Source organism: Medicago sativa, chromosome 8 (genome assembly GCF_051527215.1).
Source record: "Medicago sativa cultivar Bolivia chromosome 8, Bolivia_mono, whole genome shotgun sequence".
Lineage (NCBI taxonomy): Eukaryota > Viridiplantae > Streptophyta > Magnoliopsida > Fabales > Fabaceae > Medicago > Medicago sativa.
The window spans coordinates 87,565,678-87,703,194 of record NC_140756.1 but is presented as its reverse complement, the minus strand read 5'-3'; the positions used below and the strand labels follow the sequence as shown (position 1 = coordinate 87,703,194).

The following is a 137,517-nucleotide window of genomic DNA, read 5'->3' as shown; positions in this document are numbered from 1 at the left end:
TTATTGTTTAACTTAGGACCCGTCCTCCTAAGCAATTAGTCTTTAAATTAAACTCATTAAGCACTTGAGTCTATTCCATTAGTTGAAAGTAATTTTTTTCTTATAATATTGAGAGAAGAGTTTGTGTACATGGAAATAAATTAATTTTCATATTTGAATCATCTCAATTGTGAATTTGTTTTTTGAGATAATTATATGGATGATAAAAAGCATGATACCTCACTTGTATAATTTAAGTATAATTTAATAAGGCTCTTTGGTAAATATATGAGATAACTAATAAACTAACTTATAACCGATGACTTATTCTCTAAAAAAATAAGCGTTGACTTATAACTTAAATTTATGGTTAATAGTTGATGATTGATAGCTGATAATCTAATTGAAGTGTTTCATAAAATTAACAATCTAATAAATATAAAATGATATTATTTTTTCACAATAAAATAACATTAATACGCAAATATTTAGATTTTTTTTTGAGGAAAATATTTAGAATTTTGTAATTTAAATTTACTCAATTATGTCTTTTTGAATAAATGCTAACATGTTTACCAAAAAAAAAAAAAAACCCAGAATTAACAATAATCTTGGGTGTTTAGGTAAAGTTTATGTTTTATACACAAAAAATGAAGACAACTCTTTGGATCGTCGACTGCCTATACTGCTAACATATCACCCGTTGAATTAATCCAGTCTTTCTTGCTTGAACTGCATATCACGCTCATCTCTAAATTCAAAGGAAGGATTCGAATCTTCAATTTCATCTCCAAAATCGCAACTTTTGCAAACATAGGGGGCCAAAAGTGCTATTAAGCCTATTTTTAATTTTTTTAATTCATTTTCTTTTTTTTTCCATTTTTTTTGTTTTGAAAAAATTTAAAAAAAGAGGGAAAATTAATAAAAATCGAAAATAATGAAAAAATTTTAAAAAATTGGAAAAATTAATAAGAATGAAAACAAAAATCTGAAAAAAAAATTTCGCATGACATGTGTGTATATACATACCACATCATTAAATCATTTTAATAATAAAAAAACTAAAAATCTTTTAAAAATAACAAAAAATCAGATTATTTTTAAAAAAAATAAAAGATTGATTTTTTTAAATTTTAAAAATAACAAAAAATCAGATTATTTTTTCGAAAAATAAAAGAAAAAAAGCAGAAAAGACATTTAGATTTTTTTTCAAAATTTAAAAAATTAGAAAAAGTTCAGATTTTTTTCAAAATTTAGAAGATATTTAAAAATACTGGAATTTAATTTTCAAAATAAAAAAAGTTTAGATTTTTTTGCGGAAAGAAAACTGGAAAATATTTAAAATTTAAAAAATTTGGATATATATTTTTTAAAATCCAATTACAATATGAAAATTAAATTTTGAAAATCGTATAACCTGAAGAAAAAAAATAAATTTTAGTTCAAAAGAGATTGGAAGAGCAACTTGAGGTACTCACTTTTTAAATTTTAATGTCTCTTAAATAAGACACTTTTTAAAATTTTACACGCATTAATAATTCTTTTTACAAAAATATTCCTATGTAATTCAAGGTTCTCAGATTTTTTGCTAAATTTTTAATTAAACTAAAATCAATTTTTTTTCTTCAGATTATATGATTTTTAAAATTTAATTTTTCTATTGTAATTGGATTTTAAAAAAATATATATCCAGATTTTTAAAATTTTAAATATTTTCCATTTTTTTATTTCGCAAAAAGATCTAAACTTTTCTTATTTTGAAAATTAAATTCCAGTATTTTTAAATATCTTCTAAATTTTGAAAAAAATCCGAACTTTTTTCTAATATTTTAAATTTCAAAAAAAAATCTAAATGTCTTTTCTGCTTTTTTCTTTCATTTTTCGAAAAAAATAATATGATTTTTTGTTATTTTTAAAATTTTAAAAAAATCAATCTTTTATTTTTTTAAAAAATAATCTGATTTTTTGTTATTTTAAAAAAAAATTTAGTTTTTAATGTTTTTTTATTATTAAAATGATTGAATGATGTGGTATGTATATTAAAAAATAATCTGATTTAGATGGGATCAGGGGGGTTTTCGAAAGAATCTTCATATTTCAGGGTTGGAATTGAAAGAATCTTTTTTACAGGGGGAAAACCGGAACTCGCCTAAATTACAGGGGGTAAAAACATATTAACTATTTTTTTTATTTTTAAAAAAAAAGGAAAAAAACCGAAAAAATGATTTAATTGTTTTTCCAGATTTTTGTTTTCATTCTTATTAATTTTTCCAATTTTTTAAAAAATTTTCAGTATTTTTTTCATTATTTTCGATTTTTTTTAATTTTCCCTCTTTTTTTAAATTTTTTCAAAACAAAAAAAAAATGGAAAAAAAAGAAAATGAATTAAAAAAATAAAAAATAGGCTTAATAGCACTTTTGGCCCCCTATGTTTGCAAAAGTTGCGATTTTGGCCCTTCATATAAGTGATGTGGGTGCTATGTCAGCGTGGACCAGGTCAAAATTGACCATGGGGGCCAAAAGTGCAACGAAAACGAAACATAAGGGACGGTTTTGTAGTTTTCAAAGATAGGGGGCCAAAATCGCAATTTTGTCAAGCATAGGGGGCCAAAAGTGCTATTAAGCCTATAATTTAAGTATAATTTAATAAGGCTCTTTGGTAAATATATGAGATAACTAATAAACTAACTTATGACTGATGACTTATTCTCTAAAAAAATAAGCGTTGACTTATAACTTAAATTTATGGTTAATAGTTGATGATTGATAGCTGATAATCTAATTGAAGTGTTTCATAAAATTAACAATCTAATAAATATAAAATGATATTATTTTTTCACAATAAAATAACATTAATACGCAAATATTTAGATTTTTTTTTTGAGGAAAATATTTAGAATTTTGTAATTTAAATTTACTCAATTATGTCTTTTTGAATAAATGCTAACATGTTTACCAAAAAAAAAATAAAAAAAAAAACCCAGAATTAACAATAATCTTGGGTGTTTAGGTAAAGTTTATGTTTTATACACAAAAAATGAAGACAACTCTTTGGATCGTCGACTGCCTATACTGCTAACATATCACCCGTTGAATTGAATTAATCCACTCATCTCTAAATTCAAAGGAAGGATTCGAATCTTCAATTTCAACGAGAATGGAAGAAGGACGTCGGAAGATCGGAAAGTGGCAATACATATGGCCGATGTGGATAACACTATTACTTCATCTCATCGCCATTCTTCTATTCACCACCGGTTTTCTCCTCACCAGAACCGAACTTCCTCATTACAGCCATTGCTCCGACGTATCTCACTCTCCATGTTTTCCTTCTTCTCCCAATAACGATTCCTGCTGGACCAAACCTGCAATTAACCGTCTCGTTATCATCGTTCTCGATGCTCTCAGGTAACTCAACACTCGTCAGTCCATCGCAACTACCAACATTACCAATTTACCATTAATTAACTTTCTTATGCTATCTTTTCTGTGTTTTAGGTTTGATTTTGTTGCTCCCAGTACCTTCTTTCAAGGTTAGTTATCTCTATGTTACCACTTGTGATGTTTACTTCAATCTTTGCTATAAATGATCAAGTTGATGACATGCTTTTTATGTCATAGAAACTAAACCCTGGATGGATAAATTGAAAGTTTTGAATAACATTTCATCCTCACGACCCTCTTCCGCTAGGATTTTTAAAGCTATTGCTGATCCACCTACCACTAGTTTGCAGCGCTTGAAGGTATATACAATTCCATTCTAGTTATCACGTTTTATCACATTTAAATTTGTCCGTCACAAGGTTATTAGGACTGTGGATACTATGGATTATGATATCCTACATACAAAAACACCCTTCACTGATATGTATCTTAATTTGTATCCCTAAACACCCGTTGGTGGATATGGTAAGGGTCTAAAACCTCCTAGTTATCATGGAGTTTTGTTTGATTTTGATTGAATTATGGATGCTTTATGTTATTTATTTTTGTTTATGACTTGAGTTTTGAAGTATCTTGAAGTTTATATATGATATTTGAAGTATTCTGGAGTTTATATGATATTTTAAGTCATTTTTTTTTAATGTATCTTACGATACACGATACAATATACGATTCAAAAAAGTGGTCAAACGACACATGATACATACCCCGATTTGACTACCATGATTTAGGCTTTGTTTGGTAAGGCTAGTTTTTGAGTTTTTAGCGGATACCATAACTTACAAGTTCATATTAGCAGAATAGACCTGTTTGGTAACAATTCTTTCTCACGGGCTTATAAGATTTTTTTACTAGCTTGTAGCATTTTTTGATAAGCTACTTCAAGTAGCGTTTGAGCTTGTAGCTTATTATTTTTTTCTCTTAATTTTACCCTTGTTATCTTAATTGAAAAAACTTAAATATTAAATGAAAATATTCTTTTATGTCGTTTCACATTTATCAATTTGTTCAATCTTTAATTTTTCTCAGCCCTCCAAATTCAACCAGCCTGCTTATCTGCTAGAAGCTCATCAGCTATTGATGAGCTCTCAGCTATCCGCTACATTTTACCAACCAGAGCCTTAATGTTTCATTGTTTGAGCTGATAGCTTTCATCTGTTCTTTGATAGGGCTTGACAACCGGTGGACTTCCAACTTTTGTTGATGTTGGTAATAGCTTTGGTGCACCTGCTATTGTTGAGGATAACTTCATTAACCAGGTGATCCTTTCTTTTCAATTTTTCCTTGTCTCTAATATTTATGGTTTGAAATATTGTTTAGTTCAAGACTGAAATTGGTCCTTGTTCTACATTTCTGAATTTGAATTGCCGACTAGGCAGTTAGATCCAATTTTTATTCTAAATACATATATGTTTACCTACAGTTGTTTCAAAATGGGAAGAAAGTTGTTATGATGGGGGATGATACATGGACACAGTTATTTCCTCATCATTTTGAAAGATCCTATCCATACCCTTCTTTTAATGTCAAAGATCTCCATACGGTAGGCCTTATATTGTGTTGAGTTTGACTTTCGATTGAATTTTTAATCCTTGCAATACCTGTTAATTGAGCAGTAGTGGTTTGCATCTTCCTGTCTGGTTTATCATTCAGCTACTGTAATATGGCATTGCTTATATTTTAGGTTGATAACGGATGCGTTGAACATTTATTTCCATCCCTATATGAAGAAGATTGGGACGTTCTTATTGCTCATTTTCTTGGAGTGGTATGTTTCATATCATTTTGTACTATGCACCTAGCAGTCATGATATCCATATTCTGTATCTTGTTATTCCCATTCTCACCCTTCATCATTTAGATAGGAAATGTCACCATGTCCTGTTTTTTGATTGTTATTTAGGATCATGCTGGGCATATATTTGGTGTTGACTCAACTCCAATGATAGAAAAGTTGGAGCAGTACAATAACTATTTAGAGGTCAGTTTTGGTAATTACTAATTATGTTTAGTATGTGGTCTACTCTACATCGTTGTCCGTTCCTTTTCAGTTTTCACTATGTTAAGTGGCACTTTTTGTGTTAACTAGTTTTTCTTTTATGGCCTATGCTTTCTGCTTCATTTATCTAATCATTTTTTTTGTTATATGTTGTCTGACAATATATGTGGGTTAATGGTATCTCTCCTGCATTTTTGGTTGTCTGATCCCAATTTCATTGTCTTTTATCCCAATTTCATTTTCAGTTTTTGTTGATTCCCATGCCTAGTTAGTAACCAAACTAATCTAAATTTTCGTTAGAGAGTTATTGAAGTGCTGGAAAATCAGTCTGGACCTGGGGGCTTACATGAAAATACTTTGCTTGTGGTAATGGGTGACCATGGGCAAACCCTAAATGGTGATCATGGTGGTGGGAGTGCAGAAGAGGTGTGTACCACACTTATGGTGTCTGTTGATATGCTTTACTTGATCAATATATTTTCCCCCATGTTTACATACGATAACATCTTGCAGGTGGAAACAGCCATTTTTGCCATGAGTTTTAAGGAGCCTCTTTCCTCTGTGCCTCCAGAATTTGACAGTTATTCTTGTCAAATAGATCTGGTATTTACCATCCCTTTAAAATTTGAAACATGCATAGACATGATGGTTTGCTGGTGGCTCTAAGAACCTTTCTCAACTTTCAACAAATATTTGCCTTTTCTTCTCCATGCTAACTGCCTCTAGTATTATGCTAGAATAGTCAAGATGGAAAGGACAAATAATTTTTGAAGTTGGGAATGACAGAATAACTGATAGTGTTACGGTATGGTATGGATAAATAAGCAGTTTTGGAGCTACTGGAAAAATGTAACATTACATACATAATATTACCTAATATATCGTTAGGTAGTATTATGTATTTACTTTTACATTTTTCCAATGTCTCCATAATTACCTATTTATTCATAGCATAATATTACCTAATATATCTAACTCAATGAATATGCTTGGATACATTATCATTGTACTCATGGGCAGGTGACCCTGTTACTCTTATCTGACTCTCAAGATCATGAAACTGAGTTAGATCTATACTCCCTCCGTTTCAAAATGAGTGTCACTTTAGCGAAAAAAAATTGTTTCAAAATGAATGTCACTTTACATTTCCAATACAACTTTAATTTTTTTCTTCCAACTTTACCCTCAATAAATACCCCAACTTTTCTCTCACACAATTTTCAATGCAACTTTAAGTTTGTCTTTTTCTTATAAAGTAAGGGCAGTTTAGTAAAAGTGTTATGTCTAATGATTATTTCATTCCATTTCTTAATCTGTGTGCCAAAACCTTAAACGACACTCATTTTGAAACGGAGGGAGTATATTATAATTATATGCTTGGATTTTAACTATTTTTTTCCGGGTAAATTATGTATCTTGTCTTACATATCAGGATGGAAAGAATGTCTGTATCAGCTCTATGCAACAGGTCAGGAAAGCTATTCTGTTTTAATAGTATTTTAAATTTTGAAAACTGTGTACAGTTTAATTTGTTCAAAACCTGTATTTATCCCTATCATTCTTTACAGCTTGATTTTGCAGTAACAATGTCAGCATTGCTTGGCATTCCTTTCCCTTATGGAAGGTGCAGTGTAAGAATCTTGTCTACGTTACTGTTGTCTACTTTGTTGTTATATTTGCCTATCTACATAATTAATTGTAATTGTAATGTATTCCTTAAAAAAAGACACATTAGAGGAAAAAGCATTGAAACTAAAATGCAAGTAATGGGTCTGGATACTTATATATGTATGAACAGTAAAGTTGATAATGTTACCACTGCAATTTTTTTTAAGTACCCCTTTGATTTTAAAAAATATACGGGTATATGCACGTGTACGGTGTACTCTTCTAGTACTTTAACCAAACTCTACCTATTACCACTGTCATCAGAATATTGCTTTTGCTAAGCCATATTGCTTGGTCATATCGATATATTGTTGGCTCTATATGGCCTGAATCCTATTCTTGTATCACTTCCTCAATCTGGAATCTTCTATTTTGATGTTTGGTTCTGTATTTTCATATGGCATGGCATCATGTGGTATCCCATTGTTATAGAAATTTCTTCACAGGAACTAAGTTAAGAACTCACAAGGTAATCTTTTTCATTCCTCAGCATTGGCCACATCAATCCTGAATTATATGCTTTAGGAGCTGGTAGTTGGAAATCTGATGCATCTAAAAAGCAGCCAGAACCAGATATCTGGATGAAAAATTATGCTAATGCACTTTGCATCAATACTTGGCAGGTATTTGTTGAATCTTTGGTTCTTAATTCTAAATTACCATTTCTACAATTTTGCTGCTACTTATATATTTGCTGGCTGTAAAATTGTTAAAAGGACCCTGATGGTGCATTTAAAAAAGTTGGGATATCTCTATCCTGGCTGCTGCATTTGCTCTTACTTTGCTCAAAACTCAGTGTTGTCTCTCATTTCGTTTCTCATTTAACAAATTACTAATTTTCAAAGATCTGAATGCTTATATTTGATAAAGGATTTGCTGCTGGAATTTGATAGTTGACTCCACTTGCTGCACAAACACCTAAACACACAGTTCACTATAACATTTAAATATTTTCCAGACTGAACCAGTGCAGCTAAATTATCTTTTCCTATTTGATGCTACTTGGATTCCCAGATTAAAACTTGTCTTTTGTTTTATATATGAAAAAAAACCTTTCGCCATTTTTGTAATAATGCAAGTAAAATTTAGTTTCAAATCAAAATCATTGCAAGCCCATGACTTGGAAGCATTATTCCTGATAAATTGAAAAGCATTATTCGTTATAAGTAAAATCCTTTGCCCTTTTACCCTTTTGCCCTTTTCCCAGATTAATGGGCTCAAATCAAATCATTGCAAGCCCAGGACTTGGAAGCATTATTCGTGATAAATACAAATGCTTGGGGGGGAGGGAGGTTGTTATTAGTGCTGAATTGACAAGTTTGTTAGGCCTTACAACATAAGAAGTGGAGAGTTGAGTAAAGAGTAGGAAATGAGATGTATGTTTGAAATAGTTTCTCTAAGGATCTTTGCTCTATGAATATGGGGGTCTCTTTTCTGTAATAGCTCTTGTTTTGAATCTATAATACAGCTTTCTATTTCTCTTGAATTAGGTTTCTGTCACATTCTAGTTTTTTATACTTTCAAAATGACTTCTTATATTTCAAGGATAGAATCTTGGGCTTTACTACCATACCTTTTTTGGCTGTTTACTTATGGCAATTTCAAAAAGATATTCGCAGAAGGGAGAGCGTGCACATGTGTACGGAAGACGTCATTTAGTCATTTCAACAGTTTGCTTCTTTTTTAGGTGAAAAGATATATAGATGCTTACTCAGCTTCGTCAGCTGTTGGATTTTCCCATGATGACTTATCCCAAATAGCAAGTGTTTATGCTCAAGCAGAGAATCATTGGTTGTACTCCACCAAAAAGCTTCTGCTTGATAAAGACAATACCAGTGATGCATTGGTGCCTGCACTTAAGTGGCAAATTGATGCATACTTCAAATTTCTAACAACAGTTGCCGAGTTAGCTCGTTCTAAATGGACCGAGTTTGATTTAAACATGATGGGAACTGGCATCGGAATCATGTTAATATCACTTATATTTCAAGTTTTTGCTATCTTAAGGGCGACCAAACAACATGGTGTAAATTTGTCGTTGTCTGGAAATTATTCAATTATCACTTCCTCAACTTTTACATTATTTTTACTGGGAATACGCTCATTTAGTCTCCTTTCGAACAGTTATATCTGTAAGTGTGAAATTCTTCACATGCTTTCCAATTTGTATATCTAAAATGTTTAAAATTCATAGTCATAATGTGAATCTCAATTAAACTTTGTTGTCAGTGGAGGAAGGAAAAGTAGCAAATTTTCTTTTGAGCACATCTGGGATTGTGGCATTACGGCAATCAGTTGTCAAGGAGAAGCTGGTAACAGAAGTATGTATTTAGTTTACTCTACTTATTTTGTTTAAAAACTCAGTATTATCTATGAACTTTCTAGCATGCTAAGGTATGTGTTCCTGCAGAGCATTGGCTTCCTTCTTTTGAGCACCCTGTGCCGATTCGCCATCGAAGTTGGGCTGTCCAAGCAGGCTGCAACGTCTGCTTTCATGAAAGACAACAGTTCATGGATGGCCAGCTTAGCATCTGATTTACCTGTTTGGGACTATACAGCAAAACTTATACCAATGCTTGTTTTGATTCTGTTAGCATTTTGGCTTTACAAGGCCACCAATTGCAGCTTCTTTGATTGGCCTTGGAAGTATGTCATACTGGGTACTATCTTGAGTTATATGCTAATACTAGTGCATTTGATCACAGACAGTGATGGATTTGGTGTTGCACTGATGCCTGAAAGCATTGGAAGAACTTATATTCCTAGAATTGTTTATGCTATTGCTTTGGGACAATTGTTATTATTGGCATGTGGTCAACTATTTAAGCATAGCTGTTCAGATTGCAAGACAAGTTTAGTTGCGAAAACAACTGCCATGTTGTCTGCATGGAGTTCACCTGTAATCCTTCTTTCTGGAAAACAGGGTCCCATAATTGCCTTCGCATCCATAGTTGGAGGTGCTCTTTATTTTTGTGCTCATATGCTGTATACTTAATTTCTGTACATGATTCTTCAGACACATTTCTGGCAGGCTTTGTTTATGCTGTTAATATTTGTAGATTAGCATTGGTTTTACTTTCACGAGCTTAAGAAATATGTTGTCTATGAATTTACCTTCCAGGCTATTGCATTATGAGGTTGGATAATATAGAAACTGGCAAGAACAGACCTGGCAGAAGTTTTTCTATCATGCAATGGAGCCTCTTCGCCACATGTGTCTTCTTTTGTAGTGGTCACTGGTACTTTCATAATTTAACTTTTTTGAGTTATAACTATCATTTCTTTTCAAAGATTGTGTATAAATTCACAGCTTTATTGCTCTTGCATTCTGTTTGTTTTTTTCAGGTGTGCATTTGATGGTCTCCGCTACGGAGCTGCATTTATAGGGCAAGTAATATGTCATGTGTGTGCTTATTATTTTTAAGGAGTATATATCAAACACTTGAGATACATTTGGTGTAAGAATGTGAAATTCTTGCACAATTAAACAAAAGTAACCATTGCAATCTGCCTATCTTAAAATTGTTTGTCTGGAGACCTGACTCATTGGTTATTGGCTTTTAAAGGGGGTTTTATATCTTTCTGGTTTTACTTTTATTATTACTGCTCACTCGGTAAATCAGTTATAATATTAATTCATTTTCAGGTTTGAAGAGTTTATGCTTGTTCGCCAAGCAATCCTTCTTACGATTGATACCTATGGTTTTTCTATCATCCTTCCAGTATTTGGACTCCCATTTCTTGTAGCAACTAAGTATCAGGGTAATCTTGGAAAGCATTTTCTTTTCACACAATTATCTCAAGTGAGTGTTCTTCTCCTTTTGTAGATCCTACTTGATCACCGAATGCTTTGCTTGATCAACACAATGACCTTTCTCTGTTTTATATAGATGTATACAACGTACGGGCTCATAACAGCAGTTATAACCACTTTCACTATACTGTGTGTCACAATTCAAAGGCGGCACCTGATGGTAAATGGGCAATTTTTTATTTCAATAATTTTCTTTTTGCCTATTTCCAAATATTTGATGCCAGTATATAATACTAAATGCATATTAATATTAAATTTTGCAGGTTTGGGGCTTATTTGCTCCGAAGTTTGTTTTCGATGTCTTTGAACTTGTTCTTACAGACGTTTTGATTTGTTTGGCCTCAATTTACTATTTTGATCAAGGGAATGATGATGATCTGGAACTGAAATCATCAAACTACTGAATAACACACCAATTTATTTTTTACTTTTTTTACCTTTGCTTCTGAGCTTCCATAGCATTATACTCTGCCGATTTACTTTAGATTGATATTGATTTTGTTTGTTTGACACAGCACAACTGTGAAACCGAAAGTATATGGTAGCAGACAGACTTCAATTTGTACTCTTCCTTTTGCTGCATAAAATTTTGCTGTTCCCTGATTTTGTTATGACAATGCGACAATTTTAAGAATGTACACTCTTCCCCGAAAAAAAGAATATACACTCTTCACAGGATAGTTATTAAATGCTTTGTGATCACTACATAAAAAAAAAAAAGAATATATATTATATTTGCTATATTTTTGGTGTCATTGAAAAAGATAAGTACTCCCTCCTTCCCTCAATACTTGACCTATTTGGAAAAAATATTTGTCCCACAATACTTGACATTCTCAGATTTTTATGCAGAATTTGACAAATTTACCCCTTATAAATACTTTTTGTGGTCTCCATGTAAAAGTTTGTAGTGGAACAAAGAAAGTAATCATTACTTAGAAGTGAAGGTTTAAAAATAATAAGGGCAACTCAGTAAAAATATCATTCTCTTTCTTTTATTTTTACATTTTTCTTAATCTGTGTGAAATGGTCAAGTAGGTCAAGTATTGAGGGACGGAGGGAGTATGATTTATTACAATTTGAAAATGAGATATATCAGTAAGTATAATTTTAATCAAAATCAAAATTTTATAAGAATTACTTTTCGTAATTTATAAGCATCAACGCAATAAAAAAAGCGCACAAATGGATAATCCTTGTAAATAGACATTGTCTTGAGACATTGGAGTGTGCTCTCTCAAGGTCTTAGGTAGGTGTTGGACACTACATTAGAAAATAAGATTGATTGATTCTTTTTTTGAGGGGATATACTACTACAACTATTATTATTATTATTATTATTATTATTATTATTATTATTATTATTATTATTATTATTATTATTATTATTATTATTATTATTATTATTATTATTATTATTATTATTATTATTATTATTATTATTATTATTATTATTATTATTATTATTATTATTATTATTATTATTATTATTATTATTATTATTATTATTATTATTATTATTATTATCATTATTATTATCATTATTATTATCATTATTATTATTATTTAGGGAAATGCTAACCTATGTCCTGTATATCAATTAAAGAAACAAATGTGACAAGAGTTTCGTGGAACTTATGTAATTAATATTTAAAATTATGGGTGGCAAAAAAAACCAAAAAATTGGATCGAACTGTTGAATTGAATCGAACCAAACAAAAAAACTGAACCATTACTAAACAGTTTTGAAATTGAACTAAAATAGTTCGGTTCAGTTCAAAACAGTTCGGTAACTAAAATTCGACTTCGTTTATTTTTTTCTTTTTCTTTTTCAACTGTACCTATAATATTTTTTTCGTTTTCTTTTTCAACTGTACCTATAATAACATTTCAGTTCGGTTCAAAACAAGTCGGTTCGGTTTGGAACAGTTTAATTTAAAATGCAAACAATTTAGTTCAGGTAAGTTATTTTAAATTTACCAAACAATTGAGTTCAATTCGGTTCAGTTTTCATCTCAAACCGAACCATGTCCACTCATACTTAAAATATGGAAAATATTTTTTCAATACACAACATAGACTTGACTCTTGTCATTATGATTCTATCTTTACGAGTAGCACGCGATAGACGAAACCCACGTGACAGGCAAGCTCCACGAGACAGTGGAGACGGGTCTTTTCTTGCATATATATGGGTTCAACTGAAAGAAAAAAAACTCAAAATCAGAGTCTTACCACTACATCCATTCATCCTTAACTCTATCTTTAAACCGTTCCTATCCTATGGGTTCAACTGAGAATGAGAATGGAAATTTCAAGCCTCTTCATGTTGCAATGCTCCCATGGCTAGCTATGGGACACGTACTCCCTTATTTTGAGTTGGCCAAAATTCTTGCTCAAAATGGTCACACTGTCACCTTGATTAACTCTCCCAAAAACATTGATCAAATTCCTAAGGCGCCCAAAACAATTCAACCATTCATCAATTTGGTTAAATCACCTTTACCACATATAGAACAACTACAAGGTGAAGAGAGCATGCAGAATATTCCAAAAAATATGATTGGTTATCTTAAGTTGGCTTATAACGGTCTACAAGACGATGTTACTGAGATACTCAAAACTTCAAAGCCTGATTGGGTTTTCTATGATTGTGCAGCTGATTGGTTGCCGGCAATTGCCAAAAGCCTTAACATTCCTTGTGCTCATTACAGTATACTGGCAGCTTTGAACGTATGTTTCTTTAATCCACCGAGGGATCAAGCCATAAACATGTGTAGCCCACCAAAGTGGCTTCCTTTCGAAACAATCGTTTATCTCAAACCTTATGAGCTGATGAGAATAAAGGAATCTGTTAAGAATGAGTCTGGTGGAAAAACAGTCACTACTTCTGATACCAGCAAAGTATTCACAAGTGCTGACATGTTTATTATCAGAACCTCTAGAGAACTTGAAGGTCCATGGTTAGATTATCTTTCTCACCGATACAAGGTTCCTGTGCTTCCTGTTGGAGTGCTTCCACCATCCTTGCAGATAAGAGACGACCAACAGGAAGAAAACAACCCTGATTGGGTCAAAATCAAGGCATGGTTGGACTCTAAAGAATCATCTTCTGTTGTTTACATTGGATTTGGAAGTGAGTCAAGGTTAGATCAACAAGATTTAACTGAGTTAGCTCATGGAATTGAACTTTCTGGGTTGCCTTTCTTTTGGGCTTTGAAAGATCGTAAAGACGGTGTATCTGAATTACCTAAAGGATTTGAGGAAAGAACAAAACAACGTGGAATTGTTTGGAAAACCTGGGTACCCCAGATCAAAATCTTAGCTCATCCATCAATTGGTGGATGTATGAGTCACTGTGGTGCAAGTTCTGTCGTTGAGATGCTTCATCTTGGGCATGTTCTTGTCACATTGCCTTATATACTTGACCAGTGTTTGTATGCAAGATTACTAGAAGAAAAAAAAGTGGCTGTTGAAGTACCAAGGAGTGAGCAAGATGGGTCCTTTACTAGGGACTCTGTAGCCAAAACATTGAGGTTGGTAATAGTGGACGAGGAAGGAAGTACGTACAGGAAAAATGCTAAAGATATGGGAAATTTTTTCAGTTCAAAAGCTCTTCACAATCAATACATTAAAGATTTAATTGCTGCTCTTCAAAAGCATAGAGTTCATTCCGACAATTAAGCATATTTCATGTGTTTCTCTTTCAATTGGTTTTTTTAATCTTATTGCAATATTAGTCCATGAGATGTTGATGTCAGTATTGTGGAAGATGTGAAGGTTTTGTCTTGGAGATGGAGTCTAACTAGGTTGGATATCCCCTCTTGTATGTTTTATGAGTGGTGTTGGGACCCGATTGAGTGTTTGTCACAGGTTTTCGGGTAGGGGGAGGGTGCTGTCCGGTTCTGTGCTGGTGGTGGCCTGTGTGGCAGTCTGCTGCTGTGATAGCAGAGCTGCGGCCAGGCAGTTTTTTGCTGTTTTGCGGTTTCAGGTTGGTGTCGCTATGCCCTTGGAATTTGGTGCCTTAACCAGATTGCAGGGTCATAGCTTCTGTCATCTCATTGTGTGGCTTTTGGGGCTTTTTTCTTAGGTGTTCCGGGTATATCCAGCACCTCTTTGTAGCTCGTTGCTTTGCGTATCACGTGCGTCTTGTGCGGATATTGCTTAATAATATTTGTTGTTTCAAAAAAAAAAAAGATGTTGATGTCAGTTCATTGTCAAGAGTTTGACTTTGTAATTTCATGGACAAAGTTCAAAAGTTTGATCATTGTTACTTACCACCATTAATAAAAAAATTCTTTTCCTCGTTATTTTTAAAAGTCCAAGAGATAAATACTAAACGATTCACTTGAGTATAGGCCAAAGAAATGATCATGAATTTGCTCTATTTCATTCATGATTCTGATGTGTAGTCTAAGTTCAGAAAGGGCTAGGGAGCTTATATCGATTGTCATTATGGATATTATTCTTTTGGAGATTCCTTATGAATAATATCTAGTCTTGTAAATAATAATTTTGTTTTTTTTTTTGAACAAAGTAAATAATAATTTTGTTAAATTTTAGAGTATTGTCCTTATTAATGTGATGGTCATGGATAGTTATTTTTATTCAATATGCTTCGGTGCTTTCCTATCGTGCCATATCTGGACATATACTAATTCTCATATCTCTTCATTATCCTCGTCATGCACGATGCATACAAATTTGTCATGCACGATGCATACAAATTGGATGGTTTTTTATGCTATTATTCCATAGAAAATTGTTTATGAACAACACTTGCTTCAACTAAGACTATAGGTAGAAATTCTTCAAAAAGACTATAAGTAGAAACTGTAACCGTAGAAAAGCATTTACATAATTTTCCAAGTTGTGTTTGATATCCTGTCAATGTACTGATATATAGAATTTAATTTGTATACAGAATTAGTGTAAAAATATTTACACTATTAATTAACCATAAGAGTAAAATTGTTTAATTTTATGTTTCATTTTACATAATTTATGATTGATTGATTGAAGTTAAGTGTCTATAATTTGTTGAGAGTTTCCATTTTAAGTAGCTTTGTATGAGAATAGCGGTGCTGATACTGTTAATTATTTCTACAAATTTTGACATTTATGTCAATTGAGTTTGACTTTTCTATTACCATTTTGACCTAATTTGCCCAATTGTTCTCTTGTTATATTTTGATTTGCCCTTTATGTGCTTCTGCTCTGCAATTTTGTCATGCACCAATCTCTGGTCTGTTTTTTTTACTCGAAGGATGTGCGTGAACTAGTGCAATGGCAACATCTAGTAAATTAAGATCCATCTTTCAGTAGCCTGGATAGACCACTGCACATCGTACAACACATATCCAACATAGCTGCTTCATTAGGTAGATCAGGTAGCTTTTGAGAATGCATGAAAAATTCATTTCTGTCTTCTCTGCCCACTATGTTGAGAGGCAGTGAAGTAGATCTCCAGCAACACATGGGGATGTAGAGAGCTTCTTCAATTATGTGCATTTTGATCTGAAGTTGCAAGCAACACATTTTGATTAAGCGACATCATCATGATTCTCGTGGATTATAAGCGACATGTTATTGCATAACTATGCATTTCAACAGGGAACGAGTGAAAATGTTCAATGAGGCCTTGTATGTATTCTATGAAGTTTTCCCACTGTACTGGAATTCATCACGAATGTCTCTAGAGTTTTGCCTCCGACCAGCCTGTCTAAACATTCTCCGGCTTTATAATTTCCATCTACCTATTTCCGAATATTTGATGCGAGTGTAGTATACTAAATGTATACTAAAATTTTGTAGGTTTTGGCGGCTTATAATTTGCTATAAAGTTTGTTTTCGATGTCTTTAACTTATTCTTACAGATGTCTTGAATTATTTGGCTTCAATTTACTATTTTGATCAAGGGAATGATGGTAATTCCGAACTGAAATCATTAGACTGCTAAAGAACACACAATGATCATGATATTTATTTGATTTTTTTTTTTTTTTGTTTGTGTTTAACATAGCTAAAGTGTGAAAGTATGTCGTAGCACATGGTCTTCAAAGTTAGTCTTCCTTTGCTGCAGAAAATTTTGTTGTTCACTGATGTGACAATTTTAAGAATATATCCACGATAGGTTAGTTATTAAATGCAATTGAGATTCTAAACTGAGACCGGTTCAATTGGTGAATGTGCACAAAATAAGATAAAATAATAAAGCTAGAAAAAATAATAAAATTGAATTAGGGTCAAAACTAAATAGAAAGTTCGATTTTAGTAGAGTTGGACTAGGAGGAGGAGTTTTAAAGAAAGTTTCTGAAACACTGCCTCACAACCATCCTCTTGAACCAGCTTACTGATGGCATTGCTACGACAGAAAAGAATTTCAAATCTGTATTACCATTTCTAAGTTGTTGGACCTTTGTGCATTGTTTCCAAAATGCCTCTTTTTGAGCTAGCAACTGGCATAACCTTTTTTCGGGGAAAAACAATATATATTAATGCGGTTCTAACTCCCTAAGATGCTGAAACTGGTTTGTTGAAGGCTTTAATGTGGTTACATTAGTTGGTTGTTTATGGAGTTATCATTCAACTGGATTGTGAACTAATAGTGGATGGTATCGATGGAGATTAGACTTGTGCAACCGAGTTTGACTCTATTTTGTATTTTAATTAAAACTATATAAGATTAGTTTTGTTAGGAAGCTAACAAACCTTGTTGTTCACACCCTTGTGAATGTGTCAATGTTTTATATATATACATGCAAGCTCTCAGATTTTGTATTTCAATTCATCACAGTATTAGAGATTGTTTCGGATGCTGTAATCACACGAGAATAGAAAATGAAGAAAACATGTTAATCTATATACTACAGAAAATAAAAAATATTTAGGAATAATATTTTTATCATTAACTAATCAAAAGTTTAGGATCTGTTTATTTTGAGAAAAAACTATCTTCTATTTTTAATTATAATTATTAAATGATAACGTGCTTCTTTTATATTTCAAAGGTTTGAACAAAACAAAACAAATTTTAAAAAACAAACAAAACAGAAAACACCAAAAACCGCTTTTGTTTTATCAACATTGTAAAAACAAAAATAGATAAAAATAAGGTGACAGTTTTTTTTTTTTTTTTTTTAAGGTGACAGTTTTATATAGCTAAAGTAAAATAAAAACATTTCTTAGAGAAAAATATTCTTAACCAACACTATAATGATTTTGGATTCTTTCAGATTCTTCATCCATTATTATTATTAGAGATCTTATTATTATTGGTTGAAATCTCCTTGGCATGGAAGGCTTAAGAGTAGCGAGTTAATTAGAAGAGAAGAGGAAGAATTATATGAATTTGGAATCAGGATTAGAGAACAATTTCCAAGTTAATTTGTTTGACGATTATTACTATCTTATATCCTATAACAGGTGAGTCTATCTTCATTTTTTAATTGGGAACTTCTACGGTGCAGTCAGTAAACTGACTTTTTTGAAAAAGTTAATTTTGATCTGAATGTTTGATTCATTATGATCAATAGTAATTCATCTAGTAGTGCTTGCAACATCTTGGACTTACAGGTACTATTTTATCGTAGGAATCTTTAACATGCAAACAGAGTTGATGATAAAATCTTAAATGTTACACTTTGTGGGGTGTTACGCTTAAAACAAGGTAGGGTAAAATTAGATTAAGTGTAATCTTGTTAATCTAATGAATTGATGATACTATGAGGACTGAACTTTTGATGCCATTGTACAAAGAGTGGGGTGTTACTCACTACATTTTTGATGTTATAATGTTAACTTCACCAGAAAAAGCATTCTCATGACTTTCCTTTTTAATTTCCTTCTAAGTAGATTTGATCTTTTGCAATTTTTGGATCTTGATGGACAGCTGTTATATCTTCCATGTTTTGGGGAGATTTTTGTGATTTAATTAATTTCTTTCTAATTTTTCATTTAATCACAATGAAACTCTTCCATTTATAGGAACTCTCTAGTCTCTAACTGCACAACTTTCTTGGGCTACAAGGTAGCGTAGAATACACCGTTGGCAAGGGTTATAGTTTATACTTTACATCGTTCTTCTAACTCATGAGAGGCACTTTCACTCCATTGCAATCACCTCCCCTTCATATTTCAATTTTCGATTTTTGCTTGCGCTTGTTGTATCCATGGTGTAACACCCCGTTCTCCCAACAACGTAATATTAGTTAATTTAATCAGAGTAACCACACAACGGAGTGTCACACTACTAATCAAAATTTCATAAATAGGAAATATCTATTTATTTAAATACCAACATTTAAATTATCTTACAAACTGCAGCGGAATAATTCTTTAAAATATAAATTTAACCAAATTCAACATCAATAAAAATCTTGGCACAAAGGCCACAACATAATTCAACTTTATTCTAATAGCAAGTCCTTTCCAAAATATGTGATACATAAAAGAAATGAGAAGACACTCGCGACGATCCCCATCCTAATATGTATCAGAGCCCTAGACACTTGAGCCAATCAACCTACAAGCCATCATTACCTGCACATTACCCACGGTCGAGGCAACATATACGCAGAAGGGGTGAGAAACTTATCCAATAATAATAATATATAATTCATCGAATTAATGAAAACAACAACATATCACAACATGCATCATTAATAAAGTATATAAATAAATACATAAGCAACAACGTAATTAATTTCAGCAACAAGGTACAACAACAACAACAACAACAACATTATCCACAACGACACCGACAACTCGACAATGCTACAACGACAACAACGACTCAACAATGCTACGACAACAACAACTACTCAACAATGCTACGACAACAACAACTATGCATCATGCAGGTGGTACCAATCTACGCGCGTTGAATGCTAAGCATTCCAGGGCATAAGCCCCCAACAGGTGAATGATAAACATTCCAGGGCATAAGCCCCCAACGGGTTGAATGATGAACATTCCAGGGCATAAGCCCCCAACAGATGTGAGTATGCAAATGTACTCAACTTGTGTATATCAACATACAACTTCAACAGCGACTACAACAACAACATATGTGCCTAAAACAATTATGACACACTCCCCAACTTTGACATTAGATGATACAACAACGTCAACAACGGAATCAACAACATAACATATATTTATAAATCAATTACATTCAGCTCAAGTCTAAAACATCCCCCAAAAGCAATTAAGTTTTGATCAATAGAACATAAGTCAAATATCCATAAAACACCTCAACTAAAGCCCTAACACTTAAGTTTGAAGTTGGGAAACCAACCATAAGTTTTTGGACTAACTTGGGATTAGTTATGCTAAGTTTTCTTAAATTTTGCTAAAGACCCACTTGGACTATTTTTATCATAACTCAAAATCTACAAATCTTTTCCACTCCAAACCAAGGCCATTAGAAAGCTAACTCAATTATCTACAACTTTTATGTTTACACCGAAAGCTAATTCAAAACAGAAACGGGCGAAAAAGTGAGTGTTTTCCAGTTTTGACTGACAGGAAATCGGGGCCCGATTTCGGCAGTTCGGGGCCCGATTTTTGTCGAACCAAAGCTGAAAAATCAGCTCAGAATTCGGGGCCCGATTTTGACAGTTCGGGGCCCGATTTTGGACATTCACAGCTTACGGGAAAGACCAGTTTTCACTCCAAAAACCCAATTTTTGATCCCCCAATCACCCAAAATGAATTAGAACGATGTTTACAGGTTTAGTATACATCATAGGGGTAAAACAACCTATATTCATACAATTAAACAACATGTTTTATCATAAATTATCATCTAACATAACCTCTCAAACCCTAAACTCAAGAACAACAATTTCATCAATTTTCAAATTATATATCAAGATTATTGAAAGGAATCCCACCCTTACCTTAATTCAGCAACACCAAACGACAAGCTACCGCAATCGATTCCTTCCTAGCTCTCTCTTTGCCTCTTCTAGGTTTTCTCTCCAAAAGCAGGTTTTCTTCTAATGTTTTCACGTGAAAATGTTTCTCTCCCTTTTTCTTTCTTTTTACTTCAAAAATATCTCTCTTTTCTTTTCTCACCCAACTCCCTTAATTTCTATTAATTTCCACTTAATTCCCATTAACCAAAAATAAATACTATTTCTATAATATTTCTATTTCTCATATTATTTCTATCAAATAATAACAACATTCATTTAAATAATACACAACCCCAATATTCATATAATAAAATTGCATCATAACATATTTCATATAAAAATCATATAAAACATATATTTCACATAAAATCATTTATATAGCAATTAAAGTCATATATAAAATATTCACACGTCTACTAAAATATTAGAATAAAAATGGGGCGTTACACATGGCAACACTTTATCAACGCTGGAGTTCGTATTGTTGTCACCGGAGACCAAGGAAATGGAAAATCCAGCCTCATTGTTACTTTCACCGCTGGAAAACCCGTGATTGATGTGCCCCATGTATTGGATCCCACCAGGCTGCCTAAATATCTGCATCCGGACGGTGTGCCAATCACGATCATCGACACTTCTTCCTGGTATCAAAACATTTGTAATTTTGTATTGATAGGGAAATGTTTACACTAATCCGAATCTTTTTGACATTTCACTTCCTTAATTTAATTTTTCTTGCTGTTGCTGCTTTTGTAGTGCTGAGGACAATGATAAAGTTGTTGAAGAACTAAAACGGGCCGACACAATTGTCCTCACTTATGCTTGCGATCGACACGAGACATTTGAAAGTCTAAGTACATTTTGGCTCCCGCATCTTCGCAGTTTAGAGGTTCTGTATATTAATAGTATTTTTTTAACTAGTCAGTAAAAATTAAACTCATTTAATATTAAAAAGTTTAATGGAAAAAAATGTTGAAATTTTAATAGTATAGTCATAGATAAAAATTATAGCATATTTAAATACTAAGACGCAGTGGCGGAGCTACATGGGGACTGGGGATGGCCATGGCCTACCCATTACTTTTGGGAAATTACTATTATACCCTCTGTGTTATTTGAAAATTACAAACATGTCATTCCTAGTTTTGTTGCGGGCTTTGCTGTGTATGCAGGAATTTCTCTTCTAATTTGATTATTTGTGTAGGCTCTTATATAGTACATGATTTCTTTTGCCTATGGCTGTATTGCTCATTTTGTTGAAGGAGGATCTCATGTTTTGGAGACTCTTGATCTTTGATTATACCTTTTTTAGTCTGGACCTTTTTTAAAGCTTTGAAGTTTCTTGCTGACAGAATCTCAGCCATAATTGGCATAAGTGGGCATATTGATTTTTAGCACCAGCTTGTTGGCTGATTTGTGTTAGCTTGTTCCTTCATTTTGTACCTATCTATAGGAGTCTCTTGAGTTTGTATATTTTTTGGTTAGAGGTGTTGTTCTGCCTATCATTATTTGTATCTTTTGTCTCACTCAAAGTATGCCTTATGCTTTGTGGTGAGACTTTGAGTAATAAAATCTTCTTTGCTTTTTTTAAGAAAAATATAAATAAATAAATTTGCCGTTTCAAAAAAATATGACATATATTTTAGTTTATTTGATAGCGGTCATCCCAATTTTTTTTGCCTGGCTCCGCCACTGCTAAGATGAATACAATGTTGCGTACCTTTTATAATTCTAGAGATCGTCATTGAGAGAGTACGAGAGGATGACTATCCTCATTGTCATCTTACGTTTTTCTGGTCAGGTTTTAGGTCAGGTTTCCACTATAAGCTTAAATGTCTGATGAGATAAAGATCTTTCATTGATCTTAATTAAATGGTTCAAATCATCACGGTCCATTCAGAAACAATAACACAGTCAAACTATTCATTAATAATCAATGGTTAATAACAATTCACCATATTTTATATTATTAATAATTTTATAGTAATTGATCATGTCAATCTATAATTGATTAATTATTAAAATAAGAGTAAATTACTCCCTTTCCTTTAGAGATAATGATATTACAACCCCTCTGCACAATGTTTCAAAACACACAATTGTCCCTTCAAAGATACTGAATTATATATGTTGATCTGAATTTATATTTTTCCGTTAACTTTCGTTTAACCATGTTTAAGAATTTTTATTTTACCAAAAGGTCATTTTTTTTGTCCATTTTTTTCACTGCCATATCTTCCATCTTTCTCTTTCCATTGTTGAGAGTTTATCTCGTCATCCATCGTCACATTTGATGTTAATCTGTTCTCTTGATTTTTCACAAGTTGTGTTGAAAAGATAATGCACTTTGCTTTTGTTGTTTTGTTTGTGTTAGAACTTTGTCCATTAGATTTTATTAAATTCTCTGATTAACTACAACATCAAAAAAGTATATGAACAGGGACTCCGTTTTTTCCGGCCAAGTGCTATTTTAATTGGCTGCACCATGTTTCGCGACCCATTCGTTGGAAATTCTCTCGTTGGATATAGCACAGCTCTTGAAATGATGGATGGATTATACAGAGACCAACTTTAAAGCTTGGAAAACAAGAGCAATGGGTTACTGCTCCTTTGATGACAAAAAAAAAAACGATAGATGAATTGGACAAGAAATGTAATTTTGGTAATATAAAAAGTTGTTTGATAGAGTTAAAAGAAAGTTAACGGGATAATATATAGGGTTAATAGTGATTTACCCCCCTGTAATATAGGTCATTTCCGTTTTCCCCACTGTAAAATATTTTTTTTGAATTTCATCCTTGTAATTTGAAGATTTTTTGATTTTGGACCTTCACGGAAAATTTCACCCCCGGTAATTTGAGCAAATTTAGGTTTACCCCCCTTGTAATTTGAGAAAATTTCGGTTTACCCCCTGTTAATTTGAGCAAATTTCAGTTTACCCCCCGCCATATATTCGATTTTGTACAGCCAAAATTCATGAAGGTCCAAAACCAAAAATCTTCAAATTACAAGGACAAAATCCAAAAAAAATATTTTACAGGGGGTAAAACCGAAAATGATCTATATTATAGGGGTGTAAAACACTATTAACCCTAATATATATTAGGATCAAAATGTATAATACAACATCTTTGTAGGGAGAGTTGGGTATGTTTTGAAACATGAGGGGACGAGGTTGTAATATCATTATCTTTGGATGACAATAATCAATTATTAAAACAATATATCGACACTTAGGCTTACGGATGTTATGGTGTACGAATAGGTATGAGGAAAACATGCATGTGTGGACTTAACTGTGGTTTAACCACTTGTGGGATTAGGGGTTGTGCCTTTTACGGTAGGGCATGCAGCCCTAAAAGCTGCATCAAGTAAAGTGGCCAAACATGAGAAAACGTGTTTTGACAATCAACATGCTTTTATACAATTTGCTTTTGACACTTTTGGCTTCATAGCATCAGAAGTCGTTGACCTTCTACATAGAGTCCAAAGAGTTATGCAAGACAATGTTATGTCTCCTAGGTCCATGAATGTTGTGTTTACGAAGATTGGTTTTGCCATCCAAAAAGGTCTAGCGGCGCAACTTATTATCCGCTTGCCTTCTATTCATGTGTAAATAATATATTATAATTATTATAATATTAATACTAAGATTTCAATTATGGTTAAAACACTAATCAACCAAAAAAGAAGTAAATTTCAACGCTAGAGAAATCGAACCGGATAGAGAAAACAAATTATACATATTGAAGACTTACATTTCATAACAAAATAATGAATCTATGGTAACATATTTCAATTAAAAAAATATGTTATTAAAAAATGACCAAAAAATTAAAAATGCTATAACTAACTCCCACAAACCCAAAATATCACAACATGAGTTATCATACCCGTGTATCTAAGTCTATGATGGGAAGTGGAGATATTAGCATTCATAGTGTGCAATTTTGGGTTATCCAAAAAAATATTTTTCAGTGTGGTGAAACTTCACAACCTTGGGGTGAGTCTCTCTCTACCACTTGTTTACTGGTGTTTTTGGTAAACTACGGAGGTTGGTTTTGGTTATTACGAGTATGATCAAACCAGAAATCCTAGGACATGTTGTGCATTTGTTTTTCAAGCGTTCGTCGAGTTCATAGGGTGCTTTACGAACAGGATGAAATCGTGCGGCGTCATTCGACAGAAAAGGGTTTTTTTAAAAGTAAATTAAAGAAGGGTTAAATATGTTTTTGGTCCCTATAAATATACAAACTTTTCGTTTTAGTCCCTCTAAAATTTTCCTTCAACTTTTAGTCCCTATAAAATTTTCAATCACTACTTTTGGTCCCTATTTTAAAGTTAATTTTTGTATTTTTTAATGAAATTGTGCAGAAATGTGTAGAATATTATAAAAATCTTTCCCAAAAAAAATTAGAATTTTTTAAGAAAACATAAATTTAATATGAATTTTTAACCATAAAAAATATAAAAATTCATATTAAATTCATGTTTTGTTGAAAAATTCTAAATTTTTTTGGGAGAGATTCTTATAATATTATGATTTTTTCTGCAAAATTCTATTCAAAAATATGAATTCTACATATGAGTTTACTTTAAAATAGGGACCAAAATTAATGATTGAAAATTTTATAGGGACTAAAAGTTGAAGGAAAATTTTAGAGGGACTAAAATGAAAAGTTAGTATATTTATAGGGACCAAAAACATATTTAACTCATTAAAGAATTTAAGTTTAAAATTGCAGAAACTTAAAGAAAAAATAAAGTACAATGCATTAAAAATAAAGGTGGTTCGACAAATCCTTTACATACATTCTTTATGACTCTTTTCTCTCGCACCGGTACTTCGAGTGTTTTTAGAATTCTATATAGGTGATTTGTGACCCGTTTTCCCTATGGAAAACTACTATTTATACATAGAAAAATAACTGGAAAAAGTATAATCCCACGATCAACACTTCTTCCATGTAGACAACCGATTGTCTCCCACGTTCTTCATTGAGGAAACCGCTTCTCTTTGAAATTCGAATCTTCCTGACTCAACGGAAGTTGCTTGACTTCGACGGTTTTGCACTTCTGACTCATGTCTTGTCGAACCTTAAGGCTTTTAGACCTTTTCATGCTAAGTCCAACATCTCGTCGAAACTCCTTAAGTTGAAGAAAAGACTTCGATTCCTGCAAGAGTAAAAGTCAACTAATGTTGACCACATTAAATGAGGCTGATGAAATTACCAGCTAACACCACCATCACTAAATTATGAGGCAAATCCATATGGATCAGTTAAACCTAAGCTTCAAGGGGGCCCAAATAATGATATAGGCTGAATTAGCTAGCCAAGCCCATGTAATGATCGAAGTCCAATATTTCATAGGGTCCAGACTTGACACGTTACATTGTTGCATGAGATACATTTAACCTCGTTGCATGAGATACACCTAACCTCGTTGCATGATATGCACTTGGTTTATTTTATGTGTTTATCTTGACACTTGTCATGTTGCATGTATTTTCGTTAGATTTTCTTCATCTATAAATAAGGTTCGTGCCATGTATTTCATCATTCAAAGTTTTAGAAATCAAAGTGTGTGTTCATGAAAACATAGTGTCTCTGTTTGTTTATTCCATCTGGTTCTGATTCATGATCTTTCATGCATTGTTGGAAATGGAAACAAATCTCGAAACAGTGATGAATGACTCATTCTCATTAACCATATGCGGCAGAAGATCATTCAGAAGAATAGTGAAATTCAACACAAGGGTCCAATATAATCAATGCCCAGTGGACTACTCATTCTTCTTAATTATAGTCCATTGGGCATTGGTTGTATTGGAATCCTTTTGTTGAATTTCACTATCTTTGTTAATCATCTTTTGCCACTTATGGTTGTTGAGGATGAGTCCTTGATCATCTCCTTGGGATTTGTTTCCAATTCCAGCAATAGATGAGAGATCGCCTTGAATCTTATGTTTTAATTGATACGTATGGATTTTCGGCATAACCTAGTGATGGTGATGGAAAGGAACTCACCACAATTTTGGATCTATCTTTTTCTTTTTTAATTTCAATTTTATACAAAACTTAGCATATATGAGTTATTTCAATGAATTATGTTGGGATTTTGTATTTTTTTTATTGTTGATTTATGTCTTCGAATGTAGGTTTCTTGTTTGTTTTTTACCTTGTCGATGATATTGTTGTTGTTGTTGTTGTTGTTGTTGTTGTTGTTGTTGTTGTTACAACATCGAATACAGATTGGGGGTTTCGTTTTGAGGAGGAGGAAAGAAAGGGTTTGGTTTGTGTTGGTGGCAAAAGATGAATGTGCAGGCGTGAGAGTAGAAAGTGTAAGTTGTTGTTGAAATCATGTTATGCTCCCTCACACTACTTCCCTGATAATGGATTTAAATGAAGGATGTAAATTTTTGGGACCAAGCTTGATGACGATGAGATTGAAAAAGTGCTTAAAGTTTTTGGGTTTGATTAAATTTTAATGGGTTTTGCTAGAAGACACCTTTTATGAAGGTGTCTTTTAGCAAGTTATTCTATGAGCATTTGTTAAAAGACACCAACTAATTTTTATGAAGGTGTCTTTTAGCAAAGTTATAACTAAAAAGTGGAAATCACACCTTGAGGTGTGGATTGCTAAAAGACATCTTCATGGGTGGCTTCTAGCAAAACCCAATTTTAATAACCCTAATTATTTAATTTGAGTTTTAATATTTTTAATAAAATAAATAATTTCCTTCAAAAATAAAAATAAATACATTAATTTGGATGACGATGAAGATGAGATTGACGAAGATGAATGTTCATATGATTTATGGCTTTTATAATTGTCAATATAAAAAAATTAAAACAATAAAATTAGCCCATGTGGCTTGCCACATCATCATTTTCTAGTAAAAAATGGAAAGAAAAAAATTACATGTGGACATTTATAAAGATAAAAGAATAAGAGATACTTTTTTTTTTTTATAGAAAAGGGCAATTTCGATGTTAAAATTTAATTTTGATTAAATTTGGGTGTAATAAAATATTGTTAGTATTATTATACACTGTGTTTGTATTCAAAGTGATATATTGAGGGATGACCCAATCCCCTCAATCATCTACCACAACTAAATATGCCTGAATATTACAGATCCTACTCATATGAATTCTCTCAACCTTTCTTTCATTTTACTTCAATTTCTCTGCTTGTAATACATTATAGATTTATCATCGGTCAAAAAAGTTACAAGTTTTGGATGCTTCTAATCTTTGGGCATGAGAACTTACAATCTCATGAGAGCCCTTTAGATTTTAAAAAACAAATAATAATTGGGAATGATATTTTTATTCATGCACCAAACTATTGTTTGAAAAGAAATCTAACGTACTTACACTATCAATGTAAAACAATTTTACGCTGACATCAAATAAAAAACTATCACTCTTTCATGCATGTCACACTATCCATTTTAAAATACAAGAGTGATGTGATGCAACAAATGTCAGTGTACATTGCACAACCTTTAAATCCTTAAAAAAAGTATCAAGCATTAAAATAATGTAGAATTAGTGTGTGTTTATATAGACCATGGCTAATTTGCAAATGATAATCAGGTTATTTTTTGACCGAATGGATATTCATTGAAAGAAGGGAAGACAAAAATTGAAAGAAATGTTTGGTCCCTCCAATTCACTCATTCATCTCCACCCAAACAATTATATAACTCAACAAAGATGGGACCAATGTTAACGTTTTTGTTGGTCGATATTAGAGATATATAGCTTAGTTACCACTAGTATTAGTCCCATTAGTATATATAGTTGTAACCTTCCCATAAGTGAGATAACTTCATCATTTGTAATATTCCATATTTCATCAAATACAAAGAGCTTTTCTATATTTCTCTCTTTCCTTCCATGGATGCCATGTTTCCTAACATGGTATCAGAGCAAACTTGGTATCCACCTTGAAGGATATTTTCCGCTGCATTTTCTTTGAGAAAATCCAATTTTCTCAATTTTTCTTTCTCTCTCATCATTTTCCCGAGAAAATCTATTCTTCTCACGTTAGTTACACTTTCCTTTTCTCGTTCCTTTTCTTTCTAATTCAATTTCTGGATTTCAAGTCTTCGATTCAGTTTCACTCTCTTGATTCTTTTCCGCTCGATTCCGTTTCTTCTCACACTGCATTTGGTTTTTCGTTTTGCGATTTTGTTCGCAATTCGGTTCAATCTCGTTCACATCTTTTCCCCCAATTCTTAGGGTTTGTGATTCAGTTTTGATCGCGATTCCTGTTTCTTCTTATCGCTGAATTTCTTTTCCAGTTCATTCTGATTCTTCCATTTCAAGTTCGACTTTGATTCGAGTTTCTTGCACGAATTCTTGATCGATTCGGTTTCAGTGTGCCTTGAATTCTGTGTTGCAATTTGGATCTTGCAATCTGAGAGTATTTTGCTTGTGGTTGTTGAAATTCTTAACTGAAAAATAAAATGCTGATTCAAGTAGACTTTGAAAGGCTGCAAAACGGTGTTGGTGTTCGTTACTTGATTCGACATTCAGCAGCTTCTGTTCCTCACAAATCTACAACAGAATTCAACATATGATGTGCAATTCTGAGTATAAGGTTCACTGGATGTTTGGTAATGGTTCTCCATGATGTGTTTGTCCTTATCGCATATTGCTTCCAAGGTGTTTGTTGAAAGTCCTCAATGGGAGACAAATTGGTATTGCATTCAATTTGACGGTGATGGTTGTTTGATATTGTTGATTACCATTACTTTGGTCACTCACACATTGCTGAATTGGTTCTGGGATTCGGTTATGTTTTGTGGTTCATTGGATGTTACTTGATATGTGGTAATTGTTTGAAGACGGTTTGTAAGGACCTTCCTGATTTAGACACTTTGTTAGCAACTTAATTTTGATTTGGATTACATGGCTTCTTCATCACTGCCAGTATCTCTGTTTGAGCAGCCATAAATTGTTGGTTAATATTACTTTTGGATACTCATAAGTTGCTTCATTTTACAAGACAGTGCTCATGTGTTTGTGAAGCATCATATGTTACTGCTATGTCCATTTGGGAAGAACTATGTTGGGAATTTCTGTTGCTTTGCAGCCTATAATTGTTTTTGGTCTCTGGTGATATGAAGTATCAAAGGAATATTGAGCTGCTGTATTGATTCAAGTTCTAGTCCGAATGTGTTGTTTTGATTGAAGCCATTTGTTCTAGTCCGAATATGTTGGGAAAATCCTTGTTTTGCAAACTAATTGATAGTAACATGATATTTGGTTTTGATGCATATCAGAGGAGAAAATAAGCACCAACTCAGCAAGAGTAGTAGTTGGAGTATGGTTATTTCTTGTGTTTGTTATAACCTCAAGATACACCTCAAATTTTTCATCATTGCCTATTGTCCAAAAATTGAGGTCTGCCAAAGACATTGAATGGCTTAAACAAAATAATCTATCAATTGGTTGTGCCAACTCCAGTACCTTTATAACGGACTACTTGGTCAATGTGTCCCATTTTCCTAGGCAACAAGTTGTAGATGTTGGCAATGAACAAGACATTGTGGAAAAGTTCAAGAGCAAACAAATTTCTGCTTTCTTTGTTGAGTTCTAGCATGGTGGAGCTCCCTTTTTTTTTAACACCATATTCTGCTGCAATGCCTGACTTTCCTGGATCGTTGTTAAAGTTTGCTTCTGGTTTGTTGGATTTTTTTTTAAGCTTCATTGTTAGAAGGATTGGTTTTTGGCCTATGGTTTGAAGTTGCATCAACATGGATTTGTTTTCTATGGTTTGAAGACACATCACATGGCTATGCATCTCTATTGGCTTGCATTTGGTTCTTTTCTTGTCTCGGCTCGGCTTTGAAGGACATCACTTTTATCTTTGGAACCTTGGTCTTGTATATGACCTTCTTCCATTGTAGACTATGGCCCTTCCTTGCATTTGGTTATTTTGTCTCGGCTCGGCATAGGAGGGCATCACTTTTATCTTTGGAATCTTGGTCTTGTATATGACCTTCTTCCATTGTAGACTATGGCCCTTCCTTGCATTTGGTTATTTTGTCTCGGCTCGGCATAGGAGGGCATCACTTTTATCTTTGGAATCTTGGTCTTGTTGCTTCATGGTACTTTTGATGTGAAGTTTGTTCAACATATGACCTCCTTCCATTGTTGACTATGGCTCTTCCTTGCACTTCCCTTTTGGATATCATCATTGATTTTGGATATCCTTGTTCTTCTTGTCTTGTGCTTCTATCTTGAGTTCTTGAGAATTCTTGATGGTTAAGCGTTGTGCCTTAATTGGCTTTGTTGATATTGGCTTCTACCGGATGGTGGTTAAGCATTGCTTGGATGCTTATTCCTTCAATTGGTTCAACCTTGAGTTGTGGTTGCTTCTTGTTGGATAAGCACTTGTTTGATGACTTTGGTTTTTTTTTAGCCGATGTGTTTCCGGCATATCCTTGTATTTTCATTTGCTTGATGTATTTCCTTGTATTTTTCTCATTTCAAGTTGGAAGTGTTTTGAACACCTTCCAACTTGAGGGGGACTATTAGAGATATATAGCTTAGTTACCACTAGTATTAGTCCCATTAGTATATATAGTTGTAACCTTCCCATAAGTGAGATAACTTCATCATTTGTAATATTCCATATTTCATCAAATACAAAGAGCTTTTCTATATTTCTCTCTTTCCTTCCATGGATGCCATGTTTCCTAACAGTCGAATCATCTAGCCAACAACATTGAATCATATATGGTTGTGTCACTGTGTTGTCAAGGATGGAAGGACGATATGCTCAACATAGCGTTTTGCCGTCTATGGTTACAACTTTCAATGGTTTTTTTCTCCTTCTTTTCCTATTTGCAAATTGCAACCATAATATTAGTTCTCTGTTTGATAGCAAGAATGAATATAAACCGGAATGAAAGAAAAGGACGAAAAAAAAATTAATTTTTGTTGATGGAAAAAAAACTTTATTATTTGGATAACAAAGAAAGAAAACTATAATAATTTTTTTTTTTTTGACCTCTATTATATGCTACGAATTATGTAATACAAGAGTCTTCATCAATTTTATTTTTCAATTCAATACAAATGTTTTTCTTCTCCGCCGGTCGTAGGATAGGAATAGTAAATTTGGAATCAGCCGGTCAATAGAGTCACTTTTTTTACAATAACATTGCATGCTACGAATTAATAAATAATTCATATGATTTTCCTGTCGTCCTTAATTTTCATGCAAGGAAGTCCTGAGTGAGTGACCATATTATAAAAGTACATGTTTGTTACGCATTACACAATTAACATATATAGCCACCAATACAGTCTTTGTTTCTAATCCTTTCAAAAAAGTTGTCGTCTTCCTCAGCCATGGTAACTATCTCGTGCATTATAATACATGTCTCATTATTATTGCTTGGCTAATCTTTTTTCCCCTACTAAAGCTTAACTAAAAATTTAACTTTTATATCATATACCTTTGTTGCGTGTAAAATATTTTTCAAAAATTATTCTGCATGACCATTATTTAGCTATCTAGTCTAGACTACAAACACCTTGGTTGGTTGTGTTTTTTTATGAATTTTGATTTGTTCTAACTCGATTCGTACAAAATTGCGTGCAAAGTGAAAACTGCTTCCACTTATATAAACACATGTTTAAGTCATATCTCATTTAATGTGAGACTCTTAACACTCTCTTTTAAACATATATATGAAAGGATATTTAGAGCGTGACTCAAGTGCTTCGATAGCGATAATCTGATAGCGGATGGCAAAATGGGTCAAAGATAAGCTTTGATACCATCTTAGAATTTTAGTTAGATCTAACTCAACCCATAAAAAATTGGCTTACTAAGTGAGATTCTTAACATGTTTAATGAAATGACCTAGTCCCCATGATAAGGCAAACCACATTTTGAATCTTAGCCAAATTAATATCATGTCAAATTGATATCTTCTTTTCTCTAGTACACATGAAGAATTGAGAGAACATTTTTATATACTATTATTGATTGATACACTTGAGTGTACAATTCACTTCAAGGATTTCAAAGCATATTCATGAAGGGATTCGCTTGAGTGTCTACACAGAATTATTTCTGCAACCATCATCATATTCTTCTTCAACATCATTTTGTTGAAGTTATTGAATCAGTCTCCAACACTAGATCTCACAAAAATGGCTCTCAACATTTTCTTTTAAACTATATGCTTAAAATGTGTTGATTTTAAAATACAGGATTCAAAAGACGAGGCTAATGTTAAAGATGTTGAGTACCAAGCAGTAAGTAAACCTAAACAAGGAGGATATAGAGCTACTCATTTCATCTTTGGTGAGTAAACCATATATGTTCATCACAATTCCTTTAATTTGTTTTTGAAATAAACCGAAATTCATTTATGTTTCGATTGCAGCAATGATGTTGCTTGATAACATAGGATTTGTGGCAAACATGGCAAGCTTGGTGTTATATTTCTTGTTTGTGATGCATTTTGACTCCCCTGGAGCTTCAACCACCACCACAAACTTCATGGGAACTACTTTCTTACTGACTGTCGTTGGAGGGTTCATCTCCGATACATATATGAATCGTCTCAACACTTGCATCCTCTTTGGCATAATTCAGTTGTTGGTAAAGTATTACATTAAACAACTTCAGTATTTGATTAACTTACTGAAGACATTGACTTGATGTTAGTATTTTTTGAATTGCAGGGATACGCCTTACTTGTGATTCAGTCCCATGATGAGAAACTTCAGCCAGAACTATGTGGAAAAAAGAGTTGTTTACATGGCACAAAAGCTTTACTCTTCTACGCTTCAATATACTTGCTAGCACTTGGTGGTGGTGGAATCAGAGGTTGTGTTCCTGCTCTTGGAGCTGATCAATTTGATGATAAGAATCCAAAAGAATATCTCCAACTAGCAAGCTTCTTCAATTGGTTTTTGTTTAGTATTACAATTGGTGCTAGCTTAGGTGTCACCTTTGTAGTTTATGTTAGCACAATCTTCGATTGGTACAAAGGTTTTCTTATATCTCTCTCATGTTCCGCTTCTGCACTTATTTGCATTATTGCTGGAAAGAGATTCTATCGTAATCGAATTCCAGGAGAGAGTCCATTGTTGAGTATTTTACAGGTACCCTTTACTTCATTTTCTCAAATAATTATGTGTCGGTGTTTCATATTACTAATACAAGTAATTCTTTTGTAATTGTTCTTGCAGGTGTTGGTTGTCACAGTCAAGAATTGGAGGGTGAAAGTACCTGATAATTCTGAAGAGTTGTATGAAATAGAGAGCCATAAGTCTTTAAAGAATAAACTCATTCCTCACACTAGCCAATTCAGGTTGGAGTAATTTTAGTTATTTCTATGTTTGCCTTTAAGTTCAAAAATAATATAGTAGTATGTTAGAATAGCAACTAATAACATAAGATTAAATAAGAGAACAAAAGTAAAAGACAATGAACACACGATATTTGTTAACGCAGTTCGGCCAATGGTGTCTATCTCTGCGACTATAGAGCAGCTATAGTTTTGTTTCTATTACTGTGATAAATTAGGGTTTCAGTGTTACATGCAATATATAGAGTACTACTACTACGATTCAGTTTACAATATTACTCCTGAACCATACCTTAGCATACCAATATAGTTTATCACTATAGTTACCAATTCCCTTAAATACAATTCTTATACATGTAATTTTGTGCAAAAACAGGGTTCTAGACAAAGCTGCTACTCTATCTAAAGGCACAGAAGCAATAAAATGGAAAGTGTGCACAGTAACACAAGTAGAAGAAGTAAAGATTCTAACAAGAATGATGCCTATCCTTCTAAGTACAATACTCATGAACACATGTTTAGCACAACTACAAACATTTTCTGTCCAACAAGGAACCTTTATGAACACATTCATTGGCACTTTCAACATTCCAGCAGCATCAATACCTGTGATCCCACTAGTATTCATGACCCTTTTGATACCTATTTATGAATTTGCATTTGTACCACTTGTTCGCAAAATCACCGGTCATCCAAATGGAATAACAGAACTACAAAGAGTTGGCGTTGGCCTAGTTTTATCAGCAATCTCAATGATCATAGCAGGGTTAGTAGAAGTGAAAAGAAAGCGCTATTTCAATGATCATAATAACCAAAAAATCAGCCTCTTTTGGCTTTCATTCCATTATGCAATCTTTGGTATTGCTGATATGTTCACATTGGTTGGACTATTAGAGTTTTTCTACAAAGAAGCTCCTCAAGGAATGCGTTCACTTTCCACTTCTTTCTCATTTCTTTCATTGTCAATTGGTTACTATTTGAGCACAGTTTTTGTTGAGCTCATAAACACAGTGACAAGTAGGATTACAAAGAGTAATAAAGGATGGCTAGAGGGAACAGACTTGAACCAAAACCATGTTGAGCTATTTTATTGGTTCTTGGCAATACTTAGTATTCTAAACTTTGTTATCTATCTCTTTTGTGCAAAATGGTACAAATATAGAAATGATGTTTCATTTGATAGAGAAATGTTGCTCAAACATCTAGCTACGAATTCAAACCATGGAAATGTGTCTACAAGCTCTTTGTCCAGATTCCAAGATAATCCACCCAAAGAAGGGAGATCAGAAACTTCTCAATGACCATGATTATGGCCATTATTGTTCATCCATCATTTATCTTTGTTTTATCTTTTGATTTGTGTGACTAAATTCCTTTAATTTTATCTAAGAAATTCTTGTCCAGTATTTTGTATTTTGTAATATTAAATTGATTTTTCATGTTCTCAAGATATTTTGCCCACTCGTAAGAAAAGGTTACTTTACTCATCAAAATGACTAGTGATTTTGTTATGAATCATTCAATTCAATGTAAAAGTTGAAATTTAGAGAGAAAAAGATTGAAAATATAAGAACCTAAAAAGTTGATTTTTTTTATTGGATTATATTGGTTTTAGGTATCAAACTTGAAAATAGATCGATTGCAATCCAGAAGAAAATTTTGTTTATATTTTGAACAGTATCAAAAGAAAATATATAGAAAAAAAGTTTGACATTTATCATAATTAGTTCTAAAGTTAGACATATGCTTGATTGTGATATGTTAATAGTTTTTTTTTTAACTAGTCAGTAAAAATTAAACTCATTTAATATTAAAAAGTTTAATCGAAAAAAATGTTGAAATTTTAACAGTATAGTCATAGATCATAGATAAAAATTATAGCATATTTACATACTAGGATGAATATAATGTTGCGTACCTTTTATAATTCTAGAGATCGTCGTTGAGAGAGTATGAGAGGGTGACTATCAGTGGCGGAGGTAGAAAAAAAAGTTAGGGTGGGCCATTAAAATTAACCGTTGAAAAATTGTTTAAAGCCTCGCAAAATAGACTTATAATTGAATTATTTAAATTTTTCGGGTGGGCCACTACATCACTTTGCGGGAATTTGGATCAACCGAAACCTAAAACCGACATAAAATTGTATAAAAGCTCGCAAAATAGACCTATAATTGAATTATTTAAATTTTTCGGGTGGGCCACTACATCACTTTGCGGGAATTTGGATCAACCGAAACCTAAAACCGACACAAAATTGTATAAAATCTCGTAAAATAGACCTATAATCGTTGATTTTTTAAATTTTGGGGGTGGGCCGTGGCCCACCTCAGCCCATGAAGGGCTCCGCCACTGGTGACTATCATCATTGTCATCTAGGTTTTTCAGGTTAGGTTTCCACTATATGCTTAAATGTCTGATGAGATAAAGATCTTTCATTGATTTTAATTAAATGGTTCAACTCATCACACTCCATTCAAAAACAATAACACAGTCAAACTATATATTCATTAATAATCAATGGTTAACAACAATTCGCCATATTTTATCTTATTAATAATTTTATAGTAATTGATCATGTCAATCTATAATTGATTAATTATTAAAATAAGAGTAAATTACTCCCTTGCCTTTAGAGATAATGATATTACAACCCCTCTACACAATGTTTCAAAACATACACAATTGTCCCTTCAAAGATACTGAAATATATATGTTGATCTGAATTTATATTTTTCCGTTAACTTTCGTTTAACCATGTTTAAGAATTTTTATTTTACAAAAAGGCCATTTTTTTGTCCGTTTTTTTAACTGCCATATCTTCCATCTTTCTCTTTCCATTGTTGAGAGTTTATCCTGTCATCCAGGTCATATTTGATGTTAATATGTTCTCTTGATTTTTCATAAGTTGTGTTGAAAAGATAATGCACTTAATTTGCTTTCATAGGGTCCAGACTTGACACGTTACATTGTTGCATGAGATACATTTAACCTTGTTGCATGAGATACACCTAACCTCGTTGCATAATAGACACCTGATTTATTGTATGTGTTTATCTTGACATTTGTCATGTTGCATGTATTTCCGTTAGATTTTCTTAATCTATAAATAAGGTTCGTGCCATGTATTTCATCATTCAAAGTTTTAGAAATCAAAGTGTGTGTTCATGAAAACATTGTGTCTCTGTTTGTTTGTTCCATTTGGTTCTGATTCATGATCTTTCATGCATTGTTGGAAATGGAAACAAATCTCGAAACAGTGATGAATGACTCATTCTCATCAACCGTAAGCGACAGAAGATCATTCAGAAGAATAGTGAAATTCAACACAAGGGTCCAGTATAATCAATGCACAGTGGACTACTCATTCTTCGTAATTATAGTCCATTGGACATTGATTGTATTGGAATCCTTTGTTGGAACAAAATGTGTTTAACAATGAACCTTAAAGGATTTTGATGATAACAAGGTATTAAAAAATTGTAAATTGGACTAGCTAATATTTGTTCAAGTGTACAGAACCATAATTATAAAGTTACATCATCATTGGTTCTGAATGAGCAAATAAAGAGCTATGGAAACAACAAAAATTTGAAGCTTGGACGCTCCTGAAGGCATCTTGCTACTGAAGAGAAAAAGCGCTCCTGAAGAAATAGCGCTCCTGAAGTAAGCTGCTCCTGAAGAATAGTGCTTCTGAAGACAAGAGGTCCAGAAGCCACATCATCAGAAGCTGCGTCATCAGAAGCTGCAGAAGTCATATCATCAGAAGCTGCATCATCAGAAGCTGCCTCATCAGAAGCCATTTCACCAGAAGCTGAATATCAACTGGATTTGCAAAGAATCAAGAATTGAAGAATCATCAATGCAAAAGCTGTCTATTGGATTCGAAAACACAAACAAAGGATTAGTGGAGTTTGCAACGGTCATTTCAAAGGTGTTTGAAGGCGTGTGTTTGCAATTTGGACGAAAGCGTTGACATTGTACTTTGTACGAATTGTACAACCACGTTCTCCACTACTCTGTTTTGTGTCCGCACTACAGGACAAGAAAACAGCTCCAGAATACGGTTTCGCCTGCATAGATGTTCCTTTGGATAAGGAATGGATTTCAAATTTGTTCTTCATAGGACAACAGCCAAATCAGGCAAAAGATTATTGGTGAAAGATCAAGCTTCAACAACGACTCTTTGGTGTGCTGGCAATTTCACAACGTCTCTCTCACACCTCTATATAAAGGAGTGAAGACTTAGAGAATTGGTAATGCAAGAACGCTGAACGAAAGACTCACAAGATTTTCACAAGTACCAAACCTCTGCTGAAATTGTTCTGCATTCACTTAGAATTTCTGTGTCTCAAAGTCATATCTTAGAAATTCTTAAGTCCATTGAGTCTGTATCTGATTTGTATTGTGAGCACCTCTGATTGTATATCAAGTGTTCAACCTTAAACAATTTTCTGTGTAATTTTGTTTAGTTAGGAAGTCTCTTGCAGTTGTGCTTGAGCAGGAAGTCTCTTGATTGTGTTCTTGAGCAAAGGAAGTCTCTTGCTTGTGTGCTTGAGCATTGGAAGTCTCTTGCTTGTGTGCTTGAGCATTTGTAATCAGATATTACTCATAGTGAAATCTCCTTGGAAGTGCAAGGGGGACTGGACTACTTCCGGATTGTGGAAGGAACCAGTATAATTGCTTTGTGTCGTTCTTCTTCTCTCTCTCTCTCTGTTTTATTCCGCTGCATTTAGATTCTGATTATCACTTCAGAAGCTGTCTCACTTAGCTTCTGATCAGTGTGTTCAGTTTTTAGGAGAAACGAAGAATTTTTTCAAAAACACAATTCAACCCCCCTTCTTGTGTTTTTCTCACCTTCAATTGGTATCTAGAGCCTTGGTCTGTTGTGTATCACTTAACCGTGCAACAGTCAAAGATCTGAGAAAAACATGACTACTCCTCCTCCTGATGGTGATACTAGCTATAAAAATGTCTCACATGATTATAGTGATAGTAAGAAAACCAGTGTTGGAAAAGTTCCAAAGTTCAATGGAGATGCTGAAGAGTTCTCTTGGTGGAAGACCAATTTTTACAGTTACATCATGAGCCTAGATGAAGAATTGTGGGATATTCTGGAAGACGGCGTTGGTGGTTTAGTCCTTGATGAAGAAGGAGCTGCTGTGGATAGAAAGAAACATACTCCAGAACTGAGGAAACTTTACAAGAAGCATCATATTATCAGAGGAGCTCTTGTCACTGCCATACCCAAAGCAGAATACATGAAGATGAGTGACAAATCCACTGCTAAAGCTATGTTTGCTTCTCTCTGTTCAAATTATGAAGGGAGCAAGAAGGTCAAAGAAGCAAAGGCTCTCCTGCTTGTACATCAGTATGAGTTATTCAAAATGAAGGATGATGAAACTATTGAGGAGATGTACTCAAGATTTCAAACCTTAGTTTCTGGTCTACAGATTCTAAAGAAGAGCTATGTTGCTTCTGATCATGTAAGCAAGATTCTCAGAAGCTTACCTGCCAGATGGAGACCGAAGGTGACTGCCATTGAGGAAGCTAAAGATTTAAACACTTTAAGTGTCGAAGATCTTGTTAGTTCTCTCAAAGTTCATGAGTTAAGTCTTAATGAACATGAGTCTACTAAGAAGAGTAAATCAATAGCTCTTCCATCCAAAGGCAAGTCATCAAAAGCTCTCAAAGTGGTTGAATCTGAAGAGGAAGAACAGTCAAGTTCAGATTCTGAACCAGATGCTGCAGAAATGGCCATGCTCTCAAACAGACTTCAATATCTGGCCAAGAAGAACAGAAAGTTTCTCTCCAGAAGGGGTAACTCCAGAAGCTCAAGGAAAGAAGATCAGAAGGGATGCTTCAACTGTAAGAAGCCTGGACACTTCATTGCTGAATGCCCTGATCTTCAAAGAGAAAAGTCAAAGGACAAGTCAAAGAGGTCTACATTCAAACCAAGCAAACTCAAGAAGCAGATTAAGCAGAGTTTAATGGCAACCTGGGATGATTTGGGTAGTGAATCTGGATCTGATAAAGAGGAAGCTGATGAAGATGCAAAGGTAGCTGTTGGGTTGGTAGCAACAGCAACTTCAGAAGCTGGGTCAGATTCAGACTCAGAAGATGAAAATGAGGTATATTCCAAAATTCCCAGAGATGAACTTGTTGAGTCACTTAAAGAACTTCTTACACATTTTGAAGTAAGAACCAATGAGTTGAAGGATTTAAAAGAAAAATATGCTGATTTGGTACAACAGCAAAAATCAACTTTATTGGATCTGAAAGCTTCTGAACAAGGACTTAGGGGCTTTGACTTCATGTGTAAAACATATGAAGATCAGCTCAGGTTCTTATGTCAGAAGCTACAAGAAAAGTGTAATGAAAAACCTTTAAGTAACCATGAAATTGCTCTTGAAGATTTTATTATATCTGGCATTGACAGAAGCAGAGTAGCTTCTATGATTTATAGCATTTACAAGAACAATGGCAGAGGAATTGGCTTTCCAGAAGTGAAACTGGAGAAAACCAATCTAAAGTCTTGTTGTGAATGCATCAAGGAAGGTCTGAAAACATTCTTTGTACCAGAAGGGGCTGAGTTGGAAACTGTTGTTCAATCAGAACCTGAAGCTTCTAGTTCTAAGGCTAAGATTACTTCAAAGCCAAAGAACTCTAAGTCAAAGGCTATGATCAAATCTGATTCCAAAACTTCAAAGGTTAGGATCCTGAAAAGATCAGAACCTATTCCTCAGAGTCTGGTGAAACCAAAATCTGGGGTTCTGAAGTCTAAGTTTCAGAAGAAGACAGTTACTGCTTCTGAAGTACCAAAACCTAAGGTGATGGTTAATCAGAAGCAACCCAACTCACAGCACAAGGTACAAGAAGTGAAGAGTAAAGCCTTAAGTACTAACCTTCCAGGACCCATAGAACAATGGGTACCTAAATCTAAAAATGTCAATGATGCAGGTATGTCTAAGAGCAGTGCCAAAGCAAAGATCATGGTACCTAGACAGTGGTTGCTCAAGACACATGACAGGAGACAAGTCCATGTTCCTCAGCCTAACAATGAAAGAGGGAGGAAATGTGAAATTTGGAGGCAACCAGTCAGGCAAGATCATAGGTACAGGAACTATTGGTAACTCCTCTACCTCAATTAATAATGTATGGTTGGTAGATGGTCTTGAACATAACCTTTTGAGCATTAGTCAATTTTGTGATAATGGTTATGATGTGCTTTTTGAAAAACCCAACTGTACAGTAATCAACAAGGAAGACAAATCCATTGTGTTCAAAGGAAAGAGAGTTGACAATGTCTATAAAATCAATTTTTTTGAACTGGCTGATCAGAAGGTGATTTGCCTACTATCAGTGAATGATAAGAAATGGATGTGGCACAGAAGGTTGGGACATGCTAACTGGAGGTTAATCTCTAAGCTTAGTAAGTTACAACTTGTGAAAGGGCTACCAGACATTGACTATCATTCAGATGCACTCTGTGGTGCATGTCAGAGAGGGAAAATTGTGAAATCATCTTTTAAAACAAAAGATATTGTTTCAACCTCAAGACCTTTAGAATTACTCCATATTGATTTATTTGGACCAGTAAGTACTGCATCCTTATATGGAAGCAGATATGGATTAGTCATTGTTGATGATTACAGCAGATGGACTTGGGTGAAATTCATAAAGAGTAAAGATGTTGTGTGTGATGTATTCAGTAGCTTCTGCACTCAAATTCAATCTGAAAAAGAATCAAAAATTTTGAAAGTCAGAAGTGATCATGGTGGAGAATTTGAAAATGAGCCATTTGAAGCTTTTTGTGAAAAACATGGAATTTTCCATGAATTCTCTTCTCCTAGAACACCACAACAAAATGGGGTTGTAGAGAGAAAGAATAGAACTTTACAAGAAATGGCCAGAACCATGATTCATGAAAACAATTTACCAAAACATTTTTGGGCAGAAGCAGTGAATACAGCATGCTATGTTCAAAACAGGATCTATATTAGACCTATTTTGGAGAAAACAGCATATGAACTCTTTAAAGGAAGAAAACCCAATATCTCTTACTTTCATCAATTTGGATGTACATGTTACATTCTGAACAACAAGCTCTACCTAAAGAAATTTGATGCCAAGGCCCAAAGAGGAATCTTTTTAGGTTACTCTGAAAGGTCAAAGGCATACAGGGTGTATAATTCAGAAACACTCTGTGTTGAAGAATCTATGCACGTTAAATTTGATGACAAAGAGCTTGAAGATAAAACTTCAAAGCAAGGTGAAAGTTTTGCAGAGATACAGGTTCCTGAAGCTACTCCAGAACCTGATCAGATGGCTGAGTCTGAAAATAGTCCAGAAGCTGAACCCACATCAGAAGCACAAGATGAAGCTGCTTCTGATGAAGCACAAGATGAATCACATCAAGAAGATCCTCCCAGAAACACATTCAAACACAAGTCTTCACATCCTGAAGAGCTAATCATTGGAAACAAAGATAGTCCAAGAAGAACAAGATCACATTTCAGACAAGAAGAGTCAATGATTGGACTAATCTCAATGATTGAACCTACAACAGTTGATGAAGCACTTTCAGATGATGGATGGATCCTAGCTATGCAAGAAGAGTTGAATCAATTTCAAAGAAATGATGTGTGGGATCTGGTACCCAAACCTCAGCACAAGAACATTATTGGAACAAAATGGGTATTCAGAAACAAGCTGAACGAGCAAGGTGAAGTAACAAGAAACAAAGCCAGGCTTGTTGCACAAGGGTATAGTCAACAAGAAGGCATTGATTACACTGAAACGTTTGCTCCAGTTGCAAGATTGGAAGCAATCAGGTTACTTCTTTCCTATGCAGTTAATCATGGCATAATATTATATCAGATGGATGTCAAGAGTGCATTTCTCAATGGTGTCATAGAAGAAGAAGTGTATGTTATTCAACCTCCTGGATTTGAGGATATTAAATATCCTGACCATGTTTTTAAATTGAAGAAATCACTATATGGCTTGAAACAAGCTCCCAGAGCTTGGTATGATAGACTAAGTAATTTCTTAATCAAAAATGATTTTAAGAGAGGACAGGTTGACACTACACTCTTCAGAAGGACCCTTGGGAAAGATATTCTTGTTGTGCAAATATATGTTGATGATATAATATTTGGTTCTACTAATGCATCTCTTTGCAAGGAATTTTCTGAGTTAATGCAGGATGAATTTGAAATGAGCATGATGGGAGAGCTGAAGTTCTTCCTTGGCATTCAAATCAATCAATGCAAAGATGGAGTCTATGTTCATCAATCAAAGTACACAAAGGAGCTTCTGAAGAAGTTCAAACTTGAAGATTGTAAAGTGATGAACACTCCAATGCATCCTACGTGCAACCTGAGCAAAGAAGATGAACGAACTAAAGTAGATCAGAAGCTGTATAGAGGTATGATTGGTTCTTTGTTATACCTCACTGCATCTAGGCCAGATATTTTATTCAGTGTATGCTTGTGTGCAAGATTCCAATCAGATCCTAGAGAATCTCATATGACTGCTGTCAAGAGAATCTTCAGGTATTTGAAAGGAACGACCAATCTTGGACTCCTTTATAGGAAATCCTTAGATTATAAGCTAATTGGATTCTGTGATGCTGATTATGCTGGTGATAGGATTGAAAGAAAGTCAACCAGTGGCAATTGTCAATTTCTGGGTGATAATCTTATATCCTGGGCTAGCAAAAGACAAACAACTATTGCTATGTCTACAGCAGAAGCAGAATACATTTCAGCTGCAAGTTGTTGTACACAACTACTTTGGATGAAACATCAGTTGGAAGATTATCAGATAACTGCTAACAGTATTCCCATTTATTGTGATAATACTGCTGCTATTTGTTTGTCTAAAAATCCAATTTTGCATTCAAGAGCGAAGCACATTGAAATCAAACACCATTTTATCAGAGATTATGTTCAAAAAGGAATTTTAGATATACAATTCATTGATACTGAAAATCAATGGGCTGATATATTTACTAAGCCTTTAACTGTTGAAAGATTTGATTTTATAAAGAAAAATTTGAACATGCACTTTGTATCTGATTAAATGCTTGCTTGCTCCTGAATAGGATTTTAGGTTCTGAAGTTAGTTCAGAAGCGGTAGTCCATCAGAAGCTCTTTATTGAGGTTCTGAGGAAAACTCGCTTCTGATGATGACGTCAGCATCTGAAGTCCAGAAGCTGGATTTGTTGCTTCTGAATAGTTGAATTAGTGGAAACGTTGGAAGTTACCTTTTAAAAAGTAACTTCTGGCCCACTAACTTGGTAGATACTCTGTGAACTTCTTACGTGGCCTATATGTGTTGGTGTATAACTAAAAGGGCAATGATGATTTAAAAGCTTTGAAAGTACTTTTCACGCGCCCCCAATTTTGTCATTAATGTTATGATTGTTTGTCTCTTTTGAATTGCAATCGTTTTACTTTTAACACTTTGACAATTCACACACTACTCACTCACAACAAACACATTTGCTCTCAAACCTCTTGCGAAGTAAGCGCATTCTCTCAACCTTAGAACCCTAAAATCTTCATCTTCTTCAAATCTTCGTAAATCATCAAATGGCATCATCAAGCTCGCAACGAGAAGATTCAGTATCTACTTCACGAATGGTCCCTGAATATGACTACAGAGGAAGAAGCATGAAATTGGAAGAATGGGATTTGCAGGTTCAGATAGAGAATCCAGTGGACTTTGATTCTCTGAATTTTCATAGGTGTTCAATCAGAAGCTACTATGAAGAGCAAGGACTCATGGATTATTTCAAAATGTTGAATGGACCAACATATGAAGCTCTGGTTAGACACTTCTGGGTAAGAGCAAAATTCTACAACAAAGCGGCATCCTTAGCTGAGGAAAGTCAGATGGTGCTAATGTATCCTGAATTAGAAGGGAAAACAAGAGAAGAAATGGGTCTTGCGCCATTTGTGGAAGATGAAATCAGGTCCAGCATCTGTGGTATTCCAATAAGACTTGCACAATGGCACATAGAGTATGTTCTCAAGGCTGCAGCCTCTGGATACTACTCTGGAATTGATCTTTCAGATGCTGCTGAAAAACGCATTTGGAAAAAGCAAGCCAACTTGGTGATATACAATTCTGAGAAGGAGAAGAAATATGCTGAATTGAGCATGGAAACTAAGATGCTTCTGAAGATTCAGAATGAGAACCTGTTTCCAAGTGGTGACTGTGTGAAACCAAATCTAGCTCAGAAGGTCCTTCTCCAGCACTTCATCAAGAAGGAAAAGGTGAATGTGCCCAAATACATGTTCAAGTACTTGGTAGAGTGTTTGAAACAAAGTCAGCTACTGGATAAACCCTTGGTTCCTTATGGAAGACTCCTCTCAGAAATATTCTATCAAGGAGGTATCTTGGACAGTCTCAGTCAATCTCAAGGCTTCACAGATCAGCTACTTGACACAAAAACTGGAAAATTCATTAATGCTCATACTCTCTTGAATATGAAGCTAATCAGTGAAGTCACCAAACTTCAAACTGATTTAAGTGAATCATTTGTTAAGTCTGATCTTATGAAGGACTTTCCACCCATCTGCAAGAAGGATCCCATTGAAGTGCAGATGTACTATATCAAGGAACATTTTGAGGCAACCAATGAGAGAATCAGATTGGAAGATATTCCAGAGGAAATGTATGGTGGTGCTCTGCCACGAGCCAGAGGCAGAAAGTCAAAAAGGAAGATAACTGCAGAGCAATATCTAGAGGTTGAACAACCTGCTAAAAAGGCAAAAGTTGCTACTGACAAGCTCAAAATTGGTAGTTCATCAGTACCTTCTATTGAAGAAGCCATTGAAGACATGGATTCCAGGTTGATCATGGGTGTTGGCATTTCTCTTGATCAACCTGCTATACCAAAGAGGAAGAGGAAGCCAGCCTTGAGGAGGACCAAGGATTTTCCTCATATCACCTCTACAGCTCAAGATGCTTCTGATTTGGAGTTAAAGGAGTTACAAGAGAAGAAGGCAGCAGCTGAAAAAGTCTTGGAAATTGCTGCTGAGCTACAAGAGTCTGTAGTCTCAGAAGCCAAGAAAATGTTGCAGATGACCAGTGAGTTTGCTCAAGAGGATTCTGATCCTGAACCAGAGAAGGTAATTAATATATCATCAGATTCCGCATCCAAATCATTATCAGACTCTGATGATTCTGATGATGATATACCCTTAGCTCAACTGTTTCGAAAACCAGTAAAAAGCCAATCAACATCATCCAAAACCAACGATAAGCCCTCTCAGTCAACTACTTATGAACCAGTTGGTCACATAATTATTGAGAAGTTGGCTGAACTGGCTGAGCAGAGAGAAAGAGTCTTTGATACTATTTTTCGCCTTCACCCTCAACCTCTTAACATTCAACCTCTCAACATGATTCCTCCAGAAAATGTTGAGTCTACAACAGAAAAGGCCTCTGAAACAACTCCAGAAGCAGCTGCTTCTGAAAATGTTGTTTCAGAAAACCCCCATCAACAAACACCTGAACCACAAAAACCCACAACACCCCCACAATCACCAATAGCCATCATTGACCCCCAACTCAACAATCAAACAACAACTTCACCACAACAACCACCAACTGAAACTGAATTTCAACCTTTACCTGAACACTCTCCAGAACCAACTCCCATGGATGTTGACATCTCTCTAGTCAATGTTCAAGACTCAACCTCCACCACACACATTGATTCTAACCAGCCTTCATCTTCAAACACACAAACACACTTTACCATTCCAGTTCCTAACCCTGTTCAAGATTTGGAAATCAGTGATTCTGATCTTGAAATCCTTGAACAACCACCCTCAAACATCCTGGAATCTGGATATATTAATTCTGAGCTTCTCTCAATCCTGAGTCAGTTGCATAATCTTGTGGATCAACGAAGGACAATTGATCTCACAAGTGCATATGATGACTCCTGGGCATCTCTTCAGAACCGGGCAACTGAGCTAATTGAAAGCATAAGGGTTAAATGCATCAGAGTCAAGCAAGCTTCAGTCAGAAGGATAATGGAAAATCTGAATCAGAGTCTTAGAGTAAGAAGTTCTACACTGCTCCTGGCAAACCAGCCTTTCTTCTTTGAAACGGATTACTTGACCAGAGAAGCCAGGTTGTGTAAGCTTCTGAAGAAACAGATGGCACAGCAGCAGCAAGAAGCTAGAGAAAGGGAACAAGCTCTTCTTCAGAGGCAACAACAACTTGAAGAACTGTTGAAGAAGAAGATTGAAGAAATGGAAGAGATGAAGAAACAACAACAAACCAACCCTTAGTTGCACACCCTTGTGTTTTTCTTTGTTTGTTGTCTGTTTTAAAATTTCTTAGTCCTTGCTTCTGAAACCATCTTGTCTTATTTCTCTTGCTTCTGAATGCTTACTGATTCTGACTGTTTAGCTGCTTCTGACAATTGATATGCATGTTCATATATTTTGCTCTGACTTATTTAGTTCATTTTCTTTTATACTCTCTCCTGTTTGAGTTTTTCTCATATCTTTTTGTCTTTTATGCTTAAATTTATTTTAATTTTTTTTGATAATGACAAAAGGGGGAGTATATGTGACAAGTATTTAAAGGCTCTGAGCCCCATTAATGGCATTTGAAATTTTTGAAAACCTTCTATCATTTTTTTTACCTTATTGGTATAAGCTATGAACGAACGAAGGAGTATCAAAATTCAAGTAAAATTAATTGAACCATTCTTCTTATCTATAAATTAATTCTTTCAATGATTCAATTTTGTTTTTAAGCTCTGATAATATTATTGTGCGAAAAATGAATTTAATTAACCTGGATAGAACTTAGGGGGAGCTTACAAACCTCATCTTAAAGACTATCAGACTCAGGGGGAGTTTGAGCTTACAAACCTCAGATTCTGAGCTTACAAACCTCAGAACCCCAAAGTCAACTTGTTAATTAGATTAACAACAATTGATCAATTTTAAATACTTTTGTTTGTCATCATCAAAAAGGGGGAGATTGTTGGAACAAAATGTGTTTAACAATGAACCTTAAAGGATTTTGATGATAACAAGGTATTAAAAAATTGTAAATTGGACTAGCTAATATTTGTTCAAGTGTACAGAACCATAATTATAAAGTTACATCATCATTGGTTCTGAATGAGCAAATAAAGAGCTATGGAAACAACAAAAATTTGAAGCTTGGACGCTCCTGAAGGCATCTTGCTACTGAAGAGAAAAAGCGCTCCTGAAGAAATAGCGCTCCTGAAGTAAGCTGCTCCTGAAGAATAGTGCTTCTGAAGACAAGAGGTCCAGAAGCCACATCATCAGAAGCTGCGTCATCAGAAGCTGCAGAAGTCATATCATCAGAAGCTGCATCATCAGAAGCTGCCTCATCAGAAGCCATTTCACCAGAAGCTGAATATCAACTGGATTTGCAAAGAATCAAGAATTGAAGAATCATCAATGCAAAAGCTGTCTATTGGATTCGAAAACACAAACAAAGGATTAGTGGAGTTTGCAACGGTCATTTCAAAGGTGTTTGAAGGCGTGTGTTTGCAATTTGGACGAAAGCGTTGACATTGTACTTTGTACGAATTGTACAACCACGTTCTCCACTACTCTGTTTTGTGTCCGCACTACAGGACAAGAAAACAGCTCCAGAATACGGTTTCGCCTGCATAGATGTTCCTTTGGATAAGGAATGGATTTCAAATTTGTTCTTCATAGGACAACAGCCAAATCAGGCAAAAGATTATTGGTGAAAGATCAAGCTTCAACAACGACTCTTTGGTGTGCTGGCAATTTCACAACGTCTCTCTCACACCTCTATATAAAGGAGTGAAGACTTAGAGAATTGGTAATGCAAGAACGCTGAACGAAAGACTCACAAGATTTTCACAAGTACCAAACCTCTGCTGAAATTGTTCCGCATTCACTTAGAATTTCTGTGTCTCAAAGTCATATCTTAGAAATTCTTAAGTCCATTGAGTCTGTATCTGATTTGTATTGTGAGCACCTCTGATTGTATATCAAGTGTTCAACCTTAAACAATTTTCTGTGTAATTTTGTTTAGTTAGGAAGTCTCTTGCAGTTGTGCTTGAGCAGGAAGTCTCTTGATTGTGTTCTTGAGCAAAGGAAGTCTCTTGCTTGTGTGCTTGAGCATTGGAAGTCTCTTGCTTGTGTGTTTGAGCATTTGTAATCAGATATTACTCATAGTGAAATCTCCTTGGAAGTGCAAGGGGGACTGGACTACTTCCGGATTGTGGAAGGAACCAGTATAATTGCTTTGTGTCGTTCTTCTTCTCTCTCTCTCTGTTTTATTCCGCTGCATTTAGATTCTGATTATCACTTCAGAAGCTGTCTCACTTAGCTTCTGATCAGTGTGTTCAGTTTTTAGGAGAAACGAAGAATTTTTTCAAAAACACAATTCAACCCCCCTTCTTGTGTTTTTCTCACCTTCATCCTTTTGTTGAATTTTACTAGCCTTGTTAATCATCTTTTGCCACTTATGGTCGTTGAGAATGAGTCCTTGATCATCTCCTTGGGATTTGTTGCCAATTCCAGTAATAGATGAGAGATCGCCTTGAATCTTATGTTTTAATTGATACATATGGATTTTCGGCATAACCTAGTGATGGTGATAGAAAGGAACTCACCACAATTTTGGATCTATCTTTTTCTTTTTTAATTTCAATTTTATACAAAACTTAGCATATATGAGTTATTTCAATGAATTATGTTGGGATTTTGTATTTTTTATTGTTGATTTATGTCTTCGAATGTAGGTTCCTTGTTTGTTTTTTACCTTGTCGATGATATTGTTGTTGTTACAACATCGAATACATGTTGGGGGTTTCGTCTTCAGGAGGAGGAAAGAAGGGGATTGGTTTGTGTTGGTGGCAAAAGATGAAGGTGCAGGAGTGAGAGTGGAGAGTGTAAGTTGTTGTTGAAATCATGTTCCGTTCCCTCACACTACTTCCCTGATAAAATTTTAATAACCCTGACTTTTTACTTTGAGTTTTAATATTTTTAATAAAATAAATAATTTCCTTCAAAAATGAAAATAAATTAATTAATTTGGGCGACGATGAAGATGAGCTTGACGAAGATGAATGTTCATATGATTATGGTTTTTATTACATGTGGACATTTATGAAGATAAAAGAATAAGAGATACTTTTTTTTTAATATAGAAAGGGCAATTTCGATGTTAAATTTAATTTCAATTAAATTTGGATGTAATAAAATATTGTTGGGCTTCGACTCGGAAAAAATTAAAATTTCAATTCAATTTTAAATAAAAAAATGTGATGTTTTGGTGGGTGGGTGGGGGTGTCAACTTTAAAAGTTGTAAAAAAAAAATTGCAATCTTGGGTTAGGGGTGGAAAAACAGACCCAACCTACAACCCGATCTAGGAAATTTTACTTTGTACCCCTACACTTATACTTTCACCCTTACAAATATTTGAAAATGCCAATTTTACTCCTTTTCACCCCACTTTCAACATTTATAAATTCAACATGAGTTCACCCCACGTTGCAACTTCAGTATTGAAAAACAAAAATTTCAGTTTGATTTTTTTCCCTGAAAACGTTAACGTGACATTTGCAAAGTCCTTCATCTTCATCGAAATCATGATCCAACTTCAAAACCTCTAAAAAGAATCAAATCATGGGTAGATGAACATGTTATTCACATGAAAAATCTATCACTGTTCTGTCATTGTAATACAAAATCAAAATTTTGGTTTGTGATTTTTGTTTATTCAAAAGATATGAGTGAAGGTTGTTGGGTTCTCTTAATTTTCTTCTCACCCATGAAAAGAAGCTACCGCCATGGCTATGGATCCAAAAACGTTTATCCTTCAATTTGGTAAAAATCCTAAATAATAGATCAATTAAAACCGTAAATAAAAAAATCCTTAATTAGTAAAAATCTCCAAATCAACATCACGTGTCTATGCGTCATGTGTCTCGACATCATCCATGAAACGTATTTTTCATGAGCCAACTAGGTAAGTGCAAGTAGGATCATGATTTTTGTGCAAAATTTAAAGTTGGATCATGTTTTTTTGTCAAATAAAAATCTGGATCATGAGTTTAATGTTGTATTCGCAAACTTTTATTTTCAGAAATCTTTGAAAAATTCAGAGAGAAAAATGGAAGAAGAAAAACAGGAATGATTTTAGTTTGTTTATGAGGGTAAAATAGACAGTTCATGCAAAATGTAAGGGTCAGGGTATAATTGTTGGGGTGCAAATCTCCCCCGATCTATTAAACCAGGCATTTAAGTGGGTTGGACTAAGGTTTTGAGTTCACCCCCTCTAATTGGCCCTCTATGTTTAGCCCTTGAAAATCAGCTTGTGGCGAGGTGGAGGAAATAGTCTGCGGATCCATTAAATTTTTTATCATACTAATAAATAATAATTGAAACAATTTTTATGTTTTTTTTTTCCGCTAAACCCAATCAGAGGGCCTTTCTGAAATTGAATTAATAAATATTCTAAACATCGAACTTTTTTTAAGGATTAACATTTTGACTTATAAAATCAATAAATATTTGGACTTATAAATTAAATTTTGAACTCGTTATTTGCTGATGAATTTTTAATAAAATTCTAAATATGTACTCCAAAAATTATTTAAAAATGTTAAAGTGGACAAATCTGAAAAATGATTCATATATGAAATTGCATTTATTCATTCATTCTATATTGATTCTCACTTGCTTTTCGCGCATTGCATTGCATTTTTTTTTTGTGTATTCCTTTTTTAATTCTAAAAAAAAAATTCCTAAAAGTTTTTCATCTTCACTTTTGGTCCATCCTTTAAAGTAAACTCGTATGTGAAATTCATATTTTTGAATAAAATTTTGCATAAAAATTTATAATATTATAAGATTTAATTTAAATTTTGTTAAAAAAATTCCTTTTTATTTTTTGGAAAGATTTTTACAATGTTATACACATTTCTGCACAATTTCATTGAAATATACAAAATTTAACTTAAAAATAGGGACCAAAAGTAGTGATTGAAAAAATTATAGGGACTAAAAGTTGAAGAAATTTTTTAGAGGGACTAAAACGAAAATTTGGTATATTTGTAGGGATCAAAAACATATTTAACCATTGTTTTAATATTTGAATTTACTCTTATCTATATGTTATATATGTTATTTGTATTGAAAGTTGAGAGTAATTTTGGAAGGAGAAAAAGTCAGCCTAAAAGAGCCAAAAGATCTTATTTTCTTTATATATAGTATTGATTAATGAGTTCACATGTCTAAAAATAAAAATTAATGAGTTCATTGGGTCAAAAGGTATTGGACTTAATTATAGTTTTGGTCTCTCTATTTTCATTCACTCATGAAATTGATCCCTCTATTTTAAAATCACTCAGTTTTGGTTCATTTACCTTTTTTTTTTACTTAAAAATGGTGATGTCACATATTTTAAATGACATATCATACAACTTGATTTTGTGGAATAATCAACAGCCATGAAATTACTAAACTCCTTAAAAACTTCAACTTAAATACTATATAGTCGTTTTTAAGTTCAAAAATATTGAAGAGGGACCAAAAGTGAACGATTTTAAAAAGGAGGGACCAATTTTATGAGTAAGTAAACATAGAGGGACCAAAACTATAATTAAGCCAAAATATTAGAAATATGAGGTTAACTAGTAAATCAAATTAACTTAATTAAATAAATTTTTTCTCTATACTATATGAGGCAAATATAAGAGAAAATTAGAAAACTGACTATGATTTATAAATAAAGAGTAGTGAGAAATATTTTGTTTTTTACTATTAATAAACCAAAGAGACAAACTCATCCTTTCACCACCCTACATTTTAAGCTGGACAAGCCAATAATTGATGGCGGGTTCCAAATCCCAACTCACCACGCCAAAAGTAACAGACTAAATGGATCGATCAGATGAGTCAAACCCGTTTTACTATCGCTACATAGTAATCTAATCCTTTTTCCACGCCAAAAATATAATCTTTTTTCCATACAAATATAAATATTCATCATACAAAGATACAGATAGACAAATGATATTTGTACAACCATTTTGTGACAATTTTATCTCTCATACCTGCATTATGTTTTTACTTTATCTCTCTATTACTTTGATTTTCGTGCAAATACTTGCTTTTCTTTGTAAATCTATGGTTTTCCCATAAAGTTGTTATACAAATAATTGTTCAAATAACACACCTCATACGAATATGCTAGTGTCATCATTTTCATTAATTTTAAATTGTGAAATAGTATCACAAGGTTTAGCATAAATGGTTATTGGCTGTGTGAGAGTCTTCAATTCTAGATATCAAATTCAACTCTTTCAACAACAACAACCACCAAGCTTTATCCCATCAAATGAGATCTGCATGGATCAAATTACATCATAATGTTCTATCATAAACGATATTTGGATCTAGCTTATTAATCTTTAAATCTTTCATAATAATTTATATTGTAGTTTTTCCAAGTTTTCCCCTACCTCTTGTAAGCTAACTATCATCCATCTGATCTACTCTCGATCCTTACTATAGAATCTACATGTCTTATATCTACATCCTCAAACCATGCAAGCCTATTTTTCACCATATTTTTTACTATAGGTGCTATCACAGTTCTCTCTCTCCCTCCCTCTCTCTCTAAGATATTTTAGTCAATAAACTCATTTTTATTATAAAATTGGTATAATGATTGATTTCTTAGAATACATAACCTTGAACAATATTTAATATGAGACCGTGACAGGCTTGATTTTTATTCTAATATAAATTATATTTTAATATAAATAAAAAATAAATTTTAATAATATGCATAAATAGGCCGGCCTATCAGACTTCGTAGGCTTTTTTTGATAGCCTAAGTCTGACCTATTTACTTAAATAGACTTTTTCAAAAGCCTAAGCCTAACCTTTTTCATAAACAGGCCAGGCCGTAGGCCCCTGTAGGCCGACCTGGCCTATTCCCAACCATACTCATCAGCAACATCGTACTCCTGGGTAGGGTCCACAATCTAGGACACATCAATCTGAGAGGTCCCCTCCATGCCACTTTTACGCACCCTTCCCCTCTTAGGCATAGTAGGTTTTCTGCCATCTTCTCCCTGCGGGCATTGTTGGTCATGGCCTCCTTGTTGAGTCGGCTTCTATGTGGGTTCACAGACAAATCTACACAAGCAAAAACAATGAAAAAATCATTTAGGCATTTCATCAGACACTTAAAGTGCGAAATAAAAAACATGCAAGCATTGTGTTATTTCAATTTATAAACTACCACATTGCACTTGATCTTACTCTAATCATCATTCACGGTTCAAACAAGCAAGCATTTGATCATTAACTACCAAAAAAACTAACAATTTCATAAAACCTAAAAATTAACATATTTCAACAATGAACAGAAAAAATCTAACATTTAAAACAAATAAAACTCAATGCAAAGGAATCATGATTACTTACTTGTAATTGAAGTAGAAGTTGAAGTTGAAGAAATTGGTTTGTGGTAGGGACAAATTCACATTTGAAGTTTGGCAAACAATGGTTAACTGTCGTTTCCATTTACAATTAACTTCCGCTGAAATCGAACGATAGTTAATTGCTGTTGGAGGCATAAAAGTAATTTGGGGGTGTCAATAAGCAAAAACTGATGTGAAATGAGCAATTTTCGTCGGTAAACCAATAAGAATTGGGCTCAACAGCCCACTTCGAATTGGGTTACTTGCAAGGTATCATAGAGGAGGGTTAGGGTTTGTTTATTTATACATCCTTCTCCATTCACCTCACTCACTCCATATTTGTTTTTCCGCTTGTTGTATCCATGGCAGCATCTGTCCCTGTGGATGATAGTTGTTGGAACAATATTCGGTCACAGAAGCTTATGGGAGGCACGTTATTACAGTGCTGCAGACATCTGCGACCAAATAGTGTTCCAATGACTATCATCTACACCTCTTCCAGTATCAACATTTAACTTTTTTCATAGGAGATTATTTGTAAGTAAAGTAACAGCATTTTTAAATTTTAATAATGGATGAATATTAATTCATTTTGTTGTTGTTGTTACAGGCCTGAGGATATTGATGGAGTTCCTGAACAACTACAACGGGGTCACACAATTTTATTGTGTAGACAATCGAATCTACACTTGAGAGGGGTAGCTCACAATTGAATTTGCATGCATATTACAGATTTGCATAAAATCCGTCTCTGATTCACATATGAATCATCTCAACACTTGTATCCTCTAGCATAATTTAGTTACCGGTCATTGGTTAAATATTAAACAACGTAATTACTGGTCAGTGGTTAAAATATCAAAGTTATTATTTGCTTAATGTTAATTGAAGACTTGAAAGTGTAAAAATTTGATCTAATAAGCTAATTGATATAACACTTATTTGAGAAAAGATAGAGCACAAAAGATTGATATTCTACGGTAGTTGCATTACATAGGATGAAATAGCAAAGAATATTTTTTCAGGCAGAGAAGAAAGCATGATACTTGAACAAACACTCGAAACATCATGCACACAAACAAGTAACAACATTTTTTTCCCAATCATTCTCTTGACGTGAGTGTTTGGCTTCAAGTTAGAATGCACGAAATTGAATTTTGTGTACCCTATCTACTGTGATTTCATAAATAAAAAATAGTTAGATTATTAGTATAAAGCAACGTGATTCTACTTTCAAATCTCAACACGGTTTTTTATTTTATTTTTTTATCAAGTAAAATAATGGTTAGAATTTATAAAATGAGTTATGCCGTACGAATCTCAACATGCCTAAAAGCATTAAAATGTACACTTTTATTTTTTAGGGGAAAACGTACGCTTTTAGCTTTTAAAATAAAAACATTGAAATATACCACTTCACTTCACATCCAATTATGTTTGAGTGAGTATTTGTCAAATATAATTCTGAATTGAATAGATTTTGTAACACTGAATTTAAAGTGAACTGATTATGTATCAACTAAAAAGTGAAATAATTTGTTTCTAATTACTGCAAAATTTAGTGTAAATTTTTTTTTTTTTTGCCAAATATTTAATTAAAGCATAGTTTGAAGATAAAATCAATTTTATCTAACACTAATCGAGCAACGTCTCCGGAGAAATAGTCCAGTAATTTAGACTGAGACACAGAATGGGCTATGTCCAAGTTAGTTCAATCAATTTTCTATTAAAAAAAAAAAGCTAACACTGACCAAACAGCAGAATTGCTAAAATCACATTTAATAGACACAAAATCACTTCCCATGGTTTCCATTAGTAAAAGCAAACATTAAATCACTTGTGATTCAATCCCATGCTGAGAAACTTCAGCTTCAGCCACAACTGTGGAAAACAGAGTTGTTTGCATGGCACAAAAGCTTTGCTCTTCTACGCTTCGATATACTTCCTTGGACTTGGTGGTGGTGGGGTGGGTGGAATCAGAGGCTGTGTACCTGCTCTAGGAGCTGATCAATTTGATTTGATGACAAGAATCCAAAGGACCGTCTCCAACTACCTAGCTTCTTTGATTGGTTTTTGTTAGCTTAGGTGCCACCTTTGTAGTTCATGCATGTTAGATCACAATTCAAATGTGTCATACCCCAAATTTTGACCACTTTGCTATGTTTTTACCCATTTTTGTCTATATTTCAAAACGGCTTAATTTCTTTTTTTTTATTCGCTTTAACCAGTTAAAATCTTTCTCAATCGTTGTTTAATCATTCAAAGTCTTTTATCTTGCAAGTAAATTTTGTCCGCGCTTCATCTAGTTGAAATTGCTTTATTTGTCTTTTCAGGCATTTTAAATCTTTACGCGTACTTTTAAAGCTTTAAAGTATTTGTGCTCATTTTGTTTAAACCTTTTTTAATTAATTAAGGTCCTTTTGTCCGTATGTCTAAAACATTTAAAAAGCTTTTGCTCACACTTTAAAAATACCGCATTTATTTTAGTCGTATCGGTCGAATTTTCGGTAGAGAGGTATTTTAAAATACCCCATTTACCGAAAGGGACAATTTTAGTTTTTTCTTCATTATTACTTAGTTATTTTTATTTCTTTTTATTCCTTTTATATTCATGTTTCATTGTTATTACTTTATTTTGATTTTATTCACTTTTTTTGGTTCTCCTTCATATCACACACGTAACATTTTATTTTTGTTTTTAAATATTTTCTATCTTTATCATTACTAGATTTAACCATTGTAATCCTTGAAGTCCTTGCTGCCCAAGCAAGGGGCACTTTGGTCCAGTGTTTTTTCATTTAACCTAATTGAGCACTATATATACTGTCCCAATCATTGGCTCAGGGGAGGAGCACAGAATTTCACACACACCTACTCATACACAAAAAAAAACGGCGCTGCTGCCTCATTCACAACACAAACACTTTTTTCTACTCTTTCCCAGAATTTCAAATCAAAATAGAGAAATCCTCAAGAACATACATGAATGTCATTGACAATTTCCCGATCCACTAAGAACACTCATATAATTCCAGCAACGTTTTTTTCATCACTACTAAAACTCAAAATTCATCAAGGCAACCCAACAATTTCCCAGTAACAATTAAACACCATTTTTCATCATCAAAACAGTTTTGAAATCAAAACCCCAACACTACACAACCACAATTTTCCAGATCTCATCATCATAACACAAACCGGACTCATCACTGTCCACAACAACATTCACGGTTCAAGCAAGTAAACCCTCACCAACTCAAATCAATTCAGCCTTTCCTCATATCATGTAAAACCAGATCCAATTCGAACTCGAATAACAACAAGAGCAGCAGCGCTTTTAGATCTCAACGGAAAAACAAGTCGAAGGAAGCTTCTTACAAGCACGGAGGGACGAGTCCGAACAACACTGAACCGTTCGAAACTTCAGCAACTGGATTCAATGTGAGCAATCTGGAATGATTTCGAACCGGGCTTGAACAATAACCTTCAGCAGCTATGTGTGAACCGAGTTTGAAGAAGGAAGAGCGGATTTGAAGTTTTCCCGTAGCATTTTCAGCTGTTTCTCCGATTTGGAACAAGAGGTAACAATCATCTCGTTTTCGTTCATTTTTGTTCTAAAAGTTTCGAAAGTTTAAATATAGATCTAGATTGTTGTGTTTGGATTTTGATTGTTTTGACTGGATATTTGAAAAGAGGAAGAAAAATGATTTTAGAAAATGTTGTTTGTTTTTTTGAAACGGCGGAATTTTGAGTTCCGACGCGGTGGTACCACCACTTGCCGCCGCGTCGGCAAATGCTTTGTTCACCGGAATGTAATGAAGAAGAAGGCAGCCTGCTCTTTTTAAGAAGAATCATATATTGAGATTAGAAAGAAGGAATATCTTATAGAAAGATAAAATGTTTTGTTAAATGAAAGTTTGTCTTTACGGCAACAATCAATATGCCTCCTTTCTATTCCCTTTTATCACATGCTTGCCTGTCCTTCTTTGTTACCACGCTCCTTCTTTTTTTCACCTTTCGATTTGAATCCAGTGGCTATGATGAATTTTCTGTTGTTTAATTTTGGATCCTTTGATCCATCAGGCGGTCCAAATTAACTCAGGCTGAGCCAATTTGCTTTGTTTGCATTTTAATCCTTTCTCTATGCCTTATTTTTATTCTAGTCCTTCTTTTAAAATTTAACCCTATGTTTTTTTACTCAAAAAATTTCACTATGTGTCATGCATTTTTTTAAATACTTTAATCCTTATAATATGCATCTTGTGATTAATTTTGCTTTAATGTTTGTTTTCAAAACTTGCATTCCATGTTTTTTAATATACTTGATGTCATGCATTTTAGTTGGTATTTGTTTTCGTATGTAATGTTCTTCTAAATCTTTTGGTTCATGATCTAATATTTTGGTATGCTTTATTTTTGCATCATATTTAGTATAATCTCATGCATTTTTTTTAATTCTTGCAATTTATTTAATTTCCATGATATTAGTGTGTATTTTAGGTAATTGATGTAATTTATTTTTTCGCATTTTTATTTCTTGCTTTAGAATGCCCCTAGGATGGTATGTAATAGCGTAGTAATTGCACACACCGACACTTGCACCGACACTATCACTTTATTTACCGCTTTATCTCGCTTTATTTTTCCGTTATAACGCTAGCTTTCCGTTAGTTAGAAAAATCTTTTTATCTCAAAAAAATCAAATAAGCAAAAGTCAAATCCTTTTCTCAATAAACCTTGGATCCAAATCCAAGAGGTTTTTCCTTTATTTTCTTAATCAAATTTTCAATGGAGCTTTAATTAAACTTAGACTAAAATTTTGCAAATAAAATGAAACAACCTCACTTCTATTTTATTCTTCTATACCTTTGAGGTCTCGCAACCCTTCTTAAAACCTTTTTTTTCAAAAAATAATTAAAATCAACCCAACCCACAAAAAAATATTCTTAAGAGTGAACTACGATGGTTTTGATCCCTTTTAAGGGTACGTAGGCATGGGTTTATTCCTTCCAAATCGATCAAATAAAAATAACCAAAACTCCAACTTCTTCTCCCTCCATTCTTTCACTTAAACTTCAAGTAATAAATTTTCAAATAAAAATAAAGTTAGAAAGAGGTTCTCACGGAGTACCGTGAACGACGCGGGTGCCTGACACCTTCCCGAATCGTAACCGACCCCCGGATCCAAAAAAGGGTTTTTCAATCTCATTTTTCCCTTCCCAAGAATAAAATCGAGCAAGTCCGGTAGATTGAAGGTTCAAGTCCAATCAATGGCTTGACACCCGAAAATCTTGGTCTACAAAATGGTACAAAGGTTTTCTTATATATCTCTTATGTGCTTCTGCTGCACTAATTTGCATTGTTTCTGGTGAGAGATTCTATTGTACCCGAATTCCAGGAGGGACTCCATTGTTGAGTATTTTACAGGGACCCATTTTCTTCATTCACGTCCATATATATATATATATATATATATATATATATATATATATATATATATATATATATATATATATATATATATATATATATATATAGCTAGCTATTCAAGTTGATAGTAGCACTGAGACTTTAGATTGAATGCGTGTCAAGTGTTTTGGACACCGATACATACTTACATTCAATTATCTCAAATAATTATCGTTTTTGACTTGTGAGAGTGTTAGTATTGTGACAATGTTCGTATCTCTATCGGTGCTTCATATACTTATTCTTTTGTAATTGTTCTTGCAGGTGCTGGCTGTCACAATCAAGAATTGGAGGGTGAAAGTACCTGATAATTATGAGCTGTAAGAAATAGAGTCATAAGTCAGTCCAGTTTCAAGAAAAAATCATCGCTCGCACTACGCAATTCAAGTTAGAGTAAATGTAGCTATTACAATTTTAAATTCAATAATACTAATACTATATTATTAACCAGTATAGGTTAGGTTATCACAAGTTGTATATACCAATTTCCTTAAATATGTGGTCATTGATTGCTAGTGTGTACAGAAAAATATATGTCAGAAGAGGTTAATGATAATCAACTAAACCTTAAATTAAACATAGTTATCTAATATGGTTGGTTTTTGCACCTATATGCAGAGATATCCTTGTTAATTTTTTTTTTTTTTACTATAAGCATCAAGATTCTACTGTGCTAAATTGACAATTGTAGTAATATATTCACTATTACTATGAGTGCACATTTGCATTTGCTGTGCAAGTTGCACCAATAGTATAGAACCGGTTTTTTTTTTTATTAGGGGGTGACAATTTGTTAATAAATTCTTTATTACAATGAACAGTTGCAATTGAAGTGCATCGTTATTGCATATGAAAGTCACATTCAATTCAAGAATATACATCTCTTCTACATGCAACTTTGTGCACAAACATGGTTCTAGACAAAGCTGCCATTCTACCTGAAGGCACAGAAGAAGCAAGAAAATGGAAAGTGTGCACAGTAACACAAGTAAAGATTCCAACAAGAATGGTGGCTATACTATACTTCTAACTACTAAGTACAATAATCATGAACAAACTTGTTGAAGTGCCAATGAATGTGTTCATAAAAGTTCCTATTTTATTTACACATATCTCTATTTTATTTTAATTGTTTTTGTTTTACATATATTATTTCCTTCACCGGTTGTAATCGTAATTCAAGTGTGTGAGACACTAAATATGAATGACTCTTCTAACTTGTTTAATGTGTCCGACACACTAAATGTTGAAGTGCCAATTTCTTTTACTAGTAATGATTTTATAATCATAACATATGTGTTTCATACTAAATACTACTAATCAGTGTGATGTTAGGGAATCTCAATGATCTATTCCACAGAATTGTACTTTGCTCCTCAGCACCCTCATTCAAGCATCCCTGAAATGAAGCTGGGAGAAGCCGCAAGCTATACAATACAACAAGCTCATAAATCAAACTCTTCTGTTTATTGGATTTGTATCTTAAAGTTGTCCAATCTTGTATGTTAACTAGAATTAGCCTATATATTGTTTGATTTCTGGTTGATGTGATTTATAATATGAGAAATGATATTTTGACAACCACTTTTTGACAACTTTTGGACAACTTTCTCTCTCATACTCACATGATATTGTTATCCTCTCTCTTCCTTTTTCTCTCTCATTGTTTTTGACCAATAAGAAGTGAGAAAAACAAGGTTGTCAACAAAGTTGTCATCAAATAGATGTCAAAATATCATTACTCTTATAATATATCATAGTCCATGTGTTGTGTGTCTTTTGGTTGCATATTTTGTTATGTGACAGTGGTCGGTCACTCTGATCTGTATTTTGTGGTCCGTATTTGTAATTTCTAAAATACTCCTCATGAAAACACTAAATACAATAGAAACAGTTAATACGGCTTATATTAAAGACCAACAGATAACTTTTTTGTTATTTATACTTTAATAACTGAGATATTTAGTTTGGTAAAAAAAAAACTAAGATATTTTAGTCATTAAACTCATTTTATTAAAAAATTAGTATAATGATTGATTCCTTAAAAAGAATACATAATGTTTAACGTTGAACAATATTTAATATGAGACCTCCGTGACAGTATTTATTTATGTTTAGATTCGATTCTCATGATGTGGGGAGGTGGGAGCCATAGGTAGTGTGGTTTTCTGGGGTCTTGCATAAAAATATACATACATAAATTAAATTAAATTAAATATAGACACGGTACCACCAAAGTATAAGGAACAAGACAAGTTGGTAGCTAGGTGGGTCACATTTTTTGTTTAGAAAATGTATTTTGCCACAACACAACACAGCTGCATAGGGTCCCATGACCCTCAACTCTGAACATTGAGACTGAGATAGATAGAGTGATGGGAGTGAGGTACAGCTCTGCCCTTCCCTCTCTCACATTTATGTCGGTCACATTTTGCCTATCTTCCTCATTCATCAACCATATACTGGTTTGGTACATGCATTTGGAGTCTCCGTGGCCTTTTGATCAAGATCAGTCGAATTCAAGTTCGATATTTTAAATTATAAAATAATCGTTTTTTTTCTTCTAATGGTTCGATTTTGATAGAACAGTAACCTATGTCCTATATATGTTGCAATCTCGGTAACTTTAAAGAATTCTATTTTCTGAACTATGTGTATGTTTGGTTTCACTTTATAACTTATAGAATCATGTTTGGTTTACCTAAATATGATTTGATCATAGATTGCTAATGTCTAGCTTCTAGATTTAGAATTGATTTCAATCTCAAAATCAACTTTTTCCAAAAGGTAACAATTCTAGTTTTTGTGGTGACATGTGATTAATTCTCAAATTTATTCGACGGAAATCAGTTTACATCTAATTCATTTTTAATAAAAAAAAACTTTTTTTTATCTAGTAGCTAGAGCTCATACAATTTAATTGTAGAGGAGCGTAGCGTCCGGGGTTCAAACCCAACCCCTGCATATAATATACAATATCCCTATCAACTGAGATAAACTCACGGCGATAAAAAAAAAAACTTTATTAAATCAATTCAACGATGACCAAACACAAATTTCATTTTATGCATTTTGTTTTCTCCTAAATACTCCTTCTAATCATCGTTATAAATAAAAATTTACTTTTAAAATTTATTAAATAACTGATCTGATCGTAATTCTCCCTTGAGAGTACTTGTATTGCATTGTTGTATTGTTGAACTTTGTCACATAAACACTTTTTCAATTGCATTTATGTGAAAAGTGCCCTCCTTTTCTTTTTCTTCTGTTTCCCTTTTAACTCTGTGATCAGTTATTACTTGCTGTTATTGCTGCATTGAATAACCAATCTATACCCAACTCCAAAACCTTGTTATTTATTATCATTATTGATACCATTTTCTGACTTGTGACTCACCTTTTCTATATATTCCACACCTTTCCTAATAAAACTTTATTTATTGTACTTTTATTTTTCCTCCTACATATACTTGTTCTGCATTCACACACTCCTTCTCTTTTTGAACTCTTTCTTTGCATACTTTTTAAGGTTCTTTTAACTTTTGTTGTGTCCTAACTCTATATGACAATGTGTCAAACAAAAAAGAGTTTTGTAGGCATGAAACTGCTATGTGTATTTGGATTCATAGGCTTTGTGATTGTGAAAGGTGTGGATGTGGAACTTGAAGGTTTAGAGAATGGTAATGTGACAGACATGCTATATGTCAGAGGAAGAGGTTTCAACTATAGACCTTTGATGGTTGGTCTTACTCTTATTAATGGAGCTGCTGCTAAAGGAGCTGGTATCCCCCTATGCATTTGCATTAACTCATAGATTATAGTTACTACTATGTTTTGTTCCATAGTGTGTTTCTTTCTAATTTGGTAAATAACTATAATTGAAGTCATCATTTGTTGTTTTGTTTTCAAATCATCATTGTTTTGTGGATACTGATTTATGGAATTGAGTTGAGAATCCTCCTTTGTCTGTGGAATAACCATCAAGAATGAAGAAGAAATCTGTTCTTCATATCTAAAGCATAGCTATTAGTGTGTTCTTGGTTTGGCAGTAAGAAATAGATTTTGAATCAATTGATTCTGTGAAATTGATTTTGCCTACAATTGAGTTGAATGTAAAACAATTTATGTAAAAAAGGGTTTAACAATAAATTGAAGGTTAAAAATCAATTTTGTATAGACAAAAATTCACATTTCTAGCTTCAAATTAGAATCAATTCCACGTTAGAACATTCAATTCAATCCAAACATATTAAAACCAATTCTACACCACCAAAATCAATTAGTTTCTTTTTTACATTTTTCCTACTTTAGTTGAGATCTGGAGATATGGTGATATGTATCAAACTTTTCTTGATTATACAGCTGACTTTAAGTGTGATATGGGCCCTTTCATTATTTAGAATCATTGATATGCAACTCACAGCTGTAAAGACATAAAAGCTATCAGATAATTGCTCAATGTGATTGATTTGTATTTTTTTTTTTTTTTTTGTAGTCTGCCTTGATGGATCTTTACCGGCTTACCACTTCCACCGTGGTTACGGTTCAGGATCAAATAGTTGGCTAATACATTTGGAGGTATGTAATCTATGGCGAGACACATGAACTTTGAACAAAGTTTCACATAAGGCAGGGCATTAGGCATAGGGTAATTAGAAAATAAATAACAATAACATTCCTTTTGGTGACAGGGAGGAGGCTGGTGTGGAACTGTGAGAAATTGTATTTACAGTAAGAAAACGCGACATGGTTCATCATATTTTATGGAAAAACAAATACCATTTATTGGAATATTGAGCAACAAAGTTGCGGAAAATCCAGGTCATAAATCTTAGACTCAGCAACATCACTATTGTTTCCCCAATTATATACATAGAAATTAACAGCTTTCATTTGGATGATTATACATGCAGATTTTTTCAATTGGAATAGAGTAAAAATTCGTTATTGTGATGGCGCATCGTTTAGTGGGGACAGTCAGAATGAGGTAAGGAGGGGATGTAAACATTGTATATTTATTTCACTAGTTATCCCTAATGGTATTCCATTCTCTCTTTTTCATAATTTAAATTTGTTTTCCAACGTTATCTCATTTAAGTGATCACCTTGAAGTTTTAGGTAGCATTGTTGGATTATGTTGATGGTTGAATGTGATTGAAGTATTGGTCTGAATTTATATTTTCTCCACAGGCAGCAAGGTTGTATTTCAGAGGGCAGCGCATATGGCAAGCTGCAATGGAAGATTTAATGTCGAAAGGAATGCGCTATGCCAAACAGGTTTACATCTGAAAATTTCAAAGAAAAATAATTCCCTGCCCGAAATCTGTTTGACATTTTTGTTTTTGTTCTTTAGGCTCTTCTATCTGGATGTTCTGCAGGAGGTTTATCAGCTATACTACATTGCGATGAATTTCGGGAATTGTTTCCTAGAACAACTAGAGTAAAGTGCTTTAGTGATGCTGGACTATTCCTTGACTCGTAAACATTAACCAATGAACTTTCAATTCTAATCTATTATTCACTCGGTCTGATCTATATCTCCATTCTGATTTAATGACAAAATAATTGTCTGGAATTGCAGTGTTGATGTATCTGGCCGTCGCAGTTTAAGGAATTTGTTTGGCAGTGTAGTGACTTTACAGGTATTTTCTCATTTGAGAATTTCTTCTTGCTGTCTTCTGTTCTATTTCATAATAGAAAATAAAATATGGTTTAGCCGAAAATAAAATCTCTGGAATTAGGCTCCGAAATATGGTTAAACAATTATTTGCCTCTGGTTAACCACCTAGTAGTCACATAGTATATTGGTGGTTAAGACGCAGTTTGTAATTACTTTGTATGTTGGAAAGCGTCTTTGATTCCCAACTAAATAAATTAAAAAAAAAAAAAAAAAAACTGATTTTCTTCATTAATATTAGAGTATGGAGGAGCTAAGTTGGTTAAAGTTAGTTACTATTGTTAACTAGTAACAGTTGCAACTTGCAGTTAACTCAACACATCTATACTCTAATAATTACTGAACTAGAACAACGACAACCAACAGTAATATAGTGTTTCTAAATTTATTCATATTGATTGATCAATTATAACCTTTGTCTTTGGCTCATCCTCCTAAAGGAAGGGTGAAAAACAGTAATATGTAATCATTGTAATCAGAAAACTATATTGGAAGTTTAACTTCAATGATCATATTGTGGAAATTTACTTCAGTTTCATGGTTGAATGATACCTGTAACTTCTGATTGCTTGAATACCGGCAAGACATATATGTATAACTGGTGCGGCGGAAAATTATTTGATGTATCTTTGCACTGCAGGGTGCGCATAAGAGCCTTCCAAGAAGTTGTACCAATCACCTCAATCCAATTTTGGTAACTACTATTCCTTTATTCAACATTGCAAATTTACAGAACTAGTATCAGTATACTAAAATTGTAGTATGTGGAAATCTAATACTGTCGATTTTTTAAAACATAGAGGCATCTCATTTCCCTTTCTTTTTTGATATTCCATTCGCAGTGCTTTTTCCCTCAGCATTTAATTGCAAGTGTAAGGACGCCACTATTTCTTCTCAATGCAGCTTATGATACTTGGCAGGTATGTTCCTTCCACCATATACCTTACAGCTGGTTTGACATGAAGTCAGAGACAGTAATCTTTTTAAAAATAACTATCATTAACCAGTGATGCACATGAAAATAATAATTATGCAAATTTATTCTAATATGTAGTTTATGTTATGTATGTGTTTGATGTAGTAGGCTACTTGAGGGTGGTCCATGTATATGGTACTTGCAGAGTCAATACTATTCCATCTGCATAGTGATTTGATGAAATATAATTAGGACAATGCATGCAGTCAACATGCCATTATATTTAGCCTTAGAAATATGAGCTCACCCTAAATCCTCAAGTACAGTTGTCCATAAGCTTGCTCTTTAAGCCATTTTTCTCAATCTCCTTTAACTGGTGCTTCTGGAAAACCTGGCCAATAATATCTGCCATAGCATGAAAAATAGTCTTCATACACATTGTGGTCCTCATAAAATTATGCTAGAACTTATGCTTAGTTGATTTGAACTTAGGATCATTCTATGTTACCAACAAAGTCTGAATAAGGTATAATGAGTTAAGGACTCTTCTTCGAGAATATCTTCGAAGGTTTGGACGAAGTTTTGTTTCACTGAAGCTTGATTCTTTGAACACAAGATGAATATAACATACAATGTAAGAGTCATACCCTACTAAATATCATAAAATAAAGGAAAAGTAATTGTCTTTTCATCAATAATCTTCGTTTTACGTATTTCACTATTTCACATCGTTAAATGTATTTATCCCTTGAAAAGGTTGATGTTTATTTGGGAGGACGGACTCACCAGCCAAATCCTTAATTATTTGTGATTGGTTCCCTTTTGTTGGCAGATTCAAGCCAGTCTAGCTCCACCATCTGCTGACTACCGTTGGAATTGGTATGACTGCAGAAAAAATTATGCTCGTTGTAGTTCACCACAGATACAATATCTACAAGGTAATTAATTAAACAGAAGTTTCAAAGAGTAGTTGTTTCTAGTGGTTTGAGTAGCATATTCATGATATCAGTTCTTGAATGAAAATGAAATAGGTTTTCGAAATCAGATGCTTAGAGTTACAAGACGCTTCTCAAGGTCCCGCCAAAACGGGTTATTCATTAATTCGTGTTTCGCTCACTGCCAATCTGAAAGACAGGATACATGGCATGCACGCGGTTCTCCTCATATTGGAAATAAAGTAAGTCTATTGTAATCTATTCTAACTATTGCTTATAGTAATTTTGATCAAATTAGATTATATTATACAAGACCCTTCTAATAGTAATGGGTGTGTGTCTTAAAATACAAGCAGGGGATCGCAGATTCTGTCGGGAACTGGTTTTTTGACCGAGTTGGTGTCCAAGCTATTGGGTGTGCTTACCCTTGTGACAAAACATGCCATAATTTGGTTTTCAACTGATAGAGATAATACCAAACCACCAAAGTTTCATTCTTTCATTACTTTTCTTCTGCACTTGCTTTGCAAATACGTCTTTCTGATCTCCAGAAAGAAAGAAAAAAAGTCATTGTATTGTCATAAATTGATTATATTATTCAATTTTGGTTGCATAATTATTTTTTTTTGCTAGTTAGTAGATTCTGGTTCCCATCTAAGGAACTTTCAAACATTATTGCACTCCAAATGTCTATCTCTTTACACATTATATACATACTCTTGTAATTTAGCCTATCTTTTTCCTCATCTCACCATGTATTTATAACGAAAATTTGATTTTGAGCGTAAAGCAATTCAATGACCATGAGAAAATCTAAAGCTTCCCAACTATGGACATATTAACAGGTCATTGCTGAGCTGACTGTTATCTCAAGTGGCACCAAACTTAAAGAGGATGTGAATTGAGTTTGAAAACTTTTCACAAATGTGTGAAGGGAAGACTTGGTGAGAAATTAAATGTGTTAATTTTACAAAGCGATTATTATACTAAGGATGATAAGAAATTCTCTTAACTCAAGTTTCACAAAAATGAAGCCATGTATAAATGATGATAAAAAATTAATACAAATAGATGTTTGTATAATAATCACAAGAATTTCATATCTTGATATACAAGCTAATTGGGATGTCATACCCTTCAAAAGCAATAGGAATATTTTTTTTATTTTTTTAACTCTTATTCCCATGAGGAGGGAGGTTTGGTAATTCAGAGTTCGGTTAAGATATAAGAAAAATCTGACTAAGAATGGTTCCACACAAAAATCAAACTTAGTTTCTCTTGAACGGTTCACCTTAGAGAGAGTTCGTTAACCACTTGAGCTAAATCACTTAGTTAGCAATATGGATATTCTATCTTATTCATATATGAATGTGAAGGAGCAACAATTTAGCTGAGGGATATTCTACCTTATTTATATATGAATGTGTTTAAGGAGCAAGAAAATAGCTGTGTGTTAAAAAAATAGATAATGTAGAACGATAAAGAGATAAAAATAGCGAAAATAGCTTTTTGTTTGGATGTCTCATTAACAATGCATAGAACAAATATTTATAGGCAAAAATTATCCCTACGAACCAAATGATGTGACATGCAATGTTCAACTTCTTCTCAGTTAATTTCATAGGTAGATACTATATTACCTGGGAAAAAAACGTATAGGCAAGTGCGCTTGAAACAAGAGTGCTTAAGCAATGTTGAGAAGGTGTAGGTGCTTTCTCTCCGCCAATGAATTTTGTTGAGGTCGATAAGGAATAAAAATTGGTCTTGTAAAAAAAGGGGTAAGTATAAATTTCTTTGCATTGTCTGGCCTCAAGACTTGAGAAATGTTAGGGACACTCTCTCTTCAACACTCCCTTCAACGGTCATTCTTTTATTTGATGAAATCAATGTACCATCCATTTTTAAAGTTTGAGACCCACCATGATTTAAGCCAATAAGAAAGTGAGTGTGAAGAGAGTGTTAAAAAAAGTGTTGCTAGAACTACTCAAGATTTTAATGGTCTTGCCACATCGAGTTTTGACAAATGCAAAGATTGTTTTTAATAAATCTTGTGCTTCAAACTTACACTTCATCATGTGAATCCATGTAAAACGTGTGCAATCATCTACAATGGTGAGAAAAAATATCTAACCATCATGTGTAGGATGGGAGAATGGTCCCCGTGTGTCATAGGGTACTAGATCAAATAATACAACGGGAAAATTTTTTGGAAATCAAAAGGAAAATTTCTGAAGTAGGCTAATGGACAAACATGTCAATGCTGAGAAGGAAAATCACGAGGAACTGAGAAAGAGATTCTATTTCAAAATAGTGTAAGATAGATGACCTAGCCTAGAGTCCACAAATCAGCATCTACATTGTTTATCAAAGTGCATTGATCAGTAATGACATTATTTGTAGGAATAGAAACCACATTTGTATTATTTGTACAAAGAATACTTGCAGAGTTAAACACACATATGAAGAGGCCTTGGCTCCATATGTTCGTCGAGATGATAAAGTAGATAACATTGGAAGTGAATTCCTTGGAAGTCAAATTGATCAACCAAGATGCAACAATGTTGTTCTCGCAAAGCCAATGCGGTAAGAGAGGACCATCCTCCGCTAGAGCTGGTATAGATCATCAACAAATCAGAATTTGTTTATGCCAATTAATGCTATTTTGATTGCGCGACACCATGAGCTGACGTTTTCACCAATGAGTTGGTGTGAAACCAAGGTTAAGCCAGAATGACCATTGTGATGGAAAATAGGGATCGTCATGATCATCTAGAGCTGTCATGATTGCAATGATAAAAACTAATGAGTAAGATGGAGCAACGAATTGAACCGCAAGAGAAGCAAAATCGTCTATTGCAAAAACCTAATCTTGTTGGAATTTCTAACATATAGTCATGGATCAATATATATAATTCATAATATAGAAATAGATCAAGAATGAACGGAGTACCTTTTATGGATTCTAGAGACAACCAATGAGAAAGCAACCATGAGAGGTTGAACTACCACCAACACTAGTTAGGTTTATACTTGGGTTTTCATCTTATGTTCAATATGTCTAACTGTCTGATTGGATGACATTTAAGTAACTAAACAGTTAAGGAATGTTAACAATATAGGGTTTTGATAGAGAACAAAGAGACGGCTAGGTTTTCAATATGATCAACGACGGCCTTGCAATAACATAGATTGACGGCTAGGTTTTCAATATGATTAGCCTTGCAATAACGTAGATTACAAAACAACATATAATAAAACTTAATTGACTACTAACTTAGTAATATAAATGTTCAATAGTTTAAACTCAATACTTTATTATCTAACAAGGACAAGGACCTCTCATTTAATTTTAGCTAAATGGTCCAACCTATAAGGCTATAACGATCTATTTAAAAAGAGAGTCCAACACAAGTATACATCAATTTCTATCAAGATTAAATTTTAATAATTGATTATTATCAATCTCTAACTGATTAATTAAATAGTTAATTCAACAAATCTTTCGTACTACTGATACCATATTAAACCTTTCAACAACAGTCCTCGTACACTACCAAAAAAAAACCTTTCAACAACAACAAAAAAACTGATACAACATTTAAGTTGAGAGAAAAAGGAATTTAGAAATTGCTTCGTTGTATTGATTTTCCATCAACTGAATTTTACAAGGTACAAAAACCTTTAAATAAGGTAGTTAAATTTCAACCACCTAACTAACTAACTTATAATAGAAAAGTACAATAGTTTTAACAAAACTAACTACCATAATTGAAAGAGTTTTCTATTGTGTGGAAACTTGAAAAATATAATTTTGCATGATTCTTGAATAATATAATTTTGTAATTAATAATTATTCTTTTCATCAAAAAGAAGTTGCAATTTTGCATAGGATAGATAAACTCAAATACATGTAATCAATTTCAGAAACACTCGTTATCAGAATCCTTAAAAATAAAAAAATAAAAACATTATTTGGGGGTACTATTAGTTACGTAATGGTTTGTAAAAAAAATAAAAAAAATTACCTAATGGTTACATTCCAAATCAGCATGTTGGAAATCTTTGTCGAGCAAATAAAATGTTGACACGAACTCCTCCAATCTGGTTACGTAAAAGCACTCCATGTGTTTCTACGCACGAAAAACAATATCCGAAATTCATTGAAACAACTTGGGTGGAGACAAAGCTAACATGGGTGTAATCAAATGCTTAAGTGCCACAAGACACGTAAAATTAAGGAAACAACATAGTAGGCTTAATATTGGAGCTCAAGGAAGGAATGTTTGTATTTGCATGATAATCATAATTAAGGTGTAAAATGCACAAAGGGAGAGAAAGATTTCAACAAGTGGCCTTTATTGGGTTTCATAAAATCCAAAGGTGAAAACCAATTAGGTGTGGAAATTAGACATTGTAGGTCACTTAGGGGAACAGATTAATTAATGTTAATTAGGTTGATCTTTAGGGCCAACACAAAGGTGCAACTATTGGGGCTCAATGCACGATGCCCACCTCTTCCTTTGACATGCCCACCTCTCATTCCCTTATAATGTCTTCTTGTATGTCACTTTTTGAAAGAAAAGAGAACAAGTGAAGATACAAAATCTCTACAACTTTTTTCTCTCTACTATAAGATCTCGTTGATTACATCATGGGACGTAAAAATGTTGTACTAATATTAATTTGTTGCTAATAACTAGTAGTATTGGTTTTCCAAATTTATCCTACATAAAGATATAAAGAAAATTTTCGAGGAAATTTTATATGGATGAAATACTTATATGCTTAAGCTACACACAAAGTGCAGGGTGACAAATAAATGATGAAATAAATATAACTATATAAACCATTAAAGAAAGAGGGGTGGTCCAACTAAAGCAACATTGGGGGAACAACCTTTTCTTTTACCCTTGTTTTTAACAAACCGAATCTTAAATCTCTCTTTCTCCCTTTTCTTGAGGAATAATTCTGTTCCCTGTAGCTTCTAACTCCCACCCTCTTCTGGTTGTTTCATTTCGTATGCAATTATACTAGAACATTGTCCAGTAATGAAAATTATTCCATATTCATGTAATACAGCATAACATAATAGGAAGCACCAATAAAGTTAGGCAGTGTACGCAAATTCACATCATGGTGCCATCTTCATGGATGTGTAATGTAAAGGACTAAAATGGAAAAGAAGACAGTTCAATCTGTGTATTACATTAACCTCTAGATCCCGTCTAGCTATAGCTAGTTACAAAATTTTCATCTGTATGGGTTTGTCAGAATAACTAGATGCTATTGGCCCATGCATGCTGTCAATGCCAATTTGAAAAGGAAAAGTACATATTAAAGACCCTAACAACTCAATTAACATGTGAAATCAGTTCTCCATGCGATAGATTAAGTTTTGTATTTATGTTTAAAATTGATTTTAATTAAAAATGAGTTTGAATAAGAAGTGGAATGTTTGGATACATTCACTTAAAAACTTTGATGATTAATAAATTTAAGTGCAAACATCACGTTTCGAGAAAAAATTATAAATCATATATAGGTTTCAAGTAATTTGACGCAAGTGGTTAATGAACTCCACTGGAGATCGAATTGTTCGTGAGAACCCGAATTCGTTGTTGAGTGGAACAATTTTTGGTCAAATTATCCTTATCTTATGGCAGAACTGATTACCAAGGACCCCTTCGTCTAAGAATCGGAGAGTTAAAAAAACAAAAATAAAAAAGTATAAACTAGTCCTAGAGTTAAAATTAATTTGTGTGTAGAATTACTTTTGACTCTCCCTACCCTAAAACTAAGCACAACATAAATCAAAAACCACTCATTTGGCGGTTGGTTCGAATGTTCGATTATACCATGCACGCTTAGTTCATAGTTGAATTGAATTGGGTTGAATTTTTTTTCTAGTGCAGTTAAGTTCAACCAATATTTTGTAATTTTTGTAATAATTGTTTATATTTATTTAAAAAATATTTGGTTAATCTTCAATTCGGTTTTGACAACATTGTTGAAAGTCCAATTTGATAAGTAGTTAATGTTCAATTACATCAAATTAAATAAACTCTAAATAACACATATGTAGTAGTTTAGTTTAGATGTAACTAAACTAGAAGAGTTGATTGTGGGTTGTAATTTGATCAGGCTAGTAATTTTGATCAAACATCAGAGTCAGAATTGCCAATATGTATTTTATTTTATTTTTACAAAAAATATGTATGTTTATTTATCTATACTTAATATTTAATAAAGAGAAAGAGAACTTGTTAGTTAATTTCGTGTTTCTTAAAGTTGGGATCATGTCCTAGCTTTAGAGATAAAGAGTTGTTTAGTTCAATTGAGAAAAAGTGGTAAAAAAAGAGTCAAATATACCAAAACTTGCCTAAATAAGATGGTAAACTATTTCTCAGATACAAGCTTTAAACAATGGGTACACTAATTTGGTGTTCCCCTTAACTTCCACTTTTCCTTTTTTCCTAATCATGCCTGCCAGCTCAGCTTATATAGCTTTGGTGTGTAAATAAATCTCACTTTTTATTAACAAGTTCATCACGTTCACGATGTGATGTTAATAATATTTCATATCCAAAAAATCATAGCATAGCAAACTTAGTGTTGGATATAAGGGATGACTACCACATGGACATAATGTGTTGGATTGATTAACCTTTAATTAATAATTTAATGATCCTGTCAAAAAAAAAATTAATAATTTAGTGATGGATTCATGGCTCGGTGGACCGTGGTTTGTTAGATTGACATATATATAGAGAAAATATAAATATATATATTTAACATGTGTTTGGTTCCACTTCAATTTAAGAAAAACTTGTGTATATATGTAATCTTTCCAACTTGGAAAATAAGAAGCTACAAAATGTAGCTTCCTAAAAATTGTACGTCTACCATTCATTAATCGTAGAAACAAACATACACTTAGCTGATCAGGTACATTTTTTTTGGTTACTGATCAGGTACATAAGTAGCCTCTAACAATTTTTTAATTAATGAAATGAAATTAATATTCAAGTACATGCATTGATGAATTTATCTGTATGGTCCAAATTTGTTTGTTAGGATGTCTCTTAAAAAAGGAAAAAAAGTTTAAAGTGTAGAGCTCTATAATTTTACAATATTGGCATGATCATAATTAAAGGTGGAAACGTAGAAACATATAACAACAGAGAGAAGGAAAATTGTCTAGTCTGCAAATTTCAAAGAGGACTGTAACTTTAAATCGTGTTTCTTTGTCTCTGCATTCCTTTTTTTCTTTATTCCATATTTGATACTTACAACCCCACCCCACACGTTGGATCGAGTGATTAATTAATCCATTTTAGGCTCTTACAACATACTTATGGCTTGCCATTCATTGCTTTCAATATAGTACTATAATTTATTTATTTGTATTATCATTTACAGTATCATATTAAAAACAGTTTTCTTTCAAATGTGGTACCTCCGTGCACTTTTATTTTCTCACACAGGTGAATTTTTTTAACTAAACAAAGATTAGATCGATGGACACATATACAGAATTACAAAAGTTTTAATAGTATATTCTCTCAAAAAAAAAAAAGTTTTAATAGTATATATGCTTTTGGTGTAAAAAAGTTTACATATCTATTTGTGGAAATATTATAAGAACCAATAATATATAAGAAAGCAGTAATTAACATAGTGTGGCACAATTGACGGATTAGGTAGTCTCTTAAACATGTGGTCGTGTTCAATCATTGACTAGCACGTATGAAAGAGTTGCTGGGATAAATAAGTCATTTAAATAAATCTTCTTGTCTCGAATGATTAGACTTTAACTTTAGGATGAGAATGTCTTACAAACAAAAATATATATATATAATACTAGTGTGATATTTACCGTGCATATGAATTAAACACAATCATAAAAACTTTAACCAAGAAATAATTTCATTTGAAAAAAAAAAACTATGAAATAATTTTCACTGATTTTGCTATCTAATTAAGCTTATCTTTTCTTATAAATAATTCAGGTTTAATCTTTTTATGAATAATATCTTATCAAAAACAAATAATAGATCGACCGTTGGACTAATTCTTAGCTCTAACCGCAAATAAAAATCTGCCTCATAAATTTCAATTTTCCAAATCACATATTTTACGTAGTTAAACTTTATTTCAGTTTAGGCTGTATAGCACATATATCTATATTTGTTGGTGAAATCTAGCAACATATCTTTGCTCTCTTGATGTACAGCTAGCTAACTCAAACGTTTTTCCCTTAAAAACTTCATTGATCACTAAAAAACTTCCCCTTCCAAGCAAACATCTTGGAGAAGTACGAGTTAACAAAATCTAACAAATTGGTACACAAAAAAGTCTAATAAGCTTTGATGCAGCATCACATGAAGTCATGAACTTGTATGCTTTATTTAGAACCCATGGATTTTTTATAGTTAATTCATTTATATGTATAGCAACTGATTAACTTGTTTCGTGGACCAAATTAATTAGTTCTAATTTGTATCCAATTTAACCTAGAGACCTATCATAATATCTCATCTCTAAATTTAGTACTGCAGTGGAGACCAAATGACTAATCATGTATTTATTTATTATAAAGACATTTTTTAAAAGAGTAAAATAAAGGTACGAGTTTTCCTCTAATTAAAGGCAAAAATGCCACCATAGGTTGGTTAGATCAGGATGGTAGTTGGTACCCTCCTGTCTAATGAATGGATTTAAATTAAAATTGCACTTCACAAAATAAAAAGACAAAAAACAATAGTCAAGTGTAACTTTTTTGGTCGAAATGCATATATATTAATCCCAATGCATATTATTAATCCCTTGGTAATCAACTTCATAAAATCTTCCTCTGAAAAAAATCATAAAATCTTTTCGATAAGGATTTGAATTTGTCGCGGTTACGAATTTATGTATTCAACCCATTATTAGTAAGTTGGATCAGGATCGAACGATTTAGATATCAAGCTCAGTACTAAGAGTTAAAAAAAAAAAAAAAATGCAACGTGTTATCTTGATCCAACGACAACCAGTATACCCTCGGAGAAAAAAATGAGTAAAGTATGATTTTAGTTAACACATGAGCTGTGAGCATGAACAGAAAATAACAACTCTTGTACTGGTGTCCAATATTTCAAATCTATGAATGTTTAGCTGGAATAAATGCATCCAAGTTTACTACAAAAGGCTGAACATCATAGTAACTCCAATTTGCCAAAATGAAGTTGGTGATAGTATGGACCAATCTGTCAATTTAATTTTTTTCTACTTATATTGGTTTGAGGAGTTGGGGTGGGTACTCAATAGAAGACTGAATTCAATGGTCCTCAAACAAATAGTCTTCATCATTCTCTTCCAACACTTGTGTACTGGTATGACTATGCTTGAACTTTAGTTAATTCTGGCACAACCTTATATTGATACATCTCACTTTTTCCATTAACAAATAAGGATACATCCAAAATGGGCCAACAAACAAATGTTATTAGATATACTTAAACTCTTTCTTTTATTCTTTTTTTAGTGGAATCTTTCTATTAATTTTAATTTTTATCTTTTGAGTTAAAACTCTTTATATTCAAATGTCCTTTTGTAAGAAAATTAGTAGACAATATATAATATACAATTGACAAGATCTTTCACTCACCATGATTTGTTTTGTTGGTATTAAGAAAAAATGGATTTGAATTAACTACCGTCACAATCCCACGCATTATCACATTCAACACAATTGAACCGTTTAGAAAGCAAGTAGGTTTTCATTTTTGTTTTAACTTAAGTTTGAAATTTGGATGGTCTGATCTCGATCCAACGATCACTTATATGTTGAATTCAAATAAAAAAATGTGGAGAAAATAATCAGTTCCAACTCAACAAAGAAACAATATGGTCTGTTTATGTGGTTCAATATATTAGAGACCCCCAAACAAACATGAAAAAAACACTAAATTCTACAATGGATTATTATACGTGAATTGATAAGAGAACATCGTTTTCATTCTTTATGATTTTATTATTATACATGGTGTGCATGTCCATGGCCAGTACCATTGAGCCAAAATCCTTCACATGATGTCCTCCCATGATCATGTGAAGACATCAGCCAATGGAATGAAAAGTTGATTAAAAAATAAAACAATAAGCTTCTAAAATTAAACTAAGCAGAAAATAAAAGGGGTGGAAGATCATTAAGGAGTTGATTAAAATAATAAGATTTATAGGTTTCAACCAACCAAAAAACTTGAAAATAAGTAATTAATTGAAAACCGTGTAATTTAGGCCTTGTGGACATGTCGCCCACCCTCATGGCAAATCAAAACCAATATGAGTCTTCTCAATTTCTGACTTGGCTTTGCTTTTCATTCTCTCTCTCTCTCTCTATCACTCTCTTAATTAAAGCAGCTTCTAATATATACTTTTATATAACTATATTTCTTTTATGAACTTATATATGTATGTATATATAAAAGGAGCCTAAGGTGACGGCTTTTCTTTTGAGCATTAATAATTCAGTTACTTACATACATTGATTGTACAATATGGAAACATATGAACAAATTGATGCTCATCAAACCCAATCATCTTCCTCTTCATCTTCTTCAATAGATAGTAACAACTACCCTTCATCACTAAGTGTCTACAGAAATAGTAGCAACAGCAGAAACAGAACAGATTTGAGCACTGACCTTAAACTTGGTCTTAGCATCTCTCCTTCTTCTCAATCTCAACTACCAAGGTATCCTTTGATATTTTTATGTACTTTTGTTACATATTTTTGATTAATTGTAAATTTGTAATATTAACAAGTTAATATGTTATGTTTAGGGAGGAAACATGTGATTGGCCACCAATTAATAAGTCCATATTGAGAAGCACCTTGGCTGAGAAACAAAGACCTTCTTTATTTGTTAAAGTTTATATGGAAGGAATCCCAATTGGTAGAAAATTAAATCTGTTGGAACATCATAGCTATGATGGACTTATTAAAGCTCTTTGTCATATGTTTAGGACCACCATTCTTTGTAAGAATTCAATATAGCCCTGATAAAATTTATTTCATTCTTTTGGACCTTACCACCATATGTATAATAGTTATAAATCAATTTTTTTTTTCCTTTCTTTCTTCAGGTCCTAACTGTCAACCACTTAATTCATGGAATTTTCATGTGCTAACGTATGAAGATCAAGAAGGAGACTGGATGATGGTTGGAGATGTGCCTTGGGAGTAAGTTTTTTTATTAGTAGGAGTCGAACTCAGTATCTTGAGGTTTGAAATATTCAGACACACTGCGTACCAATCACTTGCGCTAGACGTAGGTGGTTGGGAGTAAGTGATCTATAGTAATATATGCCTCTAAATTGAAACAAAAAAATTTAAAACCTTAAAATAAAATGTAGTCAGATATCAGCAATCATCAACAATGACATCTACATTTTCATTATTTTGACAATTTATGCAATTAATGCAGGATGTTTTTGTCCAGTGTGAAGAGGCTGAAGATCACAAGAGCTAACAGCTGCTAGTTAATCTCTCAAGACACATGCTCCTTCTCAATTTTCACTGTTCATAAATTTTTGTTCTAATTGTTAAATAGTGTGGGGTGGGTGAAATTGGTAGAAATTCCAAATAAAAATTTGGCTTCAATGATTATCATATGTGACTGCTATATACACCCAAACACATAGATGTATAACTTCTCACCTAGTTGTCAATTTAGTGAATAGCTAGCTAGCTACTGAGTAGTAATTAATTAATCTCTATGTTACTCTTAATTTTATGATTGGATCTTCCAAGTTTCCATCTTGTTTTGGAACTGGCTCAGTTTGTATTACTAGTCATTTGGTATATTGAATTGCTTAACTTTTTGATCAATCTTACCTACAATGCATATCTCTATTGTTTTTTTGTTGTCTATCACTTATGATAGAATGCACTTGTGATGGTTCTAGCTCAATTATTTTTTTGTAACAATTTGGCATAATGCAGTTTGTCTCTCTTTCATGGATCTTCCCTATGAGTTGAAGTACTAAATACTCAAAGCCCATGTGTGTAGCTCAAAATTTAACAATGCTAATGGTGAAACATTGAAAAACAGCTACAATTTTCTTAATTAATTTCCATAGGTATGCCTTTTTTTCTACTGTCTCTACTTTGATTTTGATGTATGCTTAGCTTTTGTTGGATACAATACAACATAATGGTTATTGACACCACACCCCTCGTGTCAAGAATAGTGGTTTTGCTTTCATTGCTGTATTTATTTATTTTTTATTAAAAAAAAATTATGTAGCATTGTTAATAGTTATTGGAGACTTGAAGGGCCAAAATATCTGTTAATAGTTATTTGACATTGATAATAAAAAGCTTATGATTGATTAAACTTTTTTTATGATATCATTCATAAGGAATGAAAAATGTAGATGTTGAAAATATTTGAACTTGAAGGGCCAAAATATCTGTTTTTTAAAAAAGGGACTACATTCATGAACTAGAAAGAACATTGAGATCATATCTAAACATAGTCATTGTTTGAATTGATGAAATAAGATGAAATCGAGTGAATGAAGTGGTATGAAGTGAATTAACCAACTTCAATTATTTCCAAAAATTAATAGAGTGACATCAAACATGATGAGCTATTTCACCTCATGCTATCCTCTCCTGCAATTTTTCTTTGCTCTCCAATTTGGTGGATATACAATAGAATAGAGCATCTTAATATGCTCGCATCCCTTGTTGATTTGATTATTTCTCTCATCTCCTTATATTGTCTTCATATTTTGCTCTGCACTATTATTTTATATATATATATATATATGGGGGCTGTTAACTTGCACCCACCTAAAAACACTAAGGTGCAAGTTAACAAGCTGCACCTACTTGTACTTTACTAAAACACCATTTTGTCTCTATTAAACTTTATTTTAATTAAAAGGACATTTTTGTAAATAGCATAAATAATATTTGTTTATAATAGAAAAACATGGGTGTTTTGGTAAATAACTAGTAGGTGCAGCTTGTTAACTTGCACCTTAGTGTTTTTAGGTGGGTGCAAGTGTTAAATACTTGCGTGATTTAACTCACACTGAAATTAACACCTACGTAAGTTAACTCACGTGGGTTTTGTTTTTTCATATTCACAATGTTTTGGAGCATGAATTTATGGTGTTGGCTTAGGGGCGGATCCCTTCACAATGATAGGGTAGCTCTTGCTACCCCAAAAGAAAGAAAAAAATGTTGGATTGATTGTATCCATTTATATTTTAGCTACCCCAAATAATAAATATCGAGCTACCCCAAATAAGTTTGGTTGTAAAACATTAGCATAAATAAAAAAGTGAAAAATTTATTACATCCTTGATAGATTTATTTGTATTGGTTTGATATTTTTAGTCTCAATGACAACTATAGAGAAAAAACTCAACAACAATAGTCAAACAAATGAAATGGATAATAAGTTCTTATAAATGACATATTTCTTTACATTGAAAAGATATTAGTAATCTTTTTATCAAACAGTCAATTATGAATAAAATTGATTTCTTAAAACACGTTTTGCCCAACTTTTTTAAATATTTGTTGTCAATTTCTATTTTATTTGTTGCTACTTGAATTTACATTTCATATAAGTATGAATTATTGTGATTTTTTGTACGAATTGGTTAAATTTCGAATTAAATTTGTTTTTAGTATTTACAACACCTGCAATTTTTAAGTTAAGTTCCTATCATTTTGTTTAATTTTAGTCCTTAATTTATTTTCATGGAGATTAATGCAAGACTAAAAACAATTTTTTTAAAAAAAAATTTCAAAGATGAGACAAAAATTGAATAATTTTTTGTAAGAACTAAACCTATAAAATTATAAATTGTAGGATTAAAAATATATTTTATCCTTAAATTTCTTATGTTGGTTTTAAAAATATTTTATTTTTGTTTATATTTGGCCCCCGCGTGGAATTGTCACTAGCTTCGCCGCTGGTTGGATTCCACTTATAACATGAGTTTATTGTGATAAAATAGAATGTGAAATTTGGGTAAGTGAAAGCAAGTATTATGATTTACGTGTAGCTTCGTTTGTCATCGCTTAGAAAAAGTTTGTTTACGTGTAGCTTCGTGAGTTTACAACAATAAGCTTCGAAATAGTATAGCAATAGAGAAGATTCATTGAAGTCTCTATTAGAGCATCTACATCAATACCATTCAATTTGGTGGTATAAATGAACCTCATTTGATATATTATATTACTTCATACTTCTCAATTATTTAAACAACTCAACTACATTTTTTAAAGGGTTTTGTTAGAAGATACTCCCTCCGGTCACTATTATAAGCAAAAATTCACTTTTTAGATTCATTCAATAAATGATGTATGTGGTCTATTATTGAATGAACTTAAAAAATTAATTTTTGCTTATAATAGTGACCAGAGGGAGTATCTTTTATGAAAGTGTCTTTTAGCAAGTTATTCTATAAGCATTTGCTAAAAGACACCAACTAATTTTTATGAAGATGTCTTTTAGCAAAGGTATAGCTAAAAAGTGAAAATCACACCTTGAGATGTGGCTTGCTAAAAGACACCTTCATGGGTGGCTTCTAGCAAAACTCTTTTTTAAATATTCATACCATCCATCCAAAATTCTAAAATGAGTCCCACTAAATTCAAAGTAACCAATCACAACCCAAAAAGTATGTGTTCTTTTTTATTTATATATTTTTTATCCCAACACAAGTTTAAGACACGGTAGTAGAATTTGGCAACGGTGACCATTTTGAGATTGCTTTACAAAGCCAAATATCAATGCTTTTCTTACACAATATCTTTATTTGCATTTAAGATACCATAAAATTCAACCGATAATCATGCTCTTAGTGTATTGTCATTGAGTTACAGAATCCTTTTTTTTAAAGACGAGTCATAGAGTCCTTAATAGATATATTTATTAAAAAGTTATAAATAAACGATGCGTACATGCGGTTCCATTTAATGAGTCTTTATTAGTTATTAATGCACTTATACTCTCTTAAAAATAAAATTTCAATTACTAAATTATTTGAAGAAAAAAAAATAAAGTGGTTGGGTTCATTTTTATAGGGATACAAGAAGATGATTTGTTTCTATAAGCGGAAGGGGTCATAATTTGTTTTTATATTAATTGATGTCATATTCATATGAGAAATGTTAACCGGTGCTCCCGGAGTACTGGTTAAGGATATGAAAAAGGAAATTATATAGTAGTTAATACATTAAAATTGTGTAATTAATTTATAATAAAGTCAAAAACAATTTTCTTTTATGGTATACTTAACCAGTGCCCAGGGACACCGGTTAGGAGGACCCTTCATATTTTATATTGTTTCTATTAACTGAAGCTGGAAATAAGAAATAAAGCTTAGTAAATGTGTTGCTATCAGGTACTAAAAATAAGAATAAGAAAATAAGAGAAGCTGACGAATTTAAATGTTGAGGGAACAAAGGTAAAAGGAAAAGAAAAACATGAGTACATAGAAATGAATAGTGAGAGGCTCTAACTATTCACCAATTTAAGAGAAAAACTAAAAGGGTTAATTATGTTTCTAGTCCCTATAAAATAGCGACCTTGTAAGTTTAGTCCTTACTTAATTTTAATAGCATTTTTAGTCCCTATAAAAAAAATTTACTTATAATTTTAGTCCCTGCTAAAACAAAGTTTGATTAATTATGAACTCTTAAATTTTTGAACGATTTTTTTGAGACAAGATTAGAACACTATGAAAGGTTCGTTTACTAAAATTTAGAATTTTCAGACATGAAATGAATTAAATATGAATTTTTTAAAACGACAAAAGTTAAAGATAAAAAGTAATAAAATCTGGATGTAGAAATCAAATTTTGCGATAATTTTTTGCGGAGGAACTTTTAGTAATGTTCTAAACATGTCTGCAAAAAATTGTTCAAAAATTTAAGAGTGTAAGCATAAATTAAACAAATTTGAATTGAGTAGGGACTAATACTCAGGGCAAAAAAAACAAAATTAGGGACTAAAAATGCTATTAAAATTAAGTAAGGGCTAAACTTACAAGGTCGCTATTTTATAGGGACTAGAAACATAATTAACCCAAACTAAAATTACTGAGATCATCAGAGAAAAACTAAAAGTATAGTATAAGAGAATGAAATCCTTTAAAATTTAAAATTGCGTTATGGATCTTGAATTCCAACAATGAGTATGAATTGTGTGAACTCTAGCTATTAAGCTATTTGAGGAAGAAAAAAAATTAAGAAATAATATATGATTAACGCTATAATTATTTTATGTGCATTTCTTTTGAGAGGATCTCCACTCATTAACGCCATAAATTCTAGATATATAGTGAAAAAAAAGCCATAAATTCTAGCTAGATATATGTCCAAATAACGCTATAATTATTATATGTGTATTTATACCATAGAATCAATTATTAAATGCGTTCATATATAGTCATTAATATATTCTATTTTAAACATTGCTTAATTTGTTATTCACATAAATAATATTTAATTATTTTTTTTGAAGAATAAATAATATTTAATTATATTACCAAACCGATCCTCATATATGGTAGTTAATAATATTTCACAAATTTTCCTTAAAAAAAAAATAATAATAATATTTCACAAATTTGTTATTCACATAATAATATTTAATTATATTACCAAACCGATATGGGAATAATATTTCACATTACCTTTATTAAAAAATATAAAAATTTCACTTCACCTTAACTTTTTTATTACTAAAACATTATCTTAACTTTCATAACTATGGACTCAATATTTTTTTCAGTCATTAACGATAATATATAATCACGTACTTTATTTTTGGTTGACAAGTGGGTAGGTGAGGCCCCTTTTCAGGTATGTTTTCGCTGTTTGTTTGAATTATCAGAAAATAAAATGGTTAATGTGGCGCAAATGTATGAATTAGGGTGGGATGAAGGGGGGTGACGTGGAAGTGGAGAAGGAGTTACAGGCGTGGGTGGAAGGGTTGTTAGTGGAGTAGGTTGTTATTATTGAATGTGGTGTTGCAGGTTAATGTTGATGATGTATGGACTTGGTTACCTGACCCAGGAGTGGGGTATTCGGTTAGAGGGGCTTACCACACCCTTACTTGTTGGACACCACTCATTCCTAATGCTCCTTTGGTCTTTGCGGATCTTCTTTGGAGAAAAGATATTCCCCTTAAGGTTTCGGTTTTTGTTTGGCGGCTCTTTCGGGATAGGTTGTCTACGAAGGTGGATTTATTCTGAAGGGGAGTGATTCAGCACAATGCTCAACTATGTGTCTGGGGGTGCGGATTGAATGAATCATGCGCTCATCTCTTCTTGGTTTGCAGTTAGTTTGGTAACGTTTGACAGCTAGTTTGTAATTGGCAGAGGGTCCATTAAGCAGATCCCTCATCCATGGTGGATCATTTTCTTCAATTTGGTACTTCAGCAGGTTTTGCAAAGTCGCGGTGTTCTTGTATGCATTTAATATGGCTTGCTACTTCGTGGGTTATTTGGATGGAAAGGAATGATAGACTTTTTCGTATCAAAGAAAAGCTCACCTTATCAACTTTTGGAGAACATCAGACTTCTTTCTGACTCGTTGTATAAAGTTAAATTTGTAATTTATTATTATAAGTTTCATGATTTGTGTCAGGACCCTTTCTGCCTTTCTCTTGTTTGGGTATAGGCTAAATTGTTGTTGTTATTGTTATTGTTAAAACATTACTATAATTTTTTGCTACCTCTTTCGGCGTACACCTTATGCTGTAAATAACTGTATAATATTGTCATTTATTCTTTTTATAAAATTATGACTATTTTTATTACTTGAGGGGAAAATTCTTTTTATAAAATTATGACTATTTTTTATTACTTGAGGGGAAAATTATGATTATTAATTATAATTATAAAATGGATGCTTACATTAGAGGATTGCTTACATTAGAGGATTGCAATTCAAGAAGGTGCGAACTCTGATGATTCGGGTGCGAGGATAATGGTTCCTTTTGTTTGTTTGAGCTTAGCTCTTGTTTCTTGGTTTTGTTGGTTCCTGATTCCATGTAGTTTGTAATAACTGTTTTGGTTAATGAAAGTTATCTCTATTTACCAAAAAAAAAAATTATAATTATAAATATAAATGTTACTATTTAATGCAAAATCAACCATTTGATTGATAATATCTCTTTTAATCATTCACCTTTAAATAGAGTTGATGCTCGTAATTAATAATAAATATAATACTTCCCAAAAATATTCAATAAATAATAGCACAGTTTATTTAGATTTTTTAGAGCAAATAATAGCACATTTTATTCATTTTTATGAAATAAAATAATAGTGCAATTTATAAAGTAAAAGCTAGTTATATTTCATAAAATATGTTTTGGAAGACATCTCCATAGACTAAAAAACTCTAACAAAACGAAATTCAACGACAAAAAATACAAGGAAACAAAAGCAACATTTAAAATTAACAACTAAAAGAAAAACTTACTTAAAGAAAAAAGGAAAAGCTTCCTAAGACCAAAACCACCATGGCAATAACACCAATGGAACCGCTCAACCTAGTAGAATCCGAATGAGCAGGAGACGGCACCGGAGAATTATGGCCATGAGCATTTGGTACCGGAGCAATCCCGTTGTAATGAGCACTTGGTGCTGGAGCAATCCCACTGTGAGCACTTGGTGCCGGAGCCTTCCCATTGTGAGCACCGCTGGGTGTCGGAGTAGTCACGTCATGAGCAATTGGCGTCGGAGCAGTCGCGCCATGAGAATCCGGTGTCGGAGCATTCCATGATGAAGGCGGTGTTGGGGGATGTACCGGTGCAACCGCCGGAGATAATGATGGACCATGATGTTCATGGTGGTGACGGTGGTGTTGGTGTGGAGACAAAACAACAAGATTAAACTTTTCACCATTTACGCAATTCAAATCTTTTCCGCTGATGAAGTAATAGTGACCTGATTTGTCCAATAAAATTTTTGAATCTCCATCGTCCATCTTATGGATCGGGTTATTGGTGTTGCAAGAATCATAGTCTTGTTTGTTTACCACCAACACTGAATCAGAACCTTTTTGATACTTGAAAACTACATGACAAACCAGTGAAACACAATATATTACAAAATAAAACAAAATTTCACTTTTTTTAGAATAACTTTTAAAATAGAAAAAAAATGATATTTTTGGTATATTTTTCGGCATTAGAATAGTGTTTCATTACAATATGAACAATTAAATATGATAGAGACAATGCATTGTAATATGTATAGGTTGGGGTTCGAATCTAGACACCCAACATAATTTTTTTAGCCAATAGACTACTTGAAGAATTTTTTTTATAGACGAATATCTAACGAATAAACTACTGAAAAAAAAATCTATATTTTATGTTTTTTGTCATTGATCTAATTTTTAGTCTATTCACATTATAAACTAAATTGGAAAGAAATACTCAAATATGCCGGTCTGTAAATAATATATAACAATGAATTGTAACGATTAAAATATATATATTCTAAATTTTGAATTCTTTTACTAAGTTTGTATTTCAATTTTTTTTTAGGAGTATTTCGATTATTTTGTTTACTTCTTTTAAAAAAAAAATCAATATTACGATGTATAGGGATGAAAAATGAGGTAAAAATTTGGATTAAACTTACAAAGTGTGTCGTTGATTTGAAACCTAATATTGCTAGCCCAGAAATTGTAGTTGTAATCTTGTGAGGGTTTGACTGTCCAACCATCTTTGGCACCAACATTATATGTGTAGGCATATGACAACGAAGTGCTAAGAATTAGTGTTGACACAAACAAAAGAAAACCAAATCTCATCATTCCGAGAAAGAACTTTTGATACGATGACTAAAGTGAAATGTGTGAAAAAAAAATTGAAGGGGTCGTAGTCTTTTTTTATAGGGAGATTACCGCTTTATTGCATTAATCATTACCAAAATATCTTTCAATTAAAGGAGGAGATATGATATTGATTCTTGTTAAAAAAAAAAAAAAGAAGATATTATATTGATTGAAAAGGATTCTAATTTAATTTTTGTTGGTGGTGTTAATTTTTCTTTTTATGTTAACACGTTTATAGCGTGAAGTTCTCACCCCATAGGAAAATCTCTTCACACATAGAATTCCTTTGATTTGCTAAAATAATAAAGGATAAGACATGACTACTGAAGTTCTCACCCCATAGGAAAATCTCTTCACACATAGAATTCCTTTGATTTGCTAAAATAATAAAGGATAAGACATGACAACTTCAATTGTATATTGTTTGATTTGTAAAACTATTTTAGAAAGAGGATTGCTATATCTCCCGAATCATATTTTCCCGAAATCATCCCGAGAGTAGTTTAACCAATAAAAACTCATGCTTTTCCACAATACAAGGAAGTTAATAGTGTAGTGGGAAGTTTCAACAAAATCTGGCACAATACACAGAATCTCTTTTAATAATACACAAGAAATATTTGTGAAAAAAAAGGAACAAAAACATCACAAAAGTGTAACACGTCATCACCATGCAATTCGGGACAATCTCGGGAAGTATTATGTCGTGAGATATAGCATTTTTCTTTTAGAAACAGGACAAACATGAGGCAAGGGACAAGATAAAAACTAAAAAAAATTTCCTTCATCGAACCACAACACCACTTTTTTGTATCACATAATACCAAAATAACATTTTGTTCAACAAAAAATCGTATAAGACAAAAATTTATTCAATACCAAAAATATTTATCTTGTGTTGTGTTGTTCTGTCTTATGTTGTTCTGTTTAGTGCTTTCTGTTTTGCGGATCAAACACACTCATAAATGAGTTATTTCTTCCAACCAACCATTTAGTAAATTAAAAGTATTAATTATAATTAAAAGGCTGATTAATGAATATGATGGTGTAATGTGTTGTCACATTAATTATTGACTATTAAAATAAATGTGTTGTCATATTCATTAATTGACGTACAACATATTACAACGTCATATTCATTAATCAACCATATATTGAAAAATTCTCCAATTTATTTCCTTCTAAATTACCTAAATCACAAAAAAGCACCCGAGCCCACCGAAATGAAGAAGGTGCTCATGTAAATTTTCATGAAAAACCGCTGAGATACCTAACCAACAAGAAATTAAAGTTCAAAGTTCTCCGAAAAATTACACTTGGTAAATAAAGGATTGTTATCTTTCATGCAACCACAATCAACCGAACAATTAACATTAGAATTAGCCAAAATATGTCTCCTAAGCAAATCAACCAAACATAAAATAACACCGGTTTCCCATGATCATTGAATATTGATTGGAAAAGTTGATTGAGAAGGTTGAAGATGAAAACCCCTTCAGCTTTCTACGAAAATCCTACCAAGTTCGGGATGTAAGTTCCTTCCTTACTTTCTTTCTTAAATTATAAAATTGAGTAATCACATGAGTTTAACCTAGTTGACAGGGACACTGCATTATATATGCATGAACGGGGTTCAAACTCTGCATTCCTCACTCATTTATCTTAAAATGTAAATTTCTAACCGCTAGACCACTCGGAAAAAAAAATCATAAAAATGAGTAGTCTTATTCGATTTCTCTTTTTAGGTAAGTCTTGTTATAGGTTACTTAACATGATGTGTTGCCTTGGTAATTTATTTTTTAGATAAACAAAATAAAAAATAACTATTCCTTCAAAAAAAATAAAAAATAACTATTGAAACTCACACACTTTATTTTTTTCAGATAAACAAAATGATAAATAACTATCGAAATTCACACACATAAGTGAAGGAGTCATGTTCAACCTTGATAACAACGTTTAGTAATTAAGTCCATAAACTAAGACTTGCGGACAATAAACTTAAAATTATGAACTAAGACTTGCGGACAATAAACTTTAAGTAAAATTAATAAGAACAATTTAGTAAAATTATTATACTAACATGTCCATCTTTCAGGTAGTTATCAATATAATAACAATATAGTAAAATTATTCTAGGTCCATATTTCAGTGGATTGACGTAATCACTCTACCAACATATTCGTCTTTATGCTATTTAGTCCATATATAAGTGGATTGGCGTAATTTTTCTGCCGCATTTATATTCTCAAAGGGATTTCAAAATAGAAGTTTTAGATATAGCAGTAGCTTTATATAATCCTAAAGTCTCTACTTGATATAGAATATATGCCATTTTGAAATGATCTATTAATCTTCAATACAACACTATTTGAATTGAGGGCGTGCTACACATTACCAAATTGGGAGAGATATGATATCAGGGGGAAAGAGAAGGTGGGGAAGGGGATTGTGTGAGGAAAGATACATTTGTTCACTTTTTCTTTCTAATTCATCCAGACCTTTATCTTCATTGCCATGCGTCACGGTTCCTTGCTGGTGCAACATACCTTCTCCCCAGAAAATATATTTTTTGTACAAGATATAATGATCACATTCTGCTGATATTGAATCTGTCAGGGGGGGCCGGAAAGTCACTGCCTCCATTGTTAAAACCAGGTTGAGAACCATTGCCTGGAGGTAGCCTCTCAACTTCATCTTCCAACCAATATGTCTTGAGAATATTAACAGCCTTCTCATAAATTTCACTGTTGTCGTGACTCCGCAAATTTTCAATCTTTTCCAATCCCTCGTTATTATCTATCATCTGAGCATACAAGTTGACATCTCCGGTGTTACCAAAGTTTTTCTCCGCTTCTCCAACCTTCAGAAAATTCTCAAGACCTTCTAAACAGACAGCGAGAAATCTTGAATCAGGGCAAACAAGTAAATCACACAGAGGCTTAATGCAACCCTGGCTCGCCAAGTACCTTGTAATAACAATATTTGGTAAGTTAATACGTAAATTCTCAATGTTGGCAGCACGAAGCAGGGCAAGAAAATAACAATTAAAAACGACTTCACGTACTTGATTTGTGCGTGGGTACCGCCAGATGCAGCATTAGAGAGGGCCCATCCAGCTTCTTTTTGAATGTCAAACTCGGCATTTTGAAGAAGATTGACCAGAGGAGCAATCAGACCAGCTTCAATAACAGCCTGCATCGTACATAAATTAAAAGGTAGAGTTCAGTGCGCTTTATTAACCATTATATTTAACGTCATTTTAGTATAAAAAAGATGGGATTTATTTGCTTACACGTATCTGCTCTTTGTTACCAGCTGTAATGTTTGATACAGTCCTGCAAGCTTCTTTCTTAATACTTTTGTTGTGATCATGGGTCAACAGGCTCAAAAGGCATTGGAGCAAACCATGATTGATAACAACCTGACAAAAAGAGCCCCACCAAATCAGGTAATTCTCACAGGTGACACATGAGATGACATAATACTTATACAAGGGGTGAGAAGAGACTAGATTCATGGTAATAAACAGATGTGAATCACTACTATCAATGACTAGCAAGTATAACTAAACTTTATCCATCATTCATCCCAAGATAAAATTCCCTACCCCCCTCAAAAAAACAAAATTGATTCCTAGGCTAATATTTCTAAGATTGCCAGTCAATTTTTAACAACCGCATACATACTTGCAAAACTCAGCTATGAATAATTTCAGGTTATAATATTTAAAATTTTAATTTGATTTCCAAGATAACTAACACAACAGGAATTCAGTACTTTACCCGAATTTGGAATAAGCAACTTATTATTACCTGAGTCTGCATATCGTCTCCAGTTGCAATATTTCCCACCGTGCGAAGTGCATGAAACAGCACAGAAGGAGATGGGTGCCTTCAAAAGATACAGATACAATTAGAGCAGCGAAAATAATAAAGAATTGCAAAAGAATATGGTTTTGAGCAGGGATAGAAGAATAGGTACTTACAGAAGGAGCTGCACAAGTCTGCCACATACACCTGCCTCGATCACGGCTTGGATTTCGTCAATTGTGCCGGTAAAAAGAGAGCAGAGTACCCAGCATGCTTCTTCGAGGACTTCTGCATCATTGGATAAAAGCAAACGCTGGAGAGCTGGAAGCGCTGGCCTCACCTGTCCATAAAAATCTAGTATTAATACAGATACATATAAAAGTGTTCTTGCGGGGTTCAGTTTTAATTTAACAAAAATAACAAGTACCTGCTCAAGTGAGGGTAGTGGCTTGCCCGTGCAAAAGTTCGACAGGGCCCACGCGGCATTTCTGAGCATAGAAAGATTATCTGCTTGCTCATTCAAGTGGGATAACAACAGAGGGATGAGGGCACCATGACTGAGAACGAGATCACGACAACTAGGGGAATCAGCGGCAATGTTACCCAATGCCGACACAGCCTGGTTTCGAACATCAGGCATAGGTGAACTAAGTAGGTTGACAAGTAATGGTACAGCCCCATGATCAATTAGCAACTTAGTGTTCTCGGAAGTTCCAGCTGCTATGTTTGTGAGTGCCAAAGCAGCGTAACGCTAAACAAACAAAGTCACACAAAAAACCAATCAAAACAACAAAATTTAAACTACAGATAGATAAAATAGACAAGTTTCAAACAAACAAACAAACCTGGTACCGAGGAAGATCGTCGTTAACTAGAGATCGAAGAAAACGAGGAAGAGATTTAACAAGTTTCTTCTCAATCGAAGGACTGAGTCCTACACAACAAAAATCAAAACTTTAACAGTTCCGAAAGAAACAAAGCAACATAGTAATAAATTAATTAATTTAAAAACATGAAACAAAAACAAGAGTTACCATTGGAATCAATCTTCTGAAAATCAACCATTGTGATCGATACCTTTATCTCGCCCGAATTTACTTACGATTTACGATTCTTGATCGATGGAATGAATAGAGTGAGAGAAAAATACAACACATGTCTTGTAAAGTTTTCAGTTAGTTATATATATATATATATATCTATCTATCTATCAAATGGGCTGGGCTGACCCAGCCCCGAGAGGCCCAACTCTATAAATTGATTTTGCTCTTCTAATTTCACAAATTACTCTTGAACATCCCGAAGATACCAAAATAACCCCAAAGGATAAGATTTGTTTTTATTTTAATCCCAGGTAAAATATGATATAATTGAGATTAATTTGGTTTTGGTGCGTTCCTGCTGAAGATAAGATAGCATCGGTTTCCCTCGCATGATCATTGAATATTGAAGATGAAAAAAAGATATTATATTGATTGAAAAGGATTCTAATTTAATTTTTGTTGGTGGTGTTAATTTTTCTTTTTATGTTAACACATTTACAGCGTGAAGTTCTCACCCCATAGGAAAATCTCTTCACACATAGAATGCCTTTGATTTGCTAATAAGACTTGTTTGATTTGTAAAACTATTTTAGAAACATGACAAACATGAAGCAAGGGACAAGATAAAAACTAAAAAATTTATCCTTCACCGAACCACATCACCACTTTTTGTATCACATAATACTAAGACAAAAATTTATTCAATACCAAAAAATATTTGTCTTGTGTTGTGTTGTTCTGTCTTAGATTGTTCTGTTTAGTACTTTCTGTTTTACGGATCGAACACACTCATAAATGAGTTATTTCCTCCAACCAATCATTTAGTAAATTAAAAGTATTGATTATAATTAAAAGGCTGATTAATGAATATGATGGTGTAATGTGTTGTCACATTAATTATTAACTATTAAAATTAATGTGTTGTCATATTCATTAATTGACGTGACAACATATTACAACGTCATATTCATTAATCAACCTTATATTGAAAAATCCTCCCATTTATTTCCTTGTAAATTACCTAGATCACAAAAAAAACACCCGAGGCCACCGAAATGAAGAAGGTGCTCATGTAAATTTCCATGAAAAACCGTTGAGACACTTGGTAAATAAATGATTGTTATCTTTCATGCAACCACAATCAACCGAACCATTAACATTAGAATTAGCCAAAATATGTCTCCTAAGCAAATCAACCAAACATAAGATAACATCGGTTTCCCATGATCATTGAATATTGATTTGAAAAGTTGATTGAGAAGGTTGAAGATGAAAACCCCTTCCGCTTTCTACGAAAACCCTGCCAAGTTCGGGATGTAAGTTCCTTCCTTACTTTCTTTCTTAAATTATAAAATTGAGTAATCACGTGAAACCTAGTTGACAGGGACACTACATTATATATGCATGAACGGGGTTCAAACTCTGCATTCCTCACTCATTTATCTTAAAATGTAAATTTCTAACCGCTAGACCACTCGGAAAAAAAAATCATAAAATTGAGTAGTCTTATTTAATTACTCTTTTTAGGTAAGTCTTGTTATAGGTTACTTAACATGGTGTTGCCTTGGTAATTTATTTTTTAGATAAACATTGAAACTTACACACTTTATTTTTTTAGATAAACAAAATGATAAATAACTATCGAAATTCACACACATAAGTGAAGGAGTCATGTTCAACCCTGATCACGACGTTTTGTAATTAAGTCCATAAACTAAAGACTTGCGGACAATAAACTTTAAGTAAAATTAATAAGAACAATTAAGTAAAATTATTATACTAACATGTCCATCTTTCAGGTAGTTATCAAAATAATAACAATATAGTAAAATTATTCTAAGTCCATATTTCAGTGGATTGACGTAATCACTCTACAAACATATTCGTCTTAATGCTATTTAGTCCATATATCAGTGGATTGGCGTAATTTTTCTACCGCATTTATATTCTCAAAGGGATTTCAAAATAGAAGTTTTAGATATAGCAGTAGCTTTATATAATCCTAAAGTCTTTACTTGATATAAGATATATGCCATTTTGAAATGATCTATTAATCTGCAATACAACACTATTTGAATTGATCCTTCAAAAAAAAAAAAAAAAAACACCATTCGAATTGACGGAGTGCTACACATTACCAAATTGGGAGAGATATGATATCAGGGGGAAAGAGAAGGTGGGGAAGGGGTACATTTGTTCACGTTTTCTTTCTAATTCATCCAGACCTTTATCTCCATTGCCATGCGTCACGGTTCCTTGAGGGTGCAACATACATTCTCCCCAGCAAAATATATTTTTTGTACAAGATACAATGATCACATTCTGCTGAAATTGAATCTGTCAGGGGGGGCCGGAAAGTCACTGCCTCCATTGTTAAAACCAGGTTGAGAACCATTGCCAGGAGGTAGCCTATCAACTTCATCTTCCAACCAATATGTCTTGAGAATATTAACAGCCTTCTCATAAATTTCACTGTTGTCGTGACTCCGCAAATTTTCAATCTTTTCCAATCCCTCGTTATTATCTATCATCTGAGCATACAAGTTGACATCTCCGGTGTTACCAAAGTTTTTCTCCGCTTCTCCAACCTTCAGAAAATTCTCAAGACCTTCTAAACAGACAGCGACAATTCTTGAGTCAGGGCAAACAAGTAAATCACACAGAGGCTTAATGCAACCCTGGCTCACCAAGTACCTAGTAATAACAACAACATTTGGTAAGTTAATACGTAAATTCTCAATGTTGCCAACATGAAGCAGGGCTAGAAAATAACAATTAAAAATGACTTCACATACTTGATTTGCTCGTGGGTACCGCCAGATGTAGCATTAGAGAGTGCCCATGCAGCTTCCTTTTGGATGTCAAACTCGGCATTTTGAAGAAGATCGACCAGGGGAGCAATCAGACCAGCTTCAATAACAGCCTGCATCGTACATAAATAAAAGGTAAAGTTCAATGCACTTCATTAACCATGATATTTAACGACATTTGAGTATAAAAAAATGGGATTTATTTGCTAACCTGTATCTGCTCTATGTTACCAGCTGTAATGTTTGATAAAGTCATGCAAGCTTCTTGCTTAATAGTTTTGTTGTGATCATGGGTCAACAGGCTCAAAAGGCATTGGAGCGAACCATGATTGATAAGAACCTGACAAAAAGAGCCCCACCAAATCAGGTAACTCTCACAGGTGACATATGAGATGACATGATACTTATACAAGGGGTGAGAAGAGACTAGATTCATGGTAATAAATAGTAGTGAAACACTATCAATGACTAGCAAGTATAACTAAACTTTATCCATCATTCATCCCAAGATAAAATTCCCTTCCCCCCCTCAAAAAACAAAATTTAATATTTCAAAGATTGGCAATCAATTTTTAACAACCACATACTTACTTGCAAAACTCACCTATGAATAATTTCAGGTTATAATATTTAATTAAAATTTTAATTTGATTTCCAAAATAACTAACACAACAGGAATTGAGTAGTTTACCCAATAGCAGTTAAATTGAATTTGGAATAAGCAACTTATTATTACCTGAGTGTGCATATCGCCTCCAGTTACAATATTTGCCACCGTGCGAAGTGCAGCATACAGCACAGAAGGAGATGGGTGCCTTCAAAAGATGCAGATACAATTAGAGACAAAATAATCAAGAATAGCAAAAGAATATGGTTTTGAGCAGGGATAGAAGAATCGGTACTTACAGAAGGAGCTGCACAAGTCTGCTACATACACCTGCCTCGATCACCGCTTGGATTTTATCAAATGTGCGAGCAGAAAGAGAGCAGAGTGCCCAGCATGCATCTGTGAGGACTTCTGCATCATTAGATAAAAGCAAACGCTGGAGAGCTGGAAGCGCTGGCCTCACCTGTCCATAAAAATCTAGTATTAATACACATATAAAAGTGTCCTTGCAGGTTCAGTTTTAATTTAACAAAAGATAACAAGTACCTGCTCAAATGAGGGTAGTGGCTTGCCCCTGCAAAAGCTCGACAGGGCCCACGCGGCATTTCTGAGCATAGAAAGATTATCTGCTTGCTCATTCAAGTGGGATAACAGAGGGATCAGGGCACTATGACTGAGAACAAGATCGCGGCAACTAGGGGAATCAGCGGAAATGTTTCCCAATGCCAACACAGCCTACAATACAATTTCAGAGTTTTAGTGTTCAGCAAAAAAATAAAATAAAAAAAAAAATCCCAGTTCTACTGCTACTACATATATATCACCTGATTTCGAACATCATGACTAGGTGAAGTAAGTAGGTTGACAAGTATTGGTACAGCCCCAAGATCAATTACCAACTTAGTGTGATCAGAAGTTCCAGCTGCTATGTTTTTAAGTGCGGAAGCAGCGTAATACTAAACAAACAAAGTCACAGAAAAAACCAATCAAAACAACAAAATTTCAAACTAGAGATAAAATAGACAAGTTTGAAACAAACAAACCTGGTCCTGAGGAGAATCGTCCTTAACTAGACATCGAAGAAAACGAGCAAGAGCACGAGGTTTAACAAGTTCCTCATCATCAATCGAAGGACTGGGTCCTACACAATCAAAAGTTTAACACTTCCGAAAGTAAGTAAGAAAGCAACATAGTAATGAATGCATTAAAAACATGAAACAAAAACAACAGTTACCATTCGAATTCGAATCCGAATCATCAAGGTTCTGAAAATCAACCATTGTAGGAAGAGCTCTAACAGTTACCATTCGAATCGAATCAAGCTTCTGAAAATCAACAGAAGGAATTTACGTTCTACGAAGTTGAAATACATGGTAGTATGGTCTTCTAGAGTTTGCAGTTACTTATATTACTCACTCTATTAAATTAAATGGGCTGACCCACCCGACAGGCCCAACTTCGTCAATGGATTTTGCTCTTCTTCTTATTTCACAAATTTCTCTTCAACATAATGAAGATACCAAAATAACCCCAATGGAGAAGATTTGTTTTTATTTTAATTTTGATTTTAATACATTATTCTAAAGATTAATTAATTAATTAATTTGGTTCCTGGTGAACGAACAACTGAACAGAACATAAGATAGCATCGGTTTCCCTCATTGCATGATCATTGAATATTGAGAAGGTAGGTTGAAGATGAAAACCCCAGTTTCTGCTTTCTACAGAAACCCTGTCAAGTTCAGGATGTAAGTTCCTTTCTTTCTTTCTTTCTTACTTTCTTTCTTGAATGAGTAAATTAACGATAAACAAAACACACAGGCCAACCTCGGAAAATCTCGTACCCATTCGACTCGACATTGAAATCGACGGTCATAGATACAAGGATGCCTTCACTTGGAACCCTTCTGGTATTTTTTTATTATTAATTAATTTCACTTGGAACCATTCTTATATATTTTTTTAATTTTAATTATTATGTTACTCAAAAAACATTGATTCGTTACTGTAGATCCTGATTCTGAGATTGTAGTGTTTGCTAAAAGAACTGTTAAAGATTTGAAGCTACCTCCACCTTTTGTTACTCAAATTGCTCAATCCATTCAAGTACATTTCTCTTCTTCAATGTTTCTTAATTCTTAATAACTTTCTATGTATTTTACTAAATTTATTTGATTTGATGATCAATTCATGTTTGTTGGCTTTTTCTGTGTATCAGTCTCAGCTTGCTGAATTTCGATCCTATGACGGTCAAGATATGTATGCTGGAGAGAAGATTGTTCCCATCAAGGTCTGCCTCTCTCTCTCTTTTTATGTTCCTTGGATTGAACTAGGGTCCTCCTGTTCCATAAACACCTTATATAAGCGCTCATGGATAAGCTGTTTATTGAATGAAGTCAAATTATTTTTGTTTATGTTATAAGCTACTATATTGGAGAACTTATGGAAATAAGCTGAAAACAATTTATGAACATGCCATAGGTTTTTTTTTTTTATAAGTACCTCTGAACAGTTTTGTAAGTGTTTATGGCTGGCCAGTATATAAGGCCCATTTGGATTGACTTGTTTTTGAGCTTATGAAAAGTAGGTTATGCAAATAAATAAGCTTTTATGTTAATTCTTAAGTTCTCACTAACGAAAGTTGAATCTTCATAAGCTTTTTTTCCATAAGTACCTTGACAACCTTATGAATTATGCGTAAAAGCTTATTGTTTTGCATAAACTCAAATTAGTCAATCCAAAAAGGCCATAGATTCTTATCATCCCTTTAAAACTAATTTACACTCTTTCCCCCATCAAAGAAGCCTGCCCTTTTCTTTTCAATGATCAATGATATGATTATGTGCTTACCCTTTTCTTTTCAATGACCAATGATATGATTACAAGCGACACTTTCGTCTATCTTAAATTAAACTATCTTCGCATCCATTTTTTTTATATAAATGTGTGATGCTCATTTCTTAGCATGATGAACATATCACTTTGAATCTTAAGTTTCCAAATAAATGTATTCAAAATTACGTACTTGGCTACCATCAATGACATTGAAAATTATACACATGTTTTTGGAAATTGGAAGACTTGTTTTAAAAGGTTCGTTTACATCATAATGGAGAAAAGTGCAGCACATTTCATTTCTCTACGGGGATGCGAGTGTATTTTTTACAATTAGAGGAGAGGACTGTCGTTTAAGCATCTCTCAAGGGAAATGAGTGTAATATATTTGTCATTGAATTGAATATTTTCCTATTGACAAAATCTCGTTGTTTCTATTTTACAGCTTGATCTTCGTGTAAATCATACGCTTGTAAAGGACCAATTTTTATGGGTAAGATTGCAGCACCGGCATTGTATTATATGATTGGAACTGTTATCTACTGATTTGCTGCACTTTTTGTTGGTTCCTCATGTATGTGTCTACATTTGTTAAATTCCAGGACTTGAACAACTTTGATAGTGATCCTGAAGAGTTTGCAAGAACCTTCTGCAGAGACATGGGCATTGAGGATCCTGAGGTTGGAGTAAGTATATCCACCTATTGCTAATAATAAATTAATCTGCTGTACTTCCTTGAATTTGTAATAGTACCCATTATTATGGACTTTGAAATTTGAAACACGCAAACCTTTTTGAAATTTGAAACATACTAAACACCTAAATGCTACTGTTTTGCAGCCAGCTATTGCCTTTGCCATCAGAGAACAGCTTTACGAGGTCATTCATTCTATTGGTCGATTAGTATATCATGTTCACACGTCTTATATATATATATATATATATATATATATATATATATATATATATATGGCTCATTTACCATCGTCTTAATTCATTTTCATATTCAGATTGTAGTTCAGAGTGTGGTTTCTGCAAGAGAAAGCAGATTAAGCAAGAAGGGTCGTCGAGGGGCTGACTTCTTTCCAGTCAGGTTTTTCATACACTTTTATCCTAGTTCAGTTGATATGATAAATGATTTTATTATAAATTCAGAGTATACACGTGTGCGTAATCTACTATTTAATCGCTGACTCATCTATCATCTGTTGACAGTAAAGGAGGCGCTGTAGCAGTGGACTTGGTCAAGCTATTTGGTATTAAATCTAGTGTTGTTCGGTAAGTTTGTTTCATAAATTAATGCACTCTTTGTTAGCTGAAATTCAATGATTTGCTTTTGAACATTGATATAATCCGATCATCTTGGACTGTTTAAGTCTTGGTGCTTACGTAGTTAAAGTTCTTTTTCATATGGCATAATGTGAAAGTTTCCCTATTATTACTATAGGTTTTAATATTAAGTAATTTATAAGGCTTGCCTATGCCCAAAAAATAGTAGTTTATAAGCCTCAAAATCCAGCTTGGTAAGGCAGTTAAGCAGCGGCATAATGTGACTGTAGATATATATTTACACGTGTAAGCCTATTAATATCTGTTAGTTCATTTTTATAAACAAATTTGATGATTGGTGCAAGGACTATTGTGGAATTTTTGAGACAAAAAGTGAACTGCTTTACTAATTGTTCACTTGTCTTTTGTCTGCATAATTTTTTTACTACACTTCATTTGCTACCTGTTTGTGCAATTTTAGCTAATTTGAACATACAAGGAGAAGCTACTTGTTTGTTTGGTTCAACTTATTTGTAATTTTTGGTTAAAAAATACAAATATTTATATTATTAGTCTATGAACATATGAGCGTATTTGAAAGTAAACAAAAACCATGCATCAAACCACTTAGCTTATATTATAATTTGCTTCCTTTTAAGATTATGTTTGTATTTTATTTTATGGCTTTATTTGTTAAGTTAAAAATGAGAACTTCTTATGCTTTGACTGTTTTGGTTGAATGCATCAGGAAAAGAAAGGAGTGGGATGTATATGAACCCATTGTGGATCTTCTATCCAACGAGGAAGTTGATATCCTTGAAGCAAAGGAAGAGAGAAATTTCAGGTGAATTGGCCCCATAGTCAACCATGCCTAATCAGATAGTTCAGTAGAATGTATATTTTTAATGCTTATCGTTCGAGTTATTTACATGTACTAGTATACTAGTTGGTTTTATAGGACCAGTAGTCAATTGGTTCAGCATATTGCTATCATTTGCTTTTTGCAGTGCTTCTTCTCTTTTATCTTTCTGTACCCCAAAAAAAAAAAAAATTAGGCATAAGTATCAAGGTTTCATCAAACTAAAGGGATCTCAACTCCTAAGATTCGTCTTAGCTTGGAAAAAGATTGACAAGAAAATGTCTAAATAATTCTGATGAGTGAAATATGAAATTGCAGGGGATCCATAATATTTTAGTCACTGGAAATGGATTCCCTTATATAAGTTGGTTTTGCGAATGGAAAGGAATTAGTGTTCCACAACATGATGATCCAATGTTTGAATATCTGTTAGGAAAGGTGTCCACATTTACCATGTGTTTTTTGTTTTTATAAAAAAATAAAAAACACAGTCACAACGCACAGTAGACTCTGCCACAAATTCTAGCTTTACAAAATCATGTTCCTTTTGTCTTAGGAGTTACTCCCTCCGTTTCTTTTTATAAGCAAATTTTACTTTTTAGGTTCATTCAATTAATGATGTATGTGGTTCATAATATAGACCACATACATCATTAATTGAATGAACCTAAAAAGTAAAATTTGCTTATAAAAAGAAACGGAGGGAGTAGGATGCGAGAATATTGATTTAGCCGCAAATTCATGTTCCTAATTCTGATGAGTGTTATTGATTTTGTCGGTGGCTACTACACCTCACTTTCCATCATCCTCCATCACCTTTTGCTGCTTTATGCACACAACTCACATTTGCTAACCCTGGTCTCCCAAACCTTGCTGAAACATGTCAACATAATATATATTGTCCCACAACAATTTCATCCACAAGTTATGGCCCTCTACACTGCTATATTCAATGAATATAAAAGCCAAAACAAATGTTTCATTTTAGCGTAACACAGTTAAATTGCAACCTTCCATCATATGAATCAACATTGCCCTACACACAAATTCATTAGCTACTGTTTTTTTTTTTTTTTTGTTGAGAGGATGATTAGCCACTGTTGCTGACTGAAGCTTAAACACATAAATTGGAATTAATAATTTAACCGTTTTGTGCTTAAGGGGAAATAATTTTTTACAACAAAAGTATTAAATTAGCTCCAAGTTAAGCCAACATACATATACACAAGGAGAAAAGCATTGCATCATAATGTTCTCTCATCAAAGCAATCTATTAGTCCATCCATCCCTTTTTATAAACACCATTTTGTACTCACAAAAGAATGTTTATATAAAGCGACAGACGGGGTCTTACATTACAAGAACCCTTCAACCCCAAAAGGAGCTACGATGCCCATAAAGGAGCTCTATACTCTTACTATATAATGACAATTATAATGGGTGGAAAAAAAAAGAGGATAAAATGATCAACAACCTTGCAGAGAAATTATGAATGGCAAAACAACCAACAACCATTTTATGGAAAGAGAAACGATTTCGTCCAAATTGAATGCTTCAAATACATTTCAAGTGAAACGCTAGTCCAAGTCGACGAATGGCAAGCCAAACATGGGAGATACGAGGCATAAATGGTGAGATGCGGGCTCATCTAGTGAGGGAACACATGGATAATCAATAAACATGGTAAAATAATTCTTTAAAAATTAAATTAGTTAAAATAATGTCTCTCCTCCAACCAATATGGTTGAGTTTAATATGGTTGAGTTTGATTGAATGAGTTAATCTCTCACAATCACAACATAATGAATCAATATTTGAATCTCATTGAAAGAAATATTCACATTAGTCTTATGTGTTTGATTACGCATCGACTAGAACTTTGGGTTGAGTGATTGAAGTATGCTATAAAATTAAATGGTAGGCTATCTTTATTTATTTATGAAAAATCTAGATGGATCCTCATGTCTTAAAAAATCTACCTCTAACTATGGATCCTCATGTCTTAAAAAATCTACCTCTAACTAAAATGTGTAGCCCTTTTATAAGACATTTATAAAATAACATTAATAATCCTTTTTTACCATTGCCTTTAAAAAAATATCCTTTTTTTACCATTGTATATTCTGAGAGATATTTTCTGAAAATGAAGTTATTAAAAAAAATTATTTGCAATATACATAGATTAAATACTCTTGCTTTGATTCTATTAAAATGATTTTTTAAAGAACATTGATTTCAAAATAGACTTAAAGATTTAACAACAAAAAATGTGCGAAGGAAATCGATTTCTTTCATAAATTATTTTCACTCGAGAAAAAAATTATTTGAAGTGTGTCGGACACTAAATATGACTATCTTTTTTTTTGAAGAAACTTAATATGACTATCTTTCTCAACTGAGATTCGGATATTGATTCACTAAGGTTGTGAGAAGTAATTTTATTAAGAGGCCACAATTCTTTTAATTTGTTGTCTAAAGAAAAGCAACAAAAATTTCATGACATACCCTACTTTTTTTACAGTTACCCAAAATATCAACATTTTCGGCCCTACCTAAATAGGAATTGTAAAAAATATCTGATTTTTGGATCAGAAGATCACAAAAATATCTGATTTTTTCTTTTTGATTTTCTTTTTACTGCTTTGTTTCTCCACTTCCCTTATGAAAACAGGTCAGACACAATGTAAAAGAACCAAACACAAGGGTAAAATTGTACTGTACTTATTGAACCGTCAAAGAGGAAAACAGACACAGAATCTACCTTTCATTAAAAAAATCTCACCATGATATTCTTTCACCAATCACGGGGATTCCCAACAAGTACTAACATTTTGACTTAGACAAAGTTCCAAACTAAAACCGCCACCTTAATTCTTCTTCATCAAAGAAAAAAAAGGGGCACATATCAAATATCTTCTTAATTTCCATTACATTACATTCATACCATATTCAAGATATTTGATGCAACAACTATGACCTTAACATTAATTAGCATATAAAAAAACATTCGCTAATTTATGCACTGGGACTTCAAAGGGCATTTGAGTAATTCAACTTGATGAAGTTATGTTACACTCTGTGGCTGTGGATTTGGACCTATCCAGCATTGACCACATAACTTGAACATCTTCATACCCACATGCCATTACTTCACCTTGCAGATCCATTATACGCCTCTCTTGTTCTGTAAACAATAAAAAAATGAGTTAAATAATGTGGAATTGAAAGTACAATTTCTTTTGGTTCTATAAGAGTACAATTTTTCCGTAAAAAATAAATAAAAGTACAATTTTAAATTATAAGGTATAATAATAGTACTATTAACCGACAAAATACTATTTGAATAATTATCATACAAGTGTTTTTTTTTTTATTTGTGAAAATAATTAAAAAAAATAAAAATTTGTGAAGTGTCTACGCGAAGAAATGAAGATTTAAGATTGTGGGATGACATGTACAAACCTGTTTGAGACTTCTTAGGATCCCTTGTTGTTGGTTGTTCTTTAAAGAAAGTACAAGCTTTTTTGAATGGTGTTGCGATGGTTTTCTTCCAAGAAGCCATTTGGTTTTGGTTGATTGACACAAAGCAAAGCCTTTGAATATGCTTCTCTATACCTTATCTTTGCAAATGAATGTATTCTCTAGGGCTTTTATATAATATATATTATATAGGAGAGCATAAAAAAATAACAAACACAAACACAGAGAGAAGGAAAGAGAGGAGCAAGATCCGTGAGATGAGGTTAAGATTGTGGAAGGAACATCACTCCTTTTTATTGACTTCTCTTATCTCTCTCATCAAACCTAAAGGACTGGACATAAGCACATGCTACATCAACTTACACGTGAAGATCTTTTCAATTGGATTGTACTATTTCTTTTTTAATTTAATTCAATTCAATGAATAATAGTGTGGACCCTTTTACTTTTCTCAGCCAATTAAGTTTAACTTTAGCCTTTTCATTGGAGGAGGTCCTATTCCTCCTATCCTATGCAAATGCTACTCCCTCCGTCCCGGAATATCTGACTCATTTTCTAAAAAAAAAGTGTCCCAAAATAACTGAATCATTTCAATTTTCAATACAACTTTCATCATTTCCAATGCAATATAACTATAATTAATACTACTTTCATCATTCCCAATACAATATATTCCACTTTCCCCTTTATTTATACATTTTTCTTAATCTGTGTGAAAAACCACTCAGATAAAACGGGACGGAGGGAGTATGTGTTAATGTTATGTAACCTTTTTTTTTCTTGGTTTAAATGTGTAATTGGTCCTTGCACTTTCAACAGATTTTGTCATTGGTCCCTGCATTTTTTTTTGTTTGGCATTGGTCCCTGCACTTTGTAAAAATATTGACATTGGTCCCTGCACTTTTTTTTGTTTGACATTGGTCCCTGCACTTTGTAAAAATATTGGTATTGGTCCCTGCACTTTGTAAAAATTTTGGTATTGATCCCAATCATTTCATGCCACGTGGCACCAATACCAATATTTGTCCAAAGTGCAGGGACCAATACCAATATTTTTACAAAGTGCAGGGACCAATGCCAAACAAAAAAAAGTGCAGGGACCAATGCCAAACGAAAAAAAGTGCAGGGACCAATGTCAAAATCTGTTGAAAGTGCAGGGACCAATTACACATTTAAACCTTTTTTCTTCTTTACCTTCATTGCACAATTTTGTCCTTCCTTAACCCTTCTTGTTTTTCTATTGACACGTTGCTACTAGGGGCAAGACTACATGTGTAGAGTAGCTAAATTCTAAAATTGTCTTTTGTGCAATTTTATTTTGACTCTTTGAGGAAAACAATTTTGTTACTGTAATTATGTGAAGGAAGGGAGGGACCCCATTGAAGGTTGGTAAATTCATACTAGCACTTTGTACTAATTGAAATGAAATGAATAGATCACCTATTTACAAAGGCTTAGTTATCCACACCATGGGATGTGATAATTTCCACACGATGATGTGGTCGTTAGATTGAGATTGAACTATTCAAATTTATATTTTAAATTTTAAAATTAAACAAAATTTGTATCCACACTTAAACCGTTCGATTTTGATTAAATGGCTACCGATATACCAACTACATGAATGCATAAAATTGCCAATTGCTATATGCAATTAATATTCGTGATAGTGATGAGATATGAGGAATGGAAACGTGGAAGATGGAAGAACACAAGGAAACAAAGAAACCAACCCTTTGTGGGGTCTCCAAGCTAAAGGCACTTCATTTTCAGCTCCATCTAGCACCCAATTTTGACATTAATACTTAATAGTGTGCCTATATTTTAGCTATTGAAACTTAGTCTTAGGATTCATAATTTAATGGATTAAAAAAATCTATAGAAACTTTGTATTGTTAAATGTGAACACTAGTGTTTGTCAAAAAAATAAAATGTGAACACTAGTGTGACGGTGCCGTTGATTCTGTAATCATGGGTTGACAAAGACTTGTAGTCAATTTAAATAATGTAACAGTAATCGATTGTTAACTTTCCAATGCAGCTTAATTTGGTTTGAAAATCTTTAAATCTCCATCCCCTGCTACAAAGTGTGTCTGGTCAATTGGTTCCAAACATAAAACTCAATTGATTAAATTAGCATTATGGTTACATCGAAAGCAACATTATATTGCGAGCTGAAATATTGCCTTATCTTTGGGAATCTGAAACCCATAAATAATGTAATCTTATGACACTGACATTTCTTTATTTCAGATTAATCTTTCTCTTATGTATTATGAGGAGTATAATAACAAGAAAAATGTTAAAGAGTGTCTGTGACCACTTATTAAGGAAATTAATATAGTAATGTTGTGTTAAGAAATTGTGAAAAATGATACTCCGGTCACTATTATAAGCAAAAATTGACTTTTTAGGTTCATTCAATAAATGATGTATGTAGTCTATATATAGACGACATACATCATTTATTGAATGAATCTAAAAAGCGAAATTTTGCTTATAATAGTGACCGGAGAAAGTACTATATTCAACTTTTTAGAAGTAAAAAAATTGTTGATCACCAAAACAAAATTGTTATCAATAGAAAAATTATTTTTTACTTTTTTAACTAGTGTTCCAGGAACACTCGTTAGCATAACCCTAATAACTAATAAACGACTTAATGGAACCATCAATGTAACAGTAATATGATCTTATTGCAAAGTACTTTTGTTCTTTTCGTTTTCAATTCTGTAATTAATCTATTTAGACTTGGTTTATTCCTTTTCACATGCAATCTAATGATCTATCATGTGACCGACTGACAGCTGAAGAGTGAAAATTATTGGTGGGATGATTATTGTTTTATAACACTTTCCCCCCTAAAATAACACATTTGATTAAGAAACAGTTGAGATGATTGGTGGTGTACGTTGTTTTCACATGTAGACATACTGCATGTTTGGTCTTTAGATGGTCGGCCTTACTTTTCCACTTTCTAATCCTGCTGCTACATGCTCTGGTTTTTTTTCTTTCATCTTGGTGAATGCATGTTTGTAAATTATATCCTTGGCAGAAACTTAGAACTTGTGTTGTGTGGATGACCCAAAAAACTTAAATAAGAAGATATAATTGTTTAGAGTTGCATGAGGAGATTTCAAAGCATATGCTAGCAGAATAAGTGTGGGTTTGGATTAGCTTTTGCATTGAAAATATCACGTCTCGAGACAAGCTGGATGTGAAAATCCACCGTGATTCTCAAGAAACCACCGCTAAACCAAGCACTAAATCTCAAGTTTGATTCCACTATTTATAGAACAAGAGACACCACTACATATATGAAAAACAACGCCTTACATCAAGGGTTATATTCATATATGATTAGATTTTTCGATCAAGAGTTGTGTTTATTCACTTACAATCATTAAGTAACACATTTTTATCAAATTCATGAAGATACAACTATTGCAATCTAAAGAAAAGAAATTATTCTTTTTGCAATTGAAAATATTTGCCTAGCCGACGCCTAGCGCAAGTAGGCATGGCAATGAGGCGGGGTGGGGACGGGTTTTGCCTTCCACATCCCCATCCCCTACTCCCATATACTTACCCGTTACCCTACCCATACCCAACGGGGATGAGAAATTGAATCTCATCCCCGTCCCCAATGGGTTCGGGTATTCCCGTCTCATCCCCGTCCCCACAGTAAATCAATTTTTTTAATAAAAAAAAGAGTTTTTTAAAGCTTCAATGGTAATATTGTAATGTATTATCCAACAATTTGCGTTCATTTTAACATTTCCTTACCGAATAATTCAGTTGCTCCTTTAACTATCAATGAAAGTTTATATATCATGACAATCATCAAATCAAATAACATGACACGTCATTATCAACCCCCTCAACAAAAACGAAAACATGACCTTTCTACATTCGGGTAGGGTTTGGGTATGGGTTTGGGGTGGGTACATATATCCCCGTTACCCGTCCCATACCCGTATTATGAAATCGGGGAAAACCCAAACCCATACCCAAACCCACTCAAATCGGGGAAAACCCGTCAAATCGGGGTTGGTTTGGGCGGGTACCCATGGGCACGGGTTTTGTTGCCATGCCGCAAGGCTATGATAACCCCTGCAAATTGAGTTCTTCACATATAGTTATGGTACTTTGAAAATCACTCGCAGAGTTTGTGATTAACCCATGTGATATTGAGTTCGAATGAAATGATCGATATCTTCGAACTAAAGTTTCTTCTCACATAACGGTCAAATATATCAAATGTTGTTATCATCTAAAAAAAGTTTATACTCATCTTATAAATAGATTTTTTAAAGCCATCATGAGACTACTTTCGCCGCCCATCGCCAATATCAATTCAAAAGATTGCTTCCAAAAAATCCACCAAAATTTTGCACATCAAACAATTTGTGCGTTTTAAATATATACTTTCAAACATGAGGAGTTTTTTTAATGATAAAGGTGTGATGAAATGTAGCTCCCAAAAAGAAAAATAGCATCGAAGCATTTCAAGTCTGATCACCCACCATGTTTTTCACAGAGCCTAATAGTACGTGAGGACCGTACTCAAATAAAAAACATAAGGTTCACGTTGTAAAGAGGTAAAACCTAAATACACTCCCTATTATAAACAAAAATCATTATTTTAGATCCATTTATTAAATTATGTATGTGGTTTATAATAAAAACTATATATATCATTAATTAAATGAACTTAAAATATAGATTTTTACTTATAATAGTTACCAGAAAATGTATTTTAGCATCCGCAATAGCAGAAAATTAAAGAGTCTTTAATGAGTCTCACATCATTCATCATTTATTTATAATTTTTTTTAATGAAAATACATATTAGTGATCACTCAATTACTCAAACATAACACCTTTAAACAAAACCATTGCATTAATCTCACTAATAACTTTATATCTACACAAAGAGCGAGAGTACTTACATGTATGATGATACAATCATCTCTTACATATTTTCTTTCTTATTTTACTCCCTCCGTCCCTATATGTAAGCACTCTTTTATTAGATGCAAAGAGTGCTTACATATAGGCACGGAGGGAGTAGTTTTTAGACACATTTATTATTGAAGAGAGGGTCTTTGTATATGTGGGGGGGTGAGGATAACTAATAGTAATAGTACCAAAATTTTCTTCCTTTAATCGAGTCCTTCATAGATTAAAATTCATATTGAGTAAATGAGTCTTTATTGAGAATGCTCTTATTATGAGTCATTTTTCACGTTATAAGACATTTTTGTAAGGATGTGTTGTTTTCAAATTAAAAATCTAATAAATTTCTTTGTTATTTCGTTTGAGTTAAAATTATTGACGGTCACTTTCAGTTGGTTAATTTTTACTTTCGAACATGCCTATCTTTGATCATTTTCTTAAAGTGGTGTTTTTTTTTATCGGAAGTATTAAAAACAGTCTCATTTTAACAAAATTTTGTGCTAAATTCCGTTTATGTTCTACAATCATATGGAAGGAGATCAAAGGTTTTTTTTTTTTTTTTTATAAAAATTATACCATTATTATTTATTAAAATTTAATCATTGCAATGTATTTTTCCTTAGTATTGATGATTTGATTTTTTGTTTGAGTGAAGATTCATTTTATGTCACCAAAGAAAACTATAAAAGACTCATTTTAGTTTTTGAAAAAAAAAATTGTCCATAAGAAAAATAAACTGGAATAACACAGTTTATACCTAAACTGAAAGTCCATAAAAAAAAATTAAGCATTTGAGAATAAACTGCTTACGATGATATTATTTCAAAACAGATAATTAAGTATTTGAGAATAATAAACAATGAATAATTTGATCCTGCCAATAATTAAAAAGTGACAAATTGGTCTCTACAATAAATAAAAAAATTCATAAGTAATTTCTTATTCAATCAATCGTCCATTTCAAGACCAACAAAAAATTAGTCTTTTGAATGCAAAAGAAGAAATATAACAAAAATGAACGAATAATTGAAAAACTAAGGTATTGTTTTTGTTGTAAGGACCAATTTATTCCTTTTAAATTGTTGTTAGAAACCAAATTCTCCATTTTTTATTTTTGTTTGGGTTTTTTTTAAGGATGTTCGGGTTAGTTGTCTCTTTTGAAACAATATCATTTTTAAAAATTAATTTTCTGCGGTGGTTTAAGCAAAGACGAAGTTGTCTCAATTTATTTTTTTAGAGACTAAAAATTACATTTTTTTATTATCCAAAATAATATGTTTTTTCTTTTTCAAAAGAACAAATTGAATCTCGAAGTTATCTCAAATACTAATATTGGTTCATTGTTTTGTTTTAGACATTTATTCTTTGTTTTTTTTTATATAAAAATGTTGGGAGCAAAGGCTTTTTTCGGTTCATAATTAGAAATCTTAATGAGGTATATATTTTGGGTGGAGAATAGTTTGAATGTTACACTACCAAAAGAAAAAATAGTTTGAAAGTTGACCTTTATTTCGCTTATGTTCGGATTGTAATCTCCAATCAACTATTTTTGTTCGTAAAATCTTATCAGGTGATAACTCTGATCGATTTTTTTTTTTTCAATCTAATGAGCAATTTTAAAGTGTCTATTAAATAATTTCGAATAGTTTATAACACATTTTTTGAACCAGCTTAAAGATGGGCCCGAACATTGCGATAATGGGTCAAAAAAGACATTAAGAAGGGGTCCGAAGGAGGGTGGGCAAAGTGCATGATAAGGTGCCGTACAATGTGCGTCTTTCCATTTCTACAGACACACTGCCCCAATCACAAAGACTCCAGGTGCAAGCTTTACTCAATAATATACTCTTATTTCTTCCTATTATTTATTTCATGCTTCTCCTTTTCTAATAAAATCCTAGTCTCATAACATGATTTTGTCTATGTTGTCTCTTAAGGTAGGGAACTGAATGCCCACATCACGTTTTTATAATGGCCATTTTCTTGGTCACATGTCTTATTCATTCTCATCATTGCTCTTATCAACAGTTCCAGTTTTTTGGGTACAATGTTCCATTTTTTCATTGGAATGAATAAATAACAAGTAAATTAGTACTACTTTGATCCATGAAAGTGTTGGGCACTATCATGTTAGTCCTTGGAAGAATTCAAATTAAGAAAGAAAGAAAGAAAATTTAAAAGTATCTGTCGTTTGTCAAGTTATTTCTAAGGTAATTACATAATGTAAACATATTGTCTAAATTACTTTTTTGTAAGAATGCATATTCATTAATTACTATGTGTTATGTTCAAAAAACTGAACTAAACTGCAATTTAAACTAACTTAACCAATATTAATTGAAAAAAACAATATATTAATAACTACGGTAGAGTTGTAGCTGGTGGTTTAATTAGAAGAGGGGATGGTAGTTGGGTTCAACGGCTTTTTGGGTATTGTCAATAATACTTATTCGGAACTTATGACATTGTTTATTGGTCTGAAGCTTGCTAATAATATGGGTTGCAATCAAGTTTGTTGTTATTGAGACTCGAAAACTATTATTAATATTGTTACTAAATCAGTTAACAAGTACCATGTTATGCTTCTATCATTGCTTGTGTTCGTAATTGAGAATGAATTGAGAGGTGCAGTAATGTCACTCTCTCATATAAGGGAATGCTAGTGCAGATTTCTTGGCTAAATTGCGTGCCAACGATGTCAAGTTCAAGATTTGGGACTCCCCATAGGAAGACTTGAATTCTTTTCTTTTAAGTGACTCCTTGAGAGTTTTTTATCCTTAGAGCTAAGTTTTTTTTTTAAGCATATGTACCAAAAAAATCTTGATAAGCTGAAATTTCTTAATTTATGATCCAATTTTGATTAAAAAAAACAATATTTTCTTTCTCATAGCCCAAAAACTTAGTTTATTTTGTTTACTCCTTTTTTAATGTATTTACTACTTTTTGTTTTGAATAAAGTTTTACTATTTGCTTCTATTTATCTATTTGGTTTTACTGCTATAATCTCTATTTCATCTTCTCCTTTTATATTTGTGAGTCTTAACTTTATTCCTAATTTTTCTATTTATTATGAATATTGATCTTCTTAATTCAATCTTAGTGATTATCATGTGTCTCACTATTGTTTTTGTAAAGAGAAAACATTGGTCGTCCCCGTGAGCATAGCTCAATTGGTAGGGACATTGCATATTTTATGCAGTGGTCGGGGTTCGAACCCCGGACATCCCACTTCTCCACATTTAATTGTGTGTGTGAGCTCTAGCCACTAGGCTACTAGACACAAAAAAAAGAGAGAGAAAACATTGGTCAAATTAAGACATTGCATATTTTATGCAGGGGCCGGGGTTCGAACCCCGGACATCCCACTTCTCCACATTTAATTGTGTGAGCTCTAGCCACTAGGCTACTAGAAAAAAAAAAAAAGAGAGAGAGAAAACATTGGTCAATTTAATTTATCTCATCGTTTAAAGTTTCGCATAGTTTTGTGAACAGTCGCAACCCCATGATCGTATACTATCTGTTACTTGCTTTACTTCCATCACATTGTCAAACAATTGCTATTTTATAATCATAGGATTGATATTCATTACAAAGTTCAGGTTGAAACGATAATTTTTATTACACGATTAAATCGTATGTTTGAGGTGCTATCAACTCTCAAAATTGTTCAAGCTTTACTTCTCATCCCGTCTCTACCTAAAGTCTCTTCTTGTTCAATTAGAATCTAAACAATAACCCTAGAGTTGATAGCTTTCTCGTATTTAATATATACTTGCTTCATTTAGTCTCTATAATTAATAATCTTAGGGGTCATGCTAACTTGTGTATTAAGGGTACATGTTAATGTTGGATTAATTATTTAATTAATCAATTATGGATTGACAATAATCAATTATTATAAGTTAATCTTATAATATAAATTATGGTCTATTGTGTTAAGCACTAATTAGTTGATGAATATGTGTGATTGGACTATTGTTTCTAAATGGACCGTGATGGGTTGGACCATTTAGCCAAGCCCAATGAGAGGTCCCTGCCCTCAGCCGTTTAGCTATTTAAACGTCATCCCATCAGACGGTTAATTATTCTGAACATCATTGTGAAAACCTAAAGCTAGACGGAATGAGGGTAGTTATCCCTCTCATAGTTGTCGGCGTTGTCTACGGTTATCCTTCATCAATCTAATTCAAAGCTACACAATTTCTTCTTCCTTCTCTATTATTGATGATATGCCATAATTTGTATCTAGTGATCTATGTCTAAATATTAAAAAATTTATCAATTGGTATCAGAGCCAAATAGATACAATTATGGCTATCACGTATGAACCCTATTTTGGTTGAATCACAATTTGTGTATAAATCGATTCAATTTTTCTTGATATTAAATTAGGGGTTTGTGTATGTCGTATATGGCTTTATTATTTTATTTGTATGTGGCATGACTTGAAATTAGTTTTCAATCATATATGGGTGTGGCTATTTGAATCGTTGAATTCCAATACATGGTATTAACAATTCTTAAAAGGTTTTCCTTGTCCAATGTATAGCGACTGTGTTCCTTAACAAACCCAAGTTAATCGCTGTGTATTGGTATGTTATGAGAAATCTATGGTTTTATATTCTAATTTGTCAAAACCCAGTTTTTCGACGTATGATTTCAATCTATTATTCATTCATATATATATATATATATTATTCTAAAAGTTGTTAAATGGATTCTCTTAGTTAATCGCGAACAAAACCCCTATATTTTCGATTCACGATTTCCATGAACTGGGTCGATATACCTTAAAATTGATATGTGGTTTCTCTTTGTCTCTCAATCGCGATCAAAACACTTTTTGAATCGTCGAATTCCGCTGCATAAATCACCAGAACACATCGGGTTGAACACAGGTCGTTTTCGACCCGTTTCTTTGATTTTCGGGTGAAGAAGATCCAGCGTGTGTTTTTCACGCGCCTGTGTAATGCAAAAATATTCCAAACTTGTTCTTTTTTGCCAAATAATAGTTATTATTATATTAATTTTGGAATTTTTTGATACCGTAGATATTTAATACATTATTATTAGGGGTTAAATTGTTTTCTAAAATATCATATTTTGTTGTGTGAAGATTCCTTACTCTTTTTTGACACTTATGGAAACTCTCATTATCCCTAACTTGAGATTAATGTGTCAATGAGGAATTTTACATCCCTTATTAACAGTAAATATTCTATTATTTTGGGATAAAAATGTAATTTCTTTTGCACCCAAAATATATTTAACAAGATTTGATTTATTCAGTACCCTTAATTTGGGATTTAAATTATTTTTGAAATCTCTAAATTTTTGATGTAAATTGATATGAAAATCATATGTTCTTTTAAATCATGCATTCTTTAGATTTGAGTCTAAAATATAACACTTATGTAAATTATTCTTTTAAAGTGTTAGTATTGTGAAGAATCTTTAGACTCAGTCTTATATTATTGTCTCAAATATCTTGTATAAACTAATATATTTTTGAGAATTGTTGATATTGTATTTTTTTTGATGCATGGATTTCAAAATTTTGTCAAATCTTGAAAAGATCATATATCGATTAAATTGAGAATAATTTATTTCAAATCATGTATTCTCAATATTTGAGCTTAAACTGTTTTTGAAAATTCTCTCTTATATTTACTATTGTGAATTTATAGAAGGCTCAATTTTGTTACTTTTAATGTCAAGTATAATTAATTTATATTTTATGATTTTAAATATTCTTGGCATTATAAATATTCTAATGTAAGATATTCTTGAATTCATATTGTCTTAGCATAAAGATCCAAAGTTCACTAATTGATCATTCTTTTGGCAACATATTTAAACTAAGACACTTGTCTTTGATTCTTGTCACAAATTGTTTTGATGGGTCCTCATAATATTTTGTTTTCAAAATGAGTATAGTGAGTTGTATATACATGTCATTTATATTAATTGAATTTAAAATTGGCATATTTCTCTTTAATATACATTATGCTTTCTACTATACTCTCTAATCTAGACCCGTAGTTTATTACTCTAAATTTTGTGACAAATATTATTATGTGTCTTGTCGCAATTAAATATTTGGATCACAATAATATTAAACTATATATTTTATATATAGTGAATAATGCTAAAATTCTAATTATGAATTAAAATTTGTACCCCTCTTTGTTGTTTATCTGTTAACTATTATCAAAACAACTTATTGAGAATGGAGGCAATTTTTGAAATATGTATCATCCTTACATCTGAATTCTTATATAAATCATATTGATTTATAATTAGAGTCTCACATATGCTTATTTATAATTGCTTATTCTCTATTGATGAATATTTTTGAGATGACTATATTATAAGATATTCTCGTTAAGTCATCAAATTTCAGTGGCTCTAAGTATAAGGATGAATGTCACACTCTGCGAGGTAAGTTGTTATTTAATTATTTTATCCTCTTGTGACTTATTGCTTATTATTGCACATATGAAGAAATTTAGTTCTTCTTCTCTTTTGTTGTGCAATTATGATATCCTATATAGAAGTGAAATCCTTTTTCAGAATATTCTAAACAGAACTCTGTTGTTATATACTATTTTCTTACTATAATGCTCCATTTTGTATTTGTGTTTTTTCTAATTTATAGTGGGAGTATTGAAAAATTTTATTCTAAGAGTTCTTTTCTGGATAAATTAGAAAACTATTTGACACACTTCTATTCCAAATAACAACTTTTGTTATTATACTACTTCATATAAAAGAAATTCTAAAGTCATATTTATGATGTGCTAATTTAAAATATTGTTAAGCACATTTTTCTATCATTTGAATATGACCGAAGTTGAGTAAATTTAAGTATAATTGTTTATGCATGATATTATTGTATCATATTCTCTTAAGCATAAACATTATTTATTTGTATAATTGTAATCTCACCTATCGTGGGTACAATTATGCAAATTTTGTTAAATAGATTAGCATTATATTGGTAACAGTCATACCCTATCGGTGTGTTGTTATTAATATAATTGTTATTATTCAATGTACCTAAAATGTTTATACTTATGTCAATTATAATTAGAATACTCTATCAATGTTTAAATTTTGTAAGACATAAGAATTGTAAATTGTGATGATATAGTTCTTACTTATTATCCTTCAGATCCTTGAATGGGATTAATATAAGTAAGTTACTTTGTTAAAAGACATGTAGAAAATTGTATAAATTTTGCAATCCAATATTATTATATTTTGAATTAAATTTCTACCTAAATGTGATATATATATATATATATATATAAATATATCGGATTGCTACTATCCCTTTGTTATGTGAGTGACGGACATACCCTATCGGTGTGACGTTACTTAACATATCATTTTGTGATAGAGAAATAGTTGAATATTTTATTTAAAATATCTTTCAAACCTTTTTAATTCAACTATCATTGTCTATTCTCTATCAAGTGGGTGAATCATTGCTATGTATTGTGTAACGTGATGGACATACCCTATCGGTATGACATTACTTAACATAATCATCCTTTTTTTGGGTAAGATAGTTTAACTATCATTCTTCAACAAGTGAGAAAAATTCTACATGTCAACTAACTATATCTCATAAACAAATATATTTATTTGTTTTCATATTTTAGATATGAAATAGAGACTTATATTGAGGATATTAATTATGTTATTGCTATTCTTTAAATACTTATGGAAGCTTATGATTTTTTTCTCTTATATCCTCAATAATAATAAAATATAAGTCTTGTGTATTTCCGCTGCTTGTAACCTAATTGTTTCTCAAATTTGTGTAAGTATAATTGTAGCGTTTGAGTTTTGAGTGAGTTATTAAAATTGTGAACAGAGTCTTATATCCTATTTTTAGAGACTCATCTCACTCATATGATGATAAATTTTTTTATATAATCATCATACTCTGTCATATAACGGTTACTATGTTTATAAAATTCTGTGGAATTTTAATTGTGAAAAGGAGATCTTGTGTTATAAAATTCTTAAATAAAAATTTACGTTCTCCTTAATTGTAAATGCAGAATATGTGGTTAACTACGAAACCCAATTATTGATAATATCTGCCATTGATAAAATATGTATTTATGGGGTTTCATATTATCTTTGAGTTACCACTTGTGTTAATAATTCTGCTATGCTCATGTGCAAAATATGTGGTTGAGTTCATGAAACTCTATTGGCTAAAATTATATAACCACTTATGTTGATGATCTTGCACTAGTAATTGAGTATCCCACTGTTGAATATTACATTATTATAATATTTTGTATCAGTGATCACTAATGAGAATTCCACTTACTCTTGTTTATATATATGTGGGATCAGTGGGAGTGTGTACACAACATTATATATTATGAGCTCAAATGAGAAATCTCACTCATGTTTATATATATGTGAGATCAAGAGAAATGTGTACACAATATTATTCTCGTTATCGCCATATACTCTTGTGCACATTATAAAATATGGCATAGCTTAAGAGACTTTAAACTTTAGTCTCATTCTATTATATTGAGATATATATTAAAATTCTATCAATCTCAATGAGCATCATAATTGGATGCTTAAGTCAATTTTGTTGGAATATGGACAATAACTTCTTGGCATGCAAATATACATTGTGCTTCTGTTTTACCAACATTCCACATTTTTTGAGGTCAAAATAGTAAGTACAATGTATAATATCAATACTCCTATCGAGTATGATATTGTGTTCTTGTGGTGCTTATAATTTGAGATAATCATAAATGTTTTTTTGTTATTGACATTCTAGTGGCCACATTAATCCACATTTTTTTTTTAATCTAAGTGTCTATGTTAAACCATTTTGGAGATTCTTGAATTTCCTATTTTGCTTTTATGGATTTTCATAGTCACATTTTTTTTTTATATAAAACTTGGATTAATTGAATGTCGTAGAACGTTTATTGATTTTTTTATATAAAACTTGGATTAATTGAATGTCGTAGAACGTTTATTGATTTTGACTATATGTAATTACACTCTCTTAATAGGTCATCCCTATAAGTAATTACTATTCGTGTACTTATGTGGATATATGACTTCTGTAATATTGAAAACTCATTGGCAGAACCACTAACTACAGACTTATATATGAGTATTGTAACTCATAATGATTGGATTAAGTCTATGTTATTTTGGGTTAGTGGGAGTTTGTTATAGCATTTTTAAAATGCTTGGGCTATTCTTTAGTGACACATTCTTTTTAATTCAAACGTGTCACTATAAATTCATCATTTGTTAGAAAAAATGAGTCTCTGATTTGTATGATTTGTTTTCCCTATCGGATTCAATTTCTGCAGCATTAAACCTCACTTTTCTTTTGAATGATTAGTGCTTAGACCATACATAGAAGTTTTAAAATAAATTTTATGTTCTTTAGTGATTGAGTATTGTCATCCAAGTGGGAGACTGTTGGATTAATTATTTAATTAATCAATTATGGATTGACAATAATCAATTATTATAAGTTAATCTTATAATATAAATTATGGTCTATTGTGTTAAGCACTAATTAGTTGATGAATATGTGTGATTGGACTATTGTTTCTAAATGGACCGTGATGGGTTGGACCATTTAGCTAAGCCCAATGAGAGGTCCCTGCCCTCAGCCGTTTAGCTATTTAAACGTCATCCCATCAGACGGTTAATTATTCTGAACATCATTGTGAAAACCTAAAGCTAGACGGAATGAGGGTAGTTATCCCTCTCATAGTTGTCGGCGTTGTCTACGGTTATCCTTCATCAATCTAATTCAAAGGTACACAATTTCTTCTTCCTTCTCTATTATTGATGATATGCCATAATTTGTATCTAGTGATCTATGTCTAAATATTAAAAATTTTATCAGTTAATGTTTCTATAAAGAGCAAATATTTATTGAGAAACATTAAATTTCAATCTTGTGAGAAATAAATTGGCACAATTTACATGTATGATTTTTATCTTTAAAACCTTAACTTGTACCCTAAGGACACAAGTTAACATTTCCTTAATCATAATAGCACAAACTATCATTATTGATGTTGATTTGTTTTAGAGACTATATATATTATTTTTATTTATTTTAGGATTATTAATTATATACTTTTTTTTATTGAGATCCATTTTTGAGATTTCCTGTCCTTTTCAACAGAAGTATCTTTTTCAAAATTTAACATGCATTAGTCATTTCATTAGAAAAATATAAATATTTAATTTACAATTGGAAAATATAAATTTGTTTTCCCTCTTAAGGTTAATATTTGTAAGGGAAACGTATGGAAAAGTAACACATTTTCGACATATTTAGGGCTACAATTACTTTTTTTCTTTGAGTGATTTTTAACTTTTCTTAAATATTCATAAACTTTGTAAGTAGATTTAGAATAAGTGACGTATTGAGTAGAGGAGAAAGCAATATTTCGTTCTTCTTAACCCTTCTGTTTCTATGAGAATGAAGTTTGGTGATATGAAGTTCAGACGAAAGGAAGGATGGTTAAGTATGTTCAAAGATTGTTTCGGTCGAAATTCAAACTCTAATTTTTTTTGGACAATTTCACTTTAGTTGAGAACTTTTTAACCACTTGAGTTGAAACATTTAATTAGAAAATAGTATTCTAAGAACTAAATTAATTATTTACTCAAAAAATGTTTATTTTTTAACTTGAAAAAAAAAACGTTGAATTTGGTGAAAAGGGCATGTATTTGTTGAATGTTGAGTATTATTACGGACATGACTTGAAATATTTTTTAAAATTAATTAAATGTGACTAGACTATTATATGATCATTAATAATGATGTTATTTTAAAATATTAAATACACACACATATATAACAAAAAAAAAAAAAATATATATCAAAATGTAGAATATTTCTAATGAAAAAAAGCTCTCGAACATATACCCTAATGAAATTGTTTCAAACCAAATCAAGGGCGCCGTCTAAAAGGGACTTCAACTAAAAAATTCACCAATCACAACATAAATCATTGAACAACCACAAAAAGATTTCTCTCAATTCTTTTGATGAACTCCGTTATATAACGGCCTCTACCTTCAAAAGAAATGTACAAATTATTCCGTCTCTCTTATTCACCTCCATCTCCCACTAACTTAATCATCTGAGTGATTATAGATACAACACTCATCCAAAATGCTCGTCGTTTAAGATCCACCACAGATTTGGACTGAAAACATGGAAATAACTTGAGGTCACCATTTCAACTAAGGCTCCACATGAAAGAGCCATGCAAAACTAACTAAAGATGTCAAAGAAAGAATCCCAAAAAAAAGAAAAGAATGTTCCTATCAATTTAGATGGCTGTAATTCCATCTAACTGATCACTGGTAGGAAACCAATCAAATTTTACTACTTCTAGGTTCTGTTGTGGTTGTGTCAATTTTTTTCCATCATATTTTGGCATGACAGCCTTTTTATAAAACCATTTCACAATGAATTGACCACTCCCAATCATTTTTTTATCAGCTATTAAATATTTGGCTGACGTTGACCATTTACAATGAAGTCTCCATTTTCAACCTTATTTTTATTTTCAAAACTTAAATTCGTGATAATATTTTTTTGGGAAATGTTAACTTGTGCCCTTAGAGCACAAGTTTAGAAACTAAACATAGAAACTTTTCATTGGAAATTGTGCATTCAATATATTAACATTTTGGAATTTTGTCTTTTCAATACAAAAGTTAGTTTTTAATTCCATTTTTAGTTTCTTAACTTGTGTTCTTAGGGCACAAGTTAACATGACCCTATTTTTTTTTAGGAAAATGATAACATATGCCCCAAGGGCACATGTTAAGAAATTTAAAATAGAAACAATTGTCTCAAAAGTTGTGCATTCAACTTTATTCAACCTTTAAAAGTCAAAATTTTGTTGTTTTATATAGAAAGTTTCTAAATTTGAATTCCTTAACTTATGCTCTAAGGACACAAGATAACAAGACCATTTTTTTTATTAGGATCGGATATCTTCTATGTAAAATTGAGATTAATATTTCAAATCGGATAGAACTACAATAAATTGCAAAACTTAATATACTATTATGATTCCGCGAGATTGTTTCTTCCTTGATAAACATTTTTTAATAAAGAAAACTTATATAAAAAAAAGACGCAGCTATAACAAACCACCAACACCAATGTTAATTTATTATTAAATTTGTACACAACTTAATAGTAAAGAAACTCTGTAGTTTATTTTTTATTTTTTTTTAAAAAAAAGTTAAAGAAATGTTGCATTTGAGCTCAAGTCACCACGAGTAAAATGTTCCAACCATATATATGTATCGACCTGTGCCAGAAATAAAATAAAATTAAAAAGCAGTAAATGTTTTGTTGAATAAACATGTATTTTTAAAATTCACATAAATTTTTTAAAATATTTATGTATGGTAGTATTTCGTTCTTTTAAAAAAAATTAAAGAATAAATTTATTAAAAAAAAAATTAACGAATAGTTGAGATTTGATGAATGAAAAAAGCTTACCTACAAAAAAACGTTTCTCTGGTGCTTGGTCTAGAAGCAAGTTTCTCGAGGTTGAAGAGAGAAACTCTCGACAAGTGACTTCTCGGGAGACACGCCTACGAAGAAACGTTTGTTATGGTACCAGACACACTTGTTTTTAATTCCAAAATAGAAAAGGAGAGAAATGTTTTTTTATTTAATAAATAAATAAATATATGATATAGTATATACAAATGACGTTTGAGGGGAAAACAGAAAACATTTTTTGGAAAAAGAAAATAAAATTAATTCGCAATTTTTGAATTTTTTTAAAAATAATTAAAAAAGGTTAAATAATTGCTGGACAGGATAGAATAGAACATGTGAATTCTGTTCTTTATTTGTTGTGTGTTAAAATAGAATAGGGCAAGGCAAAACATAAACAAAAATTAGTATCCTTTTAGTTTCACTTAAAAGAATGAAACTTAAGAGAGAAAACAAAACAAGTTACCTTCCTTCTCATTATGTTCATGTGCCAACATTCTCTAAAAAAGGGAGTGAACACAACAATGAAAATTCTATTTGATAGTGTGGGAATGTATTTCTGTCGACAACAACAACAACAAAAATAGTATAGGAAGTACTCAACATTTCTTTTGTCACTCCAAAATAACCATAGAAATTTATTCCTTCACTATAATTGTCATTTCGTTTTGGTTTTATTCTTTTTATTCTGTTTTTCTATTTGATTTGGGTTGAGTCACTTTTGTGGTGCATACATTGTTTATTTGTACAGGTTGATATGACCTTATCGTTCAAATTACTAACTAATATAAGCAATGTAAACACCACAAAAGTAAATATAGGTAACTAATCAAAAAGACTTCATTCAAGTTTATAAAAAAAAGACCCCATTCAAAATTAAGCATAACAAAGAATCAAGCTTGTTGAAAACTTTATTGTAAAGGCACATACTAAGACGTGTGTCGCCAACGTACCAAAGTGTATCCTTCTTCCAGCAATCAATCACATGATCATCATCAGACGGTGATCGATAATTGCGTCGATAATCTCTCAATACTTGCAATAAAATTTAACTTAATTTACTTGAAACTCCATTTATATAAGGATACTTGTGTCGTAAGAAAGGTACACAACCAATTTTGATAAACCTCTCACTCTATTTAATCAAATGTTGACTTGAGTATTAAAGTGTTTGCACTTTGCAAGTACATCTTCTCTCTGAATTGCACTATCGTTTTTCGTCGCACATCACGAACTCTGGTTGTCTCTCCGATTCACCTTGGATCAAAGTTGTTTATCTAAAATATCCAAATTATTTGATCAGTCTAAGTTAGAATCTGAGGCTGAGCAAGAAAACTATACACCTCAAAGAAATTTCCAATAAAAGTACTATAAAAAATCATTCCATGTGGGGAAAAAGTGAATTGTTGGTTATATGTACTATAGTTTATCAAACATATAGCATATAATTTTGAGTGAAATGATGTTAGAACCAAGTGACAAATATAATTGTGTGGTATTCCCGACACTTAAAGTAGCTTTGTACTACTTAGAAGCCATGCGATTCAAAGGATAAACATTGGTTCTTGTACAAGATGCTGCAGGAATGATATTCCAATTTAAAATGGTATCTTGTCATTCTAATGTACATTTATTGATGATTCCATTCAACCTTTACCAATGGTTTCCAAAGTGAACCCCATAATAAGATCAAGAGTCAAGAATTCATACTTCTTTTATGCATGTAACAGTAATGTTTGGCACTCACACTACACACTTGTATTGCTCCTCCCTTATTAAGATTTCTAGTTGACCATGTCAAGATACAAGTTCTTGCCTCCTTTTGAACTTGAATTTTATAATGTGGGCTTGAGAAATATATTAGGCAATATGCATGTTTTACCCATCTAAACTGTGCATAAAAGTAATTAACATATTCTTGACACAAACAACAAATTGTAAGAATATCTGCTCATGTATAATTAGGCAGAACCAAAATGTATTCTACTTTCCAAATTAACAAAATTGTACTGTAGTCAGCTTCCATATTAGCATCCTACTGTTTGGAGTTTGACCTTTGGACTGTACTTTTTCTGTTCAACATATATTAGAAAAATAACACCAATCCCACTAACTATTTAACAATAGGCAATTTCTACGGTACACTCAAAAAAATTAAGTGTAGCGGTACATTCATATATTAAATGAATAGTTTAATAAGTTATTTTTTTTAGAAAAAATATAGTTTCTATCGGTTACAATTATAATAATTATATTTTTTTTCCCAAAAGTGTCGGCGAATCAAAATTCAACTTTTTTAAATTTTTAATACTAATAATAGTGAATATTGATTATTTTTTCGATAAAATGTTAAAAAATTAGTATGATTCTTATAAAAAATGAAATGATGTTTTTTCTTATGAAATAATATTTTCTAAAATATAAAAGTCGACAAATATCTCTTTATTAGATAAAAATGATTGGTAACTTATTGATTTATGAAATAGGTGTACCAGTACACCTTAATTTAAGGGTGTACCGTAGAAATTCCCTTAACAATAATATTTCCCACTAAATGTTTAAAATTAAAATTTCCTACTAACTATTTAAAAATATTTATTTTTTTGTTAAAAAGGTTATGACATTTTTTAGACAAGAGGAACAAGGAATATATTTCATAAGAAAAGATAGTTAAAATGAAGGGACATAGTAAGAATTTAAATCAGTTGATCTAAAACTCAACAATGTATATCCATAAGTCAAGTCTCGCATTGATGCATAAGTCTGAAAAGAGTTTATAAAGAGTGTCACTTCTCACATCATAATTTAATTTTGTGAAAATAAATTAGACTCAATATAAAAATATAACATCAGACCTCGTCGATTTGGACCGTCCACCTCCACCAAAATACACACACCAATTCTACTATAAAATTTAATATGATATTAGAGGATGATGCTTAGAATCAAGTGAAGTTGGACCAAATATAAAAAGTCACTCCCTATGTCTCACAATAAATGACACATCACCAAACTCAATAAGTTTGGTGCGAGAGCGAGAGGGTGAAAAAGAAAAACACAAATCATGATAAGAGATTATAAAGAGTTGGATCCGTCGTTTAACGATTAAGATACATATGGCATCTCTTTAAGATTACTCTTTGGTGTGTTGATACTTACTTTAGATAAAAGAGATCGTTAACTTTTCTTTCCCTTTGTTGTGTAGTTCAGATAAGCTTGTTCTTCTGCTCCATAACAGGTAACCAGATAAATACGAGAAATGAGTGTTACTGTTGTCCCAAAAGCTAAAATATTGACACAAAGGAAGGGAATCCAGTGCTTTTTTCTGTAGGTATACCAAAGTTACAGATTCGCACTAGAAAAGTAGAACGTTATAAGGTAGACACCAAATGATCTAGATGAATGATTGCAAGTTTCATTCATGTGATAACATGCATGCATGAAGAAGTAAGAAGAAATAGTTATAAATATTAAGAAGTGATATACAAAATTGGTTGCAAGTAACCTGAGTGAGTGAAATATGTGCATCAAGATTTTGTCTAATTTGGACTTGGCCAATAGCTGGGGAATTAATCAATAGTTATAAGCCTTGTATTACTGTGGTTGTATAATAAATTTTGAGTAAAAAAAAAAATTTCACTGGTGTTAAGGATTAATTTGAGTAATTGGTATACCCATCTCACAAACCAAAATTACTTGCATTAGGCCAGTACATCAGGACAGCATCAATACTAAGAAGAATAGGCTCTCCATAGCATCATTTACCAATTATACCTTTGTATACAAGGTTTGTTAGCTAGTCTGTTCAGCCCTTGTGTGCTAGTGCTACAATACATGCAATATCAAAGGGAAAAGAAAGAACTAGACCACCATCATAATCAAACGCTGATCAAGAACAACTGCAGTAAATTTATTTATTCTAATAACAGTAAATTTTAACAACTAACAATATCCTAATAATATTTTGTCATCTCTCCTCTTTTAATCTTAATCAAGAATTCAAGATGCTTTGAGATAGTATAAAGCTGCTACTCTGAATCTGATATCAATGGCCAAAACAAAAATTAATTGATTCAGTGGCAGAAACTCTACTCTTGAATTTTCTCAAATAATCGGATCGTGTGACATCTAATCTGAAATCACACTGTCAAGATAAAACTTATATTTAAGGACAAACGTAGCATTATATAAACAAAGGTTGATAAAATGTCAAAACAACAAATAAATGAGTTTTTACATTATTATTAATTAATTAATAACAACACACATTATTGCAACTAGCAAGTTTGAATTCATACCTCAAATTATAAAACTGACTACAACCAAATAAAGAAAACATTATATTAGATTTTACATTTGGGAGAGAGGTTATTGGGAGAGAAGGGGGGTAGGAAAACAAGAATGAAGAAGTTGAAATGAAATTTCAAGAAGCAATTTGTTGCTCAGAATCAGTGGCTCGGTTGGCATAGAATCTAGCAATGAAAGCAGAAGCTTTCTTGTCAATACCAGGCTCAGCAACCCAACGACCTCTGTCTTCATCACTTGCAAATATCCTTCTGCTACTACCATCATCATAATAGTAGTAATCATCCTTGCTTCCACTTGAGAAACAAGACTTCAACATACCACAAAAGGATGACTTCTTGCCTCCCATATTATATATCACTAAGATGATTTTTGAAGAATACTTGACCTCTAAGCTAATTAACCTATATGATGTGATGTGTCTTCTTTTAGTTGATATGGTAGTAGCAAGCTTGGAATAGCAGGGCATATTTATAGCCTACAGGAAAGAAAGTGAATGCCACATGCAATGCAACACCCCTACATGTGCAACAAAAATACTCATATTTTTTTGTGCTAAAACATAAACAAAATTGCATGTTCCGTTCCGTCTCATAATAATTGTCACAGTTGTAAAATAATTTTGTCTAAAAATACTTGCCATTTTGTTTTACTTTTTTCTTACAATTATGCTATTAAATTAATAAATGTATCACATCCTGGATATTGTTTTTTATTTTGCATTTATGATAATGAAAATATACATTTTGTTTTTCATAGATTTCCTCCACGGGATAATTATATTTGAGACGTATTGATAAACATCGGCACATGTTGTGGGAGTCTAATCCCTTCCTTAGACCCAAATTTTATGATAATGAAAATACATTCATGGTTAACAAGATCAATTTAGTAAAACTACTATGATGTTTCTTTAATTTAATTTATGATAAATAATAATATTTACTCTACTAAAAGAAACGGTCAAGATTCCTTGAAATGACTAACAAAAATGGTTGTCAATTTATCATGGTTGTAAAACTTGAGAGGGAAAAAAAAAAAAAAAAGCACAAGTGTTGTTGTCCTCTCATCTTGTATTGACTAAACCTGCTGCGGTTCTTCCCTTTTTCCTTGCAACACTACCCAGCTTTGCTTTGTTTCCCCCACACAAAAGATGCCTTCTTTATATAAATATAATAATGCCTACGGAATTAGATTAATGCTTCTACACCTAACTTTGTTGAATGTATGTATGTCTTTGTGACTTTTCATCTCAAATTTATGTGAGCTTTTTATTCCATTCTTGTTTTCCTCTTTCTCGGAACCCGAGAGTAACTACTTCACCAACAAGATTAGGAGGTCTGTGGTAATATTATATGTGAATATTTCTATGGAATTTTTCATCGGTTAACTTAGTACTACTATATGTAACTTAGTCAACAAGATATAGTTTGGCGGTTTGTATTGTTAAGATTCCAATGAGATAAAGTCTAAAATAGGTTTGTAAATGGAGGCAATACATATGTTACCGATTTTATAGGATTGAGTTATATCAAAATTTATCTAAGATTTATTGGATCATGTGCTATTATATTATTGGTATAGTGTCGCTTACGTTGGGGGGTGAGGGTGTTGTTTAAACTGATATACTCAATCCAAATCATACCCTATTTGCATATGAGAAATGCTAACAAGTGAACTTATAACCATTGTTAAAAGTTTAAAAACAAAATTTTGTTTTGAGAATGATACATTCCACATATTGAAACTTTTTAAAAAATAACTTGTTTTACATAAAACTTATGAATTATTTTCATTTTTTAATCTTTAACAAATGTCTAGGACATTTGTTAACATATAATCCATGCATGAGATTTATTGAATTCTTTGCGGTTTACCTTTGTTGCTAAACAGAACATTTCTAGAGCCAATATCTTTTGTGCAAGTTTTCTTTTTGACACGCAATGCATTTATTTACTGAATGTTTGATTATATTTCATGGGAATGAAATGCAACAGGGTCCCTAGCATATTTCTATGTTCTTTCTCATTTTCCATCGAACAATTTAAATGTTTTATAAAGAAAACTTAATATTCGAATAAAATTCATAATGTCTATTAATGCATGTAATTAAGGAAATAATATTTGCCTGGTGTTGTAGTCCAACGAAAGTTGTGTACAGCCCTATATCAATTCTCTGTGATTATTCTGTTCACGTAAGGTGTTTGGTATAGGGGGAATTTAATCTTTAGCTCTTTTCATCCTTAATTAGCTAGGAATGCAACTATGCCTAAGAAGCATTTAAAAATGTGCTTATAATAATACTTAAATCAAATTCTTTTGAACATCTAAAGTTGGACCATGTAATTTGTACATTGTACCGTATAGATTTATCAAAAAGGATAAAGGAAAAGATTTAGAAGAGTAATAAAGAAAAATTCCAAAGGAAGCTTTGAGGACCTCCTTTTCAGCTTTAATTAGTATAAATTGTATTTTGGTTAATATATGTTCATTTTATTTATCTTTATGCAGAGGCAGCTAGCCATAACCGTTAGTGGTGAAGGCTGATATTTGTGCTATCAAGCTGTCTTAACTTTATGAGATCTTAATTCTTAAGGGATCTTCAATAGAGGGTACAGTTGGTATACGTATATTTCGTACAATTGAACTTGATCAAATACAAGGCACGATATCTTTACTCTTTACATATATCAATCATTGTTAAAGGTATTTTATTGGTCTTATTCACTAATCATATTATTATTTGTTGTATTGTTTTCTTTTTGCTTTTTATTAATCTCGTTTTAAAGGGAAAAGGTTAGATACCGTTGGTGTACAACTATATACAATAATCGTTTAAAAAGCCACTTGCGATTTGGTAAATGTCCTGTAATAATTGATGGCTGAGGATTATGGTTCTTCAACATCAAATTTAAATGCATGTTCATATGTGTTGAGTGTGACTTAAATATTATCATGTGCAAAAAGAGGAGGTTTGGAAAACTTGATTTCTGGATGGCCTCTGACTCTGTCCAATGCGTGGGCTGCATAGTGTTGTGATTCAATTGTGGACACGAGTTTTGAACCACTATTTAAGTCGAAAATTGTTTTTCCTGACATTCATAACTTCACAATGACACATGAAAATGACATTTTTGCCCCAACAGTAATTAATTACCTTGTATACCAACACAACGTAAAAAAACAAAAACAAAAAATCTCCAACGGTAGTTAACTACCTTGGAGCATCAAAATGGTATTTTTTTTATTATTATGACAGAGCTTCCTCATCCGTTTGGGTATTTTACCAGGATTCATCAGCCACAACAAGTCTAAGTGCCTCTATTTCCCATAATAATATACTAAATATTGGAAGTGAGGGTAGTGGCCATTGCAGGATAAGGATTTTGTTTCCCATCCAATTATGGGAATTAAGGGTTAAACGAAGGTTGAATTTCATCAATGGAAAACAAATTTAGCACAAATGTAATAGAGGAATCATCATGTCCATTGTTGTTGTTGATTTTGTTATGTTTTGTTTAAGTATGAGTAACTGCTACTTTGTCTTTGTGTTGATGAATTGGTGCTAGATTTGATGAAACATAGCAAGTGGGAAAAAGGAAGAGAGAGTGGGGAAGCACTTGGGTGACATAATGTCACCGTGACATTAAATCTGGGCCACACAGCACACATTACCACATAACATCTGGGCCACACAACACATCTGGGCCACAGAACACAACACCTTTGTGTGGCCCAGATTTAATGTCACGGTGACATTATGTCACCCAAGTATTTTCCGAGAGAGTGTGAGTGATTACATGGCGGGATGTGGATGGTTGTGGATGAAATGATGTTGGGGGAATCCAATGACCGTGATTGAAGATGAGAGGTAGGAGGGTGGAATATGAAAATTGGAAACAGAAAAGCAATTTTTCAGTGGCAGTTAACTGCTACCGGTTATCCCAACGGTAGTTAACTACCGCTGGGGGCTTTTAGGTAATTTTCATGTGTCATTGTGAAGTTATGAATGTCAGAAAAACAATTTTCATTTAAGTCTTTTCTCATTCTTTTGTATGTAATCTCATAAAACCAAAAGATGAAACTTTTAGAAAATTTACTACTATGAGTTGAAGGTCTTTGGGTGAGATTAGAGCTGTCAAAACGGGTTACTCGGACCGTTTCAAACTGATCCGTGCGGATATCGGGCTTTTATGGGTCTGGCTAAAAAAGCCCTATTAAATTACGGGTCTTAAAAATAAAGCCCGACCCTATGCGGGTTGCGGGCTTAGCGGGCCAGCCCGTGATTTAATGTTTTTTATTTAAAATAAATTTCAAAAAAATTATTTTTTTACGAAATTTAAATATTATTAAAGTGTTTCATGTTTATTTTTTTGGTAATAAGTTTTTCATGTTTAATCCACCAGAAAACGAAAAGCTATATATACTATGAATTACAAAACAAACTAATAAACTAATAAAATGAAGAAACCATTTTTTTTTTACAAGATGAAGAAACCATTTTAGAACAACATTCTAGTGAAATTGTTTGTAATTTTTATAAAATGATGAAACCATTTTAAACTAATAAAATGAAAAGCTATATATTTATTATTTATTACAGCGTAAGTATGTATATGTTATGTGGGTAGGCGAGTAGTCCGAAGCCTGAACGGGCTAGCCCGGTACGGGTACGAGCTTTACAGAGTCGGGATAAAAAGCTCGGTTAAAATTCAGGATTGAATTTTTTTAGCCCAAGCCCTAGGTTTTAACGAGCTTTCAGGCCGGCCCATATCGGCTATCCCGTTTTGACAGCTCTAGGTGAGATTATACAACAAGGATATTTTGGGAATCCTAAAAGGCGCATGAGAATCCAACAGATAACCCAGTCCTGCTCTCCCACCAAGCACCAAGGCCCTGATATCACTTGTTGGGGAGTCCAGAGGTCATCGAAGAAACAACCTACCATAATACTTCAAGACCACAAGAAAAGGAGGCATCACATCTCTACCTAAAACCTTAAGACACTAAGTATATAGGTCTTCTATCTTATGTATTCAATATTTTATTCATTCATAGATCGTTTGGAACATAATCACTCATAAATTTAACCACTCACACCCCCAACAAATGCATATTATAGTGCTTATATAATAAATTAAGTTGATGTTAACTTTTTTTAACATCAATAAAATAATACCATCCATTGTGATTAATAAAAATTTGAATTTGGATATTTTATAGAAAATATGTAGTATTTTTATCTGTAAAAAAAATAATACTTCTTTTAATAAGAAAAATGCATACACATTTTTTTTTAATGAATGATATACTATTGTGTATCCTTATTTATTAATTTTATTAGGCTGCAGGAACTTAACCTAATAATTTTCCTCTAAAATGCTGCATTAGGTTTGCAGTAATTTAACCTAACAAATTCCCTTTAAAAAGCAGCAATCCCTAATATTTCTCCTCACTTACGAGCTTTTCATTCCTATCCTACTGTGCATCGTTTGTATATATCTATTGTTCCTGTAGACTTTTTTTTTTGACAAGTTGTTGTACACTTATTTAATACGTTTACAAACAGAATACCCTAATTTCCATGCAAACTCGGCTACCCTAATTTCCATGCTCAATACACCTTTAATTTTTTTCTTCCAACTTTACCCTTAACAAATACTCCAACTTTTCTCTCACACAATTTTCAATGCAACTTTAAGTATGTCTTTTTCTTATAAAGTAGGGGCAGTTTAGTAAAAGTGTTATGTCTAATGATTATTACATTTCATTCCTTAATATGCGACAATTGGCTAAAGCGACACTCATTTTGAAACGGATGGAGTAATAAATTTGTACTCATTAATATCATCATACGACGTCATAAAATTGTCGTTACAACTACCAACTAAATTATGTTTACATGACTACGGAGATGGAAGCCTTACACCGACCAAAATAAAATTGTACTCATTCCGTTTCAAAATGAGTGTTACTTTAGCCAAAAAAAATTGTTTCAAAATGAATGTCACTTTACATTTCCAATACAACTATATTTTTTTCTTCCAACTTTACCCTCTCCGATTTTTCTCTCACAATTTTCAATGCAACTTTAAGTTTGTCTTTTTCTTATAAAGTAAGGCCAGTTTAGTAGAAGTGTTATGTCCAATGATTATTTCATTTCATTCCTTAATCTGTGTGCAATTGACTAAAACGACACTTATTTTAAAACGGATGATGTATTTTTTTTTCACCATCATAAAATTGTAAACTTTTCAATATCATTAAATGAGTATATATACTTTCATTTATTTTTGCAATTAATGATTTTTTTTGGTATATTCTTATTGAAAACGTACCAAATCAAGTTACCAAGGAAACACGCATAGAATTGGGCGGTAGAGAGTAACGTGTGTACTGAGTGAGTCACAAGATAAGATCAAATTCATCAAACTACTCATTCAAAAATCTACATCTCACTCTTTATCATAAAAAATACATCTTACTAATTATTTTGTTGTTTTTGGGAAGAAAATCCGACCTTATACTATTTTGTTTCAGCAAGATAATATATATTCCATTTCAGTTTCTTCAAAAAAAAAATAATAATCCAACATTATTATATTTCAACAACCATACCCATTTTAACAACCATAACTATGGCATGTTCATAAAGTCATAACTATATTATTTTTTAAATAAAGACAAAAAAAAATAAAAAGAAACATGGAAGGTTCGTTTTCACATTTACTTACCCTCAATTTCATTTCACATTCATTCTCCTTTTGCTTTTGCTATTTTATTTTATTCAAAGTTCACGTGAATTGGCTTAATTAATAAGTACTTGATTCACTCACAAGTTCGTAGTTCAATTGTTAAAGTCGATATAAAGACTTTTTTAATAGGTAATCGATAAATACTTTCCATTGACGGTTGTTGACCTTTGAGGTTGATGAGTTTGCTTTTGTTATTTTATTTTTTTAAGAAAAAAATACGTGAATTAACTTAATTGATTAGAAATTGACTCACTTGTAAACTGACAATTCAATTGTTCATGTTGATGTAAAAACTTGTTAATAAATGATCGATGAATACTTTCATTAACAATTGTTGATCTTTGATAGGTGATTGATAAATACTTTCATCATTGTGTTCATTTCGTTAACGATATTGAGATTGTCCAACCCACATAAATACTTTCATCATTTTTTTGGAGTAAAGACAAAAAAAAAAGTTCGTTTTTCCATTTACTTACCCTCAATTTCATTTCATATTAATTATTCTCCTTTTGCTTTTCTTCCTTTTTTTTTAAATAAATTTTTTTTGAGTTAGTTTAATTGATTGTAAAGTCGTAGTTCAACTTATATCATAAACACCTCTTTAACATGTGATCAACAAGTACATCTACTAGGGATTATTGAGTTTTAAGATCTATCTTATTTTTTATGGTGTCTGGCCCCGGACCTTGCTTATATTATGCATTGTCCTTATCAACTGAGTTAAGTTCGCGAGGACAGATCTATCTGACTATAATGGAGTTATGATATTTTTTTATGTATAAAAGTAAATGAAGATTGTCATTAAAAAAGAAATAAATACAAAAAATAGTTTTTTTTTGACGTTAAATACAAAAAAAAAAGGAATAAATAGAGAGAACGTTAACCCACACCCTAGCGAGTCGGACAACTCGAATTTTCCTTTTGCTTTGGTTCTCTATCACTGATTTTGTTCGACATCAAGTTCACGGCAACCACATCACTACCTTTTTTATTTTGGTGTTAATCAGTTCACGAACTTTATTTTATATATTTTTTTTTGACAGAAATTTAAATATATATATATTTTTTTTTTGTGTACATACATGTCACGACCTTTTATTTTATTCGGACTTACATCGAAACTCACATGCCGAATATATAGTATTAATTATATAATGATTTATTTCCGTAACTATCTATCTATCTATCATATTATTCTGTTACTATTTTCGTGGACTCTATTCTCTTCACCATCCCCATTATTTATTAATTTCTCGTTCCATCGTCTTCTTCTTCTTCTTCTTTCTAACTCTCGATTTCGAACCAACCAACGCTCTCAATGGAAGAAGTTAACGGTATTTCACTATCACTCTTTATTCACTTTTTCTTTAACCTGATTCCAATATTTTTATTTTTTCTGATTTCTTTGATCATCACTTTTGATTAACTTTTATGGGCAATTTCTGGTAATAATTATTCAAAATAAATTAAATTCAATTTATTTTGGAATTTTCCTGCCAACACATTTTCTCAACCATGTTATGTTATGTATTGATCTTATTTATCTATAAATCGTAGAACCTTAATTATATCCTAAAATCTTGTAATTTGAAGTATAATTAAGTATATTATTAACTTGTGGAAGATTGGATTTGTAGTGCTTCATTTGGATCCTTCAAATTCACAATGTTCTATTTGCTTAATTGTGATTTTTTTGATTATTTCAGTGGTAGAAACTAAGGATGGAACCGTTTCAGTAGCTACTGCATTTGCTGGTCATCAGGAAGGTAATGCTTCTGTATAATTCACCTTTCTTTAGCTTTACTTATTTCCGAGATCTACTTTTGTGAATCAAATCTTATTATGAATCGTAACATACCTGACAGATACAAATGGGGGATTGGGTAGCTCAATTGATTTGAGCTAAGGGATAATGAATTGGAGGTCCTAGTTTTTAACTTGGACAAAGGAGAAAAAACCCAACATAACAACTTATTACTAACATTTGCCATTAAAAAAATAAAAATAAAACATGACTGATACAAATATATCACTTTTAAGTAAAAACAAGCGACATAGAAAAATTAAAGAAACGTGTTTGGATATACAAAATTGAAAAAGAAAAAAAAAAAAAAAAAAGTGGCTGAATACACTCACTAAGTTTAGGTAGTGATTCATTTGAATAAATCGGTACTCATCATAGTGAATCGGGATTATCGTAATGTATTGGGAGACAAGATGAGATTCATGTTCTAAAGAGATAAGAGATTCATATTGATTAGTTTTAGTTTTGTATGGAATTGAGATATGATTAGCTTGTATCGTAAGATGTTGATAACCATGTTTCAGAGTATTACTCATGTCATTTCATTTAATACTATCCTGAAATTTAGGATTCAAATTAGCAAACAATTGGCTTTATAAGCAAAGACTTGTATTATCTTTCTATATTCATCATGGTTTAAGAACAACAATATGGAGTTTTTATTTTATCTGCTTAGTATTGTGCTGGCTTCTTATCAATTGCATCCTGCTGTTGTCATTGCTTAATTAGCTGTGCAAGATAGAGACCACAAATTTTTAAGAAGAGCAGTCGAAGAAGCATACAAAGGAGTAGATTGTGGAGATGGAGGCCCTTTTGGTGCTGTTATTGTTCACAATGATGAAGTAGTTGCTAGCTGTCACAACATGGTTCTGAATTTTACTGATCCAACTGCTCATGCAGAGGTCACGGCGATAAGAGAGGTAAGATCATAAATAACTATGTAGTTTTCTCATACAGCATGGAAAATGCAATTTTTCTATTACTAAGTATTGCCATTCTTTATTGCATTTGTCTTTCTAACTGAAACAGCATTCATCGTTGCACAAGATGGATACATCTTGCCCCACTTGATAATTGATTTTTTCAAAGCATTACTTAATTCATGTAAATGTTCATGTTTTGACTTAAGAGATCTATTCATTAAGAACTTAAAAGCTTTGGTCTGACTTGATTGAATATTCAAACCATCAACATAGCAGATACTGCTTCCAAGGATACCACTCAAACTTTGGTTAACTCTATTAGTTTAAAACTTATTAAGAGCAACTGTCTAGCCACTAATTAATATTATTTTTAGGGACACCGTGTCTGCCCCCTTTACTCTCACTAAAACAGTATGTAAAATGATACATTAATCAATTTGAATCTTTTGGTCTCTATTATCCTATAGTTTCAGTGATCTAAGTGGCAAAAACTGTTAGTTGTTGAAATTGCTATATATATATACACACACACACACACACACACACACACACACACTGCTGAAAGATTTGCCATTATTCTAGGATACACATAATAGGAGGCTATGCTTGCAATAGGGTACTTAATGGGTTTAAATTTTAATATCTAGATATCGCTCAGATTAAAATTCTGCAGCATTGAACTGTTGAAAAAGAAATAATTGCTAACAAAATTTAACATATCATTACCTCTTTGAACAACAGGTTAATGGTCGGATATGAATTTGATTCCCAGCATTATCCTTTATCACTCTAGACTTTTTAATTTTTAGAAAGGCTATCGTACAGACTTTATAAGCTCTTAAAATCTAATGCCAAAATAAACTCTAAAAACCATATATGTTTTACTCTGTATGCCTATATTTAATTCATTAACTTTATGAAACGGTAAACAAAAATTGATGCAGCACTTTCAATTTACAGGCTTGTAAGAAGCTTAAGCAGATAGAACTTTCAGATTGTGAAATATATGCTTCTTGTGAACCTTGCCCCATGTGCTTTGGTGCAATCCACCTTTCCCGAATTAAGGTTGAAATTTCCTGATTTTCCTATGTTTCTCATCTGTATCAACATTGTCCAGTTTTGAGCATAACTTATTACAATATTCTTTTTCAAACAGAGATTGGTTTATGGAGCGAAGGCAGAAGCAGCAATTGCTATTGGGTTTGATGATTTTATTGCAGATGCGTTGCGAGGTACTGGATTCTATCAGAAAGCAACATTGGAAATTAAAAGAGCTGATGGTAATGAGGCCGTCATTGCAGAAGAGGTTTTCGAGAAAACAAAGGCGAAATTCCAAATGTATTAGATTTCTTTTTTTTTTCTTTCATACATGATGACAATTAGCCATAAAGTGGTGGCTTCATTTGAATTACTGTAATTGTTGATATCGGATTGATCTCATTTAAGTATCACAAGGTATAAGCTACGATTCGGATTGCATCAGATAATCACTATCTGATTGTCAATCCGTTCTAATTCACATTTTCACATGGGAAGATATCAAATGCATTCCCTTCTTTATCATGTCATTCCCACTGATGTTAAATGAAACCTTTTATTTTTTCCTGAAGTTACATTTTCATGATGTTCAAACAAACATTCCTTAGGGGTTTCCCAATGCAAAGATTAAAAAAAAAAAAAAAAAAATACTAGAGGTTATCTTCTATGTTGGATGAGTTCTCATTTATTTGAAATAACGTGGATGAACGTGGATTGTGTATTTTCTTATCATTGTGATTCTACTTCTAGCAGCAGATTGTATTTTCTTATCATTGTGATTCTACTTCTAGCAGTAGATTGGGGGAACTTAGTGAATTGTTCTGAGTTTCTGTTATTGAAATTGTATCGGTTGATGTTTAATTGTATCGATGCTAGAAGTTGCTACAAGAATATTTCACTCTGCTGGTAAAGGAGAAGTTGCATTGCTTTT

At 32.4% G+C, this 137,517-nt stretch overlaps 11 protein-coding genes, 1 long non-coding RNA gene and 1 pseudogene across 14 annotated transcripts; 8 read left to right on the top strand and 5 right to left on the bottom strand.

Moving 5' to 3' along the window:
* The first annotated feature begins 3,005 nt into the window (after positions 1-3,005).
* On the top strand, positions 3,006-11,593 carry LOC146902841 (Alkaline-phosphatase-like family protein). 2 transcript variants are annotated; one of them, XR_015022111.1, is made up of 20 exons: positions 3,006-3,387; positions 3,478-3,512; positions 3,601-3,722; positions 4,593-4,682; positions 4,847-4,966; positions 5,108-5,191; positions 5,327-5,404; positions 5,723-5,848; positions 5,936-6,025; positions 6,855-6,890; positions 6,991-7,046; positions 7,581-7,713; positions 8,778-9,222; positions 9,320-9,411; positions 9,501-10,047; positions 10,212-10,329; positions 10,436-10,481; positions 10,737-10,893; positions 10,981-11,064; positions 11,168-11,593. XR_015022111.1 is itself a non-coding variant. In XM_085733958.1 (20 exons), the coding sequence occupies exons 1-20, from the start codon at positions 3,137-3,139 to the stop codon at positions 11,306-11,308; spliced, it is 2,847 nt and encodes a 948-aa protein (XP_085590084.1). In that variant the 5' UTR covers positions 3,006-3,136; the 3' UTR covers positions 11,309-11,593. The 2 variants fall into 2 exon arrangements, 1 of the variants encoding a protein (XP_085590084.1); XM_085733958.1 differs by having other exon boundaries at positions 10,436-10,477.
* Positions 11,594-13,053: 1,460 nt separating this feature from the next.
* Positions 13,054-15,214, top strand: LOC146902840 (soyasaponin III rhamnosyltransferase pseudogene; annotated as a pseudogene). The gene has a single exon (XR_015022110.1). The product of XR_015022110.1 is annotated as a soyasaponin III rhamnosyltransferase pseudogene (transcript).
* A 17,081-nt stretch (positions 15,215-32,295) lies between these two features.
* Positions 32,296-35,629, top strand: LOC146902839 (protein NRT1/ PTR FAMILY 4.5-like). Its single transcript, XM_085733608.1, has 5 exons — positions 32,296-33,163; positions 33,246-33,463; positions 33,547-33,969; positions 34,057-34,178; positions 34,552-35,629. Exons 2-5 carry the CDS (start codon positions 33,248-33,250, stop codon positions 35,474-35,476), a joined length of 1,686 nt encoding a protein of 561 aa, XP_085589734.1. The 5' UTR covers positions 32,296-33,163; positions 33,246-33,247; the 3' UTR covers positions 35,477-35,629.
* Positions 35,630-57,358: 21,729 nt separating this feature from the next.
* Positions 57,359-60,737, top strand: LOC146902838 (uncharacterized). The gene is made up of 2 exons (XR_015023602.1): positions 57,359-58,239; positions 60,392-60,737. It is a non-coding gene; the product is annotated as an uncharacterized LOC146902838 (long non-coding RNA).
* Positions 60,738-63,332: 2,595 nt separating this feature from the next.
* LOC146902837 (pectin acetylesterase 10-like) lies at positions 63,333-68,389 on the top strand. Its single transcript, XM_085732122.1, has 12 exons — positions 63,333-63,909; positions 64,623-64,705; positions 64,819-64,948; positions 65,041-65,114; positions 65,318-65,404; positions 65,481-65,605; positions 65,709-65,769; positions 66,445-66,498; positions 66,647-66,724; positions 67,553-67,658; positions 67,752-67,897; positions 68,012-68,389. Exons 1-12 carry the CDS (start codon positions 63,690-63,692, stop codon positions 68,117-68,119), a joined length of 1,272 nt encoding a protein of 423 aa, XP_085588248.1. The 5' UTR covers positions 63,333-63,689; the 3' UTR covers positions 68,120-68,389.
* A 9,578-nt stretch (positions 68,390-77,967) lies between these two features.
* IAA31 (indole-3-acetic acid inducible 31) lies at positions 77,968-79,530 on the top strand. Its single transcript, XM_085737874.1, has 4 exons — positions 77,968-78,393; positions 78,483-78,679; positions 78,786-78,882; positions 79,127-79,530. Exons 1-4 carry the CDS (start codon positions 78,197-78,199, stop codon positions 79,179-79,181), a joined length of 546 nt encoding a protein of 181 aa, XP_085594000.1. The 5' UTR covers positions 77,968-78,196; the 3' UTR covers positions 79,182-79,530.
* A 6,571-nt stretch (positions 79,531-86,101) lies between these two features.
* On the bottom strand, positions 86,102-87,524 carry LOC146902835 (early nodulin-like protein 3). The gene is made up of 2 exons (XM_085737873.1): positions 87,330-87,524; positions 86,102-86,756 (listed from the first exon to the last, which is right to left on the bottom strand). Exons 1-2 carry the CDS (start codon positions 87,502-87,504, stop codon positions 86,161-86,163), a joined length of 771 nt encoding a protein of 256 aa, XP_085593999.1. The 5' UTR covers positions 87,505-87,524; the 3' UTR covers positions 86,102-86,160.
* Positions 87,525-89,815: 2,291 nt separating this feature from the next.
* Positions 89,816-92,499, bottom strand: LOC146902834 (importin subunit alpha-2-like). The gene is made up of 8 exons (XM_085737870.1): positions 92,372-92,499; positions 92,183-92,271; positions 91,765-92,088; positions 91,514-91,677; positions 91,341-91,419; positions 90,821-90,949; positions 90,593-90,720; positions 89,816-90,494 (listed from the first exon to the last, which is right to left on the bottom strand). Exons 1-8 carry the CDS (start codon positions 92,400-92,402, stop codon positions 90,116-90,118), a joined length of 1,323 nt encoding a protein of 440 aa, XP_085593996.1. The 5' UTR covers positions 92,403-92,499; the 3' UTR covers positions 89,816-90,115.
* A 1,872-nt stretch (positions 92,500-94,371) lies between these two features.
* LOC146902833 (importin subunit alpha-1-like) lies at positions 94,372-97,175 on the bottom strand. Its single transcript, XM_085737869.1, has 9 exons — positions 97,032-97,175; positions 96,841-96,938; positions 96,622-96,753; positions 96,344-96,532; positions 96,097-96,260; positions 95,927-96,005; positions 95,402-95,530; positions 95,176-95,303; positions 94,372-95,074 (listed from the first exon to the last, which is right to left on the bottom strand). The coding sequence occupies exons 1-9, from the start codon at positions 97,102-97,104 to the stop codon at positions 94,696-94,698; spliced, it is 1,371 nt and encodes a 456-aa protein (XP_085593995.1). The 5' UTR covers positions 97,105-97,175; the 3' UTR covers positions 94,372-94,695.
* Positions 97,176-97,216: 41 nt separating this feature from the next.
* On the top strand, positions 97,217-100,894 carry BSH (transcription regulatory protein SNF5, putative (BSH)). The gene is made up of 10 exons (XM_085737871.1): positions 97,217-97,545; positions 97,619-97,707; positions 97,809-97,903; positions 98,016-98,087; positions 99,078-99,125; positions 99,235-99,318; positions 99,473-99,511; positions 99,643-99,725; positions 99,848-99,910; positions 100,650-100,894. The coding sequence occupies exons 1-10, from the start codon at positions 97,496-97,498 to the stop codon at positions 100,747-100,749; spliced, it is 723 nt and encodes a 240-aa protein (XP_085593997.1). The 5' UTR covers positions 97,217-97,495; the 3' UTR covers positions 100,750-100,894.
* Positions 100,895-103,507: 2,613 nt separating this feature from the next.
* On the bottom strand, positions 103,508-104,567 carry LOC146902831 (SsrA-binding protein). Its single transcript, XM_085737868.1, has 2 exons — positions 104,223-104,567; positions 103,508-103,944 (listed from the first exon to the last, which is right to left on the bottom strand). Exons 1-2 carry the CDS (start codon positions 104,320-104,322, stop codon positions 103,811-103,813), a joined length of 234 nt encoding a protein of 77 aa, XP_085593994.1. The 5' UTR covers positions 104,323-104,567; the 3' UTR covers positions 103,508-103,810.
* A 21,400-nt stretch (positions 104,568-125,967) lies between these two features.
* LOC146902830 (uncharacterized) lies at positions 125,968-126,517 on the bottom strand. Its single transcript, XM_085732596.1, has one exon. The coding sequence runs from the start codon at positions 126,410-126,412 to the stop codon at positions 126,182-126,184; it is 231 nt and encodes a 76-aa protein (XP_085588722.1). The 5' UTR covers positions 126,413-126,517; the 3' UTR covers positions 125,968-126,181.
* A 7,449-nt stretch (positions 126,518-133,966) lies between these two features.
* On the top strand, positions 133,967-137,111 carry LOC146902829 (guanosine deaminase). The gene is made up of 5 exons (XM_085731958.1): positions 133,967-134,155; positions 134,528-134,587; positions 135,355-135,545; positions 136,509-136,613; positions 136,705-137,111. Exons 1-5 carry the CDS (start codon positions 134,140-134,142, stop codon positions 136,891-136,893), a joined length of 561 nt encoding a protein of 186 aa, XP_085588084.1. The 5' UTR covers positions 133,967-134,139; the 3' UTR covers positions 136,894-137,111.
* The last annotated feature ends 406 nt before the right edge of the window (positions 137,112-137,517 follow it).

Bases quoted from the DNA above. Each gene is read 5' to 3' on its own strand.
- LOC146902831 (XM_085737868.1), bottom strand. From the start codon at position 104,322: ATGGCTTCTTGGAAGAAAACCATCGCAACACCATTCAAAAAAGCTTGT. The intron at 103,945-104,222 runs GTTTGTACATGT...TATTGTTTACAG, and splicing joins TCCTAAGAAGTCTCAAACAG to AACAAGAGAGGCGTATAATG.
- LOC146902835 (XM_085737873.1), bottom strand. From the start codon at position 87,504: ATGATGAGATTTGGTTTTCTTTTGTTTGTGTCAACACTAATTCTTAGC. The intron at 86,757-87,329 runs GTAAGTTTAATC...TTTGTCATGTAG, and splicing joins TCAAATCAACGACACACTTT to TTTTCAAGTATCAAAAAGGT.
- LOC146902834 (XM_085737870.1), bottom strand. From the start codon at position 92,402: ATGGTTGATTTTCAGAAGATTGATTCCAATG. The intron at 92,272-92,371 runs GTAACTCTTGTT...TTTGTTGTGTAG, and splicing joins TCAGAAGATTGATTCCAATG to GACTCAGTCCTTCGATTGAG. The intron at 90,950-91,340 runs GTAATAATAAGT...TCTTTTTGTCAG, and splicing joins GAGACGATATGCAGACTCAG to GTTGTTATCAATCATGGTTT.
- IAA31 (XM_085737874.1), top strand. From the start codon at position 78,197: ATGGAAACATATGAACAAATTGATGCTCATCAAACCCAATCATCTTCC. The intron at 78,680-78,785 runs GTAAGAATTCAA...TTCTTTCTTCAG, and splicing joins GTTTAGGACCACCATTCTTT to GTCCTAACTGTCAACCACTT. The intron at 78,883-79,126 runs GTAAGTTTTTTT...CAATTAATGCAG, and splicing joins GTTGGAGATGTGCCTTGGGA to GATGTTTTTGTCCAGTGTGA.
- LOC146902839 (XM_085733608.1), top strand. From the start codon at position 33,248: ATGATGTTGCTTGATAACATAGGATTTGTGGCAAACATGGCAAGCTTG. The intron at 33,464-33,546 runs GTAAAGTATTAC...TTTGAATTGCAG, and splicing joins TTGGCATAATTCAGTTGTTG to GGATACGCCTTACTTGTGAT. The intron at 34,179-34,551 runs GTTGGAGTAATT...GTGCAAAAACAG, and splicing joins CCTCACACTAGCCAATTCAG to GGTTCTAGACAAAGCTGCTA.
- LOC146902830 (XM_085732596.1), bottom strand. From the start codon at position 126,412: ATGGGAGGCAAGAAGTCATCCTTTTGTGGTATGTTGAAGTCTTGTTTC.
- LOC146902837 (XM_085732122.1), top strand. From the start codon at position 63,690: ATGACAATGTGTCAAACAAAAAAGAGTTTTGTAGGCATGAAACTGCTA. The intron at 66,725-67,552 runs GTATGTTCCTTC...TTTTGTTGGCAG, and splicing joins CAGCTTATGATACTTGGCAG to ATTCAAGCCAGTCTAGCTCC. The intron at 67,898-68,011 runs GTAAGTCTATTG...AAATACAAGCAG, and splicing joins CTCCTCATATTGGAAATAAA to GGGATCGCAGATTCTGTCGG.
- BSH (XM_085737871.1), top strand. From the start codon at position 97,496: ATGAAAACCCCAGTTTCTGCTTTCTACAGAAACCCTGTCAAGTTCAGG. The intron at 99,319-99,472 runs GTAAGTATATCC...ACTGTTTTGCAG, and splicing joins TTGAGGATCCTGAGGTTGGA to CCAGCTATTGCCTTTGCCAT. The intron at 99,512-99,642 runs GTCATTCATTCT...TTTCATATTCAG, and splicing joins TCAGAGAACAGCTTTACGAG to ATTGTAGTTCAGAGTGTGGT.
- LOC146902833 (XM_085737869.1), bottom strand. From the start codon at position 97,104: ATGGTAACTGTTAGAGCTCTTCCTACAATGGTTGATTTTCAGAACCTT. The intron at 96,261-96,343 runs GTACTTGTTATC...TTTTATGGACAG, and splicing joins CACTACCCTCATTTGAGCAG to GTGAGGCCAGCGCTTCCAGC. The intron at 95,304-95,401 runs GTTAGCAAATAA...TGTACGATGCAG, and splicing joins GTAACATAGAGCAGATACAG to GCTGTTATTGAAGCTGGTCT.
- LOC146902829 (XM_085731958.1), top strand. The intron at 134,588-135,354 runs GTAATGCTTCTG...TTGCTTAATTAG, and splicing joins ATTTGCTGGTCATCAGGAAG to CTGTGCAAGATAGAGACCAC. The intron at 136,614-136,704 runs GTTGAAATTTCC...TTTTTCAAACAG, and splicing joins TCCACCTTTCCCGAATTAAG to AGATTGGTTTATGGAGCGAA.
- LOC146902841 (XM_085733958.1), top strand. From the start codon at position 3,137: ATGGAAGAAGGACGTCGGAAGATCGGAAAGTGGCAATACATATGGCCG. The intron at 5,192-5,326 runs GTATGTTTCATA...ATTGTTATTTAG, and splicing joins TTGCTCATTTTCTTGGAGTG to GATCATGCTGGGCATATATT. The intron at 6,891-6,990 runs GTCAGGAAAGCT...CATTCTTTACAG, and splicing joins GTATCAGCTCTATGCAACAG to CTTGATTTTGCAGTAACAAT.